Here is a 121,896-nt window from a genome sequence, read left to right as displayed (position 1 = left end):
AAGTTCTGTCCGAGTTCTTGCAACAAGAAACGCAGTCGTGGCTGGGCACAGTAGATCTTGAGGCAGGCAAGGTAGTGAGTGATAATGGAAGGAATTTCATGGCTGCCATCTCCCATTCCCAACTGAAACACATTCCTTGCCTGGCTCACACCTTAAACCTGGTGGTGCAGTGCTTATTGAAAACTTATCCTGGGTTCTCCGACCTGCTCCTCAAAGTGCGTGGACTTTGCTCACATATCCGACGTTCGCCTGTACACGCCAGCCGTATGCAGACCTATCAGCGGTCTTTGAACCTTCCCCAGCATCGCCTAATCATAGACGTTGCAACAAGGTGGAACTCAACACTGCACATGCTTCAGAGACTGTGCCAACAGAGGCGGGCTGTTATGTTTTTGTGGGAGGATACACATACACGGGCAGGCAGTAGGATGGCAGACATGGAGTTGTCAGGTGTGCAGTGGTCCAAGATACAAGACATGTGTCAAGTCCTTCAGTGTTTTGAGGAATGCACACAGCTGGTTAGTGCAGACAACGCCGTAATAAGCATGAGCATCCCCCTAATGCGTCTGCTGATGCAAAGTTTGACGCACATAAAGGAGCAGGCGTCTGCACCAGAGGAAGAGGAAAGCCTTGATGACAGTCAGCCATTGTCTGGTCAGGGCAGTGTACAGGACGAGGTAGTGGGCGAAGAGGAGGTGGAGGACGAGGAGGATGATGGGGATGAGTATATTTTTAATGCGGAAGCTTTCCCGGGGGCACTGGAAATTGGTTGCGTGGCAAGGCCGGGTTCTGGTTTTTTGAGGGACACAAGTGACGTAGATTTGCCTGAAACTGCCCCTCAACCAATCACAACCGGAGATTTGACAACTGGAACTTTGGCCCACATGGCGGATTATGCCTTACGTATCCTAAAAAGGGACACACGCATTACGAAAATGATGAACGATGACGATTACTGGTTGGCCTGCCTCCTTGATCCACGCTATAAAGGCAAATTGCAAAATATTATGCCACATGAGAACTTGGAACTAATATTAGCAACCAAACAATCAACTCTTGTTGACCGTTTGCTTCAGGCATTCCCAGCACACAGCGCACGTGATCGTTCTCACACGAGCTCCAGGGGGCAGCAGATTAGGAGTGTTAGGGGTGCACACATCAGAAGTGGCGTTGGACAGAGGGGTTTTCTGACCAGGTTGTGGAGTGATTTTGCTATGACCGCAGACAGGACAGGTACTGCTGCATCAATTGAAAGTGACAGGAGACAACATTTGTCCAGTATGGTTACTAACTATTTTTCATCCCTTATCCATGTTCTCCCTCAACCGTCATTCCCATTTGATTACTGGGAATCAAAATTAGACACCTGGCCAGAATTGGCAGAATATGCATTGCAGGAGCTTGCTTGCCCGGCAGCAAGTGTCCTATCAGAAAGAGTATTCAGTGCTGCAGGTTCAATATTAACCGAAAAAAGGACTCGTCTGGCTACCCAAAATGTTGACGATCTAACATTCATTAAAATGAACCACAACTGGATTTCGAAATCTTTTGCCCCACCTTGCCCGGCCGACACCTAGCTTTCCTATGAAAAGCTCTTGCCTGTGAATTACTTTTCTAATGTCTAATTTGCTGCAGCTGATTGTACAGCATACGACATGTTTACACCTCCCTAAATGGCCAAACTCCCCACACGGGGCCGTGGTATCGCGACTTGGCGCAAGCACCCGTGAGACTGCTGTTTGTCTGAAGAGGTGGGTGTGCTTGCTTTTGGTTGACGGCATTGCTACTGGGTCCCTCATAGTACAATGTAGTGTCTCTGGCGGTGGTGGTGCGCACCCAACGTCAGACACACCGTTGTAACATGAGGGGCCCTGGGGCGGTCCCGCCGGCCTCAAGAGAGTTCCCCCCACCCCCAGCTCAAAGTGTGCTCTACCACGTGCAAAATTATGTCGCACAGCTCCACCAATCTTTAGTCTATTCGCTGACATCATTCAATGTCTGGCACTGACAATACAAATTTGTAGACATCTATGATGCAACTTAAAGTAGTCTGTGTCTGTGTCCTATATTGGCACCATTAAATAGTTACTGCCAAATTACTATGTCAGAAACTCAGCAGATGAGCCCACCCCTGTACCTAAGTATGCCACCTTTTTTTTTTTTTGGTTGTTTTGCGAGACATTAACATCTATTTATATTTTGGGAGTACTGGAACAGACACTCCTTGCAATACTCCTCCACTGACCACAATGCTGCCTGTGTATCCATGTAACCGATGTAAAACTGCCATGAGCCTATTGTTTGTTATTTTAGGCCTTTGATGGCCTGTCTGCGGTCCCTACTTTAAATACTCCTCCACTGACCACCAAGCTGCCTGCCCGTGTATCCATGTAACCGATGTAAAACTGCAATGAGCCTATTGTTTGTTATTTTAGGCCTTTGATAGCCTGTCTGCGGTCCCTACTATAAATACTCCTCCACTGACCACCAAGCTGCCTGTGTATCCATGTAACCGATGTAAAACTGCCATGAGCCTATTGTTTGTTATTTTAGGCCTTTGATAGCCTGTCTGCGGTCCCTACTTTAAATACTCCTCCACTGACCACCAAGCTGCCTGTGTATCCATGTAACCGATGTAAAACTGCCATGAGCCTATTGTTTGTTATTTTAGGCCTTTGATAGCCTGTCTGCGGTCCCTACTTTAAATACTCCTCCACTGACCACCAAGCTGCCTGTGTATCCATGTAACCGATGTAAAACTGCCATGAGCCTATTGTTTGTTATTTTAGGCCTTTGATAGCCTGTCTGCGGTCCCTACTTTAAATACTCCTCCACTGACCACCAAGCTGCCTGCCCGTGTATCCATGTAACCGATGTAAAACTGCCATGAGCCTATTGTTTGTTATTTTAGGCCTTTGATAGCCTGTCTGCGGTCCCTACTTTAAATACTCCTCCACTGACCACCAACCTGCCTGTGTATCCATGTAACCGATGTAAAACTGCCATGAGCCTATTGTTTGTTATTTTAGGCCTTTGATAGCCTGTCTGCGGTCCCTACTTTAAATACTCCTCCACTGACCACCAAGCTGCCTGTGTATCCATGTAACCGATGTAAAACTGCCATGAGCCTATTGTTTGTTATTTTAGGCCTTTGATAGCCTGTCTGCGGTCCCTACTTTAAATACTCCTCCACTGACCACCAAGCTGCCTGCCCGTGTATCCATGTAACCGATGTAAAACAGCCATGAGCCTATTGTTTGTTATTTTAGGCCTTTGATAGCCTGTCTGCGGTCCCTACTTTAAATACTCCTCCACTGACCACCAAGCTGCCTGCCCGTGTATCCATGTAACCGATGTAAAACTGCAATGAGCCTATTGTTTGTTATTTTAGGCCTTTGATAGCCTGTCTGTGGTCCCTACTTTAAATACTCCTCCACTGACCACCAAGCTGCCTGTGTATCCATGTAACCGATGTAAAACTGCCATGAGCCTATTGTTTGTTATTTTAGGCCTTTGATAGCCTGTCTGCGGTCCCTACTTTAAATACTCCTCCACTGACCACCAAGCTGCCTGCCCGTGTATCCATGTAACCGATGTAAAACAGCCATGAGCCTATTGTTTGTTATTTTAGGCCTTTGATAGCCTGTCTGCGGTCCCTACTTTAAATACTCCTCCACTGACCACCAAGCTGCCTGCCCGTGTATCCATGTAACCGATGTAAAACTGCCATGAGCCTATTGTTTGTTATTTTAGGCCTTTGATAGCCTGTCTGCGGTCCCTACTTTAAATACTCCTCCACTGACCACCAAGCTGCCTGTGTATCCATGTAACCGATGTAAAACTGCCATGAGCCTATTGTTTGTTATTTTAGGCCTTTGATAGCCTGTCTGCGGTCCCTACTTTAAATACTCCTCCACTGACCACCAAGCTGCCTGCCCGTGTATCCATGTAACCGATGTAAAACTGCCATGAGCCTATTGTTTGTTATTTTAGGCCTTTGATAGCCTGTCTGCGGTCCCTACTTTAAATACTCCTCCACTGACCACCAAGCTGCCTGTGTATCCATGTAACCGCTGTAAAGCTGCCATGAGCCTATTGTTTGTTATTTTAGGCCTTTGATAGCCTGTCTGCGGTCTCTACTTTAAATACTCCTCCACTGACCACCAAGCTGCCTGCCCGTGTATCCATGTAACCGATGTAAAACTGCCATGAGCCTATTGTTTGTTATTTTAGGCCTTTGATAGCCTGTCTGCGGTCCCTACTTTAAATACTCCTCCACTGACCACCAACCTGCCTGTGTATCCATGTAACCGATGCAAAACTGCCATGAGCCTATTGTTTGTTATTTTAGGCCTTTGATAGCCTGTCTGCGGTCCCTACTTTAAATACTCCTCCACTGACCACCAAGCTGCCTGCCCGTGTATCCATGTAACCGATGTAAAACAGCCATGAGCCTATTGTTTGTTATTTTAGGCCTTTGATAGCCTGTCTGCGGTCCCTACTTTAAATACTCCTCCACTGACCACCAAGCTGCCTGCCCGTGTATCCATGTAACCGATGTAAAACTGCCATGAGCCTATTGTTTGTTATTTTAGGCCTTTGATAGCCTGTCTGCGGTCCCTACTTTAAATGCTCCTCCACTGACCACCAAGCTGCCTGCCCATGTATCCATGTAACCGATGTAAAACTGCAGTATTTTGGTTATAAAAAAGAAAATACTGGAGAGATATCAAATGCAGACATTTTAACATTAAAAACAAAAACACATACAACAAAAAACTGGTACAGTACAAAAATTGGCCACCAGCTACAAAAACTTTCTCCTGCAAGTAGTTAACTGAAAGGTTTTTTTCTATTGAAAACACAGATATGGCATCCACCGAGTGTTGTCCTGTCGCGTTTTCTTTATATTATTGCCAAGAAGCTGCAACTGAATAAAGCTGAGCTTCTACCTTCTGCCTCTTATTAACTGCTTTTTTTAAAAAAAATTGGCCACCAGCTACAAAAACTTTCTCCTGCAAGTAGTTAACTGAAAGGTTTTTTTCCATTGAAATCACAGATATGGCATCCACCGAGTGTTGTCCTGTCGCGTCTTCTTTATATTATTGCCAAGAAGCTGCAACTGAATAAAGCTGAGCTTCTACCTTCTGCCTCTTATTAACTGCTTTTTTTAAAAAAAATTGGCCACCAGCTACAAAAACTTTCTCCTGCAAGTAGTTAACTGAAAGGTTTTTTTCCATTGAAAACACAGATATGGCATCCACCGAGTGTTGTCCTGTCGCGTCTTCTTTATATTATTGCCAAGAAGCTGCAACTGAATAAAGCTGAGCTTCTACCTTCTGCCTCTTATTAACTGCTGTTTTTTTAAAAAATTGGCTGTTCCGGCCTACTAAAGGTGTCTGCCCCTGCCTGGTGTTGTCCTCAACTGAATAAAGCTGTGCTTCAACCTTCTGTTCCAAATTACGATTGTTAAAAATGAAATTGGCTGTTCCGGCCTACTAAAGGTGTCTGCCCCTGCCTGGTGTTGTCCTCAACTGAATAAAGCTGTGCTTCAACCTTCTGTTCCAAATTACGATTTTTAAAAATGAAATTGGCTGTTCCGGCCTACTAAAGGTGTCTGCCCCTGCCTGATGTTGTCCTCAACTGAATAAAGCTGTGCTTCAACCTTCTGTTCCAAATTACGATTTTTAAAAATGAAATTGGCTGTTCCGGCCTACTAAAGGTGTCTGCCCCTGCCTGGTGTTGTCCTCAACTGAATAAAGCTGTGCTTCAACCTTCTGTTCCAAATTACGATTTTTAAAAATGAAATTGGCTGTTCCGGCCTACTAAAGGTGTCTGCCCCTGCCTGGTGTTGTCCTCAACTGAATAAAGCTGTGCTTCAACCTTCTGTTCCAAATTACGATTGTTAAAAATGAAATTGGCTGTTCCGGCCTACTAAAGGTGTCTGCCCCTGCCTGGTGTTGTCCTCAACTGAATAAAGCTGTGCTTCAACCTTCTGTTCCAAATTACGATTTTTAAAAATGAAATTGGCTGTTCCGGCCTACTAAAGGTGTCTGCCCCTGCCTGATGTTGTCCTCAACTGAATAAAGCTGTGCTTCAACCTTCTGTTCCAAATTACGATTTTTAAAAATGAAATTGGCTGTTCCGGCCTACTAAAGGTGTCTGCCCCTGCCTGGTGTTGTCCTCAACTGAATAAAGCTGTGCTTCAACCTTCTGTTCCAAATTACGATTTTTAAAAATGAAATTGGCTGTTCCGGCCTACTAAAGGTGTCTGCCCCTGCCTGGTGTTGTCCTCAACTGAATAAAGCTGTGCTTCAACCTTCTGTTCCAAATTACGATTGTTAAAAATGAAATTGGCTGTTCCGGCCTACTAAAGGTGTCTGCCCCTGCCTGGTGTTGTCCTCAACTGAATAAAGCTGTGCTTCAACCTTCTGTTCCAAATTACGATTTTTAAAAATGAAATTGGCTGTTCCGGCCTACTAAAGGTGTCTGCCCCTGCCTGGTGTTGTCCTCAACTGAATAAAGCTGAGCTTCTACCTTCTGCCTCTTATTAACTGCTGTTTTTTTAAAAAGTTGGCTGTTCCGGCCTACTAAAGGTGTCTGCCCCTGCCTGGTGTTGTCCTCAACTGAATAAAGCTGAGCTTCTACCTTCTGCCTCTTATTAACTGCTGTTTTTTTAAAAAGTTGGCTGTTCCGGCCTACTAAAGGTGTCTGCCCCTGCCTGGTGTTGTCCTCAACTGAATAAAGCTGAGCTTCTACCTTCTGCCTCTTATTAACTGCTGTTTTTTTAAAAAATTGGCTGTTCCGGCCTACTAAAGGTGTCTGCCCCTGCCTGGTGTTGTCCTCAACTGAATAAAGCTGAGCTTCTACCTTCTGCCTCTTATTAACTGCTGTTTTTTTAAAAAGTTGGCTGTTCCGGCCTACTAAAGGTGTCTGCCCCTGCCTGGTGTTGTCCTCAACTGAATAAAGCTGAGCTTCTACCTTCTGCCTCTTATTAACTGCTGTTTTTTTAAAAAATTGGCTGTTCCGGCCTACTAAAGGTGTCTGCCCCTGCCTGGTGTTGTCCTCAACTGAACAAAGCTGAGCTTCCACATTCTGGCTTTCGGCCTATACTATCAGATATTAAACTGCATTTGGCCTACTAGTGTGGTTAGGCCCTTGAAACAGTGTCTGCTGCTCTTGGGTTTGCTACTCCACTGAACAAAGCAATGCCGCCTGTTTAGTCCTGTTACCAATTTTGAACTGCATTTAGCCTACTTTATTCTTTGGCCCTATATCTGTTTCCTCCTCATCCTGCCCATTGCCCAGCCACTGCTAGATGAGTCTGCTGGTACATTGACCTAGACCACTACATTCCCCTTGTACTCTACACAGCCAGAATCTGACCCTGCTGAAAGTAAGGTTCCCCTTCCCGCATGTTATACTACCTTACACAGGGACAAAGAGGAAGGTGCAGATGAAAGTGCAGGTTCCTTCATCAGGTGGGGGGGCATACTCGTTGGCGACGTCACTGGCACAGGGCCCCTCAGAGTACGCAAAAGTGTCGCTGCTGGTGGGAGGCGCCCCCGCCATGCAAACACACCGCCGTACTTTGAGGGGCCCTGTGCCAGTGCCAATGCGAATGAGTGGGCCCCCCCTGTTTGCTCAGGATCACAGCACTTGCAACGTTGAAATACTTACCTCTCCCTGCAACACCGCCGTGACATAGTCCGCATTTCCTGGGCCCACGAAAAACTTGAGCCAGCCCTACTCCCCCCACAACTTTTGCCAAATGACCCCCAATTTCCTATGCCCAACTATTATTATAAAGTTAATTAAGATTGACAAGCTTCAGAAACAAGAATGGATGTTTTTGGCATTAAAATGGGCACTGTAGGTGTTTTCCTGGCCTCCACTCACTGCCGACTATGCTTCCCCATTGACTTGCATTGGGTTTCGCGTTTCGGTCGATTCCCGACTTTTAGCGATAATCGGCCGACTGCACTCGACTCGACTCTGGACAAAGTCGGGTTTCACAAAACCCGACTCGATCTTAAAAAAATGAAAGTCGCTCAACCCTAGCTGACACCTTATCCAAAAAAGTATTTTATACAAAAAAAGGTAAGATATGAGGAGTTAATAATCTTTACATTTAGAGCATTAAAAAATTGTGAAAATTGTCACCAAAAAATGGATCTATGCACAATATGTGCCAACGTTTCCTGGAAAGTACATGGAAACTTGAAGGACTTCAAAATCCTATTCCAAACAAGCATTTGCTTTCATCTAATACTATAGTTAAGCTAAGTAAGCTATGTATTTACCATGTAAACTACATATTTATCAAGTATTTGGTAGTTTCTTCCATCCACTCTTCATCACTTCTAACAATTATTTAGCAAAATCTATTTTCATCCAACTGCCAGAACACAAACATCCTGGATCCACAGAAAAACTGCTTAGTATTTGACGTCAGTAGCCATCTTCAATTACTGGCTCTGCCCCTAGCACGTAATTAAAGGCAGGGTTTTTGTCCTATAAGTAGCCCATTTGGGGCACAAGAACAGTGCCAGCTCTGGACAATCAGCTCAACGCTTGAGCTGAGGAACCATGGGGACCTTCAAGGGCCTTTGGGCATCGATATGTGCCCTTCTCATACTAAATACCTGCCTTCAGGCACAAGGTAGGTAGCTGACTTCTTTTGCTAAATATTGTCCATTTATCTTATAAAATTACTAAAAAATGTTTCTTCTGTTGTTATAAATAAATGATTTTAATCATTCTGTAGTGAAATTCTTTGCCTTTCATTGATTGGATGAATTCGTTGAGGACTAATTATTGCCGTTGGTCACCAATTTTGCATAAATATTACATTCTCGCATATGGCACAGTACATTGTTACTCTGCATTTTTTCTCCTCATTCATCAGCATGGGAGCTATAAGCTGAGCTGTTACTGATATTGTAGTTGGTAGGGATCCACTTCATAACAAAGAGTATTTTTTAATATGGTTGTAAAGCATCTGGTCCCTATTGCTTTGGCAAATTATTAATATTTTCTTAAAAGCCAGGCAATAAAAGATCTAGATATTAACTGAGTGAAAGTTGGACACCAGCAAAAGATTTCAAGGACGCTGTCAGCATCTTGAGTCATATCCTTTGGACTTAAATAAATGGAAAAATATGAATTGACAACATTTTTTTTTTCAAACTGCTTATATCTGATGTGTCATTTATTTAAAACAGCAGCCATGCAAGCTTCTGCTGCAAGTGATGCCAAGGAACTGAAACAGAACAGTGCTGACAGCCAAAAGACATCAGGTGAGATTAAAATTTAAATTAAAGGGGTTGTCCACTACTTGGACAACCCATTCACACTCTGAATGTTTGCCCCTTTAAAATAAATATACCTATACTCACTTGCATTCGGGGGCTCGCAAGAGATTATTACGCCACGTGAGTCCTATGCCTAATCAGCATTAGAGTCACTGTCTCCTCCTTTGGACATATAAGTAATCAAGAGAAAGTCAGAGCTATGGCTGGCTGCTCATCTCCTCTTGATTACTAATATGTCCGAGGCCGGGGACAGTGGTGCCAGTGCTGATTGCGCTCAGGGCTCACAAGACACAACAACCTCCGGTAAAGCATGTGCTGATACTGCTGGAACGACGCTGGGGCCGGAGGTGAAAATAGGTGTTTTTATTTTACTGGGGGGGCAAACATTCAGAGTGAGAGTCCTAGCATTGAGAATTATGAAATGGGTATAATGGAAAAGTTGCTGTTACTTTTGAAGTTGGAGTTTAAGGGCTTATTTCCACAATGAAATTAATATTTTTTTTCTTGGTCATAGTCAATGAGAGATAACATGAGTGGTTTGTGCCCCAAAGTAAATCTGTAACCACTTCCGATAACACCACTAAGATCTTGTTAGGGTCAACTTCCCAACATTAGACTCTGGACAACATACACCTGAAACTTCACAGAATTGACAATAATGTAATTTGACCTTGAACTCAATATTTCTTCTCTTTAATAATAATCTTTATTTTTATATAGCGCTAACATATTCCTCAGCGCTTTACAGTTTGCACACATTATCATCACTGTCCCCGATGGGGCTCACAATCTAAATTCCCTATCAGTATGTGTTTGGAATGTGGGAGGAAACCGGAGTACCCGGAGTAAACCCACGCAAACACGGAGAGAACATACAAACTCACTGCAGATGTTGTGGGGTTTGAACCCAGGACTCCAGCGCTACAAGGCTGCAGTGCTAACCACTGCGCCACCGTGCCAGGTTTTTATCATTTCAATGTACATTGCTATATTTTACCATATGATATCATGCAATCTGTACTCATCTATAAAAATAATGAACAAAAACTAAGCCATTTATAGGCAATAAAACACATTCAAACCATTTGTTTAAAAAACAAATATCAATTGTCTTCTATGAATGTCAGGAACATTTTCATGATCCAGGGTCACATTTTCCTTACTAAATAAGATGACCATGTTCTTAATCATTAAACTTCTCATTGACTGAACTCAGATATGGCTGATTACTACCATTTCCAACAAGATAGACCAGCAGCTAATACTACTCTATTAACAGCATTCATCAGAAATTAACTGATCTCTACACAAGGCATCTTAAGAGTTCTGTTACTGAAAGACAATCTTTCCATGGCTCAGTCCTCTGTCTTGACCCATTGTCACCCACTGCCATTTGCTGTCTCTGTGAGACATTATATTCTTATTTATAAGCTATGAAATTACAGTAGAAGCTTCAATGGTGAACACTACGATGATTACTTTTTTCGCAATGGCCTTAGATATTAAATTGTAAGCACACCATAATAGAATTATGGGCCCATAGCCGTCTACTTGCCCCTTATTGCAGATCCATAAAAAACAGGTTTGTGAGAAAATTGAGTGCAAAAAATTCATTGACCCTTTAGTGAATGGAGTCAATCAAAAGTACAACACATCCCTTGGAAAAAAAAAGCCCTCACGCAGCTATGTAGATGGAAAAATAAAAAAGTTATAGCTCTTGGAAGAAGGGGAGGAAAAAGAGGAAATAGAAAAAAGAAAAATTGCAAGATCGTGAAGGGGTTAAACAAAACATTGTTTTTATGATATATGTTATAAAACACAGGATTATAGTCTTTAGATACATCAAGTGGTCAAGCAATAAGTGAAATTTGCAATGCCAGCATTTTTCCCTCCGGTTTTCTGTATTGCTCACTTACCCTTTAGCTAGCAGCAACCATGCAGTTTTGAGCTTAAAGTCAACATGTACAAAGCACAGTTCTATGGTTTTCTGGAATATTTGCTTCAAACAATACTGTACTGGATTAGACACTTTTGTCCATGCAGACTAACAAAACAGAAACTGTCCAAATAGCTCAGAATGTAAATGTAAGGTACACAGTCCAGAGTGATGAACATACAAAATGCTTCATAATTATGGAAACATACCACAAACCATGTAAAGTCAATAGCAAAATATTGTGAGTAGCGTTCTGCTCCTCAGAGAAGTCACTCTCCCTGTAAAGGCTCAGGACAGCATTTTCGATCTGCATACTAGCCATTAATAAAATGGATTGTGCTTACACCAATGGTATTCAATGGGCAGTGCAGATGAATTATTTTTTTCACTGACCGATTAGCAGCATCATGATCTTCCTCCTAGAATAGGATGCCACTCGCCCATTCAAGTCTAACAGTCCATGAAAAAATAAATAACTGCAACCAGGTGACACCCGAGTAGTTGTGTTTCCAATAATACTGTGATTTTAGCAAAACTAACACAACTCCAGGTGTCATTGTGATATCCAAGTCTTTAGTCCTCCTTTGTAATGAGCCATATACAGTACCTGATTGTTCAATATTTGTTCCGATTTCAGTAACATTTTTATTTCCATACTTTATGCTAAAACTTTTCAGTTTTCAGTATTATTAAAGGACAATAATTAACCAAACTAAGATACCTGGTGCATAAATGTACATACAATAATCTAGACGATTTCAGCTAAAAATATAGAAATATATTATTATGTGCAGTAGTAGTGATATTTTGTATGTCTTAATATTGTGTTTTTGCTTACAGGTGAAGAATTCAATCAGTTTGACCGCAATTATGAAATTCCTGATTTGGATAGCGCGTTGTCCGGTTTGTAAATTATTATTATTTTTTTTAATAAACAATTTTTAATTTAAAGAAGCTCTCTTCCTATCAAACTTTTATCCTCTTAATATATTGCATTCATCACATTACAGCACTGTGTACTTCCAATTGCTCATTTTGCCTTTCTACACAATTAATTCTTCTCGTTTCTTTGCTCTATGTAGAAACAGGGTGTCTCTTGCCCCTGCATTTATCATTACCCTCTCCAACTCCTGACCCAGCTTCTCTCTCCTACCCCCTGTCAGGGACTTTTGCAGAGACCAATGGCTCATACAGGGAAAATTGACTTCCTGTTTCTGCATAGAACTTAGAAAGATTCAGCTAGTCTGTTTTTAATCACGTGATGTCACTGACCTAATGGAAAAGAGGAGAACTAACTTGGTAGAAGGACAAAATGAAACCTTATAAGCTTTATGTAGAAACATCAGGCTAATTTCCCCTGTATGAGTCATGAGTCACTGGAAAAGTCCCTGAGAAGTTGGAGAAGGGAGCATGAAGGAACAAGAGATTTTATAATTCTACATAATGCAGAGAAAAGTGAAGAATTTTTGGGGTAGAAAAGTAAAATGAGCAATAGTAAGTACAGTACACAGTGCTGTATAATATGATGGATGCAATTTATTAACTGGATAAAACTTTGGTGGAAGGAATGCTTATTTAATTCTGAAAACAAATCTGCCTGCATGTTTTAGAATGGAAACAATTTTGCCATCTAATTGTCAACATCATTTTTAGAAATAATGTATTACCAATGGTATAGTTTTCATGTGATTCCTTGTCAAGTACTGTAATTAGATGTTCGTCCCACAGATGACAAAAACAGCGACGAAGCTTCGACTGCTGGCATCCAACAGCAGAAGAATGATAATTCCAACAAGGAGGACTCCAGCAAGGCAGATAGTACATGGTACTACAATCAGAGGAACAGCTATGATAAGAGTACGTATGATTCTCACTCTAAAATTGCTCAGAATTGTGGACATTTTGTCCCTTACCTACAGCTTTTTGACATTTCATCCAGGGAAATATAAAATTCACTTTTATATGTCTGACATGAAATCATAAGAATGCAAAAAAAAATCTTGTATAGTTATGAGGCGGATAATTACAGGAGTTTTCTAGTTTGTTGGATTTACGTAAAATATCTTAAAACCATATTAGTAAAATTATACAAATCGTTCAGGCCAGAATCATCAATTTTTACAAGAGCACCCACAAATTTTGAGCCCAATGTATTATTACATTTGTGACTGTTGTTTATTGAGTTATTAGTTTTGCTATTTTTTTTGCCCAAAATTCATCTTTATTGTGTGTTTATTTTTTTTTCCACTTGGCACTGGGGGCTTAGGGCTTCTAGATGTTTTCACTTGATTCGTCATTTGTGACTTTCAAAAAGTATAAAAATTTCTTTCAAATGTACTTCAGTCAAAACCTGAAGTGATTTTATGTAGGTCCGAAATGTTTGCAACATTTTCAGAAATGTGCAACTTTTTGCACTAGTTTGGTTAATGACAGAAAAAAACCCAATATTCTACATGGCATAAAATTCATGAACAATATGCGCTATTTTGATTAATTTAATGCAATAAATGACATCAAATAGCATAAGACAAAAAAAGAAAAGTGACCTAAAAATGGAAATGGTGAATTTTAACTAGCATATGCTTGGAATATGAATAAGACAAAGGAGACGGATGGAAGGGATGATTGGCAGAGAACTAGAAAACACTGTGCTTGATTAATATCTGCAATCATGGCTTCTTCTGGGGACATCCCCAGAAGAAGTCAAGCGAAATGTGTCAGGTGGAGGGATGTGATGCTGGTCCTGTAATAGATGCAGATGTATATACTATTAAAAGTAAAAACCTATGTACTTTATTTTTATGCTGTTCAATTATTTCACCATGCAATATATGGATGACTAAGGAAACCACTATTCTATAAGTCTATATTTATACATTATTGTTGACATGTATTGGTCCTTGTACTCCATGTATTGCAGTTTTCCCATGTGACCTGCTATCTGCGTTTCATCTGTTGAGGAACCTTTTTATACTTCTGAGCTATTATTATTTTTCAATAAAGTAACTTATTAATTTTGGACATCTTTGTTTCACTTTTTTTTCTGGATATTTATCTCATCTGGTATTACTGTTATGTTCTATGAATTAAATGATGGTCATGAATTAATTCCTTGTGTTAGTACCGGGACAAATGTAGGTTGATTAATGGGAAGTTACAGTATCTGCTGCACTAGTTATGAAGAATATAGGTTAAATAGACCACAATATATCACACTTTATCTAATAAATATTTAACATTTGTCATCTAATCCAGGCACTGAGAAATCCTCAAAGCTCACTTTCATTGCTCCAACAACTCCTCCAGTTCTGAGAAGTAAGTTTTTTGGAAATATAAATAATACATAAAATGGACTTCTCGTCATAAGATATCTACTTAATGAGCATGAAGTACAGACTCAATCAGATTATCTTGTTTCACAGGTATTGTTTCTTCTCATAATGGTCAAGTCTGTAGCACCTGGGGTAACTCTTACTTCAAGACTTTTGATGGTGACATCTTCTACTATCCTGGCACTTGTAACTATGTTTTTGCCTCAAACTGCAAGAGTAATTTTGAGGAATTTAACATCCAGTTTAGACGTTCAGTTGTGAATAATCTGCCCATCATCACCCACATTTCTATGAGGATTGAAGGAGTTTCTATTGAACTTTCCAGTGGAACTGTTGCATTCAATGGAGAACAGTACGTGAATTATTCTTATTATAGTCTCGTTAATTCTCCAAAACGTTTCTTTTTCAAAATTAATAACTTTAGGATTTAACTTTTTTTATGTGCTTTAATTTCCAGGGTGGATCTACCTTATAGTTTCTCAGGAGTCCAGATTGATAGAAGTGGTATCTACATCAAAGTCACTGCAAAAATTGGTCTGGAATTCATGTGGAATGAGGATGATGCAATTTTGGTAATTTGTACAAACATTAACTTTTTTTTCATGAAGAACTGAAGTTACAGTATCTGCCTCCTGTTGTGGCACTCTCAATCTTTTCTTATATTACATGGACAGCTATTTATCATTCACCTAATGCTACATTTTCCTTGTGAAGCACTGTTGTGTACACAGAGAAATTCACAATAGATATTACTTGCTCTTTCCAAGTCATATTGTAGAAAATTTAAAAAGACTAGATAAAGGAAAGGTAGCTACTAGCTCACAATTAACAATTAGAACAATTGGAGGCCCTCTTGAAATTAAGGTTGGAATTTGATTGGCTGCTCTTTCACTTCAGGGTGCTAATGTTTATAAATTTCTCATATGGTGCTGCCATAATCATGATATAAAGCTTTATAATGAAAACTTTTCACTTACTGAACATTTCTTTTCTCCTTTCAGTTGGAACTTGATCAGACATTTACCAATCAGACTTGTGGTTTGTGCGGGGACTTCAATGGCATTCCTGTCTTCAATGAGTTTATTTCTAACAGTGAGACACATTTATATTCAATATTCTAAGAGTTATACCAATATTTGGTAAATGCATAGTTAAATGATAATTTTTCTTGTTTACCTAGATGTAAAACTGACTCCTATTCAATATGGAAATATGCAGAAGTTAAATGGACCTACAGAATTTTGTCAGGATGTAACAATCCAGCCCCAAGATGACTGCACTGACTCTGTAAGTTCTAGTTTACCCCCAGAAAGCAACTGGTCAGGGATGTTTCATCATAAATTTCAATTGCTGCACAATGAGTTGAATCTAATAATTGCCTATCCATCTATCTATCTATCTATCTATCTATCTATCTATCTATCTATCTATCTATCTATCTATGTATCGTCCAATTATTTGAAAATCTATATATGGAATATTAAGATGTTACCTACTTCATTAACAACTATTTTTTTCTTATTTTATGCTCATTTACAGAGGAAACTTTGTTTATCGATCTTGACGAACTCTGCATTCTCATCTTGCAACAGTATTGTGGACCCAACGTTATACATTGATGCTTGTGTACAGGATTTGTGCAGATGTGCAAAAAACGCAACTGGCTTCTGCCTTTGTAGCACTTTTACTGAGTATTCCCGACAATGCGCTCATGCTGGAGGACAACCCAATAATTGGAGAAGTGCCAAGCTATGCCGTGAGTTTAATCAAACTATCTTATGTGTTATCATTGACTATTGATGGATAAAATTATAAGCAAAATAAAAGTAATAATTAAAGAGTCTGTCAACAATAAATAACTATATAAATAAAAGAGAGAGCAGCAGTATAGATTACTAATTAAAATAGATTTTATTAAACAAGATTAAAAGTTATACAAACAGCTAGTGTAATTAAGGTGACTTCTAACCAAGCAGGGTTAGCCAGCACAAATGTGGAGTATAAAGTGGTAGAAGTGCATACAAAGTCTATTATAAATAGGGCCAGTGATACATAAATAATTAAGTGGGATATAATGCTCCCTATAAAGTTATATGTCGGGCAGTGAATAAATTAATAGAAAGACAGCACTTACATAGATGAAACACTGATTTGTGTGGCATCTCTGGCACTCCAATGCACGTTTCACTTCTTCGTCAGGAGGAGTTGGAGAAGTGTCAAGGTATGTCATGAGTTCAAAACTATAAGCAAAATAAAAGTAATAAAGAAAGTCTGTCAACAATAAATAACTGTCCAAAGCACACTCAGTGCACCCTTGGCGTGGCCAAACAGTTCAATGCACCCTCAGTCCACTACTGACTTTCAAAGTATACATTCTTTACAACACTGTGGCATTTCAGTATAAAATTGTGATGCTAGTCACTTCTCACAGCCAAGCCGTGAGTCAGAATAGTCAAGGAGCCCAAGGTCAGAAGCCAGGAGGGTATGTCGTAAACAGTAGGAAGATACAAAAGCGAAGTCAGGTAACAATCCATGGTCAGAATACAAAGAGGTTAATGGATCAGAGCAGGAGTGGCTAAACAGACGGATGGTCAGAGCGAGGTTCAAGGTCAGGCAATGAAAGATCAAGCATAGAGAACTCTAGGCGCAGAGAGAACAAACCACACTTCGCTGAATGTACATCTTGCAGAGGTCTGGGAGAAACAACTCAGTTAAGTAGCATGGCAATCACCTGGGATAATGAACACTTGGAGATAGCTGATGCCTCCCAGCCTCCCAGTTTCAGATTGGAAAGTCGAGCTGTCAATCAACACACTGACAGCTCAGCACGTCCCTGTACCAGTCTGGATGACTGAGCTGTTAGTCAAAGTACTGACAGCTTCAGCACACCCCGTACCAGATTATATGGCTGAGCTGTCAGTAACTGCATCCCAGACACACTGAGGGGTGAAACCGTGACACAAACATACTGTACATTACTGTATTAACACAACTAGACTCTGACTCATGTTGCATGTGGTTCAGGCATCATCAATCATATGACAGGTTACCTTCAAGGTTTGAAGAAGTCCTCATAAATATTTGTATTGCCCTTTACATTTTTATAGGCAAATAATTTGCTTTATGATATATTGACTGCTTACACCAACAGAGTAGTTACATTATGGACAGACTTAATATTTATACAATGACATGAACCAGGAATTTTGTGTATAATTTAATACCATGTTTTCTTCTCAAAACAGCTCTTCAGTGTAACTACAATCTTGAATACAAGGAATGTGGAAACGCATGCCCCGACACTTGCTCCAACCCTGAGCGCTCATTGGTCTGTGATAACCACTGCATTGATGGATGCTTTTGCCCAGCAGGTATATCTCTAGACTTTTTTTTATGAATTATTTCTTCTATGTGAGAAAAAGCTATGAATAGAGGTAACAATTCAAATATATTCAATAAACAGCAAGATAAATAAATGCTAGTGAAACTTCCACAATACTAAAGCGGATCTACATTGTAATCAATTGATTCTTCAAGTGAAGAGAGGCAACCATGTCACATGTATTGACTGAAGAATAAATGGTCCCTTTTTCATAAAAAATATATGTGGAAAATCTAAAACATTCCACAGTTTGATGCTATCAGCTCCATTATTAAATGACAAACCTCATACAGCTGAGCCATTTCACTCCATTGGTAAAATAAAATATTTGCAATACAACTAAATAATGACCAATAATAAAATAACAACATAGTACATGCTAACTCTATACGTGCCTCTCCATTTGGTTTCATGGTCCCACATATTGAATAATGGCTGGCATTTCTGCTGCATTTTTAATGTTACTTTTAATGCATGTTGCCTATTACTAATCCATATTACCTGTTCCCAGTAAAATAATTACCAGTCGCCACCAGTCTTCTATTCTTCCCAGTGCCGCTCGGCTCCTGTTCCATTATCTTGTGACTGCAGCTCCTGTTTGACCAATGACAGTAAATGAGAAGTAATGGTCACAAGCTTTCAGTGTCAAGTCTATTGGAATCTGGTTCTGGCTCCCATAGACTTACATTGAGAAGTGATTTCTGGTTCTTCCAGCAAACAATGGAGAGATCCAGATAGTAACAAATGGCAGAACAGGAGCAGAGTGGTGCTGAGAACAGACAAAGATGGCGGCTGGTAAGTATGTTACTACTGGCATAGAATTAACATTAGTAATGCCACTCCAGTGGTGAAATGACCTCCTCCCCACCTGAGTGGTGATTTAAGGGCAAGTGGTATCTGCTCAAATTGTATGAAAATATTCTGCTATTTGGCAATTAAAGACTACAACTGTCTCATAGTTATAGAAGACCACATTTTTCACCTCCAACTCCTCCAAGCTACCCCCTGACAAAAAGTAAACAAAGTTAAGAAAATAAGGTAAACAAGGCTGCCCACCCGTTGGTGAGGAGAATAGGGTACATCGGGGGCACATTCATCTCATGAATACAATAGACAATATATTTTTTTTAACTTTCTGGGTTTATAAGAGAAAAGACTGTTCTCTGTTCTATTGTTATCTATTGCTCTATCTATCTATCTATCTATCTATCTATCTATCTATCTATCTATCTATCTATCTATCAATCCCTCTATACATTTGTCGTTCATATATATTTATCTATGTTGTTTATGTGTCTTTATTTAAGGAACTGTTTTTGATGACATCAATAACTCTGGCTGTATTCCCAAGCAGCAATGTTCTTGCACTTACAATGGACAAGTCTACGCATCAGGGAATGGATATTCAATTCAATGTCAATCTTGGTAAATACTCTTTGTCTTTCTACTCCCATGAAATTAATGAATTATATTTTGTTGTAGCTATTAAAGTCTGCTAAGTCTGTTCACATATTTAATAACTAGGAAAAAGTAAAAGTGAAGTTTTACCTTTGGCACATTTGGACCATCAGCAAAACACAAGCAAAATTGTTGGTGTCTGGGAACAAAAATTGGCATGGAGCCAGGGGCGTAACTATACTAGATGCAGAGTTTGCAATCACACCCTGGCCCTTGAGTCTAGGGACGTCCAAAAGGTCCCTTTGGCCCATACTAAAAGGCCCATTGCTCTTAAACACTTGCAATAGTTGGGAGCCCCATTGGAGCTTTTGGATCGGGGAAAACGATCTTTTAGTTACGCTACTGCGTGGAGCTCATGTAATACTTGGCCACATCTTTCACAGCAATTACTTCTCTCCATTCCAGAATGGAGAAGCAATATACTAAAGTCTGTATCCTGTAAAAAGATTATATGAAGATTCAATTGTGTAAATTGAATTTGTGAAACCATGTAAACCCAATAGGTGACAAGGCATAAGACTTTCTGAAACCTCTATATATTTTATTCATTTTTTTAGCACTTGTGATGAAGGAAAATGGAGCTGTTTACAACAAGACTGTCCCGGAACGTGTGCAATTGAAGGAGGATCCCATATCACATCTTTTGATAGTACCCACTACAACTTTCATGGTGATTGCTCCTACGTCTTCTCTAAGGTAGGGAATATTTTAAGAAGGCATCCTATGAGTTTTGTTGATTTTGTGTTCTATATGTTTCACATCTTTGTGAGCTTCTGGTCTTTTCTTCTCCACATGCAGCATGATCTGTATATGGTGTTACTTGCATAGGATTCTTTATAGGAAATAATGAAAGAAAACAAAACATACACGTAAAAGAAAAATACAAATATACGGTTTGTAAGAAAAGCAACCAAGAAATACAGCTCTTTATCACAAGCCAGGAAATGCTGCAAAAACTGTGTGTAGGAAGCTTAAATTAATTTTATTTTAGTGAATAATAGGGAATTTCTTCCAAATAATATTAGTAGGTTTTGTACCTTTGTGTTCTGAGTTAAAGTCAGATTACAGGAGCACCAGTGAGGCCAAATTATGGGATTCGGCCCTCTCGGTCTTGATCGCTCGGAGAAAGGAAACGCACACCAGTAGTGAACACAACATTCTTTTTATTACCATGTGATCAAGATTGTTACACGATTTACAGACAAACGTAGATCCCATTGGAAATTTCCATCAGCTGCTCTCTTGTCACAAACAAGTTATGAGGTTTTATTAGATATTAGGTCTTTCTCCGTATACTATCCATAACACACTGTTTTCTCAAAACATTGCATACGAGATAGAAAAATATTAGACCAAATATGAAGCCTTAAGAAAAACATTAAACAAAATATAAGAAAATAAGACTAATTAATGCTAAAAATATAGAACATAAAAGAAAATATTAACCCTTCTGTATCATAGGTTTCATGATTACGTTGTAGAATTTGTTCCATCTCTTAAGATATTTAGCCTAATTTTGTAGTATGTGACTATTTTATATGAGAAATACAAATTATTTTACATGTATTCATCATTCATTGGTGCTCTCATTTCAGACAAGTGGAAACAACAAATTCAGTGTACTGGGAGAAATTCTTACATGTGGACTGACCAACACCGAGACGTGCCTGAAGAGTGTCACCCTCAGTCTTAACGATGGAAAAGATGTAAGTTACAAAATGCTGATATGGTTAGTGTGTAACTTGTTGACTTTGCCACATATTAATTTTTGTTATGCATTTTATCTGTCTCACAGTTCATTTACATAAAACCATGCGGCAGCGTCTATGTGAACTCAATATACACTCAGCTTCCCATATCATCAGGTAAGCTACAAACACCAACCACAAAGAGTAAATGAACCCAAAGTGAATGCTTAATATACAGTAAATATACTGAAAGATTCACAAAAATATTCTGGAATATGAAATTACCCCATTAGCTCTTATCTAACATAACAGATAAAACTTGTATCATTTTCGTAAAGTTCATTCTCACCATAAGAATGCTCGTTGACGATAATCTTGCAGTGTAAGAGATTGTTCACACATTGTATTTTTACCTGTTTTTTTTCCGCACATTTTCTGTGGCAAAAATGCAGCATTGCACAGTACCAAAAAAGTGAATGAGATTTTTGAAAATCTCATGCACATGCTGCTTAGTTTTTCCTTTCCTTTGGCAGCATTTTTGCTGCTAACGCTCTGGTTTTTACAGCAGAGAAATCTACTGCAAATATTAAACCATAGGTCATGTTATTATCATGACATTGTGACGTGGGCCATGATCTTGCGCATTTGCACTGAAACCTACTGGGCTCTTATCAAAGCTGGAAATACTGACTCAGTGAGAGAGGCTCATGGATTTCAACGCTCATGATGGCGATCTGAAGAGGTGGCCACTGGCCAGTACAAAACAGTGAACAGTGAGGAGCGATGGGGCCAAACAGGTGAGCGGTGAGTGTATATATATATATATATATATATATATATATATATATATATATATATATATATATATATATATATATATATATTTATGGCAGTTAGGTTCAGATAAATGGTTGCCAGCGGCTGCCATTTTGCAGACTCTGTGCAAGAGCGAATTATAAAAAAATCTGCATTTTGACTAATGCAGATATTTCTAAAATCTGAGTTGAATGTGATTCCACATGTCTAGACTCTACACATGCATATTGTCAAAAAGTCCTAGATATATTCTCGTTTGTGTTTGCTCCACAGCCAGTGTCACTATTTTCAAACCATCAACATTTTACATCATTGTACAAACCATCATTGGGATTCAGCTTCAAATCCAGCTTACACCCACCATGCAAATCTACATCACAATTGACCCATCCTACAAAAATCAAGTGTCTGGTAAGTAACAGTGGTGCAAAAAATACACTAACTGTTAAAAGGTAAGCTGTTACTGTTATATTGATAACTGTGGAAGACTAGCTGTGTAGCAATAGGGAAAATAGGAAAAGTGCAATCCGAGACAGCAACACAAAAAATATGGTCAATCTGGGATTACATTGTTGATGTGCAAAATAAAAGTAAAGTCTTTACAGCTAGGTACAAGACACAAATTAACACCTGCTCGGCCGAGCATACTCATCATCTTCCCCAACTATACTTGTGGCAAACAACCAACCACTTGAGCAAAAAGTAGCAAAAAGGATATGTATTACCTCTCACCAGTAGCATCAAAACTCCCCAGTAACAGTGTCTCTTGCTTCTTCAGACATTTCCCCCAACTAAAGAGCACACACTGAATATATTTCTAAACCCAGTATTAAATCAACCCAACAACGACACTTACTGAGGGCTACAGAGAACAACAAGCAAGAAAAGCAACAACAGACCCGTTAACCAAACTTGTCTATCATCTCCTAAAAATCCAGTCTCAATCAGAAATTGCCAAAGCCCTTAGCAAACTGTGTTTTTTTGCCAGGGATACCTATCTTTTCTGGATCTTTGGAGCCTGCATATGCACATTTACATACACACACAACTCTGCTACATATGCACATTTACATACACACACAACTCTGCTACATATGCACATTTATATACACACACAACTCTGCTACATATGCACATTTACATACACACACATCTGCTACATATGCACATTTACATACACACACATCTGCTACATATGCACATTTACATACACACACAACTCTGCTACATATGCACATTTACATACACGCACGTCTGCTACATATGCACATTTACATACACACCTATCTGCTACATATGCACATTTACATACACGCACGTCTGCTACATATGCACATTTACATACACACATATCTGCTACATATGCACATTTACATACACACACAACTCTGCTACATATGCACATTTACATACACGCACGTCTGCTACATTTGTACATCTACATACACACACAACTCTGCTACTTATGCACATTTACATACACACATATCTGCTACATATGCACATTTACATACACACACAACTCTGCTACATATGCACATTTACATACACGCACGTCTGCTACATATGCACATTTACATACACACATATCTGCTACATTTGTACATCTACATACACACACAACTCTGCTACTTATGCACATTTACATTCACACATATCTGCTACATATGCACATTTACATACACACAACTCTGCTACATATGCACATTTACATACACACATCTGCTACATATGCACATTTACATACACGCACGTCTGCTACATATGCACATTTACATACACACATATCTGCTACATATGCACATTTACATACACACACAACTCTGCTACATATGCACATTTACATACACGCACGTCTGCTACATTTGTACATCTACATACACACACAACTCTGCTACTTATGCACATTTACATACACACACGTCTGCTACATTTGTACATCTACATACACAGATAAAATCCATCAGATTGTACTAACTTAATTTATGATTTAAAAAGCATTTTTAACATCATTTGTACAGCTGCTGTGGATCCACTGGGTACAAAACCGGCAAGCGTGAAGATAGGCTTTGTATATCTGATACTTGTAGGTGGTTATTTCCTGCGAAAGAATTGCTTGACACTTTGAAATGCGTTGAATAGAATAAAAAACACATGTTTGAATAAATCGCTGAGATTTGACATTCTCCATACACAGCAGCACGGATTAGCCACAAATTACTCCTATTTTCATCTACATACACACACAGGTCTGCTACTTATGGACATACGCACACAACTTTGTTACATATGTGCATTTACATTCACACAGCTCTGCTACATATGCACATATAAACACAAACAGCTCTGCTACATGCAAATGTGGACAGACACAGCTTTGCTATATATGCAGATTACATACACAAACAGCTCTGCAACTTATGCACGTATAGACACACGCAACTCTACTACATACACATGTAGACAGGCACAGCTTTGCTGTAAATGCACATATACACACATGCAGTAATGCAATTTTCATATTTACATATACATGCAGCTCTGCTACATGCACATCTCTATACACATACATACGGCTCTGCTGCATGCACATTTATATGCACATACAAATACACACATATACTGTAAACATTACTCCATTTTGCAGTTCCACCCAAGCATGTGACTGATTACATGACCTGAAAGGTCCTGGAACTAGTAGGGTGGAAGGTCCTTCAGTTGCAATGGCTGTGCAGCCTTTGACAGGTTTCAGAAGCTTCCTCTCCTGCTCTGCTCCGATCACACAATTCAGTGTGGGGCAGGAACAAAAAGAGAAAGCAGGTCTCTTACTGATCGGGTAGGATGCTGTGTCAGTGTTCTCCTCCATCACATCAAACTGCCTTCAGACTTTAAGACACATGCACTTTATAACAAGATTTTTTCTTGCTAAAAAGTGTCTTACAGTCCAATAATATGGTACTTTAGTTCACTGTCATTTGTTTAGGTCATCAATATGAGGTCGTTGGGGTCTGACATCAGTACTCCCACCGATCAGTTATTACTAGCTTCATGGCTGCTGCTAGGTAGTGTAGATCAGCCTGTAATCTAATGCAGATCCCCAGTCAGATAGTGTGATAGAAAGCTTTTCCTGCATACAAACTCAAACAAGAAAAGCTGTTTCCCACTCTGTGGATTGGAGAACAAAAATGTCCCCCAATGGTGAGTTTTTCTCTGAAATTAAAGATTTGGCATTGATTTTGTTCTCATTGTTTTCAGCATACTACATGAATAACACTAGAGGTCGCTATACAAGTATAGATATGACTAATCTACTCGGTAAAAATAAATAGTTCCTGCCTAGCATGTTTAGAAAGAGTGCTAGGTGAAATTTAAGCACTAGTTATGAAAGGCTTCTATGCAAACACGTTTAATATTTAGGGTTTTTCAATAAGATGCAGATTCTTTACTGTAAGAGCAGTGAGACTATGGAACCCTCTGACACATGATGTTGTAATGGTTGATTCAATGCTAAATTCAAGAGGGGCCTATATGCCTTTCTTGATAAATATAATATTACAGGTTATGGGCACTAGGTTCTGGGATGGGACATTGATCCAGGGAGCTAGTCTGATTGCGGCATGTGGAGTCGGGAGAGGAATTTTTCCCTAATATGGGGATTTTGCCTTTCTCTGGAAAAACATATTAGGCTATGGGTTGAACTTGATGGACTTAAAAACTATGAATCATATGTCACAATCTATATATTTTGAATGATGCACTGCTTATGACATAACTAGAATATTTAAATAAATTCAGGTCTCTGCGGCAACTATAACAACATTCAAGCTGATGATTTCCAAGTACTAAGTGGTGTCATTGAAGGAAGTGGCTCATCTTTTGCCAACACATGGAAGACCCAAGCCAGTTGTCCTAACGTTGTCTCAAGTTTTGAAAATCCATGCGCTCTCAGCATTGAAAATGGTAGGTCGCTCTTTTTTTCAGCAGCGTTGTATTACCTTTTCATCACCCAGAGAAGAGCAATACACAATCAATTAAATTAAACAATAAGTATATGATACTGTACTAAACTAATTTATGTCTCTCGATATAAAAATTTCCCTCTTTCAGAGCAATACGCAACACACTGGTGCTCAATGATAAGTGATACTGATGGACCTTTTTCCAAATGCCATTCCAGAATTAACCCAGACATCTACCAGACGGTATGCCATTCCATTCATTGTAATTTAAGGGGGTAGACAAAGGTATGGGAAAATTTAGGAGGCTCATATGTTTACTACAGCACAGAATAAATACAAGAGTATGATGTCACTCCGCAGAAATTTACATGTCAGCGCAATGCATTCCTATCCTAAAATCACATGTCAAGGCTAGTTAAAGGGTCGATATTGACATTTAGGATTGCTACATTCAATGGTAGCACTAGTCGTGTTACTCTCTGAAGAGGTTATTTGCATATTTCGATCTTCAAATGAGCATTGTATTGCCTATACGCCTCCTTACACTGGCTTGGAACTTGCCATAAGAAAAAACATTCCCCCTTAGACCCACTATCAAAAGCCTAGTCAAATCAGACTTCTTACCTTGTACTGATGAGAGGCAAACTCCCCAAAACAAGTATCTGCAAAATGTGTATCTGGTTTGTTCTTTATCCTAAGTCATGTGGCACAGCTCCTTAAAGGGTCAACGTTGACTATTAGGATATTCAATAGGTGGTGCTAGAGTTCAAGTCGTTTTTCTTTCTGAAGAGTCTATTTACACAATTTTGATGGGGACTGCCTCTGGAGGGGCTGTTTGTTACCCACATTTATTAAACCAAATGCTAAGAGCCTTTGCGCAGAACATTTTGCATTTAAGACATTTTTAAAATTGGACAGTCCATTATTCCCAATCAGTAAGGATAAAAAATGGAAAAACTAATTAAAATATTTTTTTAAGGAGTTTTGAAGAATTGGAAGTTATTCCCTATTGATAGGATATAGAATCACATGCTAATTACTAGAGGTCCAAATTCTGGTAGTTTAAGTGATCCTGAGAATGGTGCTCTGGAATACCAAGAACAGAGCGGTGTAGAATCAGATCTTGTCAGTAGTTCTGGCTTAGTTTTTGTGGAGTTCTTCATTTTTGCAATTACCTTTCTATGGCGGTGACATGGATAATTCTCCAATGTACAGCTATAATAGTGGCTTTCTGCTTACAGAACTGTATGTTTGACTCTTGCAACTGTGCCAAGAGTGAGGAGTGCATGTGTGCCGCATTGTCTTCCTATGTACATGCATGTGCCCAAGCTGGAATTTATTTGACAGGATGGAGAAATAATGTCTGCCGTAAGTGTTTTTTTCTTTATAAAATTAACTTTGCATTTACTACACATTAAGTTGGTGGTGACATAAATTTATACATTTTATGTTTTTCTTTTTAACGCAAAGAACTTTCCACAACAACATGTCCAAAGACCTTGTCCTACAGCTATGTTGTCAACACATGCCAATCCACCTGCCGCTCCCTTAGTGAACACGACATTACTTGTGACATCTCATTCGTTCCTGTCGATGGCTGTGTTTGCCAGAATGGAACTTACATGAATGACAATGGTGTATGTGTTCTTCAGTCTGCTTGTCCTTGCTACTACAAGGGAACTGCAGTGCCACCAGGCGAAGTGGTCCATGACAATGGAGCTCTATGGTGAGAAAACAACTTCACAGTCACTTATACTAGCTCTTGTGCCTCATCAGTGATAGCAGTTTTAAGTTCTATTAAGCATTTTTTTTTATCAAACAGTATTGTAATAATTTTTTGCTTATTTACTAGCACATGTTCAAATGGACTACTAGACTGTATTGGGCAGAAAGCACCACAGGAAGGTAAGAAGTCTACATAATGAGTTGTAATTTGTTCTCAAAATGTAATATTTTATGCTCTTAACATTACATTAAAGAATCAAACACGCAAAGAAAAGTAGAGCCAAAGCTAATCATACACATTTTATCTGTGATTTGAGAATTTGGAAAACGAATGATCAGTTCTGGCGGTGAAAGAAGAGGATTTCTCTGATATGATGCTTTACAAAATTGCGTATTTTCAAGGCTTACTACTGATTCATGAACCAAACAGTTAAAACGACATTTACTCTATATGGGTTTATAGTTGAGAAATCAAGCTCTAATTTATTTATGTAGATTATACTATTCAGATTTTATTGAATGTCTCACTCTTACAGCCTGTACATCCCCCATGGTATACTTTGATTGTACAAATGCAACTGCCGACACAAAGGGATCTGAATGCCAAAAGAGTTGCCACACCCTTGACATGAACTGTGTAAGTAGACTTGTATATACTCACATCTTTAAAACGCACATATAAACAAATTGTGAACTTTGAGCTAGAAATAGAGAATAATGTTGACAGTGTGCATATTACACACTAGTAGGAATTGACAATCTGTAGTCAATAGGATGACTTCAAAAATCTATGTTGTGCCAGGAAACTTTTTAAATTACCCCATTGACATACCAAAGATTGTTATAGGCCATACAATTGCCCCTACTAAAACGTATCTAATTTAATAAAAGTGCATACAGTGGGTACAGAAAATATTCAAACCCTTTAATTTTTTCACTCTTTGTTTCATTGCAGCCATTTGGTAAATTCAAAAAAGTTCATTCTTTTCTCATTAATGTACACTCTGCACCCCATATTGACTGAAAAAAACAGAAATGTAGAAAATTTTGCATATTTATTAAAAAAGAAAAACTGAAATATCACATGGTCATAAGTATCCAGACTCTTTGCTCAGACATTCATATTTAAGTCACATGCTGTCCATTTCCTTGTGATCCTCCTTGAGATGGTTCTACTCCTTCATTGGAGTCCAGCTGTGTTTAATTAAACTGATAGGACTTGATTTGGAAAGGAGCACATGGAGCGGCCCCCAAACACAGGGCAGCGGGTTAATCGGTACCGGGTCTCTCTCGCGGTTCTGGGGATGTCACGGTGGCCTGACCCGGTCCATAGCCCTGGTAAGGGGCGCCCAATTAAAGATATAGGCGCAGGTGTAGGTCGCAGTAAATGATGAGGACACAGGGTTGCAGTCTCTTTACCTCTTTACTGAAGGCTTCGGCATCCGCAATCCAGACCACTGCTAACAGGGCTGGCTGAGACTGGCCAGTCCAAAGGCACATCCAGAGTTCCCTTTGCAGGTGGAAATCAGTAGCCTACCTACTAGCGCCTGGGTGTTGTAGTACTTCCCTGCTGAGCACCACGGGATAGTCCTCACAACTGTCGTGTATGTTTCTGTTCTTTCTCTTCGTCTCCCAGATGATATGAATAGGACGCACCCGTATGACGGGGTAGGCCTGGAGTTATTTTATAGGGACCCTAGAAACACCCCTCTCCCACAATTGCCTCCATTGTCTTCATTAGGTGTAAAAGGTGAGACAGCCAACCTAAAGTTAACTGCCCGGCCGTGGTTCAAAGTAATGCATAGAGTCTATTACTTCCTCAGCGTTCCGGCCACCGGCTACGTGCCTCAGAAGGATGTTGCCGATCTCTGGGCACGACTCCTACTGGTTCTATCGCATTTGTGCTGTGATCTCGTTTCTCACTTCTCCACAATATACTTCGCTTCGTGTCCTTTCTTAAGATGCCGCCGCAATGAGGTGCAGGCACGGCTCCGTAACAATCTGTCCTTTTGCTAGGCCTCTGTCAGGATCCCGCCCCTGACAGTAACCCCCCTGAATCTTCCCAAGTAACGCTCTCCTCTCACTAGATATTACCTGGGCAAAGCCCAGTCAGCTTCTCACTAACTTCCTATCCAACCCCCAGTTTTACCAGAGTGTAAGGAGTGGCCTAATACATAGAACCTTTTGCTCCCCCTGGTGGCCAGAGTGTGAAGTGTAGTGTGTGACTGTGATACCTGGTCAGGTGAACTCTTTTAGTGCAATCAGATGTATCATCACTCCCCTTAGCAGCAGAGCGACGTTACTGCAACGACCAGGACTCTGGGGCGCTGCACACTCCTGTCTATATAAGACCTCACAGCTCACAGTGCACGTCAGTGTCATGAAACATGAATGCGGCCAAGTATAGAGGATGAAAACCTCTTCCAGAGTGCTCTAGACCTGATACTAGGCCGAAGGTTCACCTTCCAACAAGACAATGACCCTAAGCACACAGCTAAAATAATGACCTAAACCCAATTGAGCATCTCTGGAGAGACCTTAAAATTGCTGTCCACCAATGTTCATCATCCAACCTGACAGAACTGGAGAGGATCTGCAAGGAAGAATGGCGGAGGATCCCCAAATCCAGGTGTGAAAAACTTGTTGCATCATTCCCAAGAAGACTCATGGCTGTACTAGCTCACAAGGGGGCTTCTACTCAATACTGAACAAAGGATCTGAATACTTATGACCATGTGATATTTGTTTTTCTTTTTTAATAAATTAGCAAAAAAATTCTACATTTCTGTTTTTTTGTCAGTCAAGATAGGGTGCAGAGTGTATATTAATGAGAAAAAATGAACTTTTTTGAATTTACCAAATGGCTGCAATAAAACAAAGAGTGAAAAATTTAAAGTGGTATGAATACTTTCCATACGCACTATAATATTGTATAGGGGTAGTAAAGGGAAATACATTTTTAGTGAGGCTGAGCTGCATTACCAGGTATACCCTTATGTGCTCATAAAAATTTGTACCTGGATAAACAATAAGCAAGCACTATATCTATCCAGTGGGAATTCATGAGGTCAGGCCTCTAACACCCTAACATTAACATCTTCTCTTACCGATAAGTCGACATCCTTTCACTAATAATTATTTTACAATTCTAAAATTGCTCCTTTTAATTTGGTGTTGGTAACGTAATTTCAGTACAGTGCACAGTGCGTGTCCGGGTGCGTGTGCCCAGCTGGACTGCTAGCTGATGGAGACGGAGGCTGTGTGATTGAAAGCCAGTGTCCGTGTATACACAATGACAATCCATACATGCCAGGAGAAACTATCAAGGTCTCATGTAACACTTGGTGAGCAGAACACTATTGTAACATACAGTATTCTTCCATACCGCTTGATTATCTTATTTTCATTGCTTGCATTTCCTAACTATTGATCATTTTTAATGCTAGCACTTGCAACAACAGAAATTGGGAATGCTCCAGTGAACTTTGCATGAGCACCTGCGCAGTATATGGAGATGGTCACTACCTCACGTTTGACAGCAAATCATATATCTTTAATGGAAACTGTGAATATACCTTGGCTCAGGTACGTAGTACATACACTGATTCTGAAAACTAGATGACTTTAATACTTATATTCATCTGTCTGACGATATTTTTCTAGGAGTCTGATTCATACCTTGTCTTCATCTGCACTTTTGTTTCCATTGTCCATTGGAATCTCATCCAAGTTTACAGTATTTTTTTATTTGATCTTTTATAATAGGATTACTGCAGTAGTGACCTCAACAATGGAACTTTCCGTATTATAACGGAAAATGTCCCGTGTGGTACAACAGGAACCACTTGTTCTAAATCCATTAAAGTTTTCCTTGGGGTGAGTTTATCAGCTAAAACTTTCCTAAAATATTCTCTCAAAAAATGTATCCGAAATAACACCATAAAATACACATGTGAATATCATTCTCTTTGGGTAGAACTTTGAATTGATACTTGCAGAAGATACATTTGAGGTTGTCAAACGGAATGAAGGAACATATATACCCTACAAAGTGCGCCAGATGGGTCTCTACATGGTGATTGAAGCCCTCAATGGATTGGTTCTGGTCTGGGACAAGAGAACCAGTATATACATCAAGCTTGAACAAAGTTTTCAGGTAAATTAAATGAAACAAACGCAAACTTTGATTGTTGGTTTCTTGCTATGATAAAGAGTGTGAATTAGTAATCAATATATCAAATCAACCAAATCTAAAACCTTGATGATGCATAATAATACATATTATTGGCAAAATCAAAACTTTTATGAAACATATACCAGTTATTTTGCCTTCCACATGTAGTTATTTTTCTTTACAGGGTAAAGTTTGCGGTCTTTGTGGTAATTACGATGGAAATTTTGTCAATGACTATACAACAAGAAGCTTGTCTGTTGTTGGAGACGTTATGGAATTTGGTAACAGCTGGAAACTGTCCCCCAGTTGTTTAGATACTGTAGAATTAGGAGACTCCTGTGCAACTAATCCCTACAGGAAGGCATGGTCTCAGAAACAGTGCAGTGTCATCACTGGCATCACATTCTCATCTTGTCACCCATTAGTAAGTATATTTATAGGATAAAAAAAACCTTAAAAATTAATATTGAATATGTGAATCTTCAAAGTGCCTTTAAATAAAGGAAGACATTCCAAAATTCCAATTGTAAAAAATTGAGGATTTTATTGGCCCAATGCAACGTTTCAGTCCATATGGTTTGGACATTTCTCAGTCAATCAAAAATGTTGAATTGTTCCCAACTGCAATAATGTATATATATATATATATATATATATATATATATATATATATATATATATATTATATATATAAAATCAGGAGCATCAAGTGGACGTTATTTGATTTTTCAGGACTATCTTAGATCTCTTCTTGTAATATTACTTCACATGTACAAGCATATCATATCTTATAAAGCATAAATGAATGCTTATGTTTGTATTATACTAATTAAACAACTATTACCAGTGGTGTACCACCAATGACAGCAAGATATGTAACTACAGTGAGACCTCATTCCAAATGACTTGACCCAATTTCTGGCATCCGCCCATTTCTACCGACATTTTCTATATTCGTTTGGATTTGTAGTGAGTGTCCTTACGCACTGAGCCCACTTCATATCCAGCAGGTGCCGGCTGTTTTATTCAGCAGACACTAACTAGTGATTACAATTGTCGTCATTGGAGCTAGCTCTGACAACACCAGTTCAGCTATTGGTTAAATTGGGGGCTTCTATGTTACACCCATTAGGCTATGGAATTGATTTAGTTAATTCACCAGGAGCCAATTTGAGGTACTCCATATGAATCTTAGCTATGGGCTTCCTTGTTTACGCCTCTGAACATTACCATGCCATTATTAATCTTCTATTCTGGAATTAAGAGAATAAGGACCTGATGAAATGTTCTGGCTTTTGCAGGTAAACCCACTGAATTACTTTGATGCTTGTGTCAATGATGCTTGTTCCTGTGATACTGGTGGAGATTGTGAGTGCTTCTGTACGGCAGTAGCTGCTTATGCCCAGGCTTGCAGTGAAGCTGGAGCCTGTGTAAGCTGGAGAACCCCAACAATGTGCCGTATGTACCTTTCAATTTAACACTATGGCAACATGACAACATGGCAACATGTGTTACGAGATTGTTGTGTATAATGGTTTCATAGTTAAACAGTTTTTTTAGGTTGAAGGTAGACCTAAGTCCTTCAAGTTCAACCTATAACGCTACATTTTCACTCAATGCCAAAAAAGTTATTGGCCTTACTTGATTTTCTTGTTCGCATCTTGCCAATTATTTCAGTTCTAAATTCACAGCATTAAATGTCATTCACTTGAACTCATCCCTTTCTAATATATATTTTTTCCTCTACAACAGCTGTTTTCTGTGATTACTACAATAGTCAAGGACACTGTGAGTGGCATTATAAATCATGTGGTGCCCCATGCATGAAGACCTGTAGAAACCGAGCTGGAACCTGTTACCATAACTTGCCAGGCCTGGAAGGTAAATATGGTCCTGCCTTGGTTAAACAACAGAAGGACAATTTAGATTATTTTAACACTATATATAACATAGTGCCAAAACTTTATATACAGCTTTCAAAAAATACTGTAGACTGGAAGCAGCACTCCAATGGAAATCAGTGAAAAAAATGGACTTTATTCACACAAATACATGCAACATTTCAACACCTCATTTGAAGCCTTTCTCAAGCATTTGAATAAAGTCCACTTTTTTATGATTTTCATTAGCGTGCTGTTTCCAATCTATTTTTTCTACATTTGGAGTCTTCTTGGCTGGTTGCTTGCGTGAGCATTGCACCCACATCATTAGGACTGTGCTGCTATTTTTCTTGGTTATTACTTAAAAATTAGATATTTGAAACTAGTCAGTACGATATGGAATACACTACATAATCCAGTTCCCAAGTTTAAACATTGACTCCCAAATTACCTTACAATTTAAGACAATGACAATACGACAACATGTGTCATGAGATTGCGGTGTACTATGGTTTCATAGATAAACAGTTTTTTAGGTTGAAAGTAGACATAAGTTCATTGGGTTCAGCCTATAACCTTATATGTTGATCCAGAGGAATGCAAAACTGCCATGAGGCAGAAGCATTGTGATATAAAATCTAAACATTTCCTATAGTGTTAAATTGTGACCTGTGACCGATTGTGACTGTGACACATAATTGAAAATGTGTCCAATTGTGTTTGATTTTCTGCAAAATACACACAACTTGATTGCCAATGACAACAATGAGATTTGCATAGTCGTGAAACAGCAAGTCGCAGATAAGTAGCGCTAACTTTTTTTTATTAAGTGAGTTGTTTGAGTATTGCTATCAGCGTGTGGCCGCAGCTATAGGTAAAGACCTAAGCTGTCTGTCTTAATTTTTTGCCATTAAAAGGTACCATATTTGCAAGATTATTATTTTGTTTCTTTAGCGTTTGTGCAGACGACCGTAAAAACTGGACGAGTGATACCATGGTTCCCAGAAAATAAGCCCTAGCATGATTTTACAGGATTTTTGGAGAATGCTTGAATTATGAGCCCTACTTCAAAAATAAGTCCTAGTTACAATCAGGGTTGGCATTAGGGGGAGTCAAATTGGATAACTGCCCACAGCCACCACTCTCTTAGGGGCCCATTGCATTTCTATTCCAAGGTTAATACTGTTTAAGGACCTTTGGTGACTTTACAGTCATGGACCATGATGTCACCAAAGGTCTCTTAACTGAACAGGACACAGGCTAGTGTGCAGAGCCACGATGTAGTGAGAAGGAAGAGCAAACTAGGCAATTTCTCAAGGTCCCCACTCTCTTATGGGACACAGCATTTCTATTCCGAGGTTAAGACTGCTCAACGAACTTTGGTGCCATCATGGTCGCCAACTGAGTGCAGTCCAATTTACACAGATGGACAGAATGAGGAAGATTTATTTAAAAAATGTATTATTTTAATTTTCTTCTTATTTTTTATTATATTTATGAGATATGCTAATAACACTTGACTCCAGCTCTGCATCAGAGAATCGCATCACAGGTGTGGAGGAGACAGAAAAAGTAATTTATCTGTCTCCTCCCTTGCTTGTCTCGGCGTATATCGGACAGCACTGGGATGACAGCCAAGTCTCACTGTCAATTGCAGCATGCTGCGATAGTTCTCTAATGCCGAATCAGCATGAGAAAATAATTGCTTATCTTCACTGCCCATAGAATAACATTGGGAGGAGTGCTATCCGATAAAATATCGGAAAGCACTTGGCCGTGTTATATTCATATGAGAGAGGCGTTATACTGTTTATAAGACGTCAGAGCCATGTGGCTATCCAAGCACTACTTATCTGCAAAGATACACTAGTAGTAACATTTATTAGTTTGTAGCAATGAAAAAAAATGAATCATCTATTGATGCATGTATTTACAGGATGCTACCCCCAGTGCCCACCTGAAAGTCCCTATTTTGATGAGGACAGAATGGAATGTGTAGAAGCCTGCCCTTGCTATTCACTCGATGGAGTAGAGTATTCTATTGGTCAGAATATGCCTCTAGAGGATAGTGACAACATCTGTTCAACTTGGTAAGAAAAGTATCTGTCAGGCATTAGAACCCAAATAGTAAACTTATAGTTTAGTCTGCAATGCTAAGTTTCCCATATGTATTATTTACAGAGGAACTCTCACCAGTTCAAATCGGGGCAGTATTTCATCTTAATTTATTTCCACTTCTCTCTATTATATTATTTTTTTTAAAGAAATGTGTCATACAGTTCCAGAGATATGAGTCTTTTCATTTGGTGCTGATTTTATTAGTCTTTAGCAAGGGGGCGTGACTTACAGAATTATCTGGGGGTGTGACTTTAGTCTGTTCTGCCTAATTACCCTGTGGGCCACTCCTCCATGGCAAAGACCATGAACATTAGCACTAAATCAAAAGGCCCATATATCTAGAGTTGTATGGCAGATGTTAAAAATACAAAAATGGAATTACTCAGAGGAGCAGCTGGAACAAAATAAGAGCTAGAACTGGTCAATTTTGACATGGTGATAAGTCCCCTTCAAGCCTCAAGTACATTTTTAAGCTCTTTATAACAAACATTGCTATTATAATTGAAGGAATGAATAACACTTCTACATCGTTATTATAGCTTAACTAAGTATGGATCTAAGAGCTTGTTGACTTTTTTCAATTTATAGAATGGTGAATCTGGGCACTTTAGAAAGTGACTTTTTATATAGATTCTCTATAGTCTCTAGATATACTATTTCATTATAGCATAGCACATTTTTAGTGTGTTTAGAACAACTATCAGAAAATACCTAAAAAAAACTTGCTTGTGGCCTAGAAATTGTTAAAGACTAACTAAACTTTTAATAGTTTCAGCACTTTTCTTTAAGACACAGCCTAATGTGTGGAGCCACTGTATACTTCTCATAACAGGACTTTTTTGATTGCACTTTGGCTTTTTCTTTAATCTTTCACACATCTATTTTTGCCTGGCTTCCAGTTTTCAAGTCACTTAGTTTCAGCAGAAAAAAACATACAGTAATGATGATTGTTAACAATTATATTTTTCGGTATTTTTTAAAGATTTTTAAGAGAACTTTAAAAAATAACCATCATTTTAATTTCAAATTGAATTAGTACCCATATTTTCCATCTTCCTGATTTTACAGTAATAGTCATCATTACCATTACAGTATTATGATAGTGATCTTGTTACGATATTACTGGAAAAACATTTTCTTGTAAAAATTATTTCAATTTTCCATTAATAACCTATTTGGGAAAATAGTTAACTCACACTAATTAAATTAAATGAAAAATAAAAAAATTCAAGTGATATTTTAATTAAAAAAAGTTATAATATATAATATAAAATGTGTAATATACTAAAAATAAATGTGGCATAACCGTAATTCTACTGACCTGCAGAATAAATATAATACATCATTTGAAAACTGCATGGTGAACAACAACAAAAAAATTTTAAAAAAACTTTGCACGATTGCTATTTTTTTTGTACGGTTGGATTTTTTATTGGCCAGCACACAGACTTGTTGAGTAATGGCTGATATCGATCCATAAATATCGGATCAGAATAGGACATATTCTGAGGCTCACAAATCTAATACTTGGATCCGTAATTTCCAATGGATGTCTGAATGTGTACATACATTCATCCCAATTAATTCTAATTAAAAGTTGGACCACATACACATCTGGCATGGATGTGTGAATACAGACTAAATCTCACTGGTAAATTAAATTAAAACAGAACAAATTATATTAGTCCAACTTTTACTATGAACTTTGATAGTTTCCTTTAGCATTTAATGGCGTTGGAAGGAGTAAGAGTGACTTGTAGCCATGTATTTCTGACACTGATTTTAATGGCCGAGAACAATAAAAGAATAACTGAGTCTGCCCAAAAGCATCTTTGTAAGCCAGCCAAAAGTGATGGAAATTAAAAAAAATTGTATTGATTTAGGTTTTATTGATTAATTCTATTAAAAAATACAAGTAAAATATATATGTTTGATCTTTTTTCAATTTCAGCTTGTGTACTCCAGCTGGCAGACAGTGTACTTATGAAGGTAAGAACATTCATGTACTTATCAAGTGTTTAAAGATCTAAGACAATATAAGTGCATCTCCTCATCTAAAATGCACTTATTAAATGAGGAGATGCAAAGTACATGAAAAATAACAATCTTTTGTTAAGTCTCATCACATATCTGTAATAAAATAGTATATAAGATCCAAGCTGGAACGTTTTGGTCTAACGTGTGCAGATTGACAGATGGTGTGCCCTATGCTGCATGCTATACCATGGTTGCTCATCATACAAAGAAAATAAGTGCAATTGTGCAAATAAAGGAGCCAATAACATGGCATGCTATAACATTGTAGTTGTAGCATCCCTTGGCTGCCTGCTTGATCACTGCTGCATCTGTAGCTCTTTTTTGGATCTGTTTTTTGCACCAAAGTAGTAGAGATGAGACGATCTATCCATGTAAAAGTGAAACGAATTTCCTAAAATTCTCAGTTTCACCACAATTCAAACATCTCTGATTCAATTTGCGGTACACAAAAAAATCTTGCCCAGCACCATTTGCCTCTCTGTTAAAGTGGGCTAATGTCACTTAGGGCTGCCGCGTGCCCTTCCCACAATACCCTGCAGCTACGACATTTCATGGAATATCTTGTACAGTGGTGGTCCCTACCGGGGCCATCACAGATCAGGGTTACAAGAGGAGCACAGTTTGTACAGTAGAGTTTTTTTTCCATCTCCAGAGTTACTGGGTAAGAGTGTAAGCTCTTATGGTCAGTGAGGTTCCCTCTATCTCTTGTAGATTGTAAGCTCTTATGGCCAGCGGGGTCCCCTCTCTCTCCTGTAGAGTCTAAGATATTATGACCAGCAGGGTCCTCTCTCTCTTGTAGAGTGTAAGCTATTATGGCCAGTGGGGTTGTCTCTCTCCTGTAGAGTTCAAGCTCTTACAGTCAGTGGGGCCATCTTTCTCGCCCACTGTTCTTTAGAGAATTAAGAAGTTATTATGGTCAACATGGCTCTCTCTCTCTTGTAGACTGCAAGCTTTTACAATCAGCGGGTTCTATATTTCTCATGTAGAGTTTGAGCTCTTATGATCAGCCGGGTCCTCGCGCTCTCTCTCTGTTTTTCTCCAGTAGAATATAAGCTGTTATGGTCAGCATGATTCTCTCTCTCTCCTCCCTCATGTGTATTTATAAGCAATTACAAACTTTTCAGTATTGAGATTTGGGCAAATTTATTCACCGCAAACCGAATTTTTAGGGAGCATTCGGCTTATTGGAATTTCAAAAGATCAAATGATCTCTAGCCTTTAGCTTGAGACCCTCCCATTATAAACCACAGCATAGAGTTAATATAAAGAGTGTATGCCAGTAAATTACATGTTGGGTCATTCATATGGTCAGTAGCGACTTTCTTTGATAATAGCTAGTCATCTTTGTGTTTGTCCTGCTTTATTTGTTTTAATACATATTGTAATAACTCAGTGAAACTAAAATGGGTGTTCAAACTTAGTAATAGACTACATTTTTTTGCAGAATGTTGTTTGTATGAAGGGAAAATATTCAGAACACCGGAACTTATATACAATACAACTGATGGCATTGGTGGATGCATTGAAGCATACTGCATTAAAGGAAATATCAGTAGATCCAACACAGATTGTAGATTAGTTACAACTACGCCTACAACAGTTTTCAGCTTTTCCACTACAACACCTGTAACAACACCAACAACAACACCGCTAACAGGAACACCTGTAATATCATTAACAACACAATCAACAACACCAGAAATATCAACATCAGGAACACCGCCATCATCCTCAACAGGAACACCTATAATATCATCAACAACACCAGGAACATCAACATCAGGACCATCATCACCACCACCATCATCCACAACAGGAACACCTATAATATCATCAACAACACAATCAACATCAGAAACATCACCATCAGTACCACCACCACCATCCACAACAGGAACACCAACAACAACACCAATAACCTCTACAACTTCCACCGTCAGCACTAGTACTAAAGGTAAGATTACTTTTAATATTAGAATCATTAAGATTTCCTTTGTCAGTAAACTCTGTTGATTTGCTCTGGATCTATATTCTTTTTAAATTTGGCTTTTTTCATTGTATATCTTCTCTTGTGCATGTGTGAGATGATCATAGGTGGGAATTAGTGCTTGAACTTAAGATAGCTGCTGGGTGATCCAATAGAGTCATGGAGCATATATGTATGTATATATATATATATATATATATATATATATATATATATATATATATATATATATATATAGGCAGAGGAATACGAATACGGGAAAAAAAGGTGGGTATACCTGGGTAAAATCTAGTGCAATGCACTGCTATGTCTCTTTAAGATCTGTTAGGTATTAGAGGATATATAGGAGTTCATACCATATAATAAAGTCAATGTGACACCTGGACAAAGCTTTCTACAGCGAAATGTGCTTCGAGTGTGATGTATACCTGGCTTTCTATTGTGTCTGCTTTTCTTATAAAGTTTCATGTGTTCCTTTATTGGTTGAGTACCTCCATATGGATGTAAGATATAGCTGTAAGAGTTTATGACTCTTTTGTCATATAAAATATAGTACTACATGGATAAAATACCATCTATATGAGTATACAATTGGTAGAAGTTATTAAGATTTTTCTTACAGTGACCAAGCTCACTATTATATGGGCTTTTATTGACTAATTTGGCATGACAATTTGTATCTATGTGACACTGTGTCTTTATTATATGGTATGAACTCCTTGATTTTATTCGATTGGTACTTTTTTTATACAGATTCAAATATTTCTGATATTTGAGTGACACACAAGTGTTCACCACATTAAAAAACACAGCTCTCAAATTCATACTGTAACATAAAGAGTAACTTGTTTTAATTTTTATCTTGTAAATCAATAGACAACATGAAAATACGCAATTTTGTAATATATCTTATCAGAAAAATCTGCTTCTTTACCCTCCTGGTCTCAAAATTCTCAATTCATAGGGAAAATCTGTATTTTGTGAAGACAGATTTTTCCCATTACTGAGGTCAAAGATGAGAGCTGCGACTGATGAAATTTTATGAAGACTGGAGGGGGAGAAGTGGCAGGAGGGGCTCTGCATTTAGCTCCTCCCTTCAATTCCCGCCCATCTACATGGAGTTTCATTAGTTGTAACTGTCATCTCCTAGCCCAACAATGTAACAATGAATGTTCATTGAATGCCGATTTTACCTGAGAATTAAAAAATGTGAGAATGAATTATCAGTCCTGGCATAGAGAGAAACAGATTTTGGCAGTAAAGTATATAGCAAAGTTGCTAATTTTGTTGTGTACTATTGCTTTATGACATACCAATTAAAATGACAGTTATTTTTTATATCAGTTTGGGTCATGTGTGTCCATCACATGATCAGGATGAATTTTTATCTACTACCAGCAATAAAAATTCCTATTGAATCACGCAAACGTGAATTGAAAATCCTTGAGAAATTTACACATAAAAATACAATGACAAACTGTTAAAGGCAACCTGTCAGGCGATGCATGCTGCTCAAACTGTGGGAAGCAGGAATCACAACCAGGTGTATAATTCTCTGAATTACTCTGGGGTTCAAAGATAGTGTTGGATAATAATTTGGAAGATCCAGCTGGATACCAAGAACAGTCTGACTCGCTATCAGTAGGCTCCTCCCAGGTCTGATGAAGTTGATTGACAGGTCTATCGCTAGAGTCTACATTCTTAAAGACCTGTCAATCAGCAACCATGGAGCTAGAGAGAAACTTTCCGGGGCTGCACCTGACCTGTCTGGATCTTCAAAGTAAATACTAACTCCTAAAATCATGCAGCAAGGTTCTGATTCATGTTGGCTGAGGTTTGGGTAGCATGAATTGCATGATAGATTTTCTTTAATAATATCAATTAGCATGTGGGTATAGCATGATGTTGCCTGCTAAAAAAAGTAAATAAAAAAAGTTTGAACATTTCTCCTTCAAATATACAATAATTATAGACTTCACCCATCAATTTATTAAGTTAGTTTAACTAAAATATATAAAAAAGGAAAGAAATAAACTGTCTTACATTACAAACATTATACAATTGTACAGCACAAAAATTGAAACAATTTTGAATTAATGGCATGGTATCACATCTTGTTTCACAAATATGAAAGCAATTAAGTAAAATATACACATATCACATGATTTTGTGTCAAAGGAGCAATAATCTAATATATATTGGGAAGCTAAATGTTCAAATATCTTCAAACTATTTTCTATAAAAAAATTAAGTTACATTTAGCTGCCTGTAGTTGACAATCTAGTCATTTAGAAAAAAAAAGGAATATACAGTATATATTCGAGTATAAGCCGACCCAAGTATAAGCTGAGACCCCTAATTTTGCCACAAAAAACTGGGAAAGCTTAATGACTCGAGTATAAGCCTAGGGTGGAAAACGCAGCAGGTACTGGTAAATGTCAAAAACAAAAATAGATACCAATAAAAGTAAAATTATATCAGACATCAGTAGGTTCCATATTGAATCAGGAGCCCCATATAGTGCTCCATAAAGTTTATGATGGCCCCATAAAATGCTCCATATTAAAATATGCCCCATATACTGCTGCACAAATGTTGATTATGACCCCATAAAATGCTCAATACAGACATTTGCCCCATATAATGCTGCACAAATGCAGATTATGGCCCCATAAGATGCTCCATAAAGATATTTGCCCCATATAAAGCTGCACAAACGTTGATTATGGCCCCATAAGATGCTCCATACAGACATTTGCCCCATATAATGCTGCACAAATGCAGATTATGGCCCCATAAGATGCTCCATAAAGATATTTGCCCCATATAAAGCTGCACAAACATTGATTATGGCCCCATAAGATGCTTCATAAAGATATTTGCCTTATATACTGCTGCACAAACGTTGATTATGGCACCATAAGATGCTCCATACAGACATTTGCCCCATATGCTGTTGCTGGAATTAAAAAAAAAAATCACATACTCACCACTCATTGCTCATTCCTCAGGCCCCCGGCACTTGCTATATTCACCTGTCTGCGTTCCACCGCCATCCACCGCTGTGTCTTCCCCGTCCTCTGCACTGATGTTCAGGCAGAGGGCGGTGCACACTAATCACGTCATCGCACCCTCTGACCTGAGCATCACTGCAGAGGATGGGGAAGATGCAGCGGCGGACAGTGGTGGAACGAGGGACAGGTGAATATCGCACACTGACCTGTTATACTCACCTGCTCCTGGCGTGGTCCCTGGTTCCCTGGCAGCTTCTTCCTGTATTGAGTGGTCACATAATGTTAGGTGTCGAGTTCCCGCCTCTGCACAGGGGGAATCTTGAACCACCTCCGCTGCGGTCTCCCATTCTTCTCCAGCCGCAGTGGAGCCTGTTCAGCGGAGATGTCGGTCCCAGCATCAGGCTCAGGCAGATACTCTGCAACTGGCTACTGCTGTTCTTCCAGGCTCTGCCATTATAGCCAGTACTGGTCAGCGGTGAGAACTCGCTTCTGCTTTCTCCCTTCTGAGCATGCCCAAAGGAAGACCTCTCATTGGAGGTCAGGTGTTACACGCTCAGGTCCTGAAGCCCCCGGGCAAGACTTTTGTACCTTCAAATCTGCGACCGGAGGTTTTCTCTTGGGCTCATTCGTCCAGGGTCGGTGGACATTTTGGGACCAAGAGGACATTTGAGCTTCTGGCGAGAACATATTGGTGGCCGCATATGGCTCGTGATGTCGGGGATTATATCCGGGCATGTGTCTCCTGCGCCAGGAGTCGATCTCCTTGGCAATGGCCTGCTGGGCTACTTTACCCCAAGCTGGTGGGAGATGGGCCCTGGGAGATGGTCGGGATGGACTTCGTGGTGGGCTTACCTAAGTCTCGTAGCTGCACCATTATCTGGGTAGTCACCAATCATTTCTCTAAAACTGTGCACTTGGTGCCGCTTCCACGGTTATCTTCTGCACGGGCCTTGGCGGCGTTGTTCACAAAATATATTTTCCATCCACATGACATGCCTGAAAAAATTGTCAGTGACCGGGGTCCCCAGTTTGCTTCACGGTTTTGGAGAGAGCTCTGTCGTTTACTCTGCATTGAGCTGAATCTCTCTTCTGCATACCATCCCGAGACGAAAGGGTTGGTAGAGAGGGCCAGCCTGATTCTGGTGACATACCTGTGACATTTTATCTCTGCTAGGCAGGATGACTGGGCATCCTTGCTACCTTGGGCGGAATTTGCCTTGAACAACGCCATAGCCGACTCCACTGTGCAGACTCCATTTCTCCTTGATTACGACCAGCATCTGTGTGTCCCTGTGCCCATGCCCATGTCATCCACCAATTCCAGGGTGGCAGACTGGGCAGTGGAGGCACGTGACATTTGGGACCGCACACAGGATGCCATTCGAGCCTACAAGGAGAGAATGAGGGTTTCTGCTGATACACACCGGCGCCCCGCTCCAACCTTCGCTCCTGGTGACTTAGCATGGCTCTCTGCCAGTAACATGAGGCTGTGAGTTGAGTCCACTAAGTTTGCGCCTCGTTACATTGGACCTTTCAAGGTTCTGGAACAGGTTAACCCTGTGTTCTACCGTCTGGCTGTTTCTCAGTGTCTTGGTATCACCAACACCTTTTATGTTTCCCTCTTAAAGCCCGTCTACATGTCCCGGTTTTCTGAGTCATCTCCCGGGACATCGGGTTCCTCCACGGATGAGTACGAGGTGAACTCTATCTTGGGGTGCATGGTGGTACGTGACAAGAAATACTATCTGTTGGACTGGAAGGGTCATGGCCCAGAGGACAGAACCTGGGAAACTGTGGAGCACATTCAGCCTTTGAGCGTAGCGAGGCTCAAGGAGGAGGGGGCCCTGGGGGGGTACTGTTAGGTGTCGAGTCCCTGCCTCTGCACAGGGGGAATCTCGAACCACCTCCACTGCGGTCTCCCATTCTTCTCCAGCCACAGTGGAGACTGCTCAGTGGAGATGTTGATCCCAGCGTCTGGCTCAGGCAGGTACTCTGCGCCTGGCTACTGCTGTTCTTCCAGGCTCTGCCATTATAGCCAGTACTGGTCAGCGGTGAGGACTCGCTTCTGGGACTGAGTCCTGCTTTCTCCCTTCTGAGCATGCCCAAAGGAAGACCTCTCATTGGAGGTCAGGGGTCACACGCTCAGGTTCTGAAGCAACTCCCCATTGGTCCTCTAGGAAGGTCCTGAAGTTGCTGCAGCTATAAAAGGTTTGCATGGCCGCACGGCCATGCGCTAGTATCAATCTTTGTCATGAGCTTTGTGTCAGTGTGGTCATGTATGTTTGTGGTCATAGAATACAGGCACCTCCGGTGAGGAGTATGTTTGCATGTATTCAGGGCCCAGCTGAAGTAAGCCACTAGAATACCGGCACCTCCGGTGAGTAATTATGTGTGTGCTTCTCTGACTGCATGACCACTGACTGCTATCAGCTCAGCAGTTAGCTGTGTACTCCTGTGAGATTAACAGGACACAGTGCTTTTCTATCTCAGAGACTCTGTGAAGTAACAGAGTTCTCTTATACTGCCATACAGTGCCATTTGCTAGCAGCAGGTTCTCCTCCTGCACGGTGGACCCCGGGCTGCGAACGCACCAATAATAACATCTAAATTTACTCGGTGCATTCTGCCAGCCCTAACACATAATACCGCTCGTAACAGTAATGAATATGCGGCTCCACCCCCATGGGAATGGAGTCGGGTCCATATTCATTACTGTAATGAGGGGTACCATGTGACCGCTCAATACAGGAAGAAGCTGCTGGCGCCGGGGAACCAGGGACGTGCAGGGACCATGCCAGGAGCAGGTGAGAATGATTACACAGCTGCCGCTCCCCCTCCCCTGCCGACCCCTGGGTATGACTCGAGTATAAGCCAAGTGGGGCAATTTCAGCCTAAAAAAATGGGCTGAAATTCTCAGCTTATACTCGAGTGTATACGGTAATAGTATTAGGATCAAAAATACTATGACTGGATGACAAACAAATGCTCTAAAAATGTTGTGAAGATCAGGGCTATTTTCACAAGTGGCAAAGTGTGGCCACAATCTCACTACAACTTAGAAATCCAAGACATCATCTGTTGCATGCAGATTTGTTAAGGATTTCATCCAAACTCATTTTCAAAACAATGCAAAGAGTGAAATCCTTACTAAAATTATACACAAGAATAAACAACCTACAATTTCAAAATACTTAGCAAGCTGAATTTTGAGTAGATTTTATTTCCTAATGTAAACAAAATTTGAAATTCTTATTTATTGGTATTATTCTGTAGATTGCTGCATATTTGATTAACTAAATTCAGAAATATTAATGTAGAGATATTCCTAAATTCTAAATCTAAAGATGGCTGAAAAATACACAATTAGTCACTAAGATATATACATTTTTGTTAATCTTTTCATTGCAGTATGCACAGTAGCTCCGGAGACTGTGGGATGCAAGTGGTCAGACTGGTATGATGTGGATTATCCTACTTATGGCAGTGAAAATGGAGATTTTGAAACCTTCGACAACATAAGAAAAAAAGGATTTAACATTTGTGATGCACCACAAAATGTCGAGTGCAGAGCAAAAGCTTTTCCAGATGATTCTCTAGAAGAACTTGGTCAACAGGTCACATGCAACAAATATGTGGGTCTTATTTGTCTTAACAGTCAACAATTAACGAGAATATGCTACAATTATCAAATCAGAATACAATGTTGCTCTCCAAGCTCTTCAATACCTGATTGCACAACAGCAATAATATCATCATCTACCATTGAAACATCTACACCTACCTCTACTTCTACAACATCAACAAAAACAAGTACAAAAACAATTATTTCAACTCCATCAACAACCTCATCAGAGACAACAACTTCAAGCACACCAAGTACCACTGTTACGAAAACAACACATATTGTTCCACCTTCAACAACATCTACAACTGGAACAACAACTATATCCACTTCAACAACATCAACAATGACAACTCTGACAACTACTCCTGTTTCTACAAGTACTAGTAAAATTACAGTTTCAACAACACCAATCACTCAGTCGTCCACAAGTGCTTCCACTACTTCTTTTACAACTTGTCCTTATTCCATGAAATGCTATTGGTCATCGTTGATGATAGATAATGATGCACCAACAAACCCAGATAAAGAAGGAGAAATATATCCATCAAGCGATCATTCCAGCGAAGAAAATGACATATTCTCTAAAGGCATCTCTAAAGAACAAGATGGTCACTCTGCACAAAAAAGTTCTAATGGAAAATTTAGAAAGCCTCAGAAAGGATATTTCAATAAACTATTCAAAAAGATTTTCAAAGGTTTCTCAAGTGAAGAAGATGTCGGCCATAACACTGGTAGGAAAGATTCTAAACAGCAAGACAGCAAGCCCAGTAAAGGATATTTTAATGATTTATTAAAAAAATTCTTTAAAGCTTCATCAAGTGAAGAAGAGCAAAGCCGCGACTTTGGAAGACAAGATTCTAAAGAAGTCAGCAAAACAGATAAAGTATTTTTGAATGAAATAGTCAACAAAGTGTTCAAAGATTTTTCAAGTAAGGAAGATATACCTTCAGACATCTTCTCTGGTGATGATCTTGATAGCTCAGAATTGTTAAAGTTTGCTTCTTATGAAATATGTTCAACACAAGAAATGGCCAGTGATATTAAGTGTGAAGGAAGACCAGAGTTGAAAAACATAGTAAACGATGTACTATCAACGTGTACCAGGGACACAGGCATTGCTTGTCTTCTGGCCAAACAGGGTGGAATTGATACACCAGCATGTGACAAATATATAATAAAGGTGCAGTGCTGCTCTAAAATCTGTGGTGAAACAACATCATCATCCACATCATCTTCAATCAAAACATCTACACCCTCTGTCTCAACAACAACGCCTCCTATTGTACATTCAAGTTCCACAATGAGCATTATAACTACAACTACACAACCTACCTCAACATCAACTAAAACAACAACCAGCTCTATCTCAACTACAACACCTCACACAGTATCTTCAATCTCCACAACACCAAGTATAACAACCACTTCCACTTCATCAACAACATTAATAAAGACAACTATTCCTGTTTCTACAACTACAACCACACCACCCACATCATCTTCAACCAAAACATCTACAAGCTCTGTCTCAACAACGTCTCATACTGTAACATCAACATCAAGTCCATCTCCTCCATCATCTACAACCGGAACAACAAAAGTATCATCAACAACACAATCAACAACACCAGAAACATCAACATCAACAAAGTCAACAACAACGACAACAGGAACACCAACAACAAGAACACCAATAACCTCTACAACTACCACCACCCCTACCACCATCAGCACTAGTACTAAAGGTAAGATTGCTTTTAATATTAGCATCATTAAGATTTCCTGTGTCAGTAAATCGTGTTGATTTACTCTGGATCTACATTCTTTTAAATTTGTTTTTTTTTACATTGTATATCTTCCCCTGTTGTGCATGTGTGAGATAATCATAGGTGGGAATTTGTATATGAACTTGAGTTAGCTGCTTTTACATAAGAGGGTGATCCATAAGACAGAGCCCTGAGGCAGTTTCAAAACCATTAAACAAATTGAACATTAAGAAGAGAAAACTAAATTATTTAACTGTAAGGGAAAGTGTGGGGTAATGTTTGTAAGAATAATAACAAAATTACTAATCGGTTGATTTTAATATTTTTTATTATTATCTATATACTAACACTTAGATGAGCATTTTTTGGAAGGCTAAAACATCCTTTTTACAATATATTAAATAATAGAATACAATATATATATATATATATATATATATATATATATATATATATATATATATATATATACTGTATATATATATATATATATAACTGTATATATATATATATATATATATATATATATATATATATATATATATATATATATATATGTATCTATATATATAATTGTCTAAGGGTTTTTCCGTCTGTCTGTCTGTCTGTCCTGGAAATCCCGCATCTTTGATTGGTCGAGGCCGCCAGGCCTGGCAGCCTCGACCAATCAGAGACGCGGGATTTCCAGGACAGACAGACAGACAGACAGAAATAATAATTGCCATGGCGACGATGATGTCATAAAGGTTGCCTCGACCAATCAGCAACGGGCACAGTCTGCCGCGAATTCTGGAATTATCATTGTCCATATACTATGGGGACATGCATATTCTAGAATACCCGATGCGTTAGAATCGGGCCACAATCTAGTATATATATATATCTATATATATAATTGTCTAAGGGTTTTTCCGTCTGTCTGTCTGTCTGTCTGTCTGTCTGTCTGTCCTGGAAATCCCGCATCTCTGATTGGTCGAGGCCGCTAGGCCTCGACCAATCAGCGACGGGCACAGCATGGCGACGATGATGTCATAATGATGGCAGCCTCGACCAATCAGAGACGGGCACAGTATCGACGTAGATGTCATAATGGTTGCCATGGCGACGATGATGTCATAAAGGTTGCCTCGACCAATCAGCGACGGGCACAGTCTGCCGCGAATTCTGGAATCATCATTGTCCATATACTACGGGGACATGCATATTCTAGAATACCCGATGCGTTAGAATCAGGCCACAGTCTAGTATATGTATATTTATATATATTTGGGCAGGCTATACAAATATGGGAAAAAGGGTTGGTATACCTCCTGGGTAAAATCTTGTGCAATGCACTGCTATGCCTCTTAAAGCTCTGTTAGGGTATTACATAATATATGAGTTCATACCATATAATAAAGTCAAGGTGTCACCTGGACGAAGCTTTCCACAGCAAAATGCACTTCGGGTGTGTTGAGTCTTTGGCTTCTTGCATGATTGGTCTTGTTACCTTTACAATTAGATGTAATTTGTCTGCTTTTGTTATAATGTTTCATGTGCCTTTTTTTGGTTCAATACCCCCATATGGGTGTAAGATACAAGTCCAAGAGTTTAGGACTCTTGCCATATCAATCAAATATATTAGTATATGGATAAAATACCATCTATATGTATAAAAGATATGTATATAAGATACAATTATGTATATAACATACAATTATTAGACAATATTGAGATTCTCCTTACAATGACCAAGTTCACTATTATATGGGCTCTTTTATGACTCATTTGGCATGACAATTTGTATCTATGTGACACAGTGTTTTTATTATATGGTATGAACTCCTTGTTTTTATTTGATAGGTACTTTTTTAACAGCTATAAATATTTCTGATATTTTATTGATGCACAAGTGTTCACCACATTAAAAAACACAGCTCTCAAATCCATACTGTAACTTAAAGAGTAACTGCTGCTATAATTTTTATCTTGTAAATCAAAATACACATGAAAATAAGCAATTTTGTAATATATCTTATCAGAAAAATCTGCTTCTTTATTCTCCTGGAATGATCTTTCAGTCTCAAAATTCTCAATTCATAGGGAAAATCTGTATTTTGTGAAGACAGATTTTCCCATTACTGAAATCAAAGATGACAGTTACGTCTGATGAAATATTATGAAGACTGGAGGGGGAGAAGAGGAAGGAGTTGTCTGCATTTAGTTAATCCCTTCAATTCCCGCACATCTACATGGAGTTACATTAGTTTTAACTGTCATCTCCCAGCTCAAAAATTTAAAAATTAATGTTTATTGAATGCAGATTTTACCTGAGAATTAAACATTTTGACAATGAATGATCAGTCCTGGTGGAGAGAGAAGCAGATTTTGGCAGTAACGTATATAGCAAAGTTGCTAATTTTGTTGTATACTATTGCTTTATGAAATACCAATTAAAATGACAGTTACTTTTGATATCAGTTTGGGTCATGTGTGTTCATCACGTGATCAGGATGAATTTTTATTTACTACCAGCAATAAAAATTCCTATTGAATCACAGCAAACAGAGATCTTAAAATCCTTGAGAAATTTACACATAAAAATACAATGACAAACTGTTAAAGGCAACCTGTCAGGCGATGCAAGCTGCTCAAACCATGGGAAGCAGGAATCACAGCCAGGTATATAATTTTCTGAAATACTCTCATGGTTCAAAGATAAATTTGAATAAAAATTTTAAAGATCCAGCCGGATACCATAGCCAAGAACAGTCTGGCTCGCTATCAGTAGGCTCCTCCCAGTGCTGCTAAAGTTGATTAACAGGTCTCTTGCTTGAATCTACATAGTTAAAAGACCTGTCAATCAGCGACAATGGAGCTAGAAAGAAAATGTCAGGGGATGCACTGGACCAGTCTGGATCTTCAAAGTATATACTAACTCCTAAAATCATGCAGCCAGGTTCTGATTCATGTTGGCTGAGGTTTGGGTAGCATGAATTGCCTGGTAGGTTTTCTTTAATAATAACAATTAACATGTGGTTATAGCATGATGGTGCCTGCTAAAGCAAGTATATCAAAAAAATTGAGCATTTCTTTTTCAAATATACAATAACTATCAACTTCACCCATCAATTTATTAACCCCTTCACCCCCAAGGGTGGTTTGCACGTTATGGACCGGGCCAATTTTTACAATTCTGACCACTGTCCCTTTATGAGGTTATAACTCTGGAACGCTTCAACGGATCCTGGTGATTCTGACATTGTTTTCTCGTGACATATTGTACTTCATGATAGTGGTAAAATTTCTTTGATATTACCTGCGTTTATTTGTGAAAAAAATGGAAATTTGGCGACAATTTTGAAAATTTCGCAATTTTCCAAATTTGAATTTTTATGCAATTAAATCACAGTGATATGTCACACAAAATACTTAATAAGTAACATTTCCCACATGTCCACTTTACATCAGCACCATTTTGGAACCAAAATTTTTTTTTGTTAGGGAGTTATAAGGGTTAAAAGTTGACCAGCAATTTCTCATTTTTACAACACCATTTTTTTTTTAGGGACCACATCTCATTTGAAGTCATTTTGAGGGGTCTATATGATAGAAAATACCCAAGTGTGACACCATTCTAAAAACTGCACCCCTCAAGGTGCTCAAACCCACATTCAAAAAGTTTATTAACCCTTCAGATGTTTCACAGGAATTTTTGGAATGTTTAAATAAAAATGAACATTTAACTTTTTTTCACACAAAATTTACTTCAGTTCCAATTTGTTTTATTTTACCAAGGGTAACAGGAAAAAATGGACCCCCAAAGATGTTATACAATTTGTCCTGAGTACGCCAATACTCCATATGTAGGGGTAAACCACTGTTTGGGCGCATGACAGAGCTCGGAAGCGAAGGAGCGCCATTTGACTTTTCAATGCAAAATTGACTGGAATTGAGATGGGACGCCATGTTGCGTTTGGAGAGCCACTGATGTGCCTAAACATTGAAACCCCCCACAAGTGACACATTTTGGAAAGTAGACCCCCTAAGGAACTTATCTAGATGTGTGGTGAGCACTTTGACCCACCAAGTGCTTCACAGAAGTTTATAATGCAGAACCGTAAAAATAAAAAATCATATTTTTTCACAAAAATGATATTTTCACCCCCAATTTTTTATTTTCCCAGGGGTAAGAGAAGAAATTGGACCCCAAAAGTTGTTGTACAATTTGTCCTGAGTACGATGATACCCCATATGTGGGGGTAAACCACTGTTTGGGCGCATGGGAGAGCTCGGAAGGGAAGAAGCGCCGTTTGACTTTTCACTGCAAAATTGACAGGAATTGAGATGGGACGCCATGTTGCGTTTGGAGAGCCACTGATGTGCCTAAACATTGAAGCCCCCCCACAAGTGACACCATTTTGGAAAGTAGACCCCCTAAGGAACTTATCTAGAGCTGTGGTGAGCACTTTGACCCACCAAGTGCTTCACAGAAGTTTATAATGCAGAGCCGTAAAAATAAAACAAAATTTTTTTCCCACAAAAATTATTTCTTAGCCCCCAGTTTTGTATTTTCCCAAGGGTAACAGGAGAAATTGGACCACAATAGTTGTTGTCCAATTTGTCCTGAGTACGCTGATACCCCATATGTGGGGGGGAACCACCGTTTGGGCGCATGGAAGGGCTCGGAAGGGATGGAGCGCCATTTGGAATGCAGACTTAGATGGAATGGTCTGCAGGCATCACATTGCGTTTGCAGAGCCCCTAATGTACCTAAACAGTAAACCCCCCCCCACAAGTGACACCATTTTGGAAAGTAGACCCCCTAAGGAACTCATCTAGATGTGTTGTGAGAGCTTTGAACCCCCAAGTGTTTCACTACAGTTTATAACGCAGAGCCGTGCAAATAAAAAATATTTTTTTTCCACAAAAATTATTTTTTAGCCCCCAGTTTTGTATTTTTCCAAGGGTAACAGGATAAATTGGACCCTATATATTGTTGTCCAATTTGTCCTGAGTACGCTGATACCTGATATCTGGGGGTGAACCACCGTTTGAGCGCATGGCAGAGCTTGGAAGGGAAGGATCATCATTTGCAATGCAGACTTAGATGGATTGGTCTACAGGCGTCACATTGCGTTTGCAGAGCCCCTAATGTACCTAAACAGTATAAACCCCCCACAAGTGACCCAATATTGGAAACTAGACCCCCCCAAGGAACTTATCTAGTTGTGTTGTGAGAACTTTGAACCCCCAAGCGTTTCACTACAGTTTAGAACGCAGAGCCGTGAAGATAAAAAAAATAAAAAATTCCCCAAAAAATTATTTTTTAGCCCCCAGTTTTGTATTTTCCAAATGGTAACAGGAGAAATTGGACCCCAAAAGTTGTTGTCCAATTTGTCTTGAGTACGCTGATACCCCATATGTGGGGGGGGAACCACCGTTTGGGCGCATGGGAGGGCTCGGAAAGGAAGGAGCGCCATTTGGAATGCAGACTTAGATGGAATGGTCTGCAGGCGTCACATTGCGTTTGCAGAGCCCCTAATGTACCTAAACAGTAAAACCCCCCCACAAGTGACACCATTTTGGAAAGTAGAACCCCTGTTTGGGCGCACGGGAGAGCTTGGAAGGGAAGAAGCACTGTTTTACTTTTTCAACGCAGAATTGGCTGGAATTGAAATCGGACGCCATGTCGTGTTTGGATAGCCCCTGATGTGCCTAAACAGTGGAAACCCCCCAATTATAACTGAAACCCTAATCCAAACACACCCCTAACCCTAATCCCAATGGTAACCCTAACCACACCTCTAACCCAGACACACCCCTAACCCTAATCCCAACCCTAATCCCAACCGTAAATGTAATCCAAACCCTAACCCTAACTTTAGCCCCAACTCTAGCCCTAACCCTAACCCTAGCCCTAACCCTAATGGGAAAATGGAAATAAATACATTTTTTACATTTTTATAATTTTTCCCTAACTAAGCAGGTGATGAAGGGGGGTTTGATTTACTTTTATAGCGGGTTATTTAGCGGATTTTTATGATTGGCAGCCATCACACATGAAAGACGCTTTTTATTGCAAAAAATATTTTTTGCGTTACCACATTTTGAGAGCTATAATTTTTCTATATTTGAGACCACAGAGTCATGTGAGGTCTTGTTTTTTGTGGGACGAGTTGACGTTTTTATTGGTAACATGTTCGGGCACGGGATATATTTTTGATCGCTTTTTATTCCGATTTTTGTGAGGCAGAATGACCAAAAACCAGCTATTCATGAATTTCTTTTGGGGGAGGCGTTTATACCGTTCCACGTTTGGTAAAATTGATAAAGCAGTTTTATTCTTCGGGTCAGTACGATTACAGCGATACCTCATTTATATCATTTTTTTTTGTTTTGGCGCTTTTATACGATAAAAGCTATTTTATAGAAAAAATAATTATTTTGGCATCGCTTTATGCTGAGGACTATAACTTTTTTATTTTTTCGCACATGATGGTGTATGGCGGCTCGTTTTTTGCGGGACAAGATGACGTTTTCAGCGGTACCATGGTTATTTATTTCCGTCTTTTTGATCGCGTGTTATTCCACTTTTTGTTTGGCGGTATGAGAATAAAGCGTTGTTTTTTGCCTCGTTTTTTTTTTTTTTTTTACGGTGTTCACTGAAGGGGTTAACTAGTGATATAGTTTTATAGGTGGGGTCGTTACGGACGTGGCGATACTAAATATGTGTACTTTTATAGTTTGATTTTTTTTTATTTAGATAAAGAAATGTATTTATGGGAATAATATTTTTTTTTAATTTATTTATTTAGGATTTTTTTTTTTATTTTTTTTTTACACATGTGGGGATTTTTTTTTTTACTTTTTTACTTTGTCCCGGGGGGGGGACATTACAGATCATTGATCTGGCAGTGTGCACAGCACTCTGCCAGATCTGCGATCTGCTGTGCAGGGCTGCAGGCTTACCAAGTGTCTGCTCTGAGCAGACACTCGGTAAGCCACCTCCCTCCCTGCAGGACCCGGATGCCGCGGCCATCTTGGATCCGGGACCTGCGGCGAGGAGGGAGGTAGGAGACCCTCAGAGCAACGCGATCACATCGCGTTGCTCCGGGGGTCTCAGGGAAGCCCGCAGGGAGCCCCCTCCCTGCGCGATGCTTCCCTATACCGCCGGCACACCGCGATCATGTTTGATCGCGGTGTGCCGGGGGTTAATGTGCCGGGGGCGGTCCGTGACCGCTCCTGGCACACAGTGCCGGATGTCAGCTGCGATAGTCAGCTGACACCCGGCCGCGATCGGCCGCGCTCCCCCCGTGAGCGCGGCCGATCGCGTATGACGTACTATTCCGTCCTTGGGAAGTAGGGCCCACCCCACATGGACGGAATAGTACGTCTAATGACAGAAAGGGGTTATATACATTTAACTTAAATATAAAAATGAACAGGAAAGAAATAAACTGTCTTACATTACAAACATTAAATAATTGTACAGCACAAAAATTGAATCAATTCTGAATTAATGGCATGATATCACATCATATTTCTCAAATATGAGAGAAGTTAAATGAAATATACACAGAGCACATGATTTTGGGTCAAAGGAGCAATAATCTAAAATATATTGGGAAACTGAATGTTCAAATATCTTCCAACTATTTACTATCAAGGATTAAGTTATATTTAGCAGCTTCTAGTTGACAATGTAGTAATTTAGAAAAAAGAAATATAATTGTATTTGGATCCTAAATACTATGACTGGGTGACAAAGAAATGCTCTAAAATTGTTGTGAAGCTCAGGGCTATTTTCACAAGTGGCAAAATTTGGCCACAATTCCATTACAACTTAGAAATTCAAGACATCATCTGTTACATGCAGATTTGTTAAGGATTTCATCCAATGCATTTCAAAACAATGCAAAGAGTGAAATCCACACTAAAATTATACACAATAATAAACAAACTATAATTTCAAAATACTTAGCAAGCTGAATTTTGAGTAGATTCCATTTTCTAATTGTAAATAAAATTTGAAACTCCTATTTATTTGCATTATACGGTAGATTGCTGCATATTTGAGGAACTAAATAAAAAAATGGTGAGATGCAGGGAGGGGAGAGGGACGAAGGAGCTTACCACGCTGACAATATGTAGCTTGAAATTTGGACCAGAGTTCCTCCTGAGGGTGCCGTTTCCGCTGGTGACACAACCATTCAGGGATAAATGGATTCTTTATTCAAGAGTAGTTAAAACATTAAAAGAAAAGGCCTTGTAGCTCGCCTTTTAATGTTTTAACTATGTTTGAATAAAGAATCCATTTTATCCCTGGATGGTTGTGCAGGAATCTTTCCCATTTTTTCGTCTAAACTCAGAAATATTAATGTAAAGCAATTCCTTAATGTCAAATCTGAAAACGGCTGAAAAATACTGAATGAGCCACTAAGATATATGATTTTTTATTCATCTTTTCATTGCAGTATGTACAGGCACTGGAGGATGCACATGGTCAGACTGGTATGATGTATCTTACCCTGCTTATGGCAGTGGAAATGGAGATTTTGAAACCTTCGACAACATAAGAAAAAAAGGATTTAAAATTTGCGATGCACCACAAAATGTCGAGTGCAGAGCAAAAGAATTTCCAGATAATTCTCTAGCAGACCTTGGTCAACAGGTCACATGCAGCAAATCTGTGGGTCTGATTTGTCGTAACAGTGAACAACAATTTCCAGGATTATGTTACAATTATCAAATCAGAATACAATGTTGCTCTACATCTTCAATACCTGATTGTAAAACAGTACCAACACCATCAACTACGATTGAAACATCTACACCTACCTCTACTTCTGCAACATCAACAAAAACAAGTACAAAAACAATTACTTCAACCCCATCAACAACCTCATCCCAGACAACAACTTCAAGCACACCAAGTACTACTGTAACGAAGACAACACACAGTGTTCCACATTCAACAACATCTACAACTGCAACAACAACCATATCCACTTCAAAAACATCATCAAAGACAACTCTGACAACTACTCCAGTTTCTACAATTACTAGTAAAACTACAATTTCAACAACACCAATCACTCAATCATCCACTATTGTTACCACTACTTCTTCTACAACTTGTCCTTATGCATATTCCATGAAATGCTATTGGTCATCGTTGATGATAGATAATGATACACCAACAAACCCCGGTAAAGAAGGAGAAACATATCCATCAAGTGATCATTCCAGCGAAGAAAATGGCATATTTTCCAAAGGCTTCTCTAAAGAAAAAGATGGTCACTCTGCACAAAAAGGTTCTAATAAAAAACTTAGAAAGCCTCAGAAAGGATATTTCAATGAACTATTCAAAAAGATTTTCAAAGGTTTCTCAAGTGAAGAAGATGTCAGCCATAACACTGAGAGGAAATATTCTAAACAACAAGACAGCAAGCCCGGTAAAGGATATTTCAATGATTTATTCAAAAAATTCTTTAAAGCTTCTTCCAGTGAAGAAGAGCAAAGCCGTGACTTCGGGAGACAAGATTCTAAAGAAGAAGTCAGCAAAACTGATAAAGTATTTTTAAATGAAATAGTCAACAAAGTGTTCAAAGATTTTTCAAGTAAGGAAGACATACCTTCAGACAACTTCTCTGGTGATGATCTTGACAGCTCAGAATTGTTAAAGTTTGCTACTTATGAAATATGTTCAACGCAAGAAATGGCCAGTGATATTAAGTGTGAAGGAAGACTAGAGTTGAAAAACAAAGTAAACGATGTACTATCACCGTGTACCAGGGACACAAGCATTGCTTGTCTTCTCGCCCAACAGGGAGGAATTGATGCACCAGCATGTGACAAATATATAATAAGAGTGCAGTGCTGCTCTAAAATCTGTGGTGAAACAACAACATCATCATCCACATCATCTTCAATCAAAACATCTACACCCTCTGTCTCAACATCAACGCCTCCTATTGTACATTCAAGTTCTACAACAAACATTACAACTACAACCACACCACCTACCTCAACATCAACTAAAACAACAACCAGCTCTATCTCAACTACAATACCTCACACAGTGTCTTCAATCTCCACAACACCAAGTAAAACAACCACTTCCACTTCATCAACAACATTAATAAAGACAACTACCACTCCTGTTTCTACAACTACAAGTCCTAGTAAAACTACAGTTTCAACAACACCAATCACTCAATCATCCACTAGTGTTACCACTACTTCTTCTACAACTTGTCCTTATGCATATTCCATGAAATGCTATTGGTCATCGTTGATGATAGATAATGATACACCAACAAACCCAGGTAAAGAAGGAGAAACATATCCATCAAGCGATCATTCCAGCGAAGAAAATGGCATATTTTCCAAAGGCTTCTCTAAAGAAAAATATGGTCACTCTGCACAAAAAGGTTCTAATAAAAAACTTAGAAAGCCTCAGAAAGGATATTTCAATGAACTATTCAAAAAGATTTTCAAAGGTTTCTCAAGTGAAGAAGATGTCAGCCATAACACTGAGAGGAAAGACTCTAAACAACAAGACAGCAAGCCTAGTAAAGGATATTTCAATGATTTATTCAAAAAATTCTTTAAAGCTTCTTCCAGTGAAGAAGAGCAAAGCCGTGACTTTGGGAGACAAGATTCTAAAGAAGAAGTCAGCAAAACTGATAAAGTATTTTTAAATGAAATAGTCAACAAAGTGTTCAAAGATTTTTCAAGTAAGGAAGACATACCTTCAGACAACTTCTCTGGTGATGATCTTGACAGCTCAGAATTGTTAAAGTTTGCTACTTATGAAATATGTTCAACACAAGAAATGGCCAGTGATGTTAAGTGTGAAGTAAGACCAGAATTGAAAAACATAGTAAGCGATGTACTATCACCGTGTACCAGGGACACAAGCATTGCTTGTCTTCTGGCCAAACAGGGAGGAATCGATGCACCAGTATGTGACAAATATATAATAAGGGTGCAGTGCTGCTCTAAAATCTGTGGTGAAACAACAACACCCACATTATCTTCAATCAAAACATCTACACCCTCTGTCTCAATAACAACTATTGTACATTCAAGTTCAACAACGAACATTACACCTACAACAACACCACCAACCCCAACATCAACTGAAACAACAACCAGCTCTCTCTCAACTACAACACCTCACACAGTATATTCAATCTCCACAACACCAAGTATAACAACCACTTCCACTTTATCAACAACATTAACAACAACAACTACTCCTGTTTCTACAACTACAAGTACTAGTAAAACTACAATTTCAACAACACCAATCATTCAATCATCCACTAGTGTTTCCACTACTTCTTCTACAACTTGTCCTTATGCATATTCCATGAAATGCTATTGGTCATCGTTGATGACAGATAATGATACACCAACAAACCCAGGTAAGGAAGGAGAAATCTATCCATCAACAGATCACTCCAGTGAAGAAAATGGCATTTACTCAAAAGGCTTCTCTAAAGAAAAAGATGGTCACTCTGCACAAAAAGGTTCTAATGAAAAAGTTAGAAAGCCTCAGAAAGGATATTTCAATGAACTATTCAAAAAGATTTTCAACGGTTTCTCAAGTGAAGAAGATGTCGGCCATAACACTGGTAGGAAAGATTCTAAACAACAAGACAGCAAGCCCAGTAAAGGATATTTCAATGATTTATTCAAAAAATTCTTTAAAGATTCTTCCAGTGAAGAAGAGCAAAGCCGTGACTTTGGAAGACAAGATTCTAACGAAAAAATCAGCAAAACAGATGAAGTAACAGATAAAGTATTTTTAAATGAAATAGTCAACGAAGTGTTCAAAGATTTTTCGAGTAAGGAAGATATACCTTCAGACATCTTCTCTGTTGATGCTCTTGATAGCTCCGAACTGTTAAAGTTTGCTACTTATGAAATATGTTCTACGCAAGAAATGGCCAGTGATATTAAGTGTGAAGGAAAACCAGAGTTGAAAAACATAGTAAGCGATGTACTATCACCATGTACCAGGGACACAAGCATTGCTTGTCTTCTGGCCAAACAGGGAGGAATCGATGCACCAGTATGTGACAAATATATAATAAGGGTGCAGTGCTGCTCTAAAATCTGTGGTGAAACAACAACATCATCCACATCATCTTCAATCAAAACATCTACACCTTCTGTCTCAACAACGTCTCATACTGCAACATCAACATCAAGTTCATCACCTCCATCATCCACAATAGGAACATCTATAATATCATCAACAACACAATCAACAACACCAGAAACATCAACAAAGTCAACAACAACGACGACAGGAACACCAACAACAAGAACACCAATAACTTCTACAACTACCACCACCCCTACCACCATAAGAACTAGTACTAAAGGTAAGATTGCTCTTAATATTGGTATCATTAACATTTCCTGTGTAAGTAAATTCTGTTGATGTACTCTTGATCTACATTCTTTTTAAATTTGTCTTTTTTTACATTGCATATCTTCTCCTGTTGTGCTTGTGTGAGATATTCATAGGTGGGAACTAGTACATGAATTTCAGTTAGCAGCTTTAACATAAGAGGGTGATCTATTAATCCATTAGACAGATCCATGAGGCAGTTTAAAAACCGGTAAAAAATGTGAACATTATGAAGAGAAAACTAAATTATTTAACTGTAAAGGAAAGTATGGGGAAATATTTGTAAGAACAATATCAACATTACAAATTGGTTGATTGTAATATTCTTTACTATTATTTATCTATATACTAACACTTACAGAGATGATCTTTATATTGGAAGGCTAAAAACATCCTTTTTACAATACGTTAAAAATTAGAATACAAAATCACATGTATAGATAAATGGGCGGGCAATACAAATATGGGAAAAAGGGTGGGTACAATTGGGTAAAATCTTGTGCAATTCACTGCTATGTCTTGTAATCCTCTATTAGGTATTAGGAGATATACAAGAGTTCATACCATATAATAAAGTCAAGGTGTCACTTGGACAAAGGTTTCCACAGCGAAATGTGCTTCGGGTGTAATGAGTCTTTGGTTTCTTGAACGATTGGTCATGTTACCTTTATAATTAGATCTAATGCGTCTGCTTTTATTATATTTCATGTGTCCTTTTTTGGTTCAATATCCCCATATGGATGTAAGATACAATTGTAGGAGTTTAGGACTCTTTTGTCATATCGATCAAATATATTAGTATATGGATATAATACCATCTATATATATGTAAGATATGTATATAAGACACAATTTTTAGACATTATTAGGATTCTCCTTACTATGACCAAGCTTACTATTATATAGGCTATTTTATGACTAATTTGGCATGACATTTTGTATCTAACATGACATAGTGACTTTATTATTTGGTATGAACGCCTTGTTTTTATTCGATAGGTACTTTTTTACAGCTATAAATATTTCTGATTTTTTATTGACACACAAGTGTTCATCTCATTAAAAACCACATCTCTCAAGTCAATACTGTAACGTAAAGAGTAACTGCTGTTATAATTTTTATCTTGTGAATCAATAGAACACATTAAAATAAGCAACTTTTTAATATATCTTATCAGAAAAATCTGCTTCATTATCCTCCTGGAATGATCTTTCAGTCTCAAAATTCTCAATTCATAGGGAAAATCTGTATTTTGTGAAGACAGATTTTCCCATTACTGAAATCGATATGACAGTTGTCAGGAGGGGCTCTGCATTTAGTTCCTCCCTTCAATTTCCGCACATCTATATGGAGTTCCATTAGTTGTAACTGTCATCTCCTAGCTCAACAATGTAAAAATTAATGTTCATTGAATGCAGAATTTACCTGAGAATTTAACATTTTAAGAATGAATAATCAGTCCTGGAGGAGAGAGAAACAGATTTTGGCAGTAACGTATATAGCAAAGTTGCTAATTTTGTTGTATACTATTGCTTTATGAAATACCAATTAAAATGACAGTTACTTTTTATATCAGTTTGGGTCATGTGTGTCCGTGATCTGGATTAATTTTTATCTACTACCAGCAATAAAATTTTCTATTGAATCACAGGAATCAGGGATCTTAAAATCCTTGAGAAATTTACACATAAAAATACAATGACAAACTGTTAAAGACAACCTGTCAGGCGATGCATGCTGCTCAAACTGTGGGAAGTAAAAATCACAGCCAGGTATATAATTTTCTGAAATACTCTCGTGGTTCAAAGAAAAATTTGAATAATAATTTGGAAGATCCAGCTGGATACTATAGCCAAGAACAGTCTGGCTCGCTATCAGTAGGCTCCTCCCAGTGAGGCTAAGGTTGATTGACAGGTCTATCCCTTGAGTCTACATTGTAAAAGATCTGTCATTCAGCAACAAAGGAGCTATAGAGAGACTGACGGGGCTGCACTAGACCAATCTAGATCTACAAAGTATATACTAACTCCTAAAATCATGCAGTCAGGTTCTGATTCATGTTGCCCGAGGTTAGGGTAGCATGAATTGCCTGGTAGGTTTTCTTTAATAATAACAATTAGCAAGTGGGTATAGCATCATTGTGCCTGCTAAAACAAGTAAATAAAAAAAGTAACAGGGCCGCGCTTAGTAACCCGATGTTTACCCTGGTTACCAGCGTAAACGTAAAAAAAACAAACAGTACATACTTACATTCCGGTGTCTGTCCCCGGCGTCTCAGCTTCTCTCCACTGTGTGAGCGCCAGCCGGCCGGAAAGCGAGCACAGCGGTGACGTCTGACGTCACCGCTCTGCTTTTCCGGCTATGGCGCTTACACAGTGCAGAGAAGCTGAGACGCCGGGGACAGACACCGGAATGTAAGTATGTACTGTTTGTTTTTTTTACGTTAACGCTGGTAACCAGGGTAAACATCGGGTTACTAAGCGCGGCCCTGCGCTTAGTTACCCGATGTTTACCCTGGTTACCCGGGGACTTTGGCATCGCTCCAGCGCCGTGATTGCAACGTGTGACCGCAGTCTACGACGCTGGAGCGATATTCATACGATCGCTGCGACGTCACGGATCGTGCCGTCGTAGCGATTAAAATGGTACTGTGTGACAGTACCCTTAGTGTCAAAGAAATGCTCTAAAAATGTTGTGAAGATCAGTGCTAATTTCAGAAGTGGCAAAATTTGGCCACAATTCCATTACAACTTAGAAATCCAAGACATCATCTGTTACATGCAGATTTGTTAAGGATTCCATACAAATGTATTTCAAAACAATGCAAAGAGTGAAATCCTCACTAAAATTATACACAATAATAAACAAGCTACAATTTCAAAATACTTAGCAAGCTGAATTTTGAGTAGATTTTATTTCCTAATTGTAAATAAAATTTGAAACTCCTATTTATTTGCATTATACAGTAAGTTGCTGCATATTTTAGGAACTAAATTAAAAAATGGTGAGATGCAGGGAGGGGAGAGGGACGAAGGAGCTTACCACGCTGACAATATGTAGTTTGAAATTTGTACCAGTGTTCCTCCTGAGGGTGCCGTTTCCACTGGTGATCATTGGAATGTAGATGAAAAAATGGGGAAAGATTCTGAAGCAACCATTCAGGGATAAATGGATTCTTTATACAAGCGTAGTTCAAACATTAAAAGGAAAGGCCTCGTACCTCACCTTTTAATGTTTTAACTACATTTGAATAAAGAATCAATTTTATCCCTGGATAGTTGTGCAAGAATCTTTCCCATTTTTTCATTTAAACTCAGAAATATTAATGTACAGCAATTCCTAAATGTTAAATCTGAAAACGGCTGAAAAATATAGAATGAGCAACTAAGATATATGTCTTTTTTATTAATCTTTTCATTGCAGTATGCACAGATACTGGAGTATGCACGTGGTCAGACTGGTATGATGTATCTTATCCTGCTTATGGCAGTGGAAATGGAGATTTTGAAACCTTCGACAACATAAGAAAAAAAGGATTTAACATTTGTGATGCACCACAAAATGTCCAGTGCAGAGCAAAAGAATTTCCAGATAATTCTCTAGCAGACCTTGGTCAGCAGGTCACATGCAGCAAATCTGTGGGTCTTATTTGTCGTAACAGTGAACAACAATTTCCAGGATTATGTTACAATTATCAAATCAAAATACAATGTTGCTCTACATCCTCAATAACTGATTGTGAAACAGTACCAACACCATCAACTGCGATTGAAACATCTACACCTACCTCTACTTCTACAACATCAACAACAAGTACAAAAACAATTACTTCAACTCCATCAACAACCTCATCCAAAACAACGTCAAGTACACCAAGTACTACTGTAACGAAGACAACACACAGTGTTCCACCTTCAACATCATCTACAACTGTAACAACAACCACATCCACGTCAACAAAGACAACTCTGACAACTACTCCTGTTTCTACAAGTACTAGTAAAACTACAGTTTCAACAACACCAATCACTCAATCATCCACTAGTGTTTCCACTACTTCTTCTACCACTTGTCCTTATGCATATTCCATGAAATGCTATTGGTCATCGTTGATGACAGATAATGATACACCGACAAACCCAGGTAAAGATGGAGAAACATATCTATCAAGGGATCATTCCAGTGAAGAAAATGGCATATTCTCAAAAGGCTTCTCTAAAGAAAAAGAAGGTCACTTTGCACAAAAAGGTTCTAATGACAAAGTTAGAAAGCCTCAGAAAGGATATTTCAATGAACTATTCAAAAAGATTTTCAAAGGTTTCTCAAGTGAAGAAGATGTCGGCCATAACACTGGCAGGAAAGATTCTAAACAACAAGACAGCAAGCCCAGTAAAGGATATTTTAATGATTTATTAAAAAAATTCTTTAAAGCTTCATCAAGTGAAGAAGAGCAAAGCCGCGACTTTGGAAGAGAAGATTCTAAAGAAGAAGTCAGCAAAACAGATAAAGTATTTTTAAATGAAATAGTCAACAAAGTGTTCAAAGATTTTTCGAGTAAGGAAGATATACCTTCAGACATCTTCTCTGGTGATGATCTTGATAGCTCAGAAGTGTTAAACTTTGCTACTTATGAAATATGTTCAATGCAAGAAATGGCAAGTAATATTGAGTGTGAAGTAAGACCAGAGTTGAAAAACATAGTAAACGATGTACTATCACCGTGTTCCAGGGACACAAGCATTGCTTGTCTACTGGCCAAACAGGGAGGAATTGATGCACCAGTATGTGACAAATATAGAATAAGGGTGCAGTGCTGCTCTAAAATCTGTGGTGAAACAACAACACCCACATTATCTTCAATCAAAACATCTACACCCTCTGTCTCAATAACAACTATTGTACATTCAAGTTCAACAACGAACATTACACCTACAACAACACCACCAACCCCAACATCAACTGAAACAACAACCAGCTCTCTCTCAACTACAACACCTCACACAGTATATTCAATCTCCACAACACCAAGTATAACAACCACTTCCACTTTATCAACAACATTAACAACAACAACTACTCCTGTTTCTACAACTACAAGTACTAGTAAAACTACAATTTCAACAACACCAATCATTCAATCATCCACTAGTGTTTCCACTACTTCTTCTACAACTTGTCCTTATGCATATTCCATGAAATGCTATTGGTCATCGTTGATGACAGATAATGATACACCAACAAACCCAGGTAAGGAAGGAGAAATCTATCCATCAACAGATCACTCCAGTGAAGAAAATGGCATTTATTCAAAAGGCTTCTCTAAAGAAAAAGATGGTCACTCTGCACAAAAAGGTTCTAATGAAAAAGTTAGAAAGCCTCAGAAAGGATATTTCAATGAACTATTCAAAAAGATTTTCAACGGTTTCTCAAGTGAAGAAGATGTCGGCCATAACACTGGTAGGAAAGATTCTAAACAACAAGACAGCAAGCCCAGTAAAGGATATTTCAATGATTTATTCAAAAAATTCTTTAAAGATTCTTTCAGTGAAGAAGAGCAAAGCCGTGACTTTGGAAGACAAGATTCTAACGAAAAAATCAGCAAAACAGATGAAGTAACAGATAAAGTATTTTTAAATGAAATAGTCAACGAAGTGTTCAAAGATTTTTCGAGTAAGGAAGATATACCTTCAGACATCTTCTCTGTTGATGCTCTTGATAGCTCCGAACTGTTAAAGTTTGCTACTTATGAAATATGTTCTACGCAAGAAATGGCCAGTGATATTAAGTGTGAAGGAAAACCAGAGTTGAAAAACATAGTAAGCGATGTACTATCACCATGTACCAGGGACACAAGCATTGCTTGTCTTCTGGCCAAACAGGGAGGAATCGATGCACCAGTATGTGACAAATATATAATAAGGGTGCAGTGCTGCTCTAAAATCTGTGGTGAAACAACAACATCATCCACATCATCTTCAATCAAAACATCTACACCCTCTGTCTCAACAACGTCTCATACTGCAACATCAACATCAAGTTCATCACCTCCATCATCCACAATAGGAACATCTATAATATCATCAACAACACAATCAACAACACCAGAAACATCAACAAAGTCAACAACAACGACGACAGGAACACCAACAACAAGAACACCAATAACTTCTACAACTACCACCACCCCTACCACCATAAGAACTAGTACTAAAGGTAAGATTGCTCTTAATATTGGTATCATTAACATTTCCTGTGTAAGTAAATTCTGTTGATGTACTCTTGATCTACATTCTTTTTAAATTTGTCTTTTTTTACATTGCATATCTTCTCCTGTTGTGCTTGTGTGAGATATTCATAGGTGGGAACTAGTACATGAATTTCAGTTAGCAGCTTTAACATAAGAGGGTGATCTATTAATCCATTAGACAGATCCATGAGGCAGTTTAAAAACCGGTAAAAAATGTGAACATTATGAAGAGAAAACTAAATTATTTAACTGTAAAGGAAAGTATGGGGAAATATTTGTAAGAACAATATCAACATTACAAATTGGTTGATTGTAATATTCTTTACTATTATTTATCTATATACTAACACTTACAGAGATGATCTTTATATTGGAAGGCTAAAAACATCCTTTTTACAATACGTTAAAAATTAGAATACAAAATCACATGTATAGATAAATGGGCGGGCAATACAAATATGGGAAAAAGGGTGGGTACAATTGGGTAAAATCTTGTGCAATTCACTGCTATGTCTTGTAATCCTCTATTAGGTATTAGGAGATATACAAGAGTTCATACCATATAATAAAGTCAAGGTGTCACTTGGACAAAGGTTTCCACAGCGAAATGTGCTTCGGGTGTAATGAGTCTTTGGTTTCTTGAACGATTGGTCATGTTACCTTTATAATTAGATCTAATGCGTCTGCTTTTATTATATTTCATGTGTCCTTTTTTGGTTCAATATCCCCATATGGATGTAAGATACAATTGTAGGAGTTTAGGACTCTTTTGTCATATCGATCAAATATATTAGTATATGGATATAATACCATCTATATATATGTAAGATATGTATATAAGACACAATTTTTAGACATTATTAGGATTCTCCTTACTATGACCAAGCTTACTATTATATAGGCTATTTTATGACTAATTTGGCATGACATTTTGTATCTAACATGACATAGTGACTTTATTATTTGGTATGAACGCCTTGTTTTTATTCGATAGGTACTTTTTTACAGCTATAAATATTTCTGATTTTTTATTGACACACAAGTGTTCATCTCATTAAAAACCACATCTCTCAAGTCAATACTGTAACGTAAAGAGTAATTGCTGTTATAATTTTTATCTTGTGAATCAATAGAACACATTAAAATAAGCAACTTTTTAATATATCTTATCAGAAAAATCTGCTTCATTATCCTCCTGGAATGATCTTTCAGTCTCAAAATTCTCAATTCATAGGGAAAATCTGTATTTTGTGAAGACAGATTTTCCCATTACTGAAATCGATATGACAGTTGTCAGGAGGGGCTCTGCATTTAGTTCCTCCCTTCAATTTCCGCACATCTATATGGAGTTCCATTAGTTGTAACTGTCATCTCCTAGCTCAACAATGTAAAAATTAATGTTCATTGAATGCAGAATTTACCTGAGAATTTAACATTTTAAGAATGAATAATCAGTCCTGGAGGAGAGAGAAACAGATTTTGGCAGTAACGTATATAGCAAAGTTGCTAATTTTGTTGTATACTATTGCTTTATGAAATACCAATTAAAATGACAGTTACTTTTTATATCAGTTTGGGTCATGTGTGTCCGTGATCTGGATTAATTTTTATCTACTACCAGCAATAAAATTTTCTATTGAATCACAGGAATCAGGGATCTTAAAATCCTTGAGAAATTTACACATAAAAATACAATGACAAACTGTTAAAGACAACCTGTCAGGCGATGCATGCTGCTCAAACTGTGGGAAGTAAAAATCACAGCCAGGTATATAATTTTCTGAAATACTCTCGTGGTTCAAAGAAAAATTTGAATAATAATTTGGAAGATCCAGCTGGATACTATAGCCAAGAACAGTCTGGCTCGCTATCAGTAGGCTCCTCCCAGTGAGGCTAAGGTTGATTGACAGGTCTATCCCTTGAGTCTACATTGTAAAAGATCTGTCATTCAGCAACAAAGGAGCTATAGAGAGACTGACGGGGCTGCACTAGACCAATCTGGATCTACAAAGTATATACTAACTCCTAAAATCATGCAGTCAGGTTCTGATTCATGTTGCCCGAGGTTAGGGTAGCATGAATTGCCTGGTAGGTTTTCTTTAATAATAACAATTAGCAAGTGGGTATAGCATCATTGTGCCTGCTAAAACAAGTAAATAAAAAAAGTAACAGGGCCGCGCTTAGTAACCCGATGTTTACCGTGGTTACCAGCGTAAACGTAAAAAAAACAAACAGTACATACTTACATTCCGGTGTCTGTCCCCGGCGTCTCAGCTTCTCTCCACTGTGTGAGCGCCAGCCGGCCGGAAAGCGAGCACAGCGGTGACGTCTGACGTCACCGCTCTGCTTTTCCGGCTATGGCGCTTACACAGTGCAGAGAAGCTGAGACGCCGGGGACAGACACCGGAATGTAAGTATGTACTGTTTGTTTTTTTTACGTTAACGCTGGTAACCAGGGTAAACATCGGGTTACTAAGCGCGGCCCTGCGCTTAGTTACCCGATGTTTACCCTGGTTACCCGGGGACTTTGGCATCGCTCCAGCGCCGTGATTGCAACGTGTGACCGCAGTCTACGACGCTGGAGCGATATTCATACGATCGCTGCGACGTCACGGATCGTGCCGTCGTAGCGATTAAAATGGTACTGTGTGACAGTACCCTTAGTGTCAAAGAAATGCTCTAAAAATGTTGTGAAGATCAGTGCTAATTTCAGAAGTGGCAAAATTTGGCCACAATTCCATTACAACTTAGAAATCCAAGACATCATCTGTTACATGCAGATTTGTTAAGGATTCCATACAAATGTATTTCAAAACAATGCAAAGAGTGAAATCCTCACTAAAATTATACACAATAATAAACAAGCTACAATTTCAAAATACTTAGCAAGCTGAATTTTGAGTAGATTTTATTTCCTAATTGTAAATAAAATTTGAAACTCCTATTTATTTGCATTATACGGTAAGTTGCTGCATATTTTAGGAACTAAATTAAAAAATGGTGAGATGCAGGGAGGGGAGAGGGACGAAGGAGCTTACCACGCTGACAATATGTAGTTTGAAATTTGTACCAGTGTTCCTCCTGAGGGTGCCGTTTCCACTGGTGATCATTGGAATGTAGATGAAAAAATGGGGAAAGATTCTGAAGCAACCATTCAGGGATAAATGGATTCTTTATACAAGCGTAGTTCAAACATTAAAAGGAAAGGCCTCGTACCTCGCCTTTTAATGTTTTAACTACATTTGAATAAAGAATCAATTTTATCCCTGGATAGTTGTGCAAGAATCTTTCCCATTTTTTCATTTAAACTCAGAAATATTAATGTACAGCAATTCCTAAATGTTAAATCTGAAAACGGCTGAAAAATATAGAATGAGCAACTAAGATATATGTCTTTTTTATTAATCTTTTCATTGCAGTATGCACAGATACTGGAGTATGCACGTGGTCAGACTGGTATGATGTATCTTATCCTGCTTATGGCAGTGGAAATGGAGATTTTGAAACCTTCGACAACATAAGAAAAAAAGGATTTAACATTTGTGATGCACCACAAAATGTCCAGTGCAGAGCAAAAGAATTTCCAGATAATTCTCTAGCAGACCTTGGTCAGCAGGTCACATGCAGCAAATCTGTGGGTCTTATTTGTCGTAACAGTGAACAACAATTTCCAGGATTATGTTACAATTATCAAATCAAAATACAATGTTGCTCTACATCCTCAATACCTGATTGTGAAACAGTACCAACACCATCAACTGCGATTGAAACATCTACACCTACCTCTACTTCTACAACATCAACAACAAGTACAAAAACAATTACTTCAACTCCATCAACAACCTCATCCAAAACAACGTCAAGTACACCAAGTACTACTGTAACGAAGACAACACACAGTGTTCCACCTTCAACATCATCTACAACTGTAACAACAACCACATCCACATCAACAAAGACAACTCTGACAACTACTCCTGTTTCTACAAGTACTAGTAAAACTACAGTTTCAACAACACCAATCACTCAATCATCCACTAGTGTTTCCACTACTTCTTCTACCACTTGTCCTTATGCATATTCCATGAAATGCTATTGGTCATCGTTGATGACAGATAATGATACACCGACAAACCCAGGTAAAGATGGAGAAACATATCTATCAAGGGATCATTCCAGTGAAGAAAATGGCATATTCTCAAAAGGCTTCTCTAAAGAAAAAGAAGGTCACTTTGCACAAAAAGGTTCTAATGACAAAGTTAGAAAGCCTCAGAAAGGATATTTCAATGAACTATTCAAAAAGATTTTCAAAGGTTTCTCAAGTGAAGAAGATGTCGGCCATAACACTGGCAGGAAAGATTCTAAACAACAAGACAGCAAGCCCAGTAAAGGATATTTTAATGATTTATTTAAAAAATTCTTTAAAGCTTCATCAAGTGAAGAAGAGCAAAGCCGCGACTTTGGAAGAGAAGATTCTAAAGAAGAAGTCAGCAAAACAGATAAAGTATTTTTAAATGAAATAGTCAACAAAGTGTTCAAAGATTTTTCGAGTAAGGAAGATATACCTTCAGACATCTTCTCTGGTGATGATCTTGATAGCTCAGAAGTGTTAAACTTTGCTACTTATGAAATATGTTCAATGCAAGAAATGGCAAGTAATATTGAGTGTGAAGTAAGACCAGAGTTGAAAAACATAGTAAACGATGTACTATCACCGTGTTCCAGGGACACAAGCATTGCTTGTCTACTGGCCAAACAGGGAGGAATTGATGCACCAGTATGTGACAAATATAGAATAAGGGTGCAGTGCTGCTCTAAAATCTGTGGTGAAACAACACCACTCACATCATCTTCAATCAAAACATCTACAAGCTCTGTCTCAACAACGTCTCATATTGTATCATCAACATCAAGTCCATCAACATCACCTCCATCATCCACAGTAGGAACATCTATAATATCATCAACAACACAATCAACAACACCAGAAACATCAACATCAACAAAGTCAACAACAACGACAACAGGAACACCAATAACCTCTACAACTACCACCCCTACCACCATTAGCACTAGTACTAAAGGTAAGATTGCTTTTAATATTAGCATAATTATAATTTCCTGTGTCACTTAATTCTGTTGATTTACTCTGGATCTATATTATTTTTAAATGTGTCTTTTTTTACATTGCATATCTTCTTCTGTTGTGCTTGTATGAGATAATCATAGGTGGGATTTAGTACATGAACTTGAGTTAGCTGCTTTAACATAAGAGGGTGATCCATTAGACAGAGCCGTGATGCATTTTCAAAACTATTAAAAAAATGTGAACATTATGAACAGAAAACTAAATTATTTAACTGTTAAGAAAAGTGTGGGGTAATATTTGTAAGAACAATATCAACATTATTCATTGGTTGATTTTAATATTTTTTATTATTATTTATCTATATACTAACACTTACAGAGATGAGCTTTTTTGGAAGGCTAAAAACATCCTTTTTACAATACATTAAAAAACAGAATACAAAATGATATATGTAAATAAATGGATGGGCGATACAAATATGGGAAAAAGGGTGGGTATACCTGGTAAAATCTTGTGCAATTCACTGCTATGTCTCGTAATCCTCTGTTAGGCTACGTTCACATTTGCATTGTGCGCCGCAGCATCGGCGACGCAACGCACAACGCAGGAACAACGCATGCACAGCGCATTCACAACGCTGCGTTTTGTGACGCATGCGTCCTTTTTTTGCTTGATTTTGGACACACAAAAAATGCAACTTGCTGCGTCCTCTGCGCCATGACGCGTGCGCCGCAGTGACGCATGCGTCGCAAAATGCAAGTGCAACGCATGTCCATGCGCCCCCATGTTAAATATAGGGGCGCATGACGCATGCGGCGCCCGGCGCTGCGGCGCAGAACGCTAATGTGAACGTAGACTAAGGTATTAGGAGACATATAGAAGTTCATATCATATAACAAGGTGTCACTTGGACAAAGGTTTCCACAGCGAAAAGTGCTTCGGGTGTAATGAATCCTTGGCTTCTTGCACCTTTACCATTAGATCTATTGCATCTGCTTATGTTATAATGTTTCATGTGTCCTTTTTTGGCTTAATACCGCCATATAGATGTAAGATACAAGTGTAAGAGTTTAGGACTCTTGTCATATTTATCAAATATATTAGTATATGGATATAATAACATCTATATGTATGTAAGATATGTATATAAGACACAATTTTTAGACATTATAAGAATTCTCCTTACAATGACCAAGCTCACTATTATATGGACTTTTCTCTGGCTAATTTGGCATGACATTTTGTGTCTACATGACAAATTGTCTTTATTATATGGTATGAACTCCTTGTTTTTATTCGATAGGTACTTTTTTACAGATATAAATATTTCTGATATTTTATTGACACACAAGTGTTCACCTCATTAAAAACCACATCTCTCCAGTCCATACTATAACGTAAAGAGTAACTGTTGTCATAATTTTTGTCTTGTAAATTAATAGAACACATGAAAATAAGCAACTTTCTATTATATCTTATCAGAAAAATCTGCTTCTTTATCCTCCTGGACAGATCTTTCAGTCTCAAAATTCTCGATTCATAGGGAAAATCTGTATTTTGTGAAGACAGATTTTCCCAGTAGGGTTGAGTGACTTTTGCTTTTTTAGGATCGAGTTGGGTTTTGTGAAACCCGACCTTCTCGAAAGTCGGATCGCGTGAAATCGGCCGATTCTACTGTAAAGTCGGGTTCCGGACCGGAACACGAAACCCAATGCAAGTCAATGTGGATGATTTTTTTTATATCCCTCCCTCCCTCCCTCCCTCCCTCCCTCCCTCTCTCTCTCCCTCTCCCTCTCTCTCTCTCTCTCTCTCCTCCGTGCAAAGCATATGTTGTGTTTGACTCCGGAAATCACTGCAGCCCAAACGGTAGTTTGGCTCTATGACGCCGCAAAAACCAGGCCGGAACCTATGTCATCACGCTGCCCACAATTAATTGGCTGAAAAAATGGCAGGGAAGGCGTCATTCAAAACGCGACTTGGCGCCAAGATCGCCGACCACGTGGCCGATCCCACGCTCGAGTCGGGTCGGGTTTCACGAAACCCGACTTTGCCAAAAGTCGGCGACTTTTGAAAATGAACGATCCGTTTCGCTCAACCCTATTTCCCAGTACTGAAATCGAAGATGACATTTGTGACTGATGAAATTTTATGAAGACTGGAGGGGGAGAAGAGGCAGGAGGGGCTCTGCATTTAGCTCAACCCTTCAATTCCCGCCCACCTACATGGAGTTTCATTAGTTGTAACTGTCATCTCCCAGCTCAACAATGTAAAAATTAATGTTCATTGAATGGGAAAGATATGTATCTTGGTACCGTGTTAGCCAGTAGATAGAAAAATATTAAGAATTGAGAATCCTCAGTGGTTGATACCTTTTAATGGCTAACTGAAAAGATGGTAACAAATTGCAAGCTTTCGAGACTACTGAGGTCTTGATGAAGGGACCTGAGTAGTCTCGAAAGCTTGCAATTTGTTACCATCTTTTCAGTTAGCCATTAAAAGGTATCAACCACTGAGGACTCTCAATTCTAAATATTGTTCATTGAATGCAGATTTTACCTGAGAATTAAAAACTGTAGAGCATGAATGATCAGTCCTGGCAGAGGGAGAAACAGATTTCTGTCATAAAATATATAACAAGTTGCTAATTTTGTTGTGTACTATTATAGCTTTTTGAAATACCAATTAAAATGACAGTTACTTTTTATATCAGTTTGGATCATGTGTGTCAATCACGTAATCAGGATGAATTTTTGTCTACTACCAGCAATAAAAATTCCTATTGAATCACGCAAACAGAGATCTTAAAATCCTTGAGAAATTTACACATAAAAATGCAATGACAAACTGTTAAAGGCGACCTTTCAGGCGATTCAAGCTGCTCAAACTGGTGGAAGCAGAAATCACAGCCAGGTATATAATTCTCTGAAATACTCGGGTGGTTTAAAAAAGTTTTGAATAATAATTTTGAAGATCTAGCAGGATGCCATTACCAAGAACAGTCTGGCTCGCCATCAGTAAGTTCCTCTCCTCCCAGGGCTGATAAAGTTGATTGACAGGTCTATCCCTTGAGTTTACATAGTTAACCCCTTCATGACTTTGGGATTTTCCGTTTTTCTGTGTTCCTTTTTCACTCCCCTCCTTCCCAGAGCCATAATGTTTACATTTTTCTGTCAATTTGGCCATGTGAGGGCTTATTTTTTGCGGCAAAAGTTGTACTTTTGAAGGACATCATTGGTTTTAGCATGTTGTGTACTAGAAAACGGAAAAAAAATTCCAAGTGCAGTGAAATTGCAAAAAAAGTGCAGTCCCACACTTGTTTTTTGTTTGGCTTTTTTGCTAGGTTCACTAAATGCTAAAACTGACCTGCCATGTTTATGATTCTCCAGGTCAGTTCGAGTTCATAGACACCTAACATGACTAGGTTATTTTTTACCTAAAAAAAATTCCAAACTTTGCTTAGAAAACAAAAAATATTACGCCATTTTCCGATACTTGTAGCGTCTCCATTTTTCATGATATGGGGTCAGTTGAGGGCTCATTTTTTGCGAGCTGAGCTGGCGTTTTAATAATTTTAATTCGGTGCAGATACTTTTTTTTATCGCCCGTTATTGCATTTTAATGCAATATCGTGGTGACCAAAAAAACGTAATTCTGGGGTTTCAAATTTTTTTCTCGCTACGCCATTTAGAGGTCAAGTTAATACTTTTTATTTGTTGATAGATTGGACGATTCTGAACACAGCGATACCAAATATGTGTAGGTTTTTTTTTTATTGATTTATTTTGATTGGGGCGAAAGGGGGGTGATTTAAACTTTTATGTGTTTTTTTTCACATTTTTTTAACTTTTTTTTTTTTTTTACTTTTGCCGTGCTTCAATAGCCTCCATTGGAGGCTAGAAGCAGGCACAGCGTGATCGCCTCTGCTACATAGCAGTGATCTGCTGTTCGCTGCTATGTAGCAGAAAATCAGGTGTGCTGTGAGCGCCGACCACAGGGTGGCGCTCACAGCTGCCGGGGATCAGTAACCATAGAGGTCTCAAGGACCTCTATGGAAACTATTCTGAATCATCGCTGACCTCCGTTCATGTGACGGGGGTCGGCAATGCCATCATTTCCAGCCGCCCGACCGGATGCGGTAGTTAAATGCCGCTGTCTGCGTTTGACAGCGGCATTTAACTAGTTAATAGGCACGGACAGATTGCGATTCTGCCCGCGCCTATTACGGACACATGTCAGCTGTTCAAAACAGCTGACATGTCCCGGCTTTGATGCGGGCTCACCGCCGGAGCCAGCATCAAAGCGGGGCTTCTGACCTCGGACGTACTATCCGTCCGAGGTCAGAAAGGGGTTGAAGACCTGTCAATCAGCGGCATATGAGATAGAGAGAGACTGTCGGGGCTGCACTGGACCAGTCTGGATCTTCAAAGTATAAACTGACTTCAAAAATCGTGCAGCCAGGTTCTGATTCATGTTGGCTAAGGTTTGGATAGCATGAATTGCCAGATAGGTTTTCATTAATAATAACAATTAGCATGTGGGTATAGCATGATGGTGCCTGCTAAAACAAGTAAACCAAAAATGTTTGAGCATTTCTCTTTCAAATATACAATAACTATAGACTTCACCCATCAATTTATTAAGTTAGTCTAACTAAAAAAAGGAAACAAATAAACTGTCTTACATTACAAAGCGTTGACAATGTAGTCATTTAGAAAAAAACCGAACATAATTATATTAGGATCATAAATACTATGACCTGGTGCCAAACAAATGCTCTAAAAATGTTGTGAAGATCAGGGCTGTTTTCACAAGTGGCAAAATTTGGCCACAATTCCATTACAACCTAGAAATCCAAGTCATCATCTGTTACATGCAGCTTTGTTAAGAATTTCATCCAAATGCATTTCAAAACAATGCAAAGAGTAAAATCCTCACTAAAATTATACACGAGAATAAAGAAGCTACAATTACAAAATAACTAGCAAGCTGAATTTTGAGTAGATTTTATTTCCTAATTGTAAATAAAATTAGAAATCCTATTTATTTACATTATACTGTAGATTGCTGCATATTTGAGGAATTAAATTCAGAAATATTAATGTACAGAAATTCAAATTCCTAAAATCTAAATCTGAAAAAGGCTGAAAAATACAGAATTAGACACTAAGATATGATTTTTTATTAATCTTTTCATTCATTTTCATCTTCAATACCTGATTGTGAAACAGTACCAACACCATCAACTACGATTGAAACATCTACACCTACCTCTACTTCTACAACATCAACAAGTACAAAAACAATTACTTCAACTCCATCAACAACCTCATCCAAAACAACGTCAAGTACACCAAGTACTACTGTAACGAAGACAACACACAGTGTTCCACCATCAACATCATCTACAACTGTAACAACAACCATATCCACATCAACAAAGACAACTCTGACAACTACTCCTGTTTCTACAAGTACCAGTAAAACTACAGTTTCAACAACACCAATCACTCAATCATCTACTAGTGTTTCCACTACTTCTTATACCACTTGTCCTTATGCATATTCCATGAAATGCTATTGGTCATCATTGATGACAGATAATGATACACCGACAAACCCAGGTAAAGATGGAGAAACATATCCATCAAGAGATCATTCCAGCGAAGAAAATGGCATATTCTCAAAAGGCTTCTCTAAAGAAAAAGAAGGTCACTTTGCACAAAAAGGTTCTAATGAAAAAGTTAGAAAGCCTCAGAAAGGATATTTCAATGAACTATTCAAAAAGATTTTCAAAGGTTTCTCAAATGAAGAAGATGTTGACCATGACACTGGTAGGAAAGATTCTAAACCACAAGACAGCAAGCCCAGTAAAGGATATTTTAATGATTTATTCAAAAAATTCTTTAAAGCTTCATCAAGTGAAGAAGAGCAAAGCCGCGACTTTGGAAGAGAAGATTCTAAAGAGGAAGTCAGCAAAACAGATAAAGCATTTTTAAATGAAATAGTCAACAAAGTGTTCAAAGATTTTTCGAGTAAGGAAGATATACCTTCAGACGTCTTCTCTGGTGATGATCTTGATAGCTCAGAAGTGTTAAACTTTGCTACTTATGAAATATGTTCAACGCAAGAAATGGCCAGTGATGTTAAGTGTGAAGTAAGACCAGAGTTGAAAAACATAGTAAACGATGTACTATCACCGTGTAGCAGGGACACAAGCATTGCTTGTCTTCTGGCCAAACAGGGAGGAATTGATGCACCAGTATGTGACAAATATATAATAAGGGTGCAGTGCTGCTCTAAAATCTGTGGTGAAACAACAACACCAATCACATCATCTTCAATCAAAACATCTACAAGCTCTGTCCCAACAACGTCTCATATTGTAACATCAACATCAAGTCCATCAACATCACCTCCATCATCCACAGTAGGAACATCTATAATATCATCAACAACACAATCAACAACACCAGAAACATCAACATCAACAAAGTCAACAACGACAACAGGAACACCAACAACAAGAACACCAATAACCTCTACAACTACCACCACCCCTACCACCATCAGCACTAGTACTAAAGGTAAGATTGCGTTTAATATTAGCATAATTAGGATTTCCTGTGTCAGATAATTCTGTTGATTTACTCTGGATCTACATTATTTTTAAATTTGTCTTTTTTTACATTGCATATCTTCTCCTGTTGTGCATGTGTGAGATAATCATAGGTGGGAATTAGTACATGAACTTGAGTTAGCTGCTTTAACATAAGAGGGTGATCCATTAGACAGAGCCGTGAGGCATTTTCAAAACCATTTAAAAAATGTGAACATTATGAAGAGATAACTAAATTATTTAACTGTAAAGGAAAATGTGGGGTAATATTTGTAAGAACAATATCAACATTATTAATTGGGTGATTTTAATATTTTTATTATTATTTATCTATATACTAACACTTACAGAGATGAGCTTTTTTGGAAGGCTTAAAACATCCTTTTTACAATACATTTAAAAATAGAACACAAAATTATATGTGTAAATAAATGGGCGGGCGATTTGTGTTGAGCGATACCTTCCAATATGCAAAGGTATCGGTATCGGATTGGATCGGCCGATATCCCAAAAATATCGGATATCGCCGATACCGATACCCGATACCAATGTATATCAATGGGACACAAAATATCGGAATAGTTCCCAGGGTCTGAAGGAGATGAAACTCTCCTTCAGGCCCTGGGATCCATATTCATGTATAAAATAAAAAATAAAAAATATGGATATACTCACCCCTCAGACGGCCCCGGCTCTCACCGTTCCAAGCGTCTGCCTCCGTTCCTAAGAATGCAGAGTGAAGGACCTTCGATGACGTCGGGGCTTGTGATTGGTCGCATGACCGCTCATGTGACCGCTCACGCGACCAATAACAAGCCACGACGTCATCGAGGGTCCTTCACTCCCTGCATTCTTAAGAACGGAGGCACCGCTAAGAGCCAGGGTCCACCGGAGGGGTGAGTATATCAATATTTTTTATTTTCATTATTTATTTTTTACATGAATATGGATCCCAGGGCCTGAAGGAGAGTCTCCTCTCCTCCAGACCCTGGGAACCATACGCACCGCACACTTCCGATTCCGATTTCCGATATCGCAAAAATATTGGAACTCAGTATCGGAATTCCGATACAGCAAATAGCGGCCTATACCCAATATTTGAAGTATCGGAATGCTCAACACTACGGGCGATACAAATATGGGAAAAAGGGTAGGTATACGTGGTTAAATCTTGTGCAATTCACTGCTATTTCTCGTAATCCTCTGTTAGGTATTATGAGATATGTAAGAGTTCATATCATATAATAAAGTCAAGGTTTCCACAGCGAAACGAGCTTCGGGTGTAATGAGTCCTTGGCTTCTTGCACGATTGGTCATGTTACCTTTACAATTAGATCTAATGTGTCTGCTTTTATTATAATGTTTCATGTGTTCTTTATTGGTTTAATACTGACATATGGATGTAAGATACAAGTGTAAGAGTTTAGGACTCTTTTGTCTTATCGCTCAAATATTTCTAGTATATGGATATAATACCATCTGTATACATGTAAGATATGTATATAAGATATACTTTTTAGACATTATTAGAATTCTCCTTACAATGACCAAGCTCACTATTATATGGATTTTTTCTGACTAATTTGGCATGACATTTTGTATCTACATGACAAATTGTCTTTATTATATGGTATGAACTCCTTGTTTTATTGGATAGGTACTTTTTTTTACAGATATAAATATTTCTGATATTTTATTGACACACAAGTGTTCACCTCATTAAAAACTACGTCTCTCAAGTCCATACTGTAACAAAAAGAGTAACTGTTGTTATAATTTTTATCTTGCACATTAATAGAACACATGAAAATAAGCAAATTTATAATATATCTTATCAGAAAAATCTGCTTCTTTATTCTCCTGTACAGAGCTTTCAGTCTCAAAATTCTCAATTCATAGGGAAAATCTGTATTTTGTGAAGACAGATTTTCCCATTACTGAAATCGAAGATGACATTTGTGACTGATGAAATTTTATGAAGACTGGAGGGGGAGAAGAGAAAGGAAGGGCTCTGCATTTAGCTCCACCCTTCAATTCCCGCCCATCTACATGGAGTTTCATTAGTTGTAACTGTCATCTCCTAGCTCAACAATGTAAAAATTAATGTTCATTGAATGGGAAACATATATATCTTGGTACCATGTTAGCCAGTAAATAGAAAAATATGAAGAATTGGGAGTCCTCATGGTTGATACCTTTTAATGGCTAACTGAAAAGATGATAACAAATTGCAAGCTTTCGAGACTACTGAGGTCCTGATGAAGGGACCTGAGTAGTCTCGAAAGCTTGCAATTTGTTACCATCTTTTCATTTAGCCATTAAAAGGTATCAACCACTGAGGACTCCCAATTCTAAATATTGTTCATTGAATGCAGATTTTACCTGAGAATTAAAAAATTTAGAGAATAAATAATCAGTCCTGGCAGAGAGAGAAATAGATTTATGTCGTAAATTATTTATCAAGTTGCTAATTTTGTTGTATACTATTGCTTTATGAAATACCAATTAAAATGACACTTACTTTTTATATTAGTTTGGAGTTTGGATCATGTGTGTAAATCACGTGATCAGGATGAATTTTTGTCTACTACAAGCAATAAAAATTCCTATTGAATCACGCAAACAGAGATCTTAAAATCCTTGAGAAAATTACACATAAAAATGCAATGACAACCTGTTAAAGGCTTCCTTTCAGGCAATTCTAGCTGCTTAAACTGGTGGAAGCAGAAATCACAGCCAGGTATATAAAATACTGAAATACTCGGGTGGTTTAAAAAAGTTTTGAATAATAATTTTGAAGATCTAGTCTGATGCCATTACCAAGAACAGTCTGGCTCGCCATCAGTAGGCTCCTCCCAGGGCTGATAAAGTTGATCAACAGGTCTATCCCTCGAGTTTACATAGTGAAAGACCTGTCAATCAGTGGCAACTGAGCTAGAGAGAGACTGTCGGGGCTGCACTGGACCAGTCTGGATCTTCAAAGTATTGCCTAACTTCTAAAATCATGCAGCCAGGTTCTGATTCATGTTGGCTGAGGTTTGGATAGCATGAATTGCCAGATAGGTTTTCATTAATAATAAGAATTAGCATGTGGGTATAGCATGATGGTGCCTGCTAAAACAAGTAAACCAAAAATGTTTGAGCATTTCTCTTTCAAATTTACAATAACTATAGACTTCACCCATCAATTTATTAAGTTAGTTTAACTAAAAAAGGAAACAAATAAACTGTCTTACATTACAAACCGTTGACAATGTATTCATTTAGAAAAAAAAAGGAACATAATTGTATTAGGAATTAGGATCATAAATACTATGACTGGGTGTCAAAGAAATGCTTTAAAAATGTTGTGAAGATCAGTGCTATTTTCACAAGTGGCAAAATTTGGCCACAATTCCATTACAACTTAGAAATCAAAGTCATCATCTGCTACATGCAGCTTTGTTAAAGGGACTCTGTCACCTGAATTTGGAGGGAACAATTTTCAGTCATATGGGCGGGGTTTTCGGGGTTTGATTCACCCTTTCCTTACCCGCTGGCTGCATGCTGGCTGCAATATTGTATTGAAGTTCATTCTCTGTCCTCCATAGTACACGCATGCGTAAAGCAAGATTGCCTTGTGCAGGCATGTACTACGGAGGACAGAGAATGAACTTCAATCCAATATTGCAGCCAGCATGCAGCCAGCGGGTAAGGAAAGGGTGAATCAAACACCCCAAAACCCCGCCCATATGACTGAAAATTGTTCCCTCCAAATTCAGGTGACACCCTTTAAGGATTTTATCCAGATGCATTTCAAAACAATGCAAAGAGTAAAATCCTCACTAAAATTATACACAAGAATAAAGAATCTACAATTTCAAAATAACTAGCAAGCTGAATTTTGAGTAGATTTTATTTCCTAATTGTAAATAAAATTAGAAATCCTATTTATTTACATTATACTGTAGATTGCTGCATATTTGAGGAACTAAATTCAGAAATATTAATGTACAGCAATTCAAAAATTCTAAATCTGAAAATGGCTGAAAAATACAGAATTAGTCACTAAGTTGTTTTTTTTTATTAATCTTTTCATTGCAGTATGCACAGACACTGGAGGATGCACGTGGTCAGACTGGTATGATGTATCTTATCCTGCTTATGGCAGTGGAAATGGAGATTTTGAAACCTTCGACAACATAAGAAAAAAAGGATTTAACATTTGTGATGCACCACAAAATGTCGAGTGCAGAGCAAAAGAATTTCCAGATAATTCTCTAGCAGACCTTGGTCAGCAGGTCACATGCAGCAAATCTGTGGGTCTTATTTGTCGTAACAGTGAACAACAATTTCCAGGATTATGTTACAATTATCAAATCAGAATACAATGTTGCTCTACATCTTCAATACCTGATTGTAAAACAGTACCAACACCATCAACTACGATTGAAACATCTACACCTACCTCTACTTCTACAACATCAACAAAAACAAGTACAAAAACAATTACTTCAACTCCATCAACAACCTCATCCAAAACAACGTCAAGTACACCAAGTACTACTGTAACGAAGACAACACACAGTGTTCCACCTTCAACATCATCTACAACTGTATCAACAACCACATCCATGTCAACAAAGACAACTCTGACAACTACTCCTGTTACTACAACTAAAAGTACTAGTAAAACTACAGTTTCAACAACACCAATCACTCAATCATCCGCTAGTGTTTCTACTACTTCTTCTACAACTTGTCCTTATGCATATTCCATGAAATGCTCTTGGTCATCGTGGATGGTAGATAATGATACACCGACAAACCCAGGTAAAGAAGGAGAAATATATCCATCAGGAGATGGAAATGAAAATGCTAGAAAGCCTCAAAAAGGATACTTTAATGAACTATTCAAAAAGATTTTCAAAGGTTTCTCTAGTGAAGAAGATGTAGACCATAACACTGGAAGGAAAGATTCTAAACAACAAGACAGCAAGCCCAGTAAAGGATATTTCAATGATTTCTTCAAAAAATTCTTTAAAACTTCTTCCAGTGAAGAAGAGCAAAATCATGACTTTGGAAGACAGCATTCTAAAGAAAAAGTCAGTGAAACAGATAAAGTATTTTTAAATGAAATAGTCAACAAAGTGTTTAAAGATTTTTCAAGTAAGGAATATATACCTTCAGATGTCTTGTCTGGTGATGATCTTGATAGCTCAGAAGTGTTAAAGTTTGCTACTTATGAAATATGTTCAACGCAAGAAATGGGCAGTGATATTGAGTGTGAAGTGAGACCAGACTTGAAAAACAAAGTAAGCGATGTACTATCACCGTGTACCAGGGACACAAGCATTGCTTGTCTTCTGGCCAAACAAGGAGGAATTGATGCACCAGTATGTAACAATTATAGAATAAGGGTGCAGTGCTGCTCTAAAATCTGTGGTGAAACCACAACACCAATCACATCATCTTCAATCAGAACATCTACACCCTCTGTCTCAACAACAACCCCTCCAAGCAGCACAACTATTTCTAAGTCAACAACAAGTTCAACATCTCATTCTACCACATTAATAACTCCTACATTAAGTACCACATATACTATTACATCTACATCTGGAACTACCACTTCTCCAACTACTACAGCATATTTTACCACATCATCAACATCATCTACTTCTTCAACTACTCCTTTATCTACAATTGTTTCATCTTCTACCAGCACGAAGATTACATCAGAACCTAGTTCAACATTTTCTCAGACAACGACATCACACATTTGTTTCTGTCAAGTGAATAAGTCACTATTTTCGCCTGGTAAGTGTTTTATAGTTACATATATTTATATTTTATTAGTGTTATATTGTTATGATTGTAGTATTTGATTTATCGGTTTCTTAACAGGCCAGTTTTAATTTTTTTCTCCTTTTTTGTTTTTTCCTTTTTGTCTAAAAAACAAACTTTTCTCTTTGTTGTCGACATAGTCATATGTGGTTTTGTTTGTGTCAGGACTAGTGTTACGCAATACCTTCCAATACTCAAAGGTATCGGTATCGGATGGTATCAGCCGATATCCAAAAAATATCGGATATCGCCGATACCGATACCCGATACCAATGCGAGTCAATGGGACACAAGTATCGGAAGGTATCCTGGATGGTTCCCAGGGTCTGAAGGAGAGGAAACTCTCCTTCAGGCCCTGGGATCCATATTCATGTAAAAAATAAAGAATTAAAATAAAAAATATGGATATACTCACCCCTCCGGCGGACCCTGGACCTTACCGATGTAACCGGCACCCTCCGTTCCTAAGAATGAGCAGTGAAGGACCTTCGATGATGTCGCGGCTTGTGATTGGTCGCGTGACCGCTCATGTGACTGCTTACGTGACCAATCACAAGCCGCGACGTCATCGCAGGTCCTAAACTCACTGCATTCTTAGGAACGGAGGCTGCCGGTTACATCGGTAAGGTCCAGGGTCCGCCGGAGGAGTGAGTATATCCATATTTTTTATTTTTATTCTTTATTTTTTACATGAATATGGATCCCAGGGCCTGAAGGAGAGTCTCCTCTCCTCCAGACCCTGGGAACCATACACTGGGAACTTCCGATTCCGATTTCCGATATCACAAAAATATCGGAACTCGGTATCGGAATTCCGATACAGCAAATATTGGCCGATACCCGATACTTGCGGTATCGGAATGCTCAACACTAGTCAGGACAAGTTTTAATCTTTCATGACACCATTCACTTAACCATAAAATTTACTGAAATCGTTTTTAAAAATTACAAGTGCAGTGAAATTGTGAACAATTACCTTTCCAACAGTTTTTATTATTGTATTTTAACCCCTTCACCCCAGGGCCATTTTTCATTTTTTTTGGTTTTGTTTTTCGCTTACCTTCTTCCCAGAGACATACATTTTTCTGTTCAATATGGCGTTGTGAGGATTTTTTTTGCAAAACTTCTGTACTACTGAACAACACCATTGATTTTACCCTATGATGTAATAGAAAATGTGAAAAACATTCCAAATGCGGTGAAATTGCAAAAAAATGCAATTTCACTATTGTTTTTTTTTTTGCCATGTTCATTAAATGCTAAAGTTGACCTGCCACTATGATTGTCCAGTTCATTACGAGTATACAGACACCAAATATGTATAGTTTTTTTATTTAAGTGATAACAAAAAAATTAAAAGTTTGCTAAAAGAAAAAAAAGGCACCATTTTCCAAGACCCATAGCAACTCCATTTTTTGAGATCTGGGGCTGAGTGAGAGCTTATATTTTGCACACTGAGCTGACGTTTAACATGATTTTTAGGTAAATATGGTGTTTTGATCTCCTGTTATTGCATTGTGTTCCAATTTTGGGGCAACCAAAAACCCATAATTCTGGAGTTTTTACTTTTTCTCTCCTTACGCCATTTACCAATCTGAATAATTATTTTTATATTTTAATAGACTGGGCATTTCTGAACACAGTGTTACCAAATATGTGTATTTTTTATTAATGTTTTATTTTGAATGAGACAAAAAGGAGGTGATTTGAACTTTTATATTTTTTATCTTTTTTAAAAAATATTTTTTCAAATATTCTTTTTTACTTTTCACTTGCTTCAATAGTCTCCTTAGGAGACTTGAAGCTGTGAGCTTCTTTTCACTGGTGTTACTCATAAGAAGGCTTCAGCCCTGCTATGTGTAGCAGAACTGATCATCTGCTATGAAAGCTGGCCACAAGGTGGCGCTCATAGCAGGTCGGCAAAGACAAACACCGGCTCTCCTACAGACCCCAGGCTGTAACGCCAACCCATGAGTGCCCCATGGTCATGTGACAGGGGTACTAATGGATGGAGCTAGTGACACGCTACCAGTGTGATCATGTTAAATGCCCATGCCAGTTGTAGGTGAAATTGGGATCTACCCGCGGCTGTTGGGGGCACATGTGAGCTGATTAAATGTGCTGGAAAGGATGGAAAGCCTGCGTTAATAGGGAAGACACAACATATGATGTATTTATATGTCATATGTCATAAGGGGCTAAGGTTTTCCTTAGGCGGTAAAAAAAATCAGATTTCAGTGTGAATTTCAGATCTAGGCCATCACAAAGTAGAGGCATGTTGCCATTGGTGCATTTTAGACAATAAAAATTTCATTCACATAAAAGCATGAATCCAGAAAAGAGGAGTGTATCTTGCTATGAATGTGAGAGCGCAGCATGTACAAGTATGTCCAAATTTGTAACTTATCCTTTATCCTACTTGGACAAACATGGATGCTAAAACAGGTTACAGATTGAGGAAATGCTATTCCAATAAATATTTAATACATTGCTAACAATACTGTAACTATTTGTCCCAAATTCTTTAATGTGTTACTAAAGTTTGATGTATTTTAATATTTGTTTAGGTGATATCATCTACAAAACAGCTGATCAGAGTGGCTGTGAATACTCAGCAAAATGTAACCTTAACTGTGAAGTGGAAAAGTTTGTTGAGGACTGCTCCACAACAACACCTGTGCCAACAAAATCAACAGTTTCAACTCCAGTATCCAGTTCAACAACCGCTGTCTCCTCAATCCCAACAACTGTATCAACTCTACCAAGTACATCACCATTCACATCAACATCTGCCAACATATCAACAACTGTCTCAACCACTATTTCATCGCCAAGTAAGTGCAATGATATTTTTATGAAGTATAGATTTTGATTAAGTCTGTTGGTCTGTTGGAGTAGCCAGTTGATATCACAGTGGAAATAGCTCTAATCATTAAAGGGGTAATTTTATATTCATCAAGATTTAAACAAGCCATTTTGTAATGTAATTCGTATTATTTATTATCTTTGTTTCCAAGAGCAGAGAGAATTTTATTTCTATAGTTTGGTGCTTTGAGTCTAGGTTACCGGCCATGTCAAACTTACCAGTTTCCTAACAAGGAGCTCACACTTGGCAAGTTATTTGTTATGCAGTTTGCAAGTGCCACTCTGAAGTTAGATCCTGCCATCTTCAGTGTTCCAGAGCTACTTCCATGCTGCACAGGCAAAACGGCCCCTGATAAAAGCATCAGAGAGTGGGAACTTTAGACTAAAAGTAAAGACTATGCTGCTGGTCTGAACTGTCAAATTTCAGGAGAACAACATTCCCTGGCAAGCAGTATACCAGGAGGCAGGGGAGCGTTGTGCTCCTGAATACCAAAGATGAGAACACTCCTTTAATTGATGACATAGCCCCAGCCTTGAAAGTGAACATATTTGGTCCAAAAAAAACAATTACAATTTGTGATACTATATTGGTGTTATTCGCAATCAAATGGCTGGAAACAGCATAAGGATAGGACTTTCACCAGATTTCTCTGTCCTCGTTCCTGTTTTTGACTGAAAAGGGTTGTGCGTTCTAAATGGCTAAGTTGCTCTGTGTGACTGGAAACTTATGAATCCTCCCAGTGCATGCACTCCTGGGCAAAACCCATCTAGTGGTTGCAGCCTTGCTCTACACAATTGGATTGAGCTAGGGCTCGACCAGTCTAGTGACATGGCCATCTAGTGGGCATAGCTGTCTAGTGATGGTGGCCTCTCTAAATACAAGAGAATAGAGTGAGGTTGTGTCCACTAGACAGGCTCTGCCCAGGAAAATCCATAACACATACATCACCAATCTTCCCAGCACAGAAACCAGTGAATCCTCGCAGCTCACAGTGCAAGCCCTGGGGGTATCATAAGTCTGTAGTCATACACAGTGATTGCAAACATCAATTTGGACTGAACAACTCTTTTAAAAATTACCCTAAGAATACACTAAAACCCCCACTAAAAATTGAATGTATTAATGTTTTCAGGAATTGATTGAATATTGAGAAGGAAAATATAATTATCTATCCTGATAGATTAGAGCACAGTAGAATCTCTAGTCTACCTTGTCACAGTAAGGCAGGAGCAGACAAGTGTTTTTGCTGCTTGAGTGCAATCCGACAAAACTTTGGATCTCACTTACACTGATTTTAGTCTATGGGGCCATGCACATGTCCATTTTTTTTCTCGGACAAAGACAGTCCGAAGAAAAATTTGCTGCATGCCTGAGTTTGATCCTATACTCAGCTCACTCGTGGCCATGCAAATCAATGAGTGTGTGGAAATCATCGAACTGCAACCGGATGACATCTGAATACCACTCAATTTCTGAGCACTCACAGAATAGAGAAGATGAATAATATTTTTTCTCCATCTTCTCCTCATCCGAGAATCGGATCACACTATGCTGACAATCAGATCAGAGTTTGATCAGAGTATCATTTGCAAAATCGGCCTGATTCACTAAGATGAAAGCATCTACAGCTTTTTGCACCTGACCTTAGAAAGACAACAATGGTGACATGGGGAACTTACACTGAGTGCATTTTTTTTAATGCTTTTGTATGTTTAAAAATGTCTATTCAAAGATAACCTAAATAATCACTAATTCCTTGTCATTGATTTACAGCTTGTGGTGAATGTGTATGTCTAATGCCAAAATGTGGATCTGGCTACAAAGTCGTTTCTTTCCTGCCACCTGGTGCCTGCTGTGTTAATATTACATGCGGTACGTATGTAATTGCTTTCCTATTTACTTACAGTATGAGAAATTTGGAATAGAATATTTTAATGGAAATATTATCACTTAAATCAGAAAATAATAACTAAAAATAGCACATTACAACATACGTTGCCCATCCTTGTACATTTGGTCTAATATTTATAACCAAAAACTATTTTTTAACTGCAATATTCAAAACATATAAATCGAGAAGTCTATTTTAAGGGATATCTATAGTATTTGAATGCCATTGTATAAATCTAGATAAATACATCCGCATCTTTTGTTTTTGACATGTGGAACGCAATGTAAGTCTACCCTAGCAAACCACTATGAGGGCTAAGTCACTTGTCTGTTTTTCATGTACATGTTCACAGAAAGGACACATACCCATTATAGTCTACGAGGATGTTCCAATGACTGCTCGTTTGTGGTCGAATTGCCTGCAAAGAGAAATTGAACATATGTCTATCCTTGATTTGATTTGCCCAATCAAACTTAAAATTTATTAAAATCAATAGGTCCATCAAGAAACGGATAGAACTTGGAATATTTAGATTTTTTTTGCTTATGAGAAAAATCTATTCCGCACAATGGTAAAAATAAATCTTTTGCCACACTGATGGTAAGAGTGGACACACAGAGCAAAGATAGATGAAAATCCCAATTAGAGGTCCTCACCCAGCCAAATCAGATCTCCAGCTTTGCACTGAGGAGGGGCAACACCCCGAAACATGTGTTTGCAAATGAAGTTTCTTGTTTGGCTTCTTATCTTACGTCGTGTGGCAAGACTAGTTAAAGCACCATTCCAGCGTTTTAATTTTATTGCTGCATTGATGCTACTAATCTAATTTTCCTGTTGCTAGTCTCATCTTTACCAGACACCGTCTTCATGTGTTCTAGGTGCCACTTCAGTCTCAAGCAGTTTGTGTCCTGCCGGATTGTTCCAGTGTTTTCCGGGTGATCCGGAAATCACAGCTCAATGTAGGTTTTTGAGAGCCAGAAAGAGGCCAGAACAAGGTTCTCATAGACCTACAGTGAGGTCTTGTGACTGTTACCTCTGACTTCCTGTCAATCAGAAGTTGTAGTCACAACAGACTGGAGTGGCCCTGGGAAGAACTGAAGACTGCTGGTGAAAAAAAATTGCTGGAGTGGTTGACATTGACTTACAGAGTGGATACATCCAAAGGTGGAACCAGAGATCAAGTTCTGTTCCTACTGAAGAGACTATTTGCATAATCTGATCTAGAACATTCATACCTCTTAAAAAACTGGATTTGTAAATGAGACCTAAGATTCTGGAAACTACAAAAATATATTTTTCTCATGTATTAGACAATTAATTGTAACTTTTGTTTTTTCAGTGCCTGACTCTGTCTGTGTATATGGAACTGATGTATATCAGGTAAAATGTCTTGATGTTCTTTGCAGCATTATTACCTGTATGCACTTATTATCATTTAAGGCAAATGGTAAAATAGATACCCTACTGAATTAAAAGGAAATTAAAAATTAAGTCAATCTATTAATTTATTTTCTTTGCTGTATTTTTGGTATTTTATTTGAAAGGACATAAGGATTGTAGATTGTATAAATTTTGCAAAAGCAACATACATCATGTTTATAACAGTAACAGCAGGTTGTTGGATATAAATGTTTAATGAAAAAAACACAAATGTCTTAAATGAATTGGTAAATTTATAAAATTCTCTCAATTTTGGGGCAAAATATTTGTGAATGTGCATGTTTAGCGAGAAGAGAAATATGTGCAAGAGGTTACGTAAGTTGCACCAAATTTATTTGGCATTGTGCTCCATTTTCATGATTTTAGTGTGATTTGGCCCAATTTCATGAACTCAGGAATGTATCCAACGCTACTAGTGATGAGGGAACGTGCTGTGATAAGGTGTTATCCCCCATGCTCGGGTGCTAACCGAGTGTCTTCGGTGTGCTCGAATAATATGTTCGATTCCCGCGGTTGCATGTCTCACGGCTGTTCGACAGCCACAACATATCCAGGGATTGTTTGTTTGTTAGCACCTTCACTCATTACTGAAAGCTACTGATAAATTTGCACAATTATAAAAACATCTTGAAATTACATTAACAATGTTTATTTTTGTTCTTCTTCAGAGAGGCTCTATTATTCCACAGCCAAAAGATGCCTGCCAAACATGTCAATGTTCCTATGATATGGACAGCGATTCTGGATTCTACGCCATTAAATGTTCCCCAATTGCCTGTGACACCACCTGCAGTCCTGTAAGGATATAATCTAGTGTCTTTTCAGTTTATAACTTCATATATTGCCTTAATTATGCAACAACTATAACTAGAGCTATAACTAAGTCCAGTTTGGAGTTAGGAAAGATGGCACATGATATATTCTGTAAAAATCTAATTTTAATATTCTACGAATACCCTAGCCACTTTCGTTTGCTATCTTTCATTATTTTATCATGTCTAGATCAACTGCCTTAAGTAGAGTGATCCATGGTATCCTAGCATTCAATTGAAAGACCTCATTTAGACTTTACAAGTAACAAATCCCACTGACACTTTTACATATAATAGGCTGTCGCTATGCCATTATTTGATTGGATCCTGAAATGATGATGGTCTCTCTCTAGTTTTTGCTATGTGGTGAATTTGCAGCCACCTTAGGTCAATGTTGTAATTGACACATATTATTTTTCAACATTCCGGCTAATTGGAAAAAATTAAATTTCGCCTTCATTAATCAAAAATAGGATTGTCAAAGCAATGACTTAGTATAGAAGCCATTAGGTGTAAAAGGGAACATTTCAATTTTAGTATTTTTCTGTTTTTCTTTCTTGACTTTATTTTTATGCATTTTTGCTCCAGAAGCAGTTTCCAGAAACAAACTACAACTATTACTAACTTAATATAATAATTTCTGGGTAAATTAACCATTGCATTGCCTGTTCTTTCTTGTATCCTAGGGCTATGAATACAAAGCAAAGAGTGGACAGTGCTGTGGAGAATGTGTGGCAAAACAATGTTCTATGACGGGAGATGATGGCACTGATGTTTCCATTGAGGTAATAAACTATCATATTCCTGTGACCTCTATGAAATTAGACAGCTTTCTATTTTTACCTACACATTAAATTCCTGCCACATGGCATGAAGGCACATTTTTGCTAACTCACAGACATCTTTCTACGTTTTTTAATATTCTCTTATTTGGCCGTACGCAGGGCAAAAGTAAAAAAAAAAAAAAAAACAATTTAAAGGAAATATGTTGTTAGGGCTAGCGGAATGCGCCGAGTAAATAGATATGTTTTTATTGATATTGGTGCGTTCGCAGCCCGGGGTCCACCGTGCTGGAGTACCTGCTGCTACCAAACGGCAGCACTATATGGCGGTATGGACTAACTCAGTTACTTCACCGAGTAGCCGTGAAAGCAAAGCACTGTGCCCTGTTAGGCTTCACAGAGGCACAGGCTAACTGCCCAAACAGAGAGCAGTCAGTGGTCACGCATACACACAAAACTCCTCACCGGAGGTGCCAGCATTCCAGGGGCTTATTTCAGACAGGTCCCTGAATACATACAAACACAAACTCCTCGCCGGAGGTGCCAGCATTCTAGGGGCTTATTTCAGCCGGGTCCCTGAACACACTCTCACGTGACCACACTGGCACAAAGCACATAACAAAGAACAAAACTAGCGCATGGCCGTGCGGCCATGTGAGCCTTAAATAGTTGCAGCACGTACAGAACCTTCCCAGAAGGACCAATGAGAAGCTGCTACAGAGCGTGAGCACCTACAGGACCTTCCTGAAGGACCAATGGCCTTAGCTGCGGTATCTGATCATGTGACCCTCGATCTCCACTGAGAGATCTTACTCTGGGCATGCTCAGAACGAGAAAAGCAGGACTTAGTCCCAGAAGCATCTGCTCGCCGCTGCCCAGCACTGACTTCAATGGCAGAAGCAGGAAAGGCAGCAGTAACTCTTTGTACAGAGTCAGACTGAGCGAGACACTGGGACTGACGTCTCCACTGAGCAGGCTCCACTGCGGCAGGAGAAGAATGGGAGACCGCAGCGGAGATGGCCCGAGATTCCCCCTGTGCAGAGGCGGGAACTCGACCCCTAACATATGTCAGAAAGATCAACCCCCACAAATCACATATATGGGCCTTCAGGTTTTTTAAATTTTAAGCCATTGACACCTTTATATATTCCATCTGTCGCTGCATTTCCTAGAAATTAGCATTTTTATTCAGATGCGAATGAGGCATTAAATGCTCTGGGAGTTACAGAGCACTTCATGAGCCTTTTGTTTTTTTCCCAACCCAGCGCCAACATCTCTACTTTAATTAATTAATTAATTTAATAGCTCCAGACCTGATTTTTTCACCTGATGCCTGATGTCAGAGAGTCAGCTATCAATCAATTTTAACATGCCAATGTGGGGGCAGGGAAATGACCTTAGGAGTCAATACCCTATAAGTGCTTTATCATGGCCACAGCACTTAACACCTCATTTGTATATGATAGAAGACCAAAGTGTTGATGGATTTCAAAGACCTGAATGCCAATATATGTGGTTTGAAGGTTTAAGATCAATAGATATATTATTTTTAAAGAAGAAATCTAGTCAACATTTTTTTAATCTTTACAAATTATGTATGTAATGACAAGAAAGTGTCTTAAAAAACTTACCGATCACCATCTTCACCAGTTCCATTGCCTCTCTAGTCTTCTTTTAAACTGAAATCAGACTAGGACTGGGAGTCGCTTTCTTCATTTAAGTCTATGGAGTTTCATTCTGAGTCTCATAGACTTATACTGGGAAAGCCACTATTGTTCCATATAGTAGATGCTGTATGAACTGAAAAAGCTGCAGAGCTATGACAAGGGACCACAGCGGCATTGGAAACTGGTAAAGACAGCTATCAGTAAGTATTTTAATAGCTTTACATAATGATGACACTTCTTTAAAAAGAATGTGTCACCAGATTTTTGCTACCTCATCTGAAAGCAGACAAATGTAGGGAAACATATCCTGATTCCCATTATGTATTTCCTAGTTTATTGGGTGCAGCATTTGTGACACAATCAGAGTTTTAGAATTAACATGAAGCAGAGCTCAGAAAGCTAATACTTCCAATAATATAGTTTTTTGTGTACATTGTCTCTTGGACAGTGAGCTGCTTATTAGAGAAGGTGGCGTGGTCGGACCAGGGCTCACATAAGAACTGTAGTATTGAATCAACATCTCAAAGCCTAATAAGTGATACAACCAGGAAATCTGTGTCTCAGCCGCTATCTCATGCTGCCCTCAGATTACATGGCAAAAAACAGATACCTTTAAGGGTGCAGAGGATATTATTGAAAGGAGCACTGGTGTTCACATGATATGGAAAGTGTATGACAAAAAGGGGAAAGACTGATTATTCATACAAACTTCCCTTATGATAATTGTTATATGAAAATTAGAGTAAACAATCAGTGATTGACTTCCTATGTCATTGGTCAGCACTTGGTATGGGAAGGTATCCACAAATAGAAAGGGATCAATATAGATAGACAAGAATTATTCAAAGTTGGTCCTTCTAAGTACTCATTGCTAAGAAAGTCTGTACAAGCAAATGAAGATAGTTGATTCCCATCACTTCTATATGTGTTAGTGGCAAACTTTTGGGTTCGAATGGCTAATAAATAATATTTGACCAGTTGAAAAATGTAAGTAAATATGCTCTGATATTTCATCTGCTCCATAACATTCTTTTCTCTTGTCACATACCTATTTTGTTTAAAATAAATACCTCAACCTTGGAATCTAAGCTTCATATGATCTCCTATTTATACATCAGGTAGGACAGACGTACCGCAATACTGAAAATAAATGCAGCTACTACGAATGTAACGAAGAAAATGGTCAGCCCATCCTTACCAAAGTGAAGAACGTTTGCCAGGAGTTAGACATCAGCAGATGTGACCTGGTAGGTTTACATTACGAATGTTTTGTTACCATTTTATATTTTACTAATTGGTTTTAGAGAAACATTTTAGAATTATATTACAATTTTAGAAAAATTTAACTTGCTAAAAAAAGGACATTGGGATGGGAAATTCTATTCTGTGACTCTTTTGACACATAGTAGGCAAAAAACTGACAACTTATGTCACTTGAACAATTTCTTGGCCTTTTGGTACACTAAACAAAGTACCCCAAACAACTCAAGTGTCCAAAGATCTATCTCAGGTTGATGTCTTTGCCACGGATGACTTTAAAAATTAAAAGAAATGTAGCAGGTATTTTACTTGTTTTAGCATTTGCGATAACAGCATTAACAGTGAATGGCATATAACTTCAACATAAGGGTTATGCAACATGTGATTTGTAAGTCTGACTTTCGTTATGAGCTTTGGCTAAAGATAAATGATATTTGATATACCAGTGAAAAATCACCAGGTGTAGTATCATAGTTGTGGAAAAAAATGTTTTATCATGACATTTTCTTTTGTGTATCAGGCAACAATAACGTATGATGAAGATGGTTGCTGCAGAACTTGTCAGCCACGACAAGATAAAGGTATTAAAGGCTTTTTTCGGACAATAATATCAACAATTGACACTGAGAAATACGTCCATATACTGTAATTACAGTTTTCTTAAGTTTTACATAAATCTGTTCTTACATTTTTTTAGACTCAACTACACCTGGTCCAGGATCAGACATAAGCAATGTTACTCCAGGATCATCAGCCACCTCTAAAACATTCAACCCTCCAGAAGACTGTGGTGTTCATACAAATTTGACTGTTGTGGAAGAAGACGGCTGTGTTGCAACAGTTGAGCTCACATTCTGTGGAGGCCCGTGTATGGGAACTTCTATGTAAGTATTTTTCAATTGCAAATTTCTTCAAATTTGTAAAAAATAGTCAATAAATAATATTTTGTTCATAATTTACTGGACTGGTAAGAATTGAAAATAACTTGTGGAAGAAGTAGAGTAGAACATAAAGCATACATTCACCTCTGCATGCAAGTTTTATAATAGATACCTTGCAATGATCTACATACAAATAGGCAAAGCTTCATATTCTTTCATCAACTTATCGTTTAGTGATTTTAAGTTTCAGCTTAAAGATTTTCTACCAAGTTTTTTTTTCCCTATTAAGAGGGCAGGGGATAACTTCATGATCACTGGAGATCTAACCACTGGGACCTCTACTAATCCTGTAGACCAATGCTCTGGAAAGCCTTGTGTGAATTAAGTGGTGGACAACCATCTGTAGAACTGCTCCGTTCATTCTTAATGGAGTAGCGAAGACCAGCGAATGTACCTATCTGCTATTTCTGGCATCCTATAGAGAATGAATGGAGCAGAGTTAGGTCTGATCAACCACCAGTCTATTCACACAAGGCTTGTTAGAACCCAGGTTCTCAGGATAGTGGATAACTTCCAAACTTGCCACAACGCCCGTAAACCTTAGCCTTCCCTGGCTTAGTAAGAGCTACATGCAGCGTTTAGTATTCTGATGACTTTTGAGCCAAAATCTACCCACCTTTCCGCAGAATCTCATTGTCTCCATGCAGCTTTCTCTAGTGATTTACATTGCAAGATTGTACACCAACCCGAAGAAGAAGAATTTATTTTTCACAGAATGAAGTGGGATAGTTTGCATTGTATTATATCAACTTATATAATAACTTAGAATTATGTCTGTAGACAGTGTTGAATAGTTTCTGCAAAAACTAGTGGATTAGGGGGTACTATAAAGAGTGCAGCTCAGCATACACTGTGGATAACTTGGTAACAGCTATTCCTTATGACCCCCTAAGACATGCACACATACCTGGGCCAGAGTTACATCCTTTCTTAAGACATCACTCAGCTATTCATTCTGTGTTTTTCACTTGTATGCACATACCCATCATAGGCTATAGGGCTGTTCATATGTTTGTGTTTTCTTTATGAACCAAGTGTCCTCAAAAAGAAAAAAATATGTAATTTTTTGATCCATAGATCCCACTCACTCCTTCCAATCAATGACTCTTTAAAAAAGAAAATAATGGGCGCAGGTGCCATCCATGTGCCATCAAAGTGCTTTCCTTTTTTTAACTTTTTAATGGCAAGGAAAAGCCTGAAATTTTTTTTGCATACAAGTAACATAAATGCCACACTGATGCCAAAAATGGACATATAGACCAAAAATGGATGAAAATCAGATCCAGCATATTGATGTAAAATGGTCCGTTTTGGTATGCAAAGGAAATGGACATTTGAATCATGCCTAGATGGGCAGGTGCAGATGACCATCTTCTCCACGTTCAAGAAAATCTGTCCTATTATGCTAAACACACTCATACCAGACTTTGTTCAAAGTTTGATGAGGGTGTGATCTGATTTTCTCACAGGTAGAGAGAAAAAAAAGGTTTCTCCACCTCCTCCATGATATCAGGCCATGAAAATCAGACCACACTCAGATAGCTTCTGAGTGTGGTCCGATGGTATCCACAGACACATAGACATAAATGTACAAGTGATATTGAACATGCTGTGATTTTTTACTTGGACCGACTAAGTCTGAAGAAAAAATCTTACATGTGCACAGCCCCTTAAAATAATATGGGGACGAGTGCTATAACGACAGATTGAAACGATCCGGAAGAAGATCTCACTCCTGCGCTGCTGTTGATGAATCCACAACGGTTTCCAAAGGATAAAACTTTTTTAAGAAAACAGGTTTACAGGGTCAACGCATTTCGAGGTCGTACATGACCTCTTCATCGGGACAGAAACCTTTTTGTTACCAGTTAGGACCCTAATGCACTTTCTTTCTTTCTCAGTTTCATTTTTTGCATAATGACAGATAGCATTCTTCCTAGTTATACCGTCATCTACATATCCAGTCACCCACACATAAGGTCATCTACATATACGCTCATCTACATATATATCAGCTCATCTACATATACGGTCATCTACATGAGCCCTTAGAGAGAAGGGAAAGTAAGCCTCAGCCAGATATTCCTGACCATAGATTTTCTCCTGTGAATTCAAAAGTAAGGCAGGATAAAATTCATCGTGCAGTATGCTTTTTGGCTCACAAATCTTGGGTTATGACCATAAATGCAAGATAAGTAGCGCAGTACACTTACAAAATTTTATATGTAGACTATAAAAAGGATAAATAAGAACATTATCCTGAAATTGATCAACCTTTTGAAGTGTATCTTCCGAAACTCCCAGCAATCTGCTGTTAAAACCATTCTAAGAGTGTATGAAAAAATTGAACGTGATAGTTTTGTAGGCTGCTGATGTACTACAAGGGATTCTTATTGAAATGTATAGATCTTGATTGCAAACTTTTTTTTTGGTTTATTTCTTTCTCAGATACTCTATGGATACCAGAAGTATGAAGCACACATGTTCTTGCTGCACAGAGCTTGAAGTAGGCAAAAAGAGTGTCCAACTTCTTTGCAGTGATGGAAGACGTCAGGTCTACACTTACACAGATGTTCTCAGATGCGGCTGTGTTGGTGCCTTCTGTACACCTGAAAAACAACTGAATGCATACGCAATTGGAAGCAATGAGAAGTCTAATAATCACAGCAATGAATACTATTAATGACATACTGAAGTCATCGGAATCAGCACACGTTAAAATCTGAGCCTTTTAGAATTAAGAATTAGAATTTAGGATGAATTTGGTTGTAGTATTATAGAAAATTAGTGTTAGTGATATCATCATTAAATCATTGCATGATTTATAAAGGCCAGATTTTTAATATGCTATTCATTTTTGTAAATTGTAACTTTTCAGAGCAAAAATAAAAATAAAAAAACATGCAAATACCATGTTTGTTTGTTAATTATTTAGTTCTTTAGATTTCTTTAATAAGTTTTATTGGATACAAATGAATTAAAAAAGAAAAACCATTAGAGAATTAATGTTTAGTTTAAACATATAAATAATTGTCCAAGCAATCACAGTCAACAGGGCAGAGTTACAGTACCAGATCCGGCCATACACATATCGGCCCCTGTGTAAGATACTCCCATGAAGGTCTTATGACGCTATACTGATTGGCCATCAATGTTTACTTAGCGAACGTCTGATAATCACAGAAATCCAGTGAGTACCATGTTCCATTTATTATTTATTGAAGGCGCAGAACAGTACATATGAATATGCCCATATCTAGTATTATAGCTTTTTATTCAAGTCAAAGCAGATGATGTTAGCTGGAATACTGCAACGCTTTGAATATGCAGGTTGCCATTGGTATCAAAAGCTTTACCTTCGCTGGTTATCAAAAATGGGGTGACCCCATGTCATTTTATAAAATGATTCCTTCATTTACTTCCCAGCAGCGACCTGGAGGCAGAGATGCCTCCATTTGAACATTTTTCATCCATTTCAGCTATTTTCATTCCCTCCTAGCCCTCCTTTCAGGGTTTCCCAGAAAAATCCTCAAATTTCCCATTGACTTACATTACACTCGTCACTAGAGTCGAGCACGTCCGAGCGTCTGACCTGCTTGATTCGAGTACTGAGCACTCAAGCATTTCAGTGCTCGCTCATCGCTAATGATGAGTCTTTGATGAGTTTTTGATGCTACAGATATTGCTGTTAAAAAAAGCTGCGTCTTACAGTTCCAAGAAAGTGGATGGGATTTATAGAAATCTCATGCCCACTGTGCTTTCTTTATGCTTCATAAACTCACCAAAACATGATTGAGGGAACCTAATTTTACACCAGCATGGCTTCTTTTCTAAAAAAATTCAAGGGCCAGAGCGATCTACTATAATTCAAGACACAAACCAGTGTAGATTAGACATTTCAGATTTCAGTTCACCAATAGCGGATCTGTGACTTCACAATACATTCATGTACTGTATATGTAAGGACTAGAAATGAGCAAACGTGTTCGGAAAACGTTCACCAATCTCAAATTCGGCACGAATGTAACACATTTGGATTAGTGTCCGCTTTCACATGCATTTTTACTCAAAGTCGGCAAAAGTCGGTCCCAGTTCGGTAAATCATCGCGCTTTCTATAATACTTTTGTATGACTTTGGCTAGGATAGTGGTGATGCATGATGAGTGGGAGGGACAAGGGTGTCGTGTTTGATGAGGGAAGGGGATGTCGAAAGATTAGAGGAGCATCTGAAGAAATTACAGGATAGACAAGAACCTTTTTTTTTTCACTTAACTGTGTGTGTTCATTCCAGCAACCAATTAGGGTGCAGAAACCATCCTCAAATTCATGAAACAAGGCTTTCTGTGATTGGCTGCAAAAGTAACATGTCCATGGCCATATAAAAAGGGGACATCTTATTTTGCTGGTGCCATTTGCTCAGTGTCACAGTACAGAGAGTTTGTTTCTGTGCTAGTACTGGTGCTGCTGAAAGTGAACTTGTCCTGTGTGAAATCGATCTTCAAACATCGAAGTAGATTCTGCACAAACTGTGTGGCAGTCTCCAGAAGCCCCATTTTCTATTCCAAATCTTTTGTGCCAAAACTGTGTTTCAGTGGCAAATCAGAAAGCCAAATTTCCACGTAAAAATCATTAGGCCTAATGAAGTGGTGCAGCCATGTGGCCCAATTAGCTACTCCAAATTGATTGTGCTAAAACTGTGCTTTAGTGGCAAATGACAAGTTTCTTGTGCTAATTACCATTGTCCTGAAACAATACCACATTTTGGCAGAATAATATGTTGTGCTGGTAAAATTTTGGCCTAGACAGGATATTTCAAAATATAAATTCTTTGTGGTAATTCGGTAATTCTGTGGTCCAGAAGTAAGGCCTCATTTCAACAGAAAAATATTTTGTGCTAGTAACATTTTTTTGCCATGCATGAATCCACATTTGAAAATAACAATTGTCAGTGCTAATAGCATGTTTCTGAAATGAAGCCACATTTAAGTATATAAATATTTAGTGCTACTAGTTTTTCTTCAGCCAGGAGTCCACATACTACAGAAACAAACTGTGGAGGAAATCAGTGCAATAGAGTCTTATCCGATGGATAAAAAATTAATCAATTCAGATTGCACTAACCTGATAGATCTATAAATAGGACATATAGATCTTATTGAGGAAATCAGCTGCAGCAGATCCACGGGTCCGCAAGTGACCATATCAGATATGATGAAATAAAGGATTTGTGGATGTAATCCACACTGCCGAAATCGATGTAGAGTCAGGAAATCCAGATAAAAGAAAGTGGTTCATTCAACGCGTTTCAAAGTTCAAATGACTTCTTCCTCAGGACATAACCACATGTACACCTACCTATGTGTACACCTACATCGATTTCTGCAGCGCGGATTACATCCACAAACCCTTTGTTTCATCACACATACTAGAGAAAGCATGTTACATTTCAGTATAGAAATCCTTTGTGCTAATTGTGTGCTCCAGCCAGCAGGCCACATTTCACATTTCAGCATGGGACAGGGCCTGGGACAGGGCCTGAGACAGAGCATGGAGCAGCATTTGTAGATTAAACATTGATCAGTAATAGGTGGAAGAGTGACAGGTGTAGGCCTGGTGGTCTGAGAGCCCTGCCAAATTCAGGCAAGACACATGAAAGAGACCCAACTTGGAGTCCAAACATTTTCAAAAATTAGGGGCAGACACCACTAAAGTGGCATCAATTTATTTATTTTACTCACTTATATAGCGTCATTAATTCCACAGCGCTTTACAGACATTATCAATTTTCCCAGAGTAGAAACAGTACAATGAGGCCCCAACACGCCTTCCACTACAGGCAAACCACCAGATTGAGACCCAAATTGGAGTCTCCACATTTCACAAAATTGTAACAATATCAGTAGTTGCAACAACAGGCACAGAAGCCACGACAAAGGTGTCACAGACTGCAATAACGTAAGAACAAGGCAGCACACTAAAAATGACACCATCGCCTAGTCTGCCCTGTCTGCAGCTGGGGTGCAAAAGTCATTGGAGATCCATGTTAGTTAGGTGGTCTACACTTTCAGGGGACAGGTGGATGAGCTTATCCATCAGGCTATCTATCTATCTATCTATCTATCTATCTATCTTACATTTATTTGTCTATCTATACATAAAATATAAAGATGTTACCCACGTCATTAACAACTATTATTTTATACTGATTTACAGAAGAAACTTTGTTTATCGATCTTGACGAACTCAGCATTCTCATCTTGCAACCGTCTCGTGGATCCAACATTATACATTGATGCTTGTGTACAGGATTTGTGTAGTTGCTCTCAGTTAACAACTAGATTAATTGGAGGCCATCTTGAAATTAAGGTTGGAATTTGATTGGCTGCTGTTAGGACTCTGAACATTTTTTACCTTTTTTGCATTACTGCCCTTTTCCAACATGGCGTCTTTGGTCTCATGTGCACTTGCCTTCCTGCTATAAAACTCCACCCCAGCCTTCAGTCTGTGCTAGATTATTCTGCCTTGCATCCAGCTCCTGACTTCTGATTACTCACTGGCTATACACCTGCTCCTGTGAACCTGTGTGGTGATCCTGCTACTCTGCTCTGAGTTCCTTCTGCATACACAAGTCTCCAGTAATCCTCCTTCATCTGCTGCTCGTGTTTACTTTATCTGCATTTGCTGGTCATGTAAGCTGCTGCTGCTACTGCAATAACCTGAGACTATTAACCAGGCCTCCCTAGTTGAGCTAAGATATGATTTGAACTGCCTTATAAGCATATCTATCTGTGTCTGGACTAAGTCAAGGATTTATTCGTGTCAGGTATCCTCAAGAATAATTGTGCTTCATAGACTTTCTGCTTGATTGCTTGTTTCTCTGAAGTTTCCTATAGACTGCTAAGCTGCGTTTATTATTTGCACCAAGTGTTGTGGACTTGAGTTTCTCTCTGCACCTGTTTGAATCATCGTGTGACAATATAGACTTTACCACTTATAAAACTGTGTCCTGTAGTTGTCTTGTTCCATGCAAAGAGTCTCCTGAGTTATCCCCTATAATTATTACAGGATAATCTAGCCTAAAAAAAAAAAAAAAAAGGAGACTGCTGGAACAATGACTGCAGAAAGCAGGTTAGAGCAGGTGTTTTCCATAATTAGGTCACTGCAGAAAGATGTGGAAGGTCTGCAAAAGAAGTTTGGAAGCTTTGAATTCAATCAACAGGTGTTTGGACGAACTTTGCAGGACTTGAGCAACCACATGGCAGCCCAGGAACATAAACTTGCTGGCATAGAGTCCCAGTATGGACAAGTTTTTCAAGACATAAGCACGCAAATAGCTGCACAAGTGACTTTACCATCTGGGCAACTGCCACCAGCTAGCCCACCTAAGTTGCCCCCATTCAGATTTAATGGTGATTGCGACAAATTTCGTGGCTTTGTGAATCAATGTATGCTATATTTTGATGTGCATGCTGACCGTTTTCCTACTGATAGATCCAAAGTATTGTGTGTAATAATGCTACTGACCTCACGGGCGCTCACCTGGGCGAATCCGATGATTGAGTCTCGTGACCCACGTTTAAATGACTTGGATGATTTCTTGGCCGCTATGGCATTAATGTTTGATGACCCTAATCGCCATGCAACCGCTGAATCTGCTTTGTTGTCTTTACGCCAGGCTAAACGTTCTGTTATTGAGTATGCCACTGAATTCAGGAGATTGGCGGTAGATACCAATTGGGACAGTTATGCACAATTGCCTATTTTTAAGAGGGGTCTGTCTAGCATTGTAAAAGATGAACTGGCCTGCTCTGAGTCACCACAAGAGCTAGAGACATTTATACAGCATTGTGTGTGCATAGACATTCGCCTTACTGAGCGTAGACAGGAGAAATTTGCTGCATATAACCATGTTTCTAATTTTTCCCTTCCTTCCAAAGAGCCTGCAGGTAAAACCTCTCGGGAGGTGGAGGAGGTGCCCATGTAAATTGATTCCATTCAGAGGCGCAAGATCAATGAGTGCCGGGAGCATCGCCTTCGTGAAGTCTATGTTTCTACTGCGGCCAGTCTGACCACTTCTTGATCAATTGTCCTAAGTGTCCTAGACGGCCTAACAAGGTGCTAGCAGCAATAGGGGAGTATGACAACTGTGATGCTGAATCTGACATCTCTGAATGTAGCCTGCCTTTAAACGCTGTATTCCATTCACTTTCTATGATTTCACCCCCCAAGGAGCTGAAGGAAAAGAGCTCACTGTTCTCTCCCTATTAAGATCCTGTGTTCAGGACAGTGGATATCCAGTTCAGCTATGATTGACTCTGGTGCAGGTGGCAATTTCATGGATATCACATTTGCCAAGGAACATGGTATTAAAATTCAGCAAAGAGCCTGTCCAATTACCATGGAAACAGTGGATGGGTCACCTTTAATCTCTGAGCCTGTGGATCAGGAGACCGTACCCCTTGAAATTTTGTTGGAGCCTAATCACCAGGAGCAACTTTCTTTCTTGCTAATTTCTTCTCCTCATTTTCCTGTGATTTTAGGCATTCCTTGGTTGCGTTCCAAAACCCAATTATCAACTGGGAGACCAAGGAGATTATCTTCCCAACAAGGAGCAACTCAGCATTAACACAAGCTGTCCTTGAGTCCACGGCTACGGAACCACATGTACAGGTATTTTATTTACCTCCAGCTTATAAAGAGTTCTCTGAGATCTGTGACAAGAAGAATGCAGCTCTGCTTCCTCCACACAGGCACTATGTCTGTCCCATTGAGCTGCTGCCCGGGGCAGCCATTCCTTTTGGTAACGTATACCCTTTGGCGGCACCTGAGCTTCAAGCCTTAAAAGAGTATATTGATGAAAATCTGGCCAAAGGATTCATACGTCCTTCTTCCTCACCAGCAGGGACACCTATATTTTTTGTGAAGAAGAAGGATGGGACCCTGAGACCCTGTGTTGACTATCGAGAACTCAATAAGGTAACCGTATGAAACCGTTACCCTTTGCCTCTGATTCCCGAATTACTGGAAAGAGTCCGCCATGCTAAGGTGTTCTCTAAACTGGATCTTCTTGGGGCTTATAATTTGGTGCGTATTCGTCCAGGGGATGAGTGGAAGACAGCATTCAGATGCCGGTATGGACATTTTGAATCTCTTGTGATGCCCTTCGGGCTTTGTATCGCCCCTGCAACATTTCAACACCTTGCTAATGACATTTTCAGAGATTTGTTGGACCAGTTTGTAGTGATCTATTTGGACGATATACTAATCTTTTCTGACTCTCTACAGGAACATGAGGAACATGTCAAAACTGTTTTAAGATGTCTGAAAGAGAACCATCTGTATATTAAGCCAGATAAATGCGAGTTCCATCTTTCTGAGATACAGTTCTTAGGGTATATCATCTCTCCTATCCTTGACTGGCTGGTACCCAAGAGCGTTAAGGAGGTCCAACGTTTTATTGGTTTTGCAAATTTCTACAGACGCTTCATTCAAAATTTTTCTGATATTGTCCGTCCCATTACTTCCTTGACAAAGAAGGAAAAACCCTTTAAGTGGTCATCACAGGCTCAAGAAGCTTTTGATCGACTGAAGATCTGTTTCACATCAGCACCGCTGTTGATACACCCAGATCCAACACTTCCTTTCATTGTGGAGGTGGACGCTTCTGATAATGCTTTGGGGGCTATTCTCTCCCAAAGAACTGGAGAGAAGGGTCTGCTACATCCTTGTGCTTTCTTTTCCCGTAGACTAACCTCAGCAAAGAAGAATTACGACGTGGGAGACAAGGAATTGCTGGCTATTATTGCGGCTTTCAAAGAATGGTGGCATCATCTGCAAGGAGCTGCACAACAGATCATAGTGCTAACTGACCATCGCAATCTAGAGTTCCTTAGATCTGCTAGATGTCTTCCTCCTCGTCAGGCTCGTTGGAACTTATTTTTAAATCAACTTAACTTTGTTATCTCGTACCGTCCAGGTTCTCGTAATGGGAAGGATGATGCTTTATCCCGTATCCATGCTGCGGATTCCGTACCTGGGGCCCCATCCAAGACCATTCTATCAGATGCCAATTTCATCGGAGTTATCCACGATCAGGACTTGTGGAAGGAGTGCAGGGAGGCCTATGAAGGTTATGTATTTCTGGCCAAACCACCTGTGGATATTAATCTTGTCTTTAAGGGTGGCATGTGGTTCAGAGATCGACGTATCTACATCCCGGAGGTCGTCCGTCTGCAGATCCTCAAGTTGGTACATGACTCCAAGTTGGCTGGTCACAGGGGGGTACAGAAGACACAAGAGTTCCTGAGCCGATTCTTCTGGTGACCAACTTGCCTGAAGGATACCAAGGACTATGTTCTCTCTTGCGAGGTATGTGCCCGTTACAAGACTCCTCATGTGGCACCTACGGGTCTTCTACAATCATTACCTGTTCCATCCCGCCCTGGGGGGTCTATATCAATGGACTTTATTGTGGAGCTGCCTACATCGGGGGGCATGAATACAATCATGGTGGTAGTTGATCGCCTGACTAAAGCTGCTCATTTTGTTCCGTGCACCGGCCTCCCCTCAGCTAAAGATACAGTGAACTTGGTTATACAGAATGTCTTTCGGTTGCATGGGGTGCCGGATGACATCATCTCTGACCGTGGAGTACAGTTCACTTCAAGATTCTGGAAGGGGTTTTGCTCTGCACTCAATATTAATGTTTGTCTCTCTTCTGCTTACCATCCCCAGACAAATGGTCAGACTGAGCGTGCCAACCAGACGCTGGAACAATATCTAAGATGCTATGTCAGCCATCTCCAGGATGATTGGTTGGAGTTGTTGCCGTTAGCCAAATTTTCAGATAATAATTCTCAGAGCGCCTCCACTAAATGTACACCTTTCTTTGCCAATCTGGGTTATCATCCATGTATTATACCTAGGTCTCCAATTAATTCTCTGGTTCCGGCAGTGGAGGAAAGGCTAACTGCGATGAGACAAAATCTGGAGGTTCTGAAGGAATCCCTGACCACAGCTCAAGAACGTTATAAGAGATCGGCTGATAGATTCCGTAAACCTGCCCCCATGTTCAAGGTAGGAGATTCCGTGTGGTTAGCAACTAAGAATCTGAAGTTAAACGTTCCTTCACAAAAACTTGGACAGAAATTCATTGGCCCTTTCAAGATCAACGGTTTTGTGAGCTCTGTGGCCTGCCGGCTGAAGCTACCTAGGACAATGAAGGTACACTCAGTTTTTCATGTATCTTTACTAAAGCCTGTATCTCCTAATACCTTCCAGGGACGTGTTGTGCCACCTCCGCAGCCTGTGGTGATTGATGTGCAATAACAATTTGTGGTGGAGGAAATTATTGATTCCAGGATTCGCAGGAATCGGCTCCAATATCTGATAAGATGGCAGGGATATCCCAGTGAGGAAGACTCTTGGGAACCTGTGGAAAACATCAATGCCCAACAGAAGATTTCTCATTTTCATCAGAGATTCCCTGAGAAACCAGGTCCAGGATCGTCCTGAGGCCGCTTCTAAGGAGGGAGTAATGTCAGAACTCTGAACATTTTTTACCTTTTGTGCATTACTGCCCTTTTCCAACATGGCGTCTTTGGTCTCATGTGCACTTGTCTTCCTGCTATAAAACTCCACCCGAGCCTTCAGTCTGTGCTAGATTATTCTGTCTTGCATCCTGCTCCTGACTTCTGATTACTCACTGGCTATACACCTGCTCCTGTGAACCTGTGTGGTGATCCTGCTACTCTGCTCTGAGTTCCTTCTGCATACACAAGTCTCCAGTAATCCTCCTTCATCTGCTGCTCGTGTTTACTTTATCTGCATTTGCTGGACATGTAAGCTGCTGCTGCTACTGCAATAACCTGAGACTATTAACCAGGCCTCCCTGGTTGAGCTAAGATATGATTTGAACTGCCTTATAAGCATATCTATCTGTGTCTGGACTAAGTCAAGGATTTATTCATGTCAAGTATCCTCAAGAATAACTGTGCTTCATAGACTTTCTGCTTGATTGCTTGTTTCTCTGAAGCTTCCTATAGACTGCTAAGCTGCATTTATTATTTGCACCAAGTGTTGTGGACTTGAGTTTCTCTCTGCACCTGTTTGAATCACCGTGTGACAATATAGACTTTACCACTTATAAAACTGTGTCCTGTAATTGTCTTGTTCCACGCAAAGAGTCTCCTGAGTTATCCCCTATAATTATAACAGCTGCTCTTTGACTTCAGGGTGCTAGTTTTTATAAATTTCCCATATGGTGCTGCCATAATCATGATATAAAGTTTTATGATGAAACCTATTCACTCATGGAACATTTCTTTTCTCCTTACAGTTGGAACTTGACTAGTAATTTAACAATCAGACTTGTGGTTTGTGCGGGGACTTCAATGGCATTCCTGTCTTCAATGAATTTATTTCTAACAGTGAGACACATTTATATTCAGTATTCTAAGAGTTACACAAATATTTGGTCCATGCATAGTTAAATGATTATTATTTTTTTTTTAACGTAGATGTGAAACTGACTTCTATTCAACTTGGAAATATGCAGAAGTTAAATGGACCTACAGAATTTTGTCAGGATGTAACAATCCAGCCCCAAAATGACTGCACTGACTCTGTAAGTTCTAGTTTACCCCCAGAAAGCAACTGGTCAGGGATGTTTCATCATAGATTTCAATTGCTGCACAATGAGTTGAATCTAATAATTGTCTATCTATCTATCTATCTATCTATCTATCTATCTATCTATCTATCTATCTATCTATCATCTATCTATCCATCTATCATACATTTATTTGTATATCTTTATATAATATATAAAGATATAATTCCCTTCATTAACAACTATTCTTTTTTTCTTATTTTATACTCATTTACAGAGGAAACTATTGTTTGTTGACAAACTCTGCATTCTCATCTTCCAACCGTCTCGTGGACCCAACATTATACATTGATGCTTGTGTACAGGATTTGTGCAGATGTGCAAAAAACGCAACTTGCTTCTGCCTTTGTAGCACTTTTACTGAGTATTCCTGACAATGCGCTCATGCTGGAGGACAAGCCAATAATTGGAGAAGTGCCAAGCTATGCCGTGAGTTTAATCACACTATCTTATGTGTTATCATTGACTATTGACGGATAAAATTACAAGCAAAATAAAAATAATAGCTAAAGAGAATCTGTCAGCACTAAATGACTGTCCAAAGCAGGTACGCATGCTCAGTGCACCTTGGCGTGGTCAAACAATTCAGCGCACCTTCCTTCTTTGTTTTCCATCTACCTCGTCCCTCCTCTTGCTCCTGTAAACCTAGAGCTCTTAACCAATAAATGCAAAACAAGTAGATGGGAATCTGCACTAAACTGTTTGTTCATACCAAGGCAACGCCAAGAACCCGGGATTGGTTTGAACAGTAATTTTGGTTTGAACAGCCATTTACATGTAAGATAAGTAACCTGACTTGTGTTTCTGAATTAATTACTTAAAGTGAACCTTTCACATGAAAAAATGTTATTAACCTGCAGATATGGGGTTAATCTGCAGATTAATAGCATTACTAACCTGCCTGGCACCTGCACTTAGACCCACACTGCTGGGAGAAAATTACTTTTATTCTCCTGGTAGCGTTCTGATTTCAGTCACTGTGGCAAAGCCGGTGCGGGTTCAGTCAACACGTGATTATTAGTGATGAGCAAATATACTCGGGGGTCCTCTGAGTATTTTTTAGTGCTCGGAGATTTAGTTTTTCTTGCCGCAGCTGGATGATTTACATCTATTAGCCAGCAAAAGTACATGTGGGGGTTGCCTGGTTGCTAGGGAATCCCTACATGTACTTTTGCTGGCTAACAGATGTAAATCATTCAGCTGCGGCAAGAAAAACAAAATCTCCGAGCACTAAAAAATACTCAGAGGACCCCCTGAGAATGCTTGAGAAATCTTGAGTAACGAGTATATTCGCTCATCACTAGTGATTATATGTGTGTCTCGACCCTGACTTACAACCGGCCCTTGTAATGAGCTGCTGTCAGTCACTGCCACGGGCATCGTAACTGCGACCACTCTCTATACACAGAGCTGTGGCTGAACCCGCGACAGCCCCGCCCCATGACTGAAACAGGAATGCTGATGTGAGGAATGAAGTTAATTTCCTCTTCACAGTGGGGGTCTAAGTGCCATCTCTGGGCAGGTTCAAAATGCTATTAAAAAAAAAAAGAAAGCATGGACCACACATCCAAAAATCCTACATTGATCTAGTGCCGCTAGGCAAAAATATATATAACTGAACATGAGGTTCTAAGTTTAACATTCTGATCAGACTGTGTGAAGGTCCCTATCGCCCTAACGAAGTGGAGCTATGAGCTGACCACCGCCGCAGCGACAATTCAGCATATCAAAATGCTATTAACCTGCTAATTAACTGCATATCTGCAGGTTAATAGCGTTTTTCACATGACATGTTCCCTTTAAAGATAACCATCAACTAACTCATATTGTCGGAACCATTGGAAGCATGAATCAGAACTTGGCTGCGTTATTGCAGCTGTGCAAATGCTGGGGTGTTATAGAGCAACTTTCAACTGAGCAGCTCTGGACTATGAGTCTTGGAGAAACATTTTGAGGCAAGTTCCTGGCAGTTTTTTTCTACCACACTCACCTAAACTTATAGGTCTCTTCCTACTGTATGTGTGTGTATAAAGAGACTTGTCAGTCAAAGGAATATTGAAGGTGGAATTGAGAAGCCTTTGAGGAACTGTGTCGAATTAGTCAGCTGAAAGGCAATGGCCACGGCTGACTTTCAAAGTATACATTCTTTATAACACCATGGCATTTCAGTGTAAAACATACTGTACATGGCTGTATTAACACAATTAGACTCTGACTCATGTTGCACGTGGTTCGGGCATCATCAGTCATGTGACAGGTTACTTCAAGGTTTGAAGAAGTCCTCCTAAATATTAGTATTGGCCTTTACATTTTTATAGACAAATAATTTATGATATATTGACTGCTTACACCAACAGAGTAGTTGCATTATGGACAGACTTAATATTTATACAATGACATGAACCAGGACTTTTTTATATAATTTAATACCATGTTTTTTTTTTCTCAAAACAGCTCTTCAGTGTAACTACAATCTTGAATACAAGGAATGTGGAAACGCATGCCCCGACACTTGCTCCAACCCTGAGCGCTCATTGGTCTGTGATAACCACTGCATTGATGGATGCTTTTGCCCATGGATTTTTTTTATGAATTATTACTTCTATGTTACAAAAAGCTATGAATAGAGGTAACAATTCAAATATATTCAATAAACAGCAAGATAAATAACTGCTTGTAAAACTTCCACAAAACTGAAGCGGATCTAACTATGCTACATTGTAATTGATTGATTCTTCAAGTGAAGAGATGCAACATCCGAACAGGCACACTATGTCACATGTATCGACTGAAAAAAAACGGTCCTTTATTCATAAAAAATATACTGCATATAAAATGTCTAAAACATTACGTGGTTTGATGCTATCAGCTCCATTTTTAAATGACAAGCCTCATACTACTGAGCATTTTTACTCCATTGGTGAAATAAAATATTTGCAATACAACTAAATAATAGCCATTAATAAAATACGACTTAGTACATACTTACACTATAAGTGCAACTCAATTTTGTTTTATGGTCCCATATTTTGAAAAATGGCTGGCATTTCTGCTGCATTTTTAGCCCCTTCATGACCCAGCCTATTTTGGCCTTAATGACCTTGCCATTTTTTGCAATTCTAACCAGTGTCCCTTTATGAGGTAATAACTCAGCAACGCTTCAACGGATCCTAGTGATTCTGAGATTGTTTTTTCATGACATATTGGGCTTCATGTTAGTGGTAAATTTAGGTCGATAATTTCTGTGTTTATTTGTGAAAAAAAAAACGGAAATTTGGCGAAAATTTTGAAAATTTTGCAATTTTCACATTTTGAATTTTTATTCTGTTAAACCAGACAGTTATGTGACACAAAATAGTTAATAAATAACATTTCCCACATGTCTACTTTACATCAGCACAATTTTGGAAACAAAATTTTTTTTTGCTAGGATGTTATAAGGGTTAAAATTTGACCAGTGATTTCTCATTTTTACAACAAAATTTACAAAACCGTTTTTTTTAGGGACCACCTCACATTTGAAGTCAGTTTCAGGGTTCTATATGGCTGAAAATACCCAAAAGTGACACCATTCTAAAAACTGCACCCCTCAAGGTGCTCAAAACCACATTCAAGAAGTTTATTAACCCTTCAGGTGCTTCACAGCAGCAGAAGCAACACGGAAGGAAAAAATGAACATTTAACTTTTTAGTCACAAAAATGATCTTTTAGCAACAATTTTGTTATTTTCCCAAGGGTAAAAGGAGAAACTGGACCACGAAAGTTGTTGTACAATTTGTCCTGAGTACGCTGATACCTCATATGTGGGGGTAAACCACTGATTGGGCGCACGGCAGGGCTTGGAAGGGAAGGAGCGCCATTTGACTTTTTGAATGAAAAATTGGCTCCAATCTTTAGCGGACACCATGTCGCGTTTGGAGAGCCCCCGTGTGCCTAAACATTGGAGCTCCCTCAAAAGTGACCCCATTTTGGAAACTAGACACCCCAAGGAACTTATCTAGATGCATAGTGAGCACTTTAAACCTTCAGGTGCTTCACAAATTGATCCGTAAAAATGAAAAAGTACTTTTTTTTCACAAAAAAATTATTTTCGCCTCAATTTTTTCATTTTCACATAGGCAACAGGATAAAATGGATCCTAAAATTTGTTGGGCAATTTCTCCTGAGTACGCCGATACCTCATATGTGGGGGTAAACCACTGTTTGGGCGCACGGCAAGGCTCGGAAGGGAAGGCGCACCATTTGACTTTTTGAATGGAAAATTAGCTCCAATCGTTAGCGGACACCATGTTGCGTTTGGAGAGCCCCTGTGTGCCTAAACATTGGAGCTCCCCCACAAGGGACCCCATTTTGGAAACTAGACGCCCCAAGGAACTTACCTAGATGCATAATGAGCACTTTAAACCCCCAGGTGCTTCACAGAAGTTTATAACGCAAAGCCGTGAAAATAAAAAATAATTCTTCTTTCCTCAAAAATGATTTTTTAGCCCGGAATTTTTTATTTTCCCAAGGGTAACAGGAGAAATTGGACCCCAAATCTTGGTGTCCAGTTTGTCCTGAGTACGCTGATACCCCATATGTGGGGGTAAACAACTGTTTGGGTGCACGGCAGGGCTCGGAAGGGAAGGCACGCCATTTGGCTTTTTGAATGGAAAATTAGCTCCAATCATTAGCGGACACCATGTCGCGTTTGGAGAGCCCCTGTGTGCCCAAACATTGGAGCTACCCCACAAGTGACCCCATTTTGGAAACTAGACCTCCCAAGGAACTAATCTAGATATGTGGTGAGCACTTTGAACCCCCAAGTGCTTCACAGAAGTTTATAACGCAGAGCCATGAAAATAAAAAATAATTTTTATTTTCTCAAAAATGATTTTTTAGCCCGCAAATTTTTATTTTCCCAAGGGTAACAGGAGAAATTTGACCCCAAGCGTTGTTGTCCAGTTTCTCCTGAGTACGATGATACCCCATATGTGGGGGTAAACCACTGTTTGGGCACATTCCGGGGCTCGGAAGGGAAGTAGTGACGTTTTGAAATGCAGATGTTGATGGAATGCTCTAAAGGCATCACACTGCGTTTGCAGAGCCCCTGATGTGCCTAAACAGTAGAAACCCCACACAAGTGACCCCATTTTGGAAACTAGAACCCTGAAGGAACTTATCTAGATGTGTGGTGAGCACTTTGAATCCCCAAGTGCTTTACAGAAGTTTATAACGCAGAGCCGTGAAAATAATAAATACGTTTTCTTTCCTCAAAAATAAATTTTAGCCCAGAATTTTTTATTTTCCCAAGGGTATCAGGAGAAATTTGACCCCAAAAGTTGTTGTCCAGTTTCTCCTGAGTACGCTGGTACCCCATATGTGGGGGTAAACCACTGTTTGGGCACATTCCGGGGCTCGGAAGTGAAGTAGTGACGTTTTGAAATGCAGATGTTGATGGAATGCTCTGCAGGCATCACGTTGCGTTTGCAGAGCCCCTGATGTGCCTAAACAGTAGAAACCCCCCATAAGTGACCCCATTTTGGAAACTAGACCCCCCAAGGAACTTATCTAGATGTGTGGTGAGCACTTTGAACCCCCAAGTGCTTCACAGAAGTTTATAACGCAGAGCTGTGAAAATAATAAATACGTTTTCTTTCCTCCAAAATAATTTTTTAGCCCAGAATTTTTTATTTTACCAAGGGTATCAGGAGAAATTTGACCCCAAAAGTTGTTGTCTAGTTTCTCCTGAGTACGCTGGTACCCCATATGTGGGGGTAAACCACTGTTTGGGCACATTCCGGGGCTCGGAAGTGAAGTAGTGACATTTTGAAATGCAGATGTTGATGGAATGCTCTGCAGGCATTATGTTGCGTTTGCAGAGCCCCTGATGTGCCTAAACAGTAGAAACCCCCCACAAGTGACCCCATTTTGGAAACTAGACCCCCCAAGGAACTTATCTAGATGTGTGGTGAGCACTTTGAACCCCCAAGTGCTTCACAGAAGTTTATAACGCAGAGCTGTGAAAATAATTAATACGTTTTCTTTCCTCAAAAATAATTTTTTAGCTCAGAATTTTTTATTTTCCCAAGAGTTACAGGAGAAATTGGACCCCAAAAGTTGTTGTCCAGTTTCTCCTGAGTACGCTGGTACCCCGTATGTGGGGGTAAACAACTGTTTGGGCACACGTCTGGGCTCGGAAGGGAGATAGCACCATTTGACTTTTTCAATGCAAGATTGGCTGGAATCAATGGTGGCGCCATGTCGCGTTTGGAGACCCACTGATGTGCCTAAACAGTGGAAACCCCTCAATTCTTACTCAAACACTAACCCCAGAACACCCCTAACCCTAACCACAACCCTAACCGCAACACACCCCTAACCCTAGTCTTAACCCTAATTCCAACCCTAACTCTAATTCCAACCCTAACCCTAAGGCTATGTGCCCACGTTGCGGATTTGTGTGCGGATTTTTCGGCACCGTTTTTGAAAAATGTGCAGGTAAAACGCACTGCGCTTTACCTACGGATTTCCCGCGGATTTCCAGTGTTTTTTGTGCGGATTTCACCTGCGGATTCCTATTATGGAGCAGGTGTAAAACGCTGCGGAATCCGCATAAAGAATTGACATGCTGCGGAAAATACAACGCAGCGTTTCCGCACTGCATTTTCCGCACCATGGGCACAGCGGATTTGGTTTTCCTTAGGTTTACGTGGTACTGTAAACGTGATGGAAAACTGCTACGAATCCGCAGCGACCAATCCGCTGCGGATCCACAGCCAAATCCGCACCGTGTGCACATAGCCTAATTCTAACCCTAATTCTAACCCTAGCCCTAATTCTAACCCTAATTGTAACGCTAATTGTAACCCTAATTGTAACCCTAGCCCTAAGTGCAACCCTAGCCCTAAGTGCAACCCTAGCCCTAAGTGCAACCCTAGCCCTAAGTGCAACCGTAAGTGCAACCCTAGCCCTAAGTGCAACCCTAGCTCTAAGTGCGACCCTAAGTGCAACCCTATCCCTAAGTGCAACCCTAAGTGCAACCCTAAATGCAACCCTAAGTGCAACCCTAAGTGCAACCCTATCCCTAAGTGCAACCCTATCCCTAAGTGCAACCCTATCCCTAAGTGCAACCCTAAGTGCAACCCTATCCCTAAGTGCAACCCTATCCCTAAGTGCAACCCTAAGTGCAACCCTAAGTGCAACCCTATCCCTGAGTGCAACCCTATCCCTGAGTGCAACCCTATCCCTGAGTGCAACCATAAGTGCAACCCTATCCCTAAGTGCAACCCTATCCCTAAGTGCAACCCTATCCCTAAGTGCAACCCTATCAAGTGCAACCCTAACCCTACCCCTAACCCTAACCCTACCCCTAACCCTACCCCTAACCCTACCCCTAACCCTAACCCTAATGGAAAAACAAAAAGAAATATATTTTCTGTATTTATTGTCCCTACCTATGGGGGTGATAAAGGGGGGGATTTATTTACTATTTTTTTTATTTTGATCGCTGTGATAGAACTTATCACAGCGATCAAAATGTACAGGGAACGAATCTGCCGGCCGGCAGATTCGGCGGGCGCACTGCGCATGCGCCCGCCATTTTCCAAGATGGCGGCGCCCATGCGAGAAGACGGAGGACACCGGGAGGGACACCGGGACTAGGTAAGTATGGGGGGGTGCGATCGGACAGCGGGGGGGACGGAGGGGAGGACGGGGGAGGGGCGGAGGTGAGAGGAAGGCATTTACAACAGGACGGAGGGGTACGGAACACTGACGGTGGCTGCAGATCGCCGCCGCCAGTCGGTGGGGGGGCCAGATCGGGGTCTCCAGCCATGGCCGATGCTATTGCAGCATCGGCCATGGCTGGATTGTAATATTTCACCAATTTTCATAGGTGAAATATTACAGATTGCTCTGATTGGCTGTTTCACTTTCAACATCCAATCAGAGCGATCGTAGCCACGGGGGGGGCGAAGCCACCCCCCCTGGGCTGTAGCACCACTCCCCCTGTCCCTGCATGTCGGGTGAAATTGGTGTTAACCCTTTCACCCGGCCTGCAGGGACGCGATCCGGCCATGACGCATATGCTGCGTCACAGGTCGGATTGGCACAGGTTTTCATGACGCATACGGTGCGTCAAAGGTCGGGAAGGGGTTAATGCTATTCCCAGAGTGGTATTACTAATGCATGTTATCTGTCCCCAATAAAAATAATTACCAGTCGCCAGTCTTCTATTCTTCCCAGTGCCGCTCGGCTCCTGTTCCATTATCTTTTGACTGTAGCTCCTGTTTGACCAATGACAGTAAATGAGAAGTAATGGTCACAAGCTTTCAGTGTCAAGTCTATTAGAATTTGGTTCTGGCTCTCATAGATTAACGTTGAGAAGTGACTTTTGGTCCATCCAGCAAAGAATGGAGAGATCCAGATAGTAACAACTGGCAGAATAGGAGCAGAGTGGTCCCGAGAACAGCCGAAGATGGCAGCTGGTATTTTACTTCTGGCAGAGAATTAACATTAGTAATAGCACTCCAGTGACAAAATAAAAAAAACCCGCCAGTGTGGTGCTTTAAGGGCAACATTGTATAAGGACAAGTTGTATCTGCCCAAATTGCATGAAAATATTCTGCAGTTTGGCAATTAAAGACTACAACTGTCTCATAGTTATAGGAGACCACATCTTTCACCTCCCATTTAACCCCTGACAAAAAGGTAAACAAACCTAAGAAATTAAGGTAAACAAGGCTGCCCACCCATTGGTGAGGATAATAGGTTACATCGGGGGCACACTCATCTCATGAATACAGCAGACAATACATTTTTTTAACATTCTGGGATAATAGGAGAACAGACTGGTCTCTGTTCTATCTATCTATCTATCTATCTATCTATCTATCTATCTATCTATCTATCTATGATACATATATTTATCCATGTTGTTTATGTGGCTTTATTTAACCCCTAAGTGACAGTCAATTTTGGTACTTAATGACGAAGCCAGTTTTTACAATTCTGATCACTGTCACTTTATGAGGTTTTAGCTCTGGAACGCTTCAACGTATCCCACTGATTTTGAGATTTTTTTGTGACTTATTGTACTTCATGATAGTGGTAAAATTTATAAGATATGACTTGCGCTTTTTTATGAAAATACAGAAATTTGGCAAAAATGTTGAAAATGTAGCAATTTTCAAACTTTCAATTTTTGTACACTTAAATCAAAGAGTCATATTGCACAACATAGTTAATAAATAGCATTTACCACATGTCTACTTTACATCAGCACAATTTTGGAAACATAATTTTTTTGTTAGGACGTTATAAGGGTTAAAAGTTGACCAGTGATTTCTCATTTTTCCAACAAAATTTACAAAACCATTTTTTTTAGGGACCACCTCACATTTGAAGTGAACTCCGTTTTCTCCTTAATACATTTCACATTTGAAGTGAGTTTGGGGGGTTAATATAACAGAAAATACCCAAAAGTGACACCATTCTAAAAACTGAACCCCTCAAGGTGCGCAAAGCCACATTCAAGAAGTTTATTAACCCTTCAGGTGCTTCACGAGAACTAAAGCAATGTGGAAAGAAAAAATGAACATTTTACTTTTTTCACAAAAAATTTACTTTGGAATCAATATGTTTTCACTTTCTCAAGGGTATCAGGAGAAAATGGACCACAAAATTTGTTGTGCAATTTTTCCTGAGTACGCCAATACCTCATATGTCAAGAAAAGTCACTGTTGCATGGCAGGGCTCAGAAGAGAGGGAGCACCATTTGACTTTTTGAATGCAAAATTGGCTGGAATCAATGGTGGTGCCATGTCGCATTTGGAGACCCCTGATGTACCTAAACAGTGGAAACCTCTCAATTCTAACTCCAACCCTAACCCCAACAAACCCATAACCCTAATACCATCCCTAGCCACAACCGTAACCCCAACACACCCCTAACCCTATTCCCAACCCTAACCGTAATCCCAACTATAACCACAACCCTAACCCTAGCCCAACCCTAACGCTAACTTTAGCCCAACCCTAACCCTAACTTTAGCCCAACTAATGCCCCCCAATCTGAGCCCCTTCTTGGTATATTCTCCCCCATCCTGGGCCCCTTCCTGGTATAATGCCCCCATTCTGAGACTCTTCTTGTTATAATGCCCCCCAATCTGAGCCCCTTCTTGGTATAATGCCCCCCATTCTGAGCCCCTTCTTGGTATAACATCCCCCATCCTGGGCCCCTTCCTGGTATAATGTCCCCTATCCTGGGCCCCTTCTTGGTATAATGTCCCTCATTCTGAGCTCCTTCTTGGTATAATGTCCCCCATTCTGAGCCCATTCCTGGTGATATATAATATTATTATTAAATAGAGTGACGCTGATCCACAAGTGACTAGTTGTTTAGTAGGTAACCAGATCTCATATATTAGTGCTATCTCTATGCTTGGACGTGTTTTATTCAATACCCTCTACTACTGATGTCCACACTAAATGCTTTATGCTGGATATATAAATACCCAGATGTCTGTCCAATCTTACACATCTGAACAGGGATCTGAGTAAGTTGTTTATACTGACAGATATTTCCTTCTGATAGAACCAATTCTCACCACCTTCATCATCCTAAATTAAAACTCATCTATTCTCATTCACATAGTTACATAGTTATTAAGGTTGAAGGAAGACTGTAAGTCCATCTAGTTCAACCCATAGCCTAACCTAACATGCCCTAACATGTTGATCCAGGGGAAGGCAAAAAAACCCCATGTGGCAAAGAGTAACTCCACCATGGGGAAAAAAATTCCTTCCCGACTCCACATACGGCAATCAGACTAGTTCCCTGGATCTACGCCCTATCAAGGAATCTAGTGTATATACCCTGTAACATTATACTTTTCCAGAAAGGCATCCAGTCCCCTCTTAAATTTAAGTAACGAATCACTCATTACTAGGGTTGAGCGACCTTGACCTTTTTAGGGTCGAGTCATGTTTTGCGAAACCCGACTTTTTGAAAAGTCGAGTCGGGCGAAATCGGCCGATTACTGCGAAAAGTCGAGGATCGGCCGGAACACGAAACCCTATGCACGTCAATGGGGATTTTTTTTTTTTTTTTCTTTTTCTCTCTCTCTCTCTCTCTCTCTCTCTCTCCCCCGAAAATTTCGTTTTACACATTGCAAATCCCTGCTGCGCACAAGCGCTAAAATGATCATAGGCGTGCACGCCCTAACCCCTATGTCATCACTCTGCCCACACTCCTTCATTGGCTGAAAAAATGGCGCTAAACACGTCATACGAAACGCGACTTTGGCGCCAAGATCGCGTACCGCATGGCCGACCCCACACAGGGATCGGGTCGGGTTTCATGAGACGCCAACTTTGCCAAAAGTCGGCGACTTATGAAAATGAACGATCCGTTTCGCTCAACCCTACTCATTACAAGTATAGAGATGGCTAGCACACGACCGAGGGAAGTAAGGTGCTAGTGAACGGGAAGTAATCCCATCAATACGTACAAGTCTATAATCACTGCACACTTTGCGACAAAATTTATGCTTCAAGATAACATGCGTTTTATTATAAGTGAAGAGGCGACAAGTACAAAGACGTTTTGGCCACTCTGTGGCCTTGATCACTGTGTCGCGTAGTAGAGGTGTGTCACTGAGTTATGCTCGTACGTCCTGGATAGGCCTGGGCCAAAATCTGTTACGTATAACCCCTGGGTTGGAGCTGCACCGGCCAAGAGGGTGAGTGCGCCCCCTTTGGTTAGACGTAATGGTAGAGCTGCATGAGCCTAGATCGTATGGGTGCCAATAATGGCCGGATCCGGAGTCGTACGTAGGTGGTGGAGTGGGAGAGCTGGCACAACCGTGCCTTAGTGGTGGGAAGTAACAGATTTTGGCCCAGGCCTATCCAGGACGTACGAGCATAACTCAGTGACACACCTCTACTACGCGACACAGTGATCAAGGCCACAGAGTGGCCAAAACGTCTTTTTTACATTTGTGCAATAGATCACTTCTCTGGGTTCTACGAGCACGGTCATAGCCTGCTTTAATGGATCTGCGGCTGTAGCCGCGATCCCTAAACCTCTGTTTTAGGTCATCAGCCTGTGCTTCGAATTTAGTCTCAGAGGAGCAAATTCGCCGCATCCTGAGGAACTGTCCGATCGGGACGGCCCTCATCGTGGCTGGATAATGAGCGGAAGTGGCATGCAACAAGGAGTTGACTGAGGTGGACTTCCTGAAGACATCCGTCTGGATGCGCCGGTCTGAATCGACCTCCAGATGGACATCCAGAAAGTCCACAACGGTCTCACTGCAAGTGTATGTGAGCCGTATATTTTGCCTGTTACTATTTAAAATACTCATGAATTCCTCGAGCTGGCGGGCAGACCCCCCCCACAAAAACAGAATGTCGTCAATATAGCGATACCAGCACAGCACATGGGCAGCGGCGGGCGGGCCCCCGTCGCCAAAAATCTCCCTCTCCCAGGCGCCAAGGAAGAGGTTGGCATACGAGGGCGCACACGCCGCGCCCATGGCTGTGCCGTGCTTCTGTAGATAGAATCTGTCCTTAAAGACAAAGTAAAAAATGGCGGCACTATATGGCGGTATGAACCAGCTCTGTTAGCTTCACAGAGCGGCCGATAAAGCAAAGCTCTGTGCCCTGTTAGACTTTCACAGAGGCACAGGCTAACTACCCAAATGAGAGCAGTCAGTGGTCATGCATGCACACAAAACTCCTCGCCGGAGGTGCCAGCATTCTAGGGGCTTATATCAGCCAGGTCCCTGAACACATACAAACACATGACCACACTGGAGAAAAGCACATAACTTAGGAAGATACTAGGAAGGGCCAATGAGAGGTTGCCACATAGCCTGCGCACCTACAGGACCTTCCTAGAAGGACCAATAGATTTGGCTGCCGTACCTGAGCATGTGACCCTTGATCTCCACTGAGAGATCTTACCCTGGGCATGCTCAGTGTGTGCAAAGCAGGACTTAGTCCCAAAAAAGCCTGCTCACCGCAGATCAGTGCAGGGTACAATAGCAGAGCCTGGAGAGGCAGCAGTAACCCTTTGCACAGTATCGGTCTCAGTGAGACGCTGGGACCGACGTCTCCGCTGAGCAGGCTCCACTGCGGCCGATGCAGAATGGGAGACCGCAGCAGACATGGATCGAGATTCCCC

General features: G+C 39.2%; 2 protein-coding genes across 2 annotated transcripts; both read left to right on the top strand.

The window, feature by feature from the left end:
- Positions 1-9,547: 9,547 nt before the first annotated feature.
- On the top strand, positions 9,548-46,550 carry LOC143803854 (mucin-5B-like). Its single transcript, XM_077281619.1, has 32 exons — positions 9,548-9,617; positions 12,091-12,153; positions 12,979-13,107; positions 14,506-14,565; positions 14,673-14,934; positions 15,040-15,154; positions 15,584-15,674; positions 15,763-15,869; positions 16,122-16,338; positions 17,828-17,953; positions 19,272-19,389; positions 19,980-20,118; positions 21,018-21,128; positions 21,218-21,287; positions 22,200-22,337; positions 25,722-25,886; positions 26,034-26,128; positions 27,127-27,253; positions 27,356-27,611; positions 27,738-27,790; positions 28,147-28,247; positions 30,803-30,954; positions 31,057-31,195; positions 31,376-31,486; positions 31,587-31,766; positions 31,969-32,208; positions 33,086-33,242; positions 33,537-33,665; positions 35,601-35,754; positions 39,420-39,754; positions 46,229-46,434; positions 46,476-46,550. Exons 1-32 carry the CDS (start codon positions 9,548-9,550, stop codon positions 46,548-46,550), a joined length of 4,491 nt encoding a protein of 1,496 aa, XP_077137734.1.
- Positions 46,551-46,788: 238 nt separating this feature from the next.
- On the top strand, positions 46,789-98,963 carry LOC143803853 (uncharacterized). Its single transcript, XM_077281618.1, has 14 exons — positions 46,789-48,190; positions 64,369-66,834; positions 70,612-71,952; positions 77,186-78,541; positions 82,657-84,372; positions 86,967-87,233; positions 89,039-89,137; positions 90,496-90,536; positions 91,265-91,393; positions 92,095-92,193; positions 94,976-95,104; positions 95,638-95,698; positions 95,815-96,001; positions 98,507-98,963. The coding sequence occupies exons 1-14, from the start codon at positions 46,789-46,791 to the stop codon at positions 98,739-98,741; spliced, it is 9,528 nt and encodes a 3,175-aa protein (XP_077137733.1). The 3' UTR covers positions 98,742-98,963.
- The last annotated feature ends 22,933 nt before the right edge of the window (positions 98,964-121,896 follow it).

The sequence above is a fragment of the Ranitomeya variabilis genome, chromosome 2 (genome assembly GCF_051348905.1).
Source record: "Ranitomeya variabilis isolate aRanVar5 chromosome 2, aRanVar5.hap1, whole genome shotgun sequence".
NCBI lineage: Eukaryota > Metazoa > Chordata > Amphibia > Anura > Dendrobatidae > Ranitomeya > Ranitomeya variabilis.
Note: the sequence above shows the minus strand (reverse complement) of the source record. Positions and strands in the feature narration are given on the sequence as shown.

Coding starts and splice junctions, on each gene's coding strand:
- LOC143803854 (XM_077281619.1), top strand. CDS start 9,548: ATGTCCGAGGCCGGGGACAGTGGTGCCAGTGCTGATTGCGCTCAGGGC. Junction 27,254..27,355: donor ATGGAGAAATAATGTCTGCC/GTAAGTGTTTTT, acceptor TTTAACGCAAAG/AACTTTCCACAACAACATGT. Junction 32,209..33,085: donor TCTCATCTTGTCACCCATTA/GTAAGTATATTT, acceptor TGGCTTTTGCAG/GTAAACCCACTGAATTACTT.
- LOC143803853 (XM_077281618.1), top strand. CDS start 46,789: ATGACAACTCTGACAACTACTCCTGTTTCTACAAGTACTAGTAAAATT. Junction 78,542..82,656: donor CATCAGCACTAGTACTAAAG/GTAAGATTGCGT, acceptor TTTTCATTGCAG/TATGCACAGACACTGGAGGA. Junction 95,699..95,814: donor TCAGCCACGACAAGATAAAG/GTATTAAAGGCT, acceptor ACATTTTTTTAG/ACTCAACTACACCTGGTCCA.